The 144,179-nt window shown below is 33.8% G+C and overlaps 1 protein-coding gene across 1 annotated transcript; it reads right to left on the bottom strand.

Annotated features, from left to right (window-relative positions):
• Nucleotides 1-46,966: 46,966 nt before the first annotated feature.
• LOC129219047 (prostaglandin E2 receptor EP3 subtype-like) lies at nt 46,967-123,232 on the bottom strand. Its single transcript, XM_054853369.1, has 4 exons — nt 122,765-123,232; nt 54,386-54,808; nt 49,285-49,522; nt 46,967-47,151 (listed from the first exon to the last, which is right to left on the bottom strand). The coding sequence occupies exons 1-4, from the start codon at nt 123,230-123,232 to the stop codon at nt 46,967-46,969; spliced, it is 1,314 nt and encodes a 437-aa protein (XP_054709344.1).
• Between the last annotated feature and the right edge of the window lie 20,947 nt (nt 123,233-144,179).

The raw sequence follows: 144,179 nt of genomic DNA, 5'->3' as shown, positions 1-144,179 counted from the left end.
CTCGGTATATAGCGTGCTAATGCAAAACATTGTCTATTGTTATTGCATCGCTACTCGCTCGTACCTCCAAACACAACAGCGAACTGTACAATATCCCTTTTTTAGCTGTGCATTTTATATAAAAAATTTAGTTAATGTAATTTATTAACTTTATACAATTACTAGAAAATTGCTTCTAAATTTGAACGGAGCAAATGCCTGTTTGGTGATATTTTGATAGTTGATATTTTAAACCTAACTCCAATAGATGGCGTTCATTGTTAACTACTTCGTTTCTTCATTCTCCCAAAATTAGTCTTACCAGTAAAACAGTTAAGTTAATGGATTAGTTCTGCCTCGTTAAAATAAAGCATTTCCTTGCATGTCAAACATTACCAAAAAATATCATCAAATTATGCTGTGAAGCAAGTTTCATTGTTGGCGATGTCAGTAGCCAAGCCCGGATTACCCAATAGGCCACCTAGGAGCACAAGCCGAAAAGGGTGCACATCACAGTGGAAAAAAAAACAAACATCTTGTTAGAAAAAAATGCAGTGCGCTGATACAGGGTGGCGACAGATCAGGGAAAAGTCAGGGAATTTTGAAAAAATAACAAAAAATCAGGGAAAATTCATTTTATGAAGAAAAAAAATTTTTTTTTGCTTTACAAAATTAAATACTCTAATTCTCTACGCATTTTCCGCCAATTATCTGTTCAAAAAAAGTAAAATTAATGAGGTGCGATTATATACTGCCGCATATTTGTGCATCTTTTTTCTTCAACGTCAAAGTATTGAATCTTACTTATTAACCACAGGATGAACTTCTTAAGATTGCTTCTGTGTCTGTTAGGTTGTTTATTTTACCTAGCTTGAAATTTCCTTTTACGCTTTCAATGCTACGTAAAATAAACAACCATACAGGCAAAGAGGAAGCCTTCATTAATGCCTTAGCTCCGTTGCCTTTATTCCATTGTCTCTAAGTAATTAAGTACTGTAATCACGATTTCAAGAAGAAATCTTTGGTTTTTGAATTAATACTATAAAAGCTTAAAAGTTATTACTTCTTTGGGCTTTTAATTTAATTGCTAAATATAGAACTTTCAATTAAAAAAACTTTGTTTTTTACCGTTATACTATTTGTTGTCACCGCAGATTATAAAGGTTTTCTTTTCTTCAGACTTAAGTAATTTTTTAATTTTATAACCAAGTTGTATTCTTTTATTATATTTTGATATTAACTAATTGCTTTTTTTTTCTTCTTGCATTCAAAGTTCTTTGTTACAAAAGCAATCTAAGATTTTTTTTCGTTACATACTGAAATCATTTGAAATAGAGTTAACTTGTGAACTTAAGTAAATATTTTTATTTTTTTATTGTTAAAATGCTGTATTCATTCATTAAAACCTATATTCTTGATTAGAGAAAAGCTCCCTATGAATGGATGTCAAATGGTTTCATCTGTTTTGCATAAATATGTCAATTAATTAGATAAGAATAACTACATTACTTCTATTCTTACACTTACTTGTTATTCTTGCAACAATTATTATAGTGTTTGAAAACTTAGTTCAAAATAATTTCAATTACTTTTTAGTTCTATCATAAATACACATATGTTTTTAAGAGTAATTTTAATATTCTTAAATTTCTTATGCTATGTGGTTTCTGGAAGTTTTTTTTTTTTTTTTGAATTTTCTATAATCTTTCCATGCATAAAAATTTAATATACTGTTTTGTTGGTTTTTCTTTCCTTCTAAAAAAATTGTGTTTTTTTTTTTATAACCATTTTATTAAAAAAGTAAAATTTTTTAAAATATATCTTTAGTTCAACAACTTTACGCAACTTAAAACGTTTAAAATACTGCATTTAATACAAACATACAATGGATTTCAAGTAGAGCAAAGAAAGAAAACCATTATCATTGGTAACGTAAATCAGGGAAATTTGGTGAACTTAATCAGGGAAAAGTCAGGGAACTTTTTTTCACAGTTCCTGTCGCCACCCTGTGGTATATATGAATAAGCTAAGTTCAACTAGAATAGATTACAACCGGCCCGTTAGGCAGAAAAAAAGCAGCGTAATGATTGAGTCGAGTTCCTTTTCTGGTCAAAGCATATAATTTTCAATGTCGTTGACTTGAACAATAATTTCTTAAAAATATAGCTTTTACCCAGAGTTGGACTGGGTCTTCCAAGAGGGCGTCAACCTTGACTCCCAAAAGGCGCACAGGTTCGAGGGCGAAAAAAAAAATGTATAATGATGTAAGTTATCGGGCATTTGCTTCCAACATATAATTTTATTCAAAATTTCACCAGGAAGATCCCAACAAAGTGGATAAAAATACATGAGATGCCCCAAAATATGTTTTAAATAGAAGAAAAATTAAAAAAGATATAGAGAGTGATTCAGAATATTGTAAGGTAAAGACACCAGCAGTTCTTAATTTTTTTTAAGGTAAAAAAATGAATGGAAAAGAAAAGTGCATCAAGAAATTCAAGAGCCTGGATATATAAAGGATATAGATGGCCTAAAATTACATTTCCAACGCTTCAATTTCAAAAAATTTCCGGGGGAGCACTGCCCTCTTTTGAACATTATCGAAGGAAAACAAAGAAAGAAATCCATCCCTCATTTTGTCAAACGGGGAAGCACGAAATCTTCAACTGTCACTGGACGCTACTACGCCTCTGTCAATGGCTTGGGGGGGGGGGGGGATACGATTTCGATAGAGTTCAGATATGTGAGGTTGGGCATAATCTCTTAGTTTGACTTAGGGCGTAAATAGATGTTAATCCGGTCCTGTTAGTAGCGTTACTCGATCGATTATTACTTAACAACATTCTCTGGTATGTTGAACATTGTATTATGACAGATTTAAAGCTTTTAAATAAAAAATTGTACTCACAATATAAAAGTTTCTGATTGTCTTTGAATATGAAGCTGCTATGCCAACCAAAAACATAGTATAGGTTAATGCATTTTTGAATGATAACTGAATTGCATGATTGGATCTTTAATACTCATTGTAGCATAAACTTTTTCTGTGAGCCAATTATATGGATATATATAGGGTGGTTCAAAAAAACTTTTTTTTCAGCTAGAGTCCAGAACACCTTCTATTTTTTTAAAGACTTACTAATAGTATTATGCTGTAAAAGTTGTAGCTTCTTACTCAAATTCTAAGAGGGTGCTCAATGACCCCTCAATTTAACAGTCGTAGCAAAAAAAATGCCACAAATTTAGGAACGTTTAATTTTGCGAGCTGTTTTTTTTTTTTTTTTTGTAAATATTTTATTGCAATGTAATGCATATTACTAGTGTATATTATAAGATGTAGCATTTTTTTTTTTTCAGTTCAATGTACAGTTGAACTCGGTTAATACGACCATGGTTAATACGAAATCACAGCTAAAACAAACTTTGTTAATTAAGTTTGGTTTACTATTTAATTACATTAAAAATGTCACTGATATTACGTACATCAAGATGAATGTTTCAGTTAAGACGAACAAGACTTCAGACCTCTTCCTAGAAAAAAATGCAAATTGAATGCTTCAATTTTCTTTTTCAACAAAGTTTTTTTGTGTCACTTTTGAAAAGCTCTCCATCTATTCCTTAATCCTGAGAGTAACTTTAAACTCTTTATTTTTAGTCATCAAGCAGTGACAGCTATTCTTCCTGTTTCGTGTGGCACTGAAAATTTCAAGTGAAAGTGAAACTGCTGTCAACACAGGCATTATCCCCCAATTGTCCTTTACATCACCTGCCTCTTCTTAATCTTGAACAGACACCCCAAGTTCATACTTGTTTGCTCTCTAGGGTGTGAAAATATTCTCACTGCATTGAGCTATTGTGGGTAGCCAAGGCCTCTACTATTTTGAAAGAGTTAAAGCTCATTACACTTGTTTACTTTTGGACTGGTCAGTCTGCTTGGGGATGAAATCCTCTATTTTTTTCATTTGGGTATTGCCATCTGTTCCCAGTCTTGCATAACATAAACGAACGTGTGAACAGGGTTCGCAGAAAATGTTTGGCTCTGCAAAAATTTTTTTTAAACTACTAACGTTAATTTAAAATAAGAAAAAATAAATTTAAAAAATATATATTTTTTAATCCCATACTTTATTTCTGTTTCTTCCGAATATTGTGCTGAAATCGTGATCATAGTACGCTAATTACTTAAAGACAAAGGAGTAAACTGTTGCAAATTGAGACTGCTTCTACTAGAACTGTATGGTTTTTTAGTTTACACAGCCTGAATTGCGAAAGAGGAAAATTCAAGCTTTGTACAATAAACAACTTAACACTACGGAATAGTTTCTATTGGTGAATCCTGCTGTAAGTTGAGTTTCAATGCATTGGCGTTGAGAGAGAGAAAAAAAGTACAGATAATCCTCGACAGCATAAAATCCGCACCTCATTAACTTTTTCAACAGATAATATGCAGGAAAATATGGTATTTATTTTTTCAGAAATAATTAACTTTAAACAAATAAGTAGCTTTTGTTGATTTGTTTACAAAATCAAACGTCTTCATAAAATTTTCCAGTAAAAAGCAGGTACAGTGCTCGCCGCTTATTAAAATCACATTGGTTCAGAAGATATTTGATTTTATAAAACGGCATACCAAAACTCACTTTCAAAAATTATATATTTTGAAGTTCAAATGCTCTAAAAACGAAATGAATTACTTCATTTATTTTTGTTTCGAGTGTTTGAAAATACAGTTATTTTGAGCATGAGGTACATTTTTTAAAAATTTGCACAAGGGTCTTAATCAAATAACAATACGCCAAAATTTTTCAGAGTTGCAGAGTAAAGAACAATATCGTTTGAAAGTTTACAAAATGTTTATGAATTTTAACATTATATTTTCCTCTTGGCTCAAAAGTGCATCGTATAATATCAAGCACTCTACTGATATCTAATGAAGAGAGCAAATTCAGCTCTGATATTTCCTCATCTTCAGAGACCGATTCCTTCCCTTCTTGGTGCATCTTTATCAATTTTTGGCATATTATATCCAAAAGTTTGATTTTATAAAACGGCGATAGTGATTTTATTAAAGGATGGTTTTAACATGTTTTGATATTGCAATGATTCTGTTTTTCCAAATTTGATTTTAAAAAGCGGCTGATTTTATAATCCAGTGATTTTATTAGTGGCGGGTACTGTAGCTCATGTTTTATCAGATCTACATGAACTTTTTCACTGTAAAATGAAAATAATAATAAAGATCATGTGGTTGATATTGGACAAAAAATGTTTGAGGCAGTTTTCTTCATTTGGGTAAAAAGTAGGCTGATATAGGGGAAAAGGGGGCACATGTGAGCACGGGGTACAAGTGAACTGTTATTTGTAAAAAACAATGTTTTACTAGAATCAAGTTAAAAATTCTCAAGTAATGGCAGTACCAGTCCTACTTCTTAACCAAACTTTCAGAGCAAGGAGCCAGTTTATGTTCCTGTGGTGACAGCTTCTTTGTTTTAGCAGATACTGATGTACTTTTATCAGTCTTCTTTGTGTAAAAACATATTTTAAACTAATAAGCTAAATTTAATAATTGCAAACCATTAAATGAACATTCACGTAAGTTTAGGCCAATGTTTAAATTTTGTAATTATAAATTCTTTGCTTTTGAAAATTCGTTCTATGGTAGATGCTGGAGCACTTGTGAACGTAACATGTAGGGGGATATGTGAACAGTTCCAATACACTCCGCAATATAAATTTTAGTGTACGCTTATTATGAGTGTAAAAGAGATGTAAAGATTTATAAGTGTTATTTCACTGCAATCAATTTGTAAATTCATTGTTAATCTATATATATAAAGGTGATGGTGATTCTTTCTTTGTACCCGATGGCCAGAAGACCCCATAGCACCTACAGCCCTGAAACTTGGCCCAAAATTCGAACGTACCCCAGGAGTCTGCACCTCAAAGCCTGAATTCTAAATTTCTAATTAGTTTTTCATAATTAACAAATTAAGCTGAAATTTTACGTTTTTTGCATAATTAGGGGGTAAAAAATCCCCCACCCCCTAATATTATATGTCATTCGAAAGAGCTTTCCTTTCCGAACAAGATGATGTTATGACGAATAAATGTCTTTGTGCTGAAAATTAAAATAATCAATTATCCAACGCATTGAAGCACAAAACATGCAAATTATTGCAGACACGTGTTTTGGTGTTACAAGACACACCCTTTTCAATGCAAAGAAGTGTGAGCTTCTGGATGAAAAGTCATCCCAGAAAAGCAACACACTGGAACAGGTGATAGTATAAATACCAAAAATCAGAAATTAAACAAAACAAAAAAAGATAAAATGACAAATTTATTATATAATTAAATCAGGAAAAAAACTGTTAAGTAATAAATTTCCAAGAAAACCCATAAACAATGCAAATAGTCCAAAGATGAAACCAATCTGAATAAATTAGCAATAATTTTACCAGCGGGAAAAACTATGTCTGAAAGCAATGTATCAAATGGAGAAATGCGGAAAAAAACAGAGTGAAGGATAAACAAATTGGAATTAGTTGATCACAAAATGAAATAATAAAGCAAAAAATGAAAAAAATAAAAGTAAGAAAAGTACCACGTTTACATAAAAATAATAGAAAACCTAAACCTATTTTAAAAATGGTGTCCATACAGAAGAAAAATACGGAATTGCAGTAAGATCATTAACTATATTAGACTGGTTCCTCAAGATGTGGAAAGATTCCCAAAAATTAAGATCCAACGAATTGGGGCAGTTTTGGATAATTTGATAGGAGTTAAAATTAAAAGAGTGATTAGAATCCCAACAGTGTTGAGCAATGCTGGATTTATTCAGCTGTTGTTTTTTCACATAGCTTTGATGCTCTTTTAAGCGAAATTTCAAAGAATGGCGGGTCTGTCTAATGTATCCGAGTACGCAATTGCAAACAATTTTCTAGATTCCATGGGAGAAAACACCACTTGGAATTGGAATCACTTCAGAATCTTAGCAACCTGAAAACTAATACCAGGAAAGAAAGGCAGAACAACCAAATTCTTAATGTTGAAAGTTCTATTAAGAACAATATTTTGAGATTTTTTGCAAAGTTTTTTTTGGAATCAACTAAGGTGGGCGAATAGTCTCTATGTTTTAATTTCAAACATCGATTTTTTGCCATCGATGTCGCACCTCTACTGTAAAGTCATGTGGCTTTAATTTTTTGTTTATTTACTCCCTAATATCCTCCTTATTATTTTAAAATGGCTGTTATTCGTAAAAAAACAACAAACACCATTCGAAATTTGATTTTTCCTCTTGCAGTAGCATTTAAATTGGTTTGAAATGTCTCTAAAGTAGTTAATTTATACCATTCTATTAGCGAAGGGCTTGATAAAATGCTCTAAACAAAAGAATCAGAGCCAAAACAAGGTAAGAAAAGGTCAACCGGCAAAGTTAACAACAACGTGACCTGAGATTTACAGTTCAAAAAATTATGAAAAATACACATTTGAGAGCTGTAAAAGTTTCTGCAGAATTTAATGAAACATTGTATGTTTAATTTCCACCTAAAATTATTCTCCAAGTTCTCTGATAAGCTAGATTAAACGGGAACTCCTCCCGCAGAAATTTTCTTGTTATTGCGAAAAACAGAAAGCTTACACTTTTCATCTCAAAATCGATGACAAATAAGCTCAAAACATTTTGGAATAATGTCTTACTTATACACAAAAATAAATTCAACATTTTTGGTCAAATTGTTATATAATTGTAAATAGAAGAAAAAATGAGGAATTTAATATTAATAACTTAGTTGGATCAGTTAATCAGGTCGGTGAAGGTGTTCTTGTGTGAGGGTCAGGGTTGGCAAGGTTTTGGACACTACGGTAAAAACCCTGGTTTTTACCGTCCTGTCCAAAACTGTCCGAAAGTGTCCAAAACAATATTTTTAGAAAAATAGTATTGGGTGAGAAAACATCAAAAAACAGAATAAAATGTATCAAAGTAATGTTTTATATTGACCATTTATTCAATGAGAACATTCAACTTACTTAGCAGCTGATTTTAATCTAGTTGCATAGAAGTTGAATTCTTGATAAAAATTTCAATTTGCATGCATAAGTTTATTTATTTTTGATTAGTAACGAAATTTCCCTATGTTTATGAATGTGTGCAAATGAAAGCAGGGTTGGCAAGGTTTTTACCATCCTGTTCAAAATCCTTGTGTCTGAAAACATCCAAAACTATTTTTTGAGAAACTATATTTTGTGAGAAAATATCAAAAACAGAACAAAAAGTGTCAAAATTATTTCGTTGACTATTTAATACACAGTCCAGTCACATTAATGTGACCATCTGTCAAAAGCCAGAATAACCACCTTTCCCAGAGCGGACTGCTGCGAGACGTGCAGGAAGAGAGTCACTTAGGTGAAATCATATATTCAAAAGCAGAATAGAAGGATCAACAGTGGAGGCCCATTCAAATTTAACGGGGTTCCTTGATTTAGAAAGGAATGGGCCCCGACTGTTGATCCTTCTATTCTGCTTTTGAATTTATGATTTGTCTTATCTGTGTACGATTACAAAACTATTTCAACGGTGTAGTTATTCAGTAGTACTTAATAACATAATAAACTACTGGTCTTATGCATTATTCTTTTTAGTTTTTTTTTTGGTTTTTATGCAGTCGGGTTTTTTGTTTTTATTTAATAATTTTTTATTTTACACTTTTTAGTTAATTTTCATTGATTTAGTTATTATGATTATAAGGCGGTACATTTCGTAATCTTGTCATTTCATTGAGAGTTTGTATCGTGAGGTTTATTAAGTAACTAGCGGTGGTCTAAACTACTGATAATTAGTCCCTCTAGGGACCTAACTTGGCTTAAAGCTACATGTGCTTGACCTTCAGGAAAAATGCGCGAACTTAAGTCAACCACAGCAAAGCTATATAAACAGTCTGTATAAATCATGACGCGAAATCGGAAACGTCCCGCCTATCAAATCTTTCTCGCAAAACTAAAAAAGCCTATCAAGAAAGTACACGTCCCGAAACTCAGTCCCTTGAATCAAGGCAAAAACAAATGCAACATGTTAGAGACGAAAATCGAATTAGTAGACTTTTTTTCTTTTGGTGCTTATTGCACGGGTTTATTTTGATGAGGACTACAATCTGAGTGTCTTGCCTTCGTTACGCATAATATATTTTTATTACAGTACAGAATACATATAAAGAACACATGAAAGAATTTAAATCAGAAAGAAGGGAAAGTACATTCGGAACGAGGGTTGTCTTGACTCGACATTTATGCATGTCTGCAAAAGAAAGTGTTCAAAACATAATGTAAGAATTGACTTAAATGCAATAAATTACAATTTTTTATAGCTGCAGAATGTATTGTATTAAAAATATGAATTTAAAAAAAAAAGAATAGCACAAGTTTTATAACATTAGTGTTAAATCATTAATTTCTCGTTCTTTAATCTATGATTTAAAAAATAATTTTCATTAAAACATCATGTAAAACTTATTTGCAAAAACCATTAAAAAAATTAAAGCTTTTTTTTTTTTTTTTTTTTTGCACCTAAATATTGCACATTTAATAATATTCCTTTGAGTTATAAATGGAACTGAAATTAGTTGTCTTGTTAGTGTTGTGAGTTTCCTTTCATAACTTTACTAACTGTTACATAAGGAAGTTTTTATGTAATAGTTATTGGCAACTTTTTTAAGCAAAATATTTTTTAATGAACATTTGAGAAAAATATTATCAAATACTCATTAATTAAACCTCATTAATTTCTAAATTTATGCATTGCAAATAGTGCAGTGAATAAGAATTGATTAAATCACACCACTTTAGCTTTGGCATAGTTTTGGACAGTTTAAGACAGTTTCCGACAGTTTTGGACTGTAAAAACCACTTGTCCTGTCCTAAACCAGTTTTGGACAGTCCAAAACCCAACCCTGCTTTTGTCCCATCGTTTTTGTCCGAAATTTGTAATTCTTGAGCAAAAACCCAGCATTAGAAAAGAGAAATCTATTTCAAAAGGTGATTAAATTAATGCGAATCTTTTTCTAAACGTCTACAATTACTTAATTTTAGTAAAACCCACAGCAGTGGAGCCACAGCACGTGTTTTCATCAAGTGCATTATTTTTAGAGCAAAAATCCTTTACCATCCCATACGAGCAGAACTTTTTTGCTTACCAGAAGACTATTAATTCTTGTAATAAAAGCATCATTCCCAAAAAGAACAACTTTTTCTATTTGACATAAAAATTTTATTTTTTAGAAGAATCAAGTCAATCCCGTGGGATTGCCTCCTTACAATCCCCTGGAACTGAATTCGGTGCAGGATTGGAAACCCTGGTACAAACCCTGCGCATAATCAATAGTGACACACTATTGAAATTTCTTAATTCCAGAAAAGCATTTCTTAAAATGTGTATTCTGTAGAACCCTGGAGTTCTATAAAAACTACTCAATTCAAGGGTTCCTCAAAACTTGCTTTGTTTCTTTTCGTAACTTCCAAATCAGTCGCTTTAAAGGTAGATAAAAATAATGCTTCTTAAAAATTAAATTATTATAATACGAAAAAAGAATAATAATCAAACCTGCCTTCCGTTTACTAATCTAGATTTGGGCTTCTGATGAGGGATAGCCCAAATATGAAGAATAAACTTTATTTTTTAGTAAAATCATGCAAATTTTCATTACAAAAGGATGAATCTACCAGACTTGCAAAATTAATTGCCATCATTAAGTCTCAACACGGAAATGCTTCATTGAAAAACCTATTATGAAAGTCACGGTCAACATGCACTGCTGGACTGGAAAAATTTGGCCTCTTTTGATCCTTTTCTTGAAGAGAATTAAATTTCTTGGGACAACTACATTAATATCTGTAATGAAGCAGCAAAAGCCATGAGTGAAATAATTAATGGAATTTTCCAATTTATGAAAAATATTACCGTAAACAGTTCTAGTAGTTACTCATGAATCATAGGCCAGCATTTTCTGCCAAAAAGAGAACTAGTGCAAGTTTGAATGACTTTGATTTTATCCAACAATAAAAATCTTTTTAGTAGAGGTATCAGTTCAAAGAGAGGAGACATTTATTATTCAAGGTTTTTAACTCTTTAAAGTTAAAAGAATACAAAACCTTTATTGATATGACAGCCTTGCAAACAAAAATTAGAACTCATGCAGTTAGTAGAATTTTGGTGCAGTTAAAAGGAAGAACATTTGCGAAAAACCATATTAGCTCTCTTGCCTTTCTCAACTACATGCAAGCAAAATGGGCTCTTACACATTGACAAAAAAAAAAAAAAGTGTACTAACTAAACCTAATATGAATGGGATTGTTTCCAAAACTTTAAAAGTATTTTTTTCTGAAAGAGCATGCTTAAAAACATGCAGTTTCATTGCTTACATTTCTGCACATGACATAACAAGAGATAAAATACCATTCACTGATGCCATTAGCACAGAGAGCAATATTTAATTGACTTCTTTACTCATGTGTACTGGCAACGATATGGTTGATAGCACACAAGCGTAGAGTACAATATTTAATTCGCTTCTTGCTTATCATAATGTGGAAACGCGGTAGACAGCAAGCATTCAGCGTGCCAAAGTACATCATTTGTGATGTCATAAAGACAACACCTTACTTTCAAAATCTGACATTCAAAAAAATTAAGTTAAGCGTTGGCGAAAATGAAAGTTTTTTCTAGCTCCGTGTTTTTTTTGCTTATTCTATCAATTTCAGTGACTAAAAGCAGTACTTTGACCGAAGGAAACAACCCCGTTCAACGTTCATCTAAAAGGCCAGTGATGTAGTTGTGTGTGTGTAGGGAGAGCGGGTGGGGGGAGCTGTTCTTCGAAATTTTTGGTTTACTGTTACAAAAAGAATGCATTTCATTAAAGCTTGCTATGTAACCTGAACTGACCTCTGTTGAGCCTAACTAATACTTGTCAACCATAGCATCTGCCCTATAATAAGCAAGTTCCCAGAATCTTTTCTTTCCGAATACAGCATTGAATAAATCCTATAATTAAAGATATCCAATACATATATATATATATATATATATATATATATATAATATGATTAAAAAAAAAGCAAAACTCATCTGATTAAAGTTTAAATTTTATTTGAATATGTTGTTTCAAATGTTGTTCAAACTGTTTGAAGTCAATAAATACAAATTGTGCAATCAAACTATACTATCGAAGAAAGACTAAAGGTTTCTCGAAAAAAGTGGACAGTGAAAAAATGTAAAAGGATAAAAAAACAACATATCGTTGCACAAAATAGCAGGAAAGCTGCATACAAGTTTTGATGTTACAAGGAACCCCTTTTAAGCACTTTTATTATACTTGGCATGTTTGTCACAGAAATTCTGATGCCTGTTTTTGCTAATATCTCAGCAACTAGACCACTTAGAGATTTTGGGATATCACTAAGTGATTTGTTTAATCTGAAGGTACAACTTAACGCTAAAAAGTTAATTTCTAAAATAAAATTATTTTGATTAGGGTGGAAAACCTTAAATTTCATGTAATTTCCTCATTAAATGATATAAAACTTCATCGCTAAAAAATTTTGTTGCCTTACAACAACATTAATAGTAATCATAATGAAAATTTTGAATCAAGGCTTCTTTGGAGCAAGCATGAAATTTATTCACTATCATTGCTTTTTTAGAATTTTAATCCTCATCTATGCCAATGATTGATAATGGGTCTAAGTAAAGAGACATATTAAGATCTTTATCACAAGCAACTTGTATGTTATGAACCCTAAATAAATTTGATAAACCTTTAATATTTACATGGTTTTAATTAAACTAATACACAAAAAAATCCTAGAGAGGAACAGAGATTAGTTTTTAGTGCCAATTGCTTAAAGTTTTAGCCACATATATAGGATTTTTTTTCCGTTTCGTATAGAGCATTTATATGAAACAAAGTAATGTTTTGTGATAGTAACATTCTATTTATGAAATCCATTTACACTAAAAAAAGAAAATAAGATTAACTAGTATGTTGTGGCTATCACGAAACTTTCTTCTATATTTTTCTTTTTTTTTTTCTGATCCCTCCCCATGCTTGACGAGGAAGCAATATTCCCCAAAAAACAAAATTACACATGCAAAAACTTGACTACCATCCCAATGTCTGAATTATTGCAAAAGCAAAGCAAAGAGCGAAAATTGAAAGTTATTTTAAAAGCCTTGCTTGAATTAATTACAAATATTTTAATTGTTAACAAACATAAGATGGCAACAGTTAAAAATTTTAAATCATTGAGATAATATTTCCGATCATTTCCATTCAATTAAAATCACGAGAAATACGCAGACGACAATCTATTACGATTTATCTTTCTTATTGTTGCATTAATAAAGCTATTTTTATTCAAAAAAAAAAAATCAACACCTCTTGGAGCGATTGGCGTCAAAATTGAACCAAAGCCTGTTTACATATGGATTCACATATATTCCAAATTTTAACCAGAACGTAGCATTACTTCTTGAGATAGGGCACTCACAATGGAAAAAAAGGACGGGCGATTGCGCTACCCCCTTTTTAGCTGTTGACACCAAAATAAAATCAGCTCTTATACCCACTAAGGACTACTTGCCGATAAATTTTTCTTTCATTCTGTTCATTATTTCTTGAGGTACAGCAGTCACAATTGACGACAAAAAACGTTCTATAGCTCAACCCCCGTTTGAGTTATTGACACCAAAATTGAATCAGCACCTGTTCCTGTTAATGGCAACATATGGACCAAATTTTGTCTGATTCCGCCAGTTACTTCCTGAGGAATAGCAAGCACGCGTAACTCAAAAAACGTCCCATTGCTCCACTCCCCTTGGAGGAATTCGCGCCAAAAACCAATGGGCACAAGTTCACATAGGGGCACATATGTGTACCAAATTTCATTCGATTTCATGCGGTAGTTTTTGCTGTAGAGCGGCCACAAAAAACTGGTCACACACAGACGTGACACACACACACACACACATACATACATACACACACACACAGACAGACAGACATTTTCCAAAAATATTCGAAACGGACTCAGCACACCTCAAAACGTTCGAATCCGTCAAAATTCGAAATTCGAAAATTTGCACGAATCCAATACTTTCTTCTATGTATTAGATATAGAAGAAAGTAAAAAAAAAAAAAAAAACTAAGCACTTTTCCTAATGCTCTCAAAAGGACAAAATACCTTTTCTGGAACAGAAAGGACAATTTAAGTATTTCTATAGTCTTCAATTTTTCCAAGAAAATGACACCAGAAATGAAGAAAAGTGCGGCTCAAGTCATTTCAGATCATACTTTTCCATTAAAAAAAACATGCAAGTTTTGACACTCAAATTTATGATTGAAAAAAAGATAATATGAAATTTTCTACATGACTTGAGCCGCACTTTTTTTCATTTGTAGTGTCATTTTCTTGGAAAAATTAAAACTAAAGGAATACTTAAATTGTCCTTTCTGACCCAGAAAAATTATTTTGTCCTTTTGAGTGCATTCGGAAAAGTGCTTGTTATTTATTTTTTTTTTACATCTGTTATTTAATGCAAAAGAAGTAAGCTTACGGATTTAAAGATATCCAACAAAAGCTAACACCGAAACATGTATGCAGCTTTCCTGCTATTTTGTGAATTAATATGCTGTTTTTCATTCTTTTAATTTTCAAGCACAAAGGTATTTAAGTTAATTACATACTTTTGTGCATAAAAAGTAAACTAGGAATTAACCACCTCAAATAGCTCAAATTTCATATTATTGCAGACACATGTTTCGGCATTACAAGGAACGCCTATTTCAGTGTGAAAGAAATGAGCTTACGGATGAAAAGACATCTGACAAAAGGATTCAGCTTTTGTTGGAAATTAGTTCATGGAGTTCACTTCTACTCAGGCAATTATGGCAAACTTTATGCCATAAGACATGACCAACCCACTGGACTGCCACAATTATAAAGATTTTTAAAACACCAATTATACCGATCTATGACTCCTACACAGCTTTTGTATAAATAAGCTTGTGTAAAATATTGGACTGGAGTTTACAAAAATTAAAACACAGTTAAATGAAACTTCATGTGGTATTCGATAGGTTTATTAATTTCCATAAACCACATCCATGAGTTTAAACATTTTGTACAGTTTTTACAGTAGAAATCTTAAAATGGATGTAATATCTACATTTGAAAGAACACAGCAAACAAATTAAATCAAAATTGCTCGTAGGTAAAGGAAATTCCCAATTTATATAAGGAAAAAAAAACCCATTGATGAGTTTAATGAATAACCAACAACTATTAATATAGAAAATTTAAAAGCATATGTTTTCTGAATTTTCAAGAAAGAATGTAATTTTTTTGTTATTTTATATACAACAACTTGCTGAAATGATAAGAAAGAATTAAAAATTAACCATGAAGCAAAAAGAAAGAAAATAACTCTGGAATAATTGTCAAAATAATAGTTATTCTTAACTAAGAAAAAGTATCATAATATTTGTCAAGTTCTGATTTACTTGTAATATTTATTTAATTGTTTATAGACATCATCAATTTCTTCTATTTCCTGGAGCTGAACTTCTGTTAGGACTGTAGGATCGTCTTCTCCCAGGCCTACATAAAAGTTGCAAAAGGTAAGTATTTCAGCATGAGCTTTAAGTAAAGTTTTTATTTTTGATTCGCATTGGGCGTTGTATGCATCCATTTTGTTATGATACTTGCTCTTAATTTCATACAAATTCTGATCATATTGCATTCCCAGCAAGTTACGATCTCTCATAAATTGATTCCTTGAATTTTGATAGTCAAATTGATGGTAATTGTAATGTTTCTTTAATTCAGACACCTGATGATTAAAATTGTAATCTAACATATTTACACGCTTTTTCATCTCATTCTGCATGATTGCAGTTTTGGAAAATTGCTCAGTTTTAATAGATTGAATCTGATTGTCAACTGTATAAGTACAATAACGAGTTTTCTTCGCCGGAGGATGTGCAGATTTTTTGGAAGCTTGTCGCTTATGTTGCTTGATCTGCCGATCATCAAGTTTTCCTGCCTTCAATTTTAGTTTACGGTACGAATGATAGGTCAAATTTTTATTGGGATTTGGAATGTTTTTCGAGTCCCAACATTCTCTAACTTGTTTATATCGTTCTTCATTACTTTTTAATTTTTTTACATTTTCCCACTCTGGATCTTCAATATCACTTTTTTCTAATTCATAGAAATCAAAGGGTTGAAATTTATTTTGAGAACTTGAAGATGCATTTATAGGTAAAGCTGTTTGGGTTTTAGCATTTGTATCACTAGCAAAGCTAAACTTTGAAATAGTAGCAGAAACCTGATTTTCACACATGTTACCAGTGTTTGAAATCAAAGATTTATCATCATTAGTTTCTGGAAAGATTTCCGCTTTTGCAGAAGTCTCTCCAGACTTAGTCAATATACCTTGCAAGCTCACTTTTTCTGCACTAACTTCTTGAACATCCAATTTTGAATCTTTCTTACCAGGTAATTCAATTTCTTCCAAGATATAGAAATCAACTGATTGAATTACATTTTGAGAACTTAAAGCTGCATTTATAAGTGAAGCTTTATGTGCTTCATCTACTGGCTCACTTTCACCATCTAGATTAGCAGTACTTTTATATTTATTACTGTTTGCTTCTGATAAGATTTTGTCAACTGTAGAAGGAGTGTCATTAAATTGTTCTTCAAAAACTTCTTTTTTAATAGCACAAGTGGTGTTCCAGTTTAAATTTTTATCACCACACATTTGTGGATCAAAACTACTTGTTACTGGAGATAGATCTTGAAGAACAGACTCTTCAGACTTAGCCAATGTACCTTGCAAGCTCACTTGTTCTTCACTAGTTTCATGAACATCTAATTTTAAATCTTTTCCATCAGGTGATTCAATTTCTTCCAAGATATAGAAATCAACTGATTGAATTACATTTTGAGAACTTAAAGCTGCATTTATAAGTGAAGCTTTATGTGCTTCATCTACTGACTCACTTTTACCATCTAGATTAGCAGTACTTATATATTTATTACTGTTTGATTCTGATAAGATTTTGTCAACTCTAGAAGGAGTGTCATTAAAAGGCTCTTCAAAAAGTTCTTTTTTACTAGAACAAGTTGTGTTCAAGTCACACATTTGTTGATCAAAACTACTTGTTACTGGAGATACATCTTGAAGAACAGACTCTTCAGACTTAGCCAATGTACCTTGCAAGCTCACTTGTTCTTCACTAGCTTCATGAACATCTAATTTTAAATCTTTTCCATCAGGCGATTCAATTTCTTCCAGGACATAGAAATCAACTGATTGAATTACATTTTGAGAACTTAAAGCTGCATTTATAAGTGAAGCTTTATGTGCTTCATCTACTGGCTCACTTTTACCATCTAGATTAGCAGTACTTATATATTTATTATTGTTTGCTTCTGATAAAATTTTGTCAACTCCAGAAGGAGTGTCATTAAAAGGCTCTTCAAAAAGTTCTTTTTTAATAGCACAAGTTGTGTTCAAGTCACACATTTGTTGATCAAAACTAATTGTTACTGGAGATACATCTTGAAGAACAGGCTCTTCAGACCTAACCAATGTACCTTGCAAGCTCACTTGTTCTTCACTAATTTCATGAACATCTAATTTTAAATCTTTCTCATTAGGAGATTCAATTTCTTCCAGAACATAAAAATCAACTGATTGAATTTCATTTGGAGAACTTAAAGCTGCATTTATAAGTAAAGCTTTATGTGCTTCATCTACAGGCTCACTTTCACAATCTAGATTAGCAGCACTCTTATATTTATTATTATTTGCTTCTGATAAGATTTTGTCAACTCTAGAAGGAGTGACATTAAGTGGCTCTTCAGAAACTTCTTTTTTAATAGCACAAGTTGTGTTCAAGTCATCACACATTTGTGGATCAAAACTACTTGTTACTGGAGATACATCTTGAAGAATCGACTTTTCAGACTTGGCAAATGTACCTTGTAAGCTCACTTTTTCTGTACCAACTTCAAGAACGTCTAATTTTAAATCTTTCCCATCTGGCGATTCATTTTTTTCCAATACATAGAAAACACCCGACTGAATTTCCTTTTGAGAACATGAAGCAGCATTTATAAGCAAAGCGGTATGGCAATCATTTTCTGTCTTATTTTCATAATCTAGATTTGCAGCACTCTTAGAAGGCATTCTTTCTATGGATTTTTGAGCCATATTTTTACTGGTTTTTAAATTTGAAAATTTATTACTATTAGCTTCTGATAAGATTTTGTCAATTCTAGAAGCAGTGGCATTGAATGGCTCTTCAAAAACCTCTTTTTTAATAGCACAAGCAAGGTTCAAGTTAGAATTTTTATCATCATATAGTTTCGGATCAAAACTAATTGTCACTAGAGATACATCTTGAGAAATAGACTCTTCAGACTCAGCCAATGTACCGTGCAAGCTCCCTTTTTCTGCACTAACTTCATGAACATCTAATTTTAAATCATTTCCATTGGGCGATTTCCTTTTTTCTAATGCATAGGAATCGCCTGATTGAATTTCTTTTTGAGAACTTGAAGCTGCATTTATTAGTAAAGATTTACGTGCTTCATCTTGCTTCTTGCATAATTTGTGTAAGATGCAAGCTGTCTTACTAGCATAATTTAGATTAGCATTAGGTATAGTAGTAGACATTCCATTAACTGATTTTTCAACCTTTTCACAAGTGTTACCAGTTTTTGAGCTTGAGTATTTATTGCTACTACCTTCTGATAAGATTTTGTTTGTATTTTGCATATCTAATGCTGCATTACAAGCATGAATATTTATGAAACTATCGAAACTTAACTTACTATCACTATTAAACCAAGCATCAAACTCAGAATAGGGAAAGTTTCTTCTCAGTTTCAATCTTTTTGGCATTCTTCAACTTCTGCAGAGGAAATAAAATGAGTTTAAAACAAATTTAACACAGACTGATACATTTATCAATACACATTTTCATATCAACTAATTTTGCATATAAATTATATTACCATCAGGGTTGGTCATTTTGTTGGCAAAGAGGTATTTTAGCCAGGACAGTGGAAAAAACCATGGCAAAAATGGGAAAAAAAAAAAAAAAAAAACCCGTGAAAATGGCAAAAACTCAAGTACCAATACAGTTGCATTAAGTTATGTTCATTATTTAATAGCAATGATGTAAATCATATGTAACACTGAATAAATATCTTACTGATCCATTTTATTATTTAGTGAGACTAACTATTAAACTGAAAAAAAAAGCATTATATTAGTAATAGCAATGATTTTCAATCTGTACTATGACATATTGCAACACAAAAACTATTTTTATAAATACAATTCTTTGAATATTTAAAAAGAATAGTCTTTGAAATAATTAAATTTATTAAAAATTGAAAGTGTTTAAGATTTTTTTCTTTGTAGATCCATTTACATTTTTAAGTTGTGTAACTTAGTCAGCAAGTGGTTGAAAACATTTGGATTTAAATCTGGATTTGACATAGTAGTTGAATAATATAGGAAAACATTAATTTTTTCTCTCTAAAGAAATGATGCAGTTTTCTCTTTTACTGAGAAAATGGATAGATTTCAGGTGTGTGTGGGGGGGGGGATCCTTCATATCTCTAATTTGATAGATTCATTGTACATTAACTCTATTTCTTAGCAATATTAGCTCATACTAAAGAAGATGGAAAAGTCATGTATCAACTATCGGTAAGAAGTTACCCCTGTGGGTTCGAAGTCAAGTGCAGTATCCAAAGATTTCTGCACACTAGTTACAGCTTTGCAAACGCGTCCTGAAAGTACAGCTGTACTAGAAAGATCTTAAATTTTTCTTTTGTAGAATCAAAATTCCGAAAATGTTTGTCAATTACCATTCTTACAAATACTTGATGAAACTACAGTTGACTCTGTTTAACAACTTTCAAGGGACCACAAAAATTGTCCTTAAATAGAATGAGTCCTTAAATAAAATGATTTTAAAAGTACAGTGGAGCATCTGGGGCTGTGAAAGGCAGTCTTTAAATACAGAAAATCGTTAAATAGAGCGTAGTTAAGCAACTGTAGTTTATTCTAAGGCCATGCTGAAACAACAAATATGTTTTCAAAGGTGTTATAGACTGATATTTAAGGTGTTTTACTTTTCATTTATTTCAATTATTTTGTTGTGGCATATTGATTTAACAGTTAAAAAAATATGAATATTTTGTAATAATTGCTATGTAATAAACAAGCTAATTACCTGTACTACTTACCATTGTAAGTTAACAATTATTTTCGGGTCTTCAAAAATAAAAATTGTAAATATTGTTAGTCACATGTAAAAGATTTAAAAACAAAAATAGATTTAAAATGTTAACTTTTTGGTTATTTTTCCGAAATCTGCCACAAAATTTTACTTTCTTTTGTTTTGTTCAAGCTTGATTGTTGAACATGCACCATTTGACATAACTTTTATTTTCAAGGAGGACCGTGCAAAGCCGGGCAACGTAGCTAGTAATATTTTCTGTTGCAGAAACATATTACAAAAATTTCACTTTTTAATTGAATGATATAATCTTTTATTTGAATTTTCTTGGTATTGATAGTTTGAGGTAAATTTTCTATAAATGGAGAAAAAAAAGAGTGAACATGTGGGAGAAAAAAAATAGGTGGTGGGGGAGGAGGGACTTGTTTGTTGCATGTTTGATCTTGAATGAAATTAGAATTTTTTTGGATAAAAACATGGTGGGGACAGTTTAATGGTTTTATTGTGGGAAAATTAGATCCGCAAGCAGTTCTCTACTTTTTTTTCAAATTTTTCAAGGTCCCCCAGCAAAGTGGGATTCTACAGATAATTCAGGGCTCGTCTTCCACCACTTTTCAAGTAAGTAGCTCTGAGGCTATTTTAATTAAAAGGACTGCAACATTTGCATTGTAAAACGTAGCTGTCACTGCTACTTGAATGGCATATATAATTTTAATTCACTCTAGTGCCCAAAGAATGTGGTAAAGCATTGTATAATACTGTTATTCCAATTTTTCAAATTAACTTTTAAAAAGATATGAGTAAAATACATGCAGACAAATGACAACTCCATTTAATTTGGGCTGAAAAGAGGTATTTCTGCAGAAAAATTAATCTACTTTAAAACCAAAGCAGTAGCTGACCTCATTGGAGTAGCAACTTTATTGAGATTTAAAAGGCCATTTCACAGCATTTTGTCCAAATGCCAAGTCTGCAACGTGACACTTTTTGTGCCATAACTATTTAATTTTAATTTACTGTTTGATTTGCACATCATTTTATTTTGAGCTAGTCCTACCAACACATAAACTCAAAGTAACACAGTGTGCTTATCAAACAGTAAATTAAATAGTTATGGCAAAACAAGTGACATTTTACGGCAGTGTTTGTTGATTTAAATCATAGAAGTACAAATGTGACGACCAGCAACAGGCTCTGGGCCCAGCTAGGCTGGTCCTAGTCAATTTACAATTCCTAGTGAAGATCAATGGTCCTCTTAAAACTATCTACACCCTTGCTCATTACCACCTCTTCCGGTTAGCTGTTCCAAGGTTCCACTTCTCTGCTAAATAATTTTTCCTAATATCCATGTTAGCCTGAGGTTTAAATAGCTTAAAACAATGACCCATTGTCCCATTTTCAGTACTAAACTTTAGCATCATAACATCTTTCATTTTAATAAATTTAAACAACTGAATCATGTCCTCTCGGTCTCTTCTTTGCTCAAGACTACATTTTTAGCATTCTAAGCCATCATGATTTTAAATAAAGTGATTTTTTTTAAAAATCATTGATTTAAATTAATTGGTTTGAATGAAGTGATACTTTTCAACAAAAGCGTTGCTGCAGGGTTGCCACAGAAGTTCAAGAATGAAATTCCCTGACATTTCCAGGTTTTCCAGTCGATTTTAGGAAAATTTCCAGGATAATGAATGTCAACTTACGTTATTTAATATCAATACAATATAATTTTTTCTGTAAATAAACCTAATTTATTAACCAAAAAATGCCTTAAAACATTATCAATAATAATTGTTATGAATATCTGGGTTAAGTTAAGACAAACTTGAAATTTAACTACAAATGCTTTGAAAGACCAGATATTTCCAAATAATACTTTATTTTTAAGTCTCTGCAATTATGTTGTGCAAAAGTTTGTTTCCTTTTCAATGCAAACATTTTATCACTCAAAACTTTTTCTTAGCACTTTTTGTTTACTTTTTTTTACTTTGCAACCTTTTCCTGTTTCAAGATGATATGTGCTAGGGATCATTTTAGCATAACTGAACATGTTATAAAAATCACATTTGATTTAAGTCTCCCTCCCTCCTTGCAGCATGAATAACAGCATTCCGTCAGTCCATAATGCTACAAAACTTTTCTTTCAAATTTTTGTTGATGCTACATTCTCAACAAGTGGTGTGACATATTTTCAAAAAACATTGATGTTTAAAATAAAAAAAAATGCTCAAATATCAACATCAATGTTTTAACAAAAACCAAGATGCATGTTTCCAAAACATCACAACTATTCTCAACTGTAACATAAACATGTGAAAAAATTATCTGCATTGGGGTAAAATCGTAACATCTTTCTTTCGCAAGCAAGGATCTATAAAAATCATAGTTAATTCTGTATCAAAAATAAAAATATATGCTAAATATTCTCTGCAATGATGTCTCAATTTAAAACTTATCTTTTTAATTCATAAGAATATAGAAAAATATTACACTTTTCTTCTAAAAAAGAATTTAAATTCTTTTTAATAAGATTTTTTTACAAATCCTTAGCTTTAAAAGCAAATGAAAAATTAAATGCTCATTTTTTGACAATTTAGTATTTTAACAAAAAAATATGTAATTGCCGATTAACTCAATGACAGTTATAAAGTTTGCAAAAATAAATCAAGTCATTCTAATCCAGAATTAATTAAAATAAATTCCAACCATTGAAATGATGGAAAAGTTTGAAGGATGCATAAGGACTGAAATCGCAAACATACTAAGCAACTTTCGGCAAAGTCATTTTCAATGTTGGCATGTTTCCAAAAGAACAAGTTTTAATCTATAAAAGCTAAAATTTTGAATCTTTATTTTTATATTAAAATTTTTATGAGCATTCATTTCATGAAAAAGAAAGAAAAAAAAAGGTAAAACGAAGGTTATATTGAAGTACTAGTAAGACACATACTTTGCGGAAAATACTAGTAATGCATGGCTTGATTTTTTCTCCCCCAAAAGAAGCAAAATAAAATGTAATGATATAAATCAGAGATTTATAATTTACGAACGGATTTTTTTTTAAATTTATTTTATTTATTTTTTGTAGCCTTATTACATTTAGTACTAAAAAATGAGCTTGAATTTTCTTTCTCTCAACTATTGGGAAAATTTGCATATCTGGAATGCAAACAACTGGAATTTGCATATCTGGGATTTTTTTTAAATTTATTTTATTTATTTTTTGTAGCCTTATTACATTTAGTACTTAAAAATGAGCTTGAATTTTCTTTCTCTCAACTATTGGAAAAATTTGCATATCTGGAATGCGACATTTACCGCACTTCCACATTTTTATGCAACAGTTTCACCCATCAAATGCAAAAATTGAGAGGGATTCCCTGACATTTCCAGAAATTTCAATAATTTGCGACTTTCCCTGACAATTCCCTGACCATTTTATGTGATTTTCATTTTCCCTGACAATTCCAGGTTTTCCATATTTTCCAGGTGCGTGGCAACCCTGGTTGCTTAAAATCATTTGATTTTATTTTTATAGATTAATTTTGCATTTTTAGAATGTGTTGCTCTAAAGTTAACTTTTCTGCATTAAAGAATCTTAATTTTAACTGGCAAAACTACATCATGGTTTCCACTCAAAAGTTGAAACAAAAATAAGGCACCTTTTAAAAAAAAACGCCATTTTTTTTTTCACTGCTACAACATTGTACAATGCTTTGATGCTTCAAAGTATTGAAATAAAATGCAAAAATAATTTTTTAAGACTTGTGTGCTCAATATTTTAATAAAACGCCAAAAAAAGGACTTAAATTGAAGTAAACACTTCGGAAAAAATAAGGAAAAGGTGTAGGGTACATACATTACTTTACAAGATAAAAGAAACAGGTCACTATTTTTTCCATTTTTTGTTTCCAGTTTACTTTATTTACTTCTCACAATGTAATAAATGTAGTTTTGCATTGTTAAAAAGTGTAATTAACAGGTATATTTAACACGTATTTATTATTTTTCTCCAGCATTAAATTTTGGCAGAAATCAGTGCAATTAGCAACTTCTAAAATACATTATTGATTCTAAAACTACATGTAGTCAAATATTTACTCCAAATCACACACAACAGTAATTCAGAAAAAAAAAAAACGTTCAAACTGCCCTAGATTAAAGCTGAAAAAACCCTCTTGCCTTATAATATACCCTTAGCATATTTGATTTAATCCTTTGCATCATTGGTGAAAAAAAATGAGCAGGATTTTAATGCAAAAGAAAAATAAAAAATAAAAAATCAGAGAATAAAGAAACTAACCGATGTAAGGCTAATGGAAGTAAAAACTTGCTTGTACTGCATTTACTGGATTCAAAATTCTTATTACGACTCAGTTTTTCTGTTTATTATTTAAATAATAAGTTAAATATTGCATGTGACACCCGCCACGGAACAAAAACCCCGAGGATAACCAAATTCACATATAGCTTTCTTAATATACTTGCTATAATTTATATTTACAAATAACTGCAGGGGCAGGGGTGCCAACTTTTAAAATTATTGAAGGGGCCGGAAATCACCGAGGAGGGGGGGTCAAGGGATATCATTCCCCCCCCCCCCAACAAGTAAACAGGGTAAGAGGGCATTCCCCTGGAAGTTTTTTAGATTTTTGTACTTGGAAAACGCTGTTTCACATATTTTCTGGTGTGTAATTTGATTGAACCAGCAATGTGTCATGACCCTTTGAAGGTATAAGAATCTAAAAATAGCATGCGAGCTTTCTGGTTCAATTACATTATGTCACTTGTCTTAAAAAACATTTTTAGTTCTATTTTATATGAGCCGTGCAGTGGACATATATTGCTTGTCGATATATGAGTTAATCCAACTTTTGAAGCTCATCAGATTTCCCCACCTCATAATTTATATTTACAAATAACTGCAGGGGCAGGGGTGCCAACTTTCAAAAATTATTGAAGGGGCCGGAAGTCACCGAGGAGGGGGGTCAAGGGATATCAATCCCCCCCCCCACACAAGTAAACAGGGTCTGAGGGCATTCCCCTGGAAGTTTTTTAGATTTTTGTACTTTGAAAACGCCGTTTCACATATTTTCTGGTGTGTAATTTGATTGAACCAGCAATGTGTCATAACGCTTTGAAGGTATAAGAATCTAAAAATTGGCATGCAAGTTTTCTGGTTCAATTACATTATGTCACTTGTCTTAAAAAACATTTTTAGTTCTATTTTGTATGAGCCGTGCAGTGGACATATATTGCTTGTCGATATATGAGTTAATCCAACTTTTGAAGCTCATCAGATTTCCCCACCTCATATTTCAAGCAACACACCGTCATAGCAGTCCTTTTAAATCCCGAAAAGGCAAGTCTAGGTGTAGAACATGTTTTAGTAAATTAAATAGGGTATTGCTTTGAAATTTGGACTTTCAAAAAGACCAGTATATTCCTTATAACTTCGCAATTGTTACTGACACTCAAGTAAAAAAAAAATCCTTTTCAAGTAAAGCACTGGCCACATCACTAAAACACACACACAAATCATTGAGGGAAGGGGGGGGGGGTCTCAAGCTCCATGGAGTTGGCGGTAGTATGCAGGGGTAATAGTGGACTCAAGTTAAATTTTCTGCAGACAGTGTGAAATTTTCGGAAACTATGAGGAACTCGACTCCTCTACACCCATCCTGAAAAAAACTCTTCAAACATGTTTTTTTTTTTTAATAATTTTTCAGTTTTAGAATGCATTTTTTAGCCTAACATTCTCGGAAACAGGAACTGAAAAGTTTCAGATCACAAATACCTCTGAAATAAGTATTTACTTTTTTTTACTTCTTCAAATTAAAATGTACTTAAAGTAATTTATCAAATTCAAATAAATAAAAATAAGGAGCATTTTTTGCAGTTAATTATAACAACAAATTCAATGAAAAAAATTATACAGTAGAATCCATCTCAATTCAACAATGGGCGTAAACATGGTCTCGGATTTTTTTTAATTTAACATATGTTAAAATTCATAAAAAAAATTTAAAATTTCTCCCCCCCCCAAAAAAAAAAATTCCTGGGCCGAGATACAGGCCGCCAAAGATGGTGGTTCTGTCATGATTTCTCACTTGGTCACTTTCGTCAAAATCTTTAAAGTACATGATCTCAGGAACGGTAGAAAAAATTTTGTTGCCGTTTGTTTTATTTAAAAGAATATTTTCTTGTTTAAAAACTATGCAACATTTTGAAATGTGTGCTTAAGTTTTTTTTTTCCACAATCCTTTGAAAAAAAAAGTTTAAAATAATGTTTTTGATTTTCCTCAAATATGTCAATTTCAAATTTTTTTTTTACAGTTTATTAGCACCACTGAGCACTACATTCCCTGAAAAGGAGAGCTTCCACTTTTTCGCATAACAGATTTTAGAGGCATTTGAAAAAATGAGGGTTTTTAAGGAACTCTTTACGTAATTGCAGACCTGTAAATTAAAAAAAAAATCTCAACAAGTGGCCAGAAAACACTTTTAATTAAGTTATATGGCGAAATTTTCATTTTAAGTCTCCACTTTATTCAGGAGTTTTATTTTTTATGAAAACAAGAACAGTCTCCAGCCAATTGGCTTCATTTTCCCACTCAACCTTTCAGCGTAGTACCAAAAGAATTGTTAAGTGCAGTGCCATCTTGTTCTCACTAAATTCAATATCCTAACTAAAATGGAGACTCAAAATTAAAATTTCGCATTATAACTTAATCAAAAGTGTTTTCTGGCCACTTGTTGTGAAATATTTTTTTGAATTTTCAGGTCTGCCATTACGTAAAGAGTTCCTTAAAAGCCCCCCATTTTTTCAAATGCCTCTAAAATCTCTTAAACGAAAAAGTAGAAGCCCTCCTTTTCAGGAAACATAGTGCTTAGTGGTACTAATAAACTGCAAAAAAAAAATTAAAATTTTTAAAATTGGCATTTTTGAGAAAAATTAAAAAAATTATTTTAAGCCTTTTTTTACTTCTTTTTGCAAAAAAAGAAGTATTGTATTCGGAAAAAAATTTTTACATAAAAATCGGCCTTAATTTCCATTTTGTTCACCCCCAAATGAATGTTGAGTTTTTTTTTCAACCCGACCACACGTGGATATGTGCCTAGGAACGTACAGACACCCGAAATATCCATTTTGACGATCCCCCGAGTTAATTACGAGGAGTTTTCTCCATAGATCTTAAAATGAAATAGATGTGCCTTCTCCCACTTTTCTCCTCAGTGCGCGCGTCAACATCCCCCGTTGGACATCACGTGATCAAGGGACACCTCTCACAAGAAACTGTTTCCCCTATCGAAGAGAATCACTTTGCGCCGTGATCATTTGCACAATTAGGGGAAATTAAAGCATTTAACCCACGGGCTAAATGCTTTAAGCATGGGTTAAACCCCATGGGTTAAGCATGGGTTAAACTCCCCTTTAAGCATGGTTAAATTAAACCATTTAACGCATTATTGAAGAAAAAGGGAACACTATGTCCCTCACGTAACACCTCATATTTTTCACTAAAAGTAATAATTAAAAAAGGCAACAATTTTTTTTTCATTAAGAAATCGCAAATGTATTTGTTGTACTTTTATAAAAAATGTCCTTTGTCACTTTTCAAGTTATTACTTTTTAATGAAATGCGGGACAAAATGATAGCTTTTTCATGGAATGGTCCATTAGATATTTTCCCAATCATAACTTTTGAAGCAGGCGCACAAGCTATTTAAACTTTTTTTCAAGTGCTTTAAATACTGAGTAGAAATAGACGTCTTCAAAAATCTTAAACAAAAATTGACCTTATAAATTTTCTTATATTTCAATCAATTTTTTTAAATACAGATAAATGGTTTCAATGCGTGCTTTTTCCCACAACTTTTGAAGCCAGTGCAACAATTTAACATAAAACCCTATCTAAAACCATAAACCAATTAGAAATACAAATGTAAATAGTATCGAATATCAATTAACTCTATTAAATAATATTCTAAGATTCGCATGCGTTTCGCACCAACACTCTATTAGCCAAACAAATAGCTTTGGTTTGTTCCTGATTTTTAAGCAACTTCAGAGTTGTTTTTTTTTTTAAGTACTGAGAAAATAAATTCATTTGCAATTATAAACTACATGAATGGTCATTTGACTTCCTCCCCCTCCCCAATTTTTCTTTTCTTTTTTTTTCGTCCTACAGGATATGATAATTTTGACAATTTAAACTCGAGGGTGAAGAAAACTAGTGATTATTGTCCCTCAACAATATTAATTTTGTCACTTTCCTACTTATTGGTCTTTGTGAATTATTTTCATTGTTTGAATTGACTGCGCGATACATTCTAACGCTTCAATATTTAGTAACGATTAATTTTATAAACTTGTTAACGAGAAAATCTGCTGCTTCTGTTTCCAACATATGCTTATTTAAACTTAGAAAAACGGAATTAGAAATTTTTCTCATAACTCTTGTGGCTTCATGAGTAACATTATATTTTTTTGTTTTACTCCCAAAACTTTTTCACATTCTCGCTCAGTTGTTCTTCACAAATGTACATATTTCAATGGTTGCAATCTTGCAATAACTTATCATACTTGAATGTGTCTCAAAATTCTTAAATTTCATTATGCCTATTTTTTGGTTTATTGTAGTTAAGACTGCGTTGCAGTCGTCGCAGTTCACAAAAAATCCAGCGTAGTCAGAAACATCATTAATATACTGCGTCATGTTAATTGAGATGATTCCTGAATTTTCCAAATCGTCAAAGGAATCGGAAGAAAAGGCTTTCTTTCAAAGCATTTTTGTTACGCTTCAAATTTAATCTTAGCATTTGAAGGTTGTCAAAATCAGCGCAATTTAAAGAACTGAACTCCTTAATTTCCGTATGAATGAATAATCTTTTTTTCGCACTTCGAAATTGTCCGACGATTATTGTTGAATCCCCCCTCACAACCTGATCGCACTGAAAAAAGTTTCAAGGTGATCCCGAGTAAGCTTATAAGTCATTACGCAGTTTAGAACTGGAATTCGGGCACCTACATACTTTTCATATGTTCCCAGCACACTTTTCAATAGGGAAATTAGGAAACTTAAAAATCCAGTTTTTCGAGGACATACTATAACTAATTTTCCATCGCTTGTTTTTAGTGATTTAATATAATGCTCGGCATCTACAATAAATTGCTTAAAATATTCTTAATTTCGACTCTGCAGGGGACCTTTTTTGCCTTTAGCAGAAAGAAAGATTTCTGTTACTCAGAAAGTCCACAATGTCTTTATTTTTTAATAAAATTGGCACCAGCATCGCATTCATCAAACCCTCTTTCGCTAGAAAATCTCAGATTCACACATATAGAGATTTCTCCCATAAGTATAATGAAAATCTTCAGACAATCCTAGACTTTTAACGACGCTTCGCATTGTTATATCACTGCTGCCCGAGAAGAGGGAGACACGATGTCCCTTGATCACGTGATTCTCGGCAGAATCATGATGACCCCACTTTCTCCGGGCGAAATATGCTGCGCTGTAGGAGGAAAGGCCTATCTATCCCTTTTAAAGATCTATGGTTTTCTCGTGACGTCTGTATGTACTTATGTATGTGCGTATGTGTGCTGCATAACTCAAGAACGGAATGTCCAAGAAAGTTGAAATTTGGTACGTAGACTCCTAGTGGGGTCTAGTTGTGCACCTTCCTTTTTGGTTGCAATTGTATTCTCCAAAGGGGGTCTTCTGCCCCTTTTGGGGATATATCGCCAGTCTTTTGGTCACCAACTTGGCGACAAATTTGGCGATATCTTTTTTTTTCTAAAATCTGGTTAGTGATGTTTAGAGAATAAACTATTGAATTATATTAAAACTGCCAATAATGAGAAAATGACAGTTAAATTGGAGCAAAAGGAAGTCATGTGATGCACACATCAGCTCGTTTTCAAAAGACTGGAAAAAAACTACAGCACATATTTCAAAATGTTGCATATTTTTAAACAAGAAAAAATATCCTTTAAAATAAAACAAACTGCAACAAAATATGTTCTACCATTCCTGAGATAATGTACTTTAAAGATTGTGACAAAAATCCAAGTGAGAAATTATGACAGGACCTCCATCTTTGGCCGCCTGTATCTAGGCACAGGAATTTTTTGGGGATAAAAATGTGTTTCTTAATTTTTTATGAATTTTAACATATGTTAAATTAAAAAAAAATCCGAGACCATTATGTTACGCCCCTTGTTGAATTGAGATGGATTATATCATACTAACTCTTGTAACAAAACATATCTATCATGTTGAATGCTTTTTTTAAATGCGAGTTTTAATTTTTCAGTCCCTCAATTTTTCCTTTATTTTGCTATTTGTTTTATTATGGGCTGTTTCTCATGCGGCCTTCATCAAAATACATGCTTGACTAAAAAATGATATATCTTTTAATGCTTCTATTTTTTCTGAAAGTTCATAGGCAGTTTTAAAAGTGAAGAAATGTCACTCTAAACATTCTTTTTGTCTCTTCAAATTTAAGTTCATCAGTTATCTGTTTCTTTCTTTTTTTTTTTTTTTTTTTTGATAGCATCATTTTATTTATTCAAGCATTCCATATATTTTTGTTTTGATTTTGCAATTGAGGATAAGTATTCCTTGGTAATTTTAAGGTTTAGTAAACCCCCACAATAAATTATATGATCTTTTACTGTTTTGAGAGCAATTTATGATTCTTCTTTTAAGTCTTCAATTCTTTTTTTAAATTTTCAAGGTCAATACGAGTTTCCACAAGAACCATGTGTACCAGGTGGTTTGGGTTTCCAAAAACTAAGTGTTTTAGGGCTGCTTCTTGTAACAATTATACAATACAAATGTGACGACCAGCAACAGGCTCTTGGCCCAGCTAGGCTGGTCTTAGTCAATTTATTAGTCCCCAATGAAGATCAATGGCCCTCTTAAAGCTATCCACCTCTTTGCTCATTACCACCTCTTCCCATAAGCTATTCCAAGTGCCCACACAACCTTACTAAAGTAGTAGTTCCTCCTAATTTGTAGGTTAGCCTGTGATTTGAATAGCTTAAAACAATTGAATCATAGGAAGTTAGCAGAATTCTATGCTTCATTTGGCGCACTTATTGCTTTTTTGGCGATAAGCAACAAAGTAAATACTGGCCATTAAAATTGTTACACCAAGAAGTCGACATGGTACAGGCATGAAATTTAAATGACAGATGATGTGATATGCAAATGATTATCTTTTCAGCGCATTCAAACAACACAGGCGCCCACAGCGACGCCTACAATGTGTTCAAAATAAAGAAATTATACAGCCAATTTCCCACGTGCAAATTCAATTTGAAAAAATTTTGTGGGTGCCATTGGATACACATCTCGATCATCTCTTATTCGCATTGACGGCACTATGAACAGCCGGTGTTACATTTCTGATGTATTAAGACCCGTGGCACTACCCTTTCGTCGAGCCCTGTGAAACTATGTTTCAGCAGGATAATACACCATCGCATGTGGCCAGCATTTTGCAGACTTTCCTTGATACGGAAAATGTTCGACTGATGCCCTGGCCAGTACATTCTCCAGATCTCTCACCACAGAAAACATCTGGTCAATGGTTGCTGAACAACTGGCTCGTCAGCAAACCTTAGCCATTACTGACGATGAACTGTGGCATCGTAGTGAAGCTGCATGGGTGTCTGCACCTGTACATGCCATCCAATCTTGGTATGACTCAATGCCCAGGCATACAAGCGCTGTCACTGCTGCCAGAAGTAGTTGATCTAGGTACTAATTTCTCAGGCTCTATTCACCCAAATTTCTTGAAAATTTACTCATTTGTTATTTACAACATAATATATGTGTCCAATAAGTATCATTTTGTTACCTGCATTTCTTCCTGGGGTAGCAATTTTAATGGCCAGTAGTGTATTTTGTAAAAAAAAAAAAAGTTAATAACGCACGATTACAGCAAAAATAAAGGACTTTCAGAACAAAATAAAGCACTGTAAAAAAAATCAAGAGTTTCAGTTAAAAATAAAACACTTTGGGGCACTTTGCAACTAGAAACTAAAATCAAGCACTTTAAAAGACCTGTTGGAACCCTAAACATAAATCCCTATTTTTTTGTAGTGTATGTAACATATTTTCAGACTCTTGCAATATTGCTTTTTCTCTAAAATTAGTTCAGAACAAAAATAAAATTTGGCAGCTCTTTTTACACACCACGACTAATACGATTAAGAAAAGTAAATGTACAACATATTGTTTTACACTAAAAATGTACATGATGATAGAAACTTGATCAGGTTCAATAGTTCAAAGATTGGTGGTTGAAGTGGGGGAGAGGGGGGATTAAACATTAAATTTTACTTGAATCATGCATTTATATGAAAACTGTTTTATTTGTACAGTCGAACCCCAATTCAATAAATTTAAAGGGACCAAAACTTTTAGTTGTTAAATCGGGGTTATTCGTAATATCGAAGCGTGAAATTTTTTTTTGAAACTGCACTTAGCTTTATCTGAAACCCTCAATAAGCAACATCGCAAAAATATCCATAACTAGAAAGTGTACACTTTTTATTCCTCATTCCACGACTTATTACACACTAGTTATTTGAAATTTTAAACTTCTGAGTGATAGATGTTTGACAATTTCCTTGATACAAGACTGAAAATAGTTCTCTTTCGACTTCATGGAGAGAAGAAAATACTGTGCCATTTTCAGCCTGCTGCATGAGATAATATGTTTTTAGTTTCTGGACAATGTTAAAGTTTTTGAAAAAGTAAGTTTGAATGGGAGTTTCCTTACTGCTTTCCGCATCAGAATCAATATTTGTTTTTTACCCCTTCATCCGTCAAAAATTGCTAATTCCAAGAAAAGTCTTTTTCTGCTTCGGACAATATGGATATAATATTTAGAAAACAATCCAATATTTCTGAACTCGAATTAACATTTTTTTTTTTTGGCTGTTAAAATAATTCGTTAATTCAGGGTTTATTATTCAGTAGAGGGGGTTTTTGCTTTCATTTTAGTCAGGGAAAAAGAAAAATTCGCTAAATCAGGGTCTAGCTGTACCAATGATAAAAAAATCAACTGCCATGAAATGAAAAGAGCTAAAAAGTTGCATATTCATCTATTGTACATGTTATAAATGTAAAGTATTTTTTTCCACAAATTTTCATATCTAAATTTTTGAAGGTTTAAAAACAAAACGAAAATCTGATTCAAAATGAAAAAAAATCCAATTAAAAAAAAAACAGATTTAAATTTAAAAATTCAGACTTTTTTTGATTATTTAAAAAAACATTACAAACCCTGTGTTGCAGACTCTACATTTGGACAAAATACTGTGAAATGGCTCTAGAACAAATTTAGGGCTTTACTTCTTATGAAATGTAAATATATATTAACTATTGTCAAGTTTATTTGTACTTGTTTATTTGTCTGTAAAAAATTGCTTATCAAATATGAACTTTGCACAATGTCATACCTGTTACATCCGTCACATCAGAAGCAACTTTCCTGTAGAATAAAAATTAAAATTTTTCTTAGTTTTGGGATGTCTTCTAAAAGACAAAAAAAAAAAATAAAACTACAATCATGAAACAGGAATTCCTAAACGCATGAAAACGAGTGAAAAAACATGTCCTGCTAAAGTCACACTTGTCACAAGATTTTAAAAAATTTAAACTTCTGCCATTGTTTCCACCAATTTATTACTCAAGTAAATGCATGGTTGAATGTAATTAAAATACAAATACAAAAGTGACGACCAGCAACAGGCTCTGGGCCCAGCTAGACTGGTCCTAGTCAATTTACAATCCCCAGTGAAGATCAATGGACCTCTTAAAACTGTCTACTCCTTTACTCATTACCACCTCTTCCGGTAAGCTGTTCCAAGGTTCCACTACCCTGCTAAAATAATAATTTTCCCTAATATCCCCGTTAGCCTGAGATTTAAATAGCTTAAAACAATGACCCCTTGTCCTGTTTTCAGTGCTAAACTTTAGCCCCGTAACATCTTTCGTTTTAATAAATTTAAACAGCTGAATCATGTCCCCTCGGTCTCTTCTTTGCTCAAGACTGTACATTTTTAGCCTTCTAAGCCTGGAATCATAATCTAAGTGGGAAAGTCCACTTATTAGCCTTGTAGCCCGCCTTTGAACCCTTTCCAATACATTAATGTAAATACTTGATTGATATTTGTTGAATGATTAACTGCTTAAAAAATAGACAACCTTTTAAAATCATTTTGGATATCTTTGGATATCACAATGGAATAGCCCAATTACTTCAGCAAGAGTTTAATTTTTGTGAAATTCTCAAATTTTGTCTAACAAAAAGTTTTGGGGGAAGATTTCAATAGTTGAAATGGGCGACTGGCATCTAATTTTTAAGATCAATGCCTGCACAAGGAATGCTTTTCTTTGATCATATATAGAAAGAGTAAGAAAATGCCTACTTGCATAGGGTTACCAAAACAAAAAACCGTACCAATTTCCCAATTATCAAAATAGTACACCAACTTTTGCATTACCTTTCTATTACAGCATATTTACAGAAAATGAAACACATTAAATTTATCAATAAACAATTATTCTGCTACAAGTACTAGTCTTGTCAAATAGAGTATTTAGTAGTTTAATATATTTTGAGAATTAAATAGTTTTTGTCAAGTAAGAGTAAAATATTTTCTTTCTCTTCGGAAGAAACTTGCCAACCCTGTCCGAAGTAAAATTTAAAAGACTACTAAAATCTGAAATAGTCAAAGAGGTAAGACGTGAACTTCATCTATGATTCATTGAAATTTGCCTTAAATAAACCCAAAATTACAAAAGCGGATTTTGTGGAAAATTCGCAGAACAACAAAAGACAGTTCAGTGACGTGAATCTATTTGAACATTTTAAATGCATTCGAAAGTTCCTAGAATGTGAACAAAAGAAAATAGAAACATTGGGGAAAAAAACAGACAAGATTTTTCATACAACCTTCACAAAGCACAGCACAGCAATGAAATAAATTTGTATTATTTTCCATTTTCAAATTTTAAATATGCCGCAATTCGCAAGTGTGAAAGTGAAAGTGGAAATGAGACAAGGGGAAAACGTTATTGCCAGATTTCTTTATTAATGTTATTATTGAAGGATTTGTGCAAGGCTTTGAAGGATTCATTGAAATAATTATTAAAGGACATTCATGCAAATGGATATCTTTCTTTCTTTTGGTGCTTAATTGCACTGGTTTTATTTTGATGAGGATTACAATCTACCAATATCAAGCAGGCACTCAGACCGTTCGGCCACTCAGGCCCCTGCAAATGTATATATATTCGCAACTCCAGAGCTGAAATACGCTCTTGCGGTGATTCGCAACTCCAGCGCTCGATGCTCGACTACGCTACCTTGCGGTGATTTATAAAATTAAAGAAAAAGGTAAAACATTGCGTTCCACGTGTGACTGATGGTAAACATAGGCAGTTTGTTATACGTATTTATTAAAGCATTCGATGTGTCTTAGATTGCTTTCAGCAACAGAAATTGTTTCGTTCCTAATTCGCAACTTCAACGAACTATAGGGGGCACTGAAGTCACTGTCTAATGGCGGACTTAAAAACTAAAACAAACGCATGTGGTAACGAAGAAAATGCTAAAAGTGTTGTGATTTTTGTTCGTACGTATGATTTTTTCGCTTTATTCTTTTTAAATTAATTTTCAAAGTCTTGTGGATTCTGGCCCACGTAGAAAGAAATGAGAATTCAAGAAGCATTACTAAACGTCAAAGATTAATGCAAACTACGTAGTTCGAAGTTCTAAGCAGCTATTACCACGATGTTGAATTCGATATTTATCAATTCTTGATAAAACTAAATAATAATTGTGGCCTGACAAGAATAACAATTAATGCTAGAAAATTCAATATGACATTACAAATTGTTATCGAAAGAAGATGATACTTTTTTGCCTTGCTTGGCTAGCGCTTATTGTTTTCCATTTGTAGCTGAGTTATATCTCTCGAATTCCCGAATCGGTTAATTTAAAATTTTTCTGTTTCGATTTTTCTAATTTCTGAGTTACGATTTAATTGTGTCATGTTATTCAAATCATCAACAAAAATCTCACGGATATATGGTGGTAGTTTTCGTTTCAGTTGATTGACCATTATTTCTTTTCACTTATCGAATTCTGTAATCTTACTACCATTTTATTCCACTCATGATAAAAATTAAAAATGGTTTAACTAAAAACGTGAAATCTCGCCAAGGCTACTTTGCTCGCACTATTCTAAAACTATAACCCTAAACAAATTTGGCGAAACCTTTCAGCTGAGAATAAAAGGAATAAAGTAAATTCTTTCCCGGTTATTCATTTTGTTCTACGATAATATATTCAAGAAAATATTTTGCATACTGTCCATTCTAACTAAATGCTGCTTTAAAATATGGTAAGTTTAATTAATTTAAGATTAAAAAAACTCCCATATTCTTACAAATTCATACAAAACAATAAAATTTTTTACCTTGTATAACGTTATCCAAGTTTGTTAATCCAGAATTTTCGCATTCACCAATTATTATGGAAATAATGAAAACTAACATTATTTTGAGGAGCTCGAGAATACTACTATGGGACGAATTAATTTCTGTAGCTGAAAGCAAACTAAGACACATCGATTGCGTTAATAAATACTCAGAACAAACTGCCTGTGTTTACGTCAACAGACACACATGGAACGCAACGTGGCAATGTTTTAGTTTCATTTGCAGTTTTGTAAATCACCGCAAGGTAGCGTATTCGAGCGATGGAGCTCCGAATGGTATTTTTGAGCTTCTCAAAATAATGTTAGTTTTCATTATTTCCCTCTAAAAAGTGAGTTGATTGTCGTAAATTGTTCGATGCATTTTTTTTTTTTTTTTTTGAAAGAGGATAACGTTATACCAGGTAAATTTTTTTTATTGTTTTGAGTAATTTGTAAGAATATGGTTTTTTTTTAAATCTTAAGTTCGAAAGAAGGATTTGATAACATTAGCAAAAGAATTAGAGCGTTCATGCACACCTAGTTTAGAAATAATTAATTTAACTAACCTTATTTTACTGCAGCATTTTTGGAATGGACAGTATGCAAAATATTTTCTTGAATATATTATCATAGAACGAAATGAAAAATGTTCAACGCTGAGAATTTTCATCGGCAAAATAGTGCGATTATGCTGTTGGGTTATAGTTTTTGATTTGTGCGAGCAAAGAACCCTTGGCGAGAATTCGCATGTCAGTTGTAAAAGCCATATTTAAAGAAATAATGGAAGATCAAAAAGAAAACTATCACCATGTATCCGTGAGAATTTTATTAATGATGCATGTCAGAAATAAATCATAATTCAGAAATTAGAAACATACGAAACAGAAAAAAATAAAATTAATCGATTCGGCAAGTTGAGAAATAACTCAGCCACAAATGTAAAACAATTAGCGCTAGCCAAACAAGAGAAAGAAGTATCATCTTCCTCTTTTGATAACACTGGTAAACAAAGGTTTTGTTACATGAAATATATATAGTGTTCTTATGGCCGCAATGAAAATGTCGTTCCGTCAAGAATTGATAAATATATCGAATTCAACATCGGGGAAATGGCTGCTTACAACTATGAAAGTTGCATTAATTTCTAACGTTTAGTAATGCTTCTTGAATTCTCATTTCTTTTTACTTGGGCCAGCATATCAACAAGACTTTAAAAATTAATTTAAAAAGAATAAAACAAAAAAGTCATGCATACAAACAAAAACTACTGTGCTTATCATAGTATTTTCTACGCTACGGCGTGCGTTTGTTTTACCTTTTTCATCCACCATTTGCCGGTGGCTGCAGTGCCCCCTATAGATTGTTGGAGTTGCGAATTAACAATAGTATCGAAGCAGGTAAAACATTCCGTTCCACATGTTTTCTTTGGGGTAAATTATAGGTTTCAGACAGTTTGTGGTATAATGTAATTTCAAGGAATAGAAGAGAAAGCTTCTTACAAACACGATGAAAAATTACTGTCATTCATTAAGCTTCAAAGCAAGTTATAAATTACGGCATTTTTTGTTTTACCTTTTTCATCCGCCGTTAGACAGTGGCTGCAGCCCCCCCCCCCTATAGTTTTTTGGAGTTGCGAATTGCCATTGCTATGTAGAAGTCAATATAACATTAAAATTCATTTTTTCTGACGCATATTCACTTATGCAAACTGATGAGTGCTAATAAGCACGAAACTGCAGTCCTCGGCTGGAGTTGACTGAGCTGACGGTGTATTTCACGAATTTTTCTTTATCGGTTGTCTCTTCACCTGCCAGGTTCAAGCCGGATTTTTTGAATTGAACTTATTTCATTATAAAAGATAATTTTCGACTAATTTCTATTCTTACACGGGTTTTCATTTATTTCTCCAAATCACACAAATTACATAACTTCTCTTTTTAAAGAAAATAGCTTTTTAAAAGCGATTTTTATTGAAACTCTAGAAAAATGGTTTGTTAGAGATAATACTTTCGCATTCTACTTTATTCTGTGAGATATTTCATAACACTAATTGGTGTGACTTATGAATTCTGAGAAAAATAAATGAAATGAAACTAGATACATAAAATACCATGTGCTAAAATTTGCAGTCTGAATTTGCAAATTCGATATAAAGTATAAAATTTAGAATTCTTTTATCATAAAAAAGTAATTTAGAGAATTTGTTTCAAAAGGGTTTTTGCATTATGGGGGTCACATTTTGAGGGGTATAGGGAAAATTGCTGGGGAGGGGGGAGCATAACTTTTAGGTGTGAGTACCTTAGAGCAGGAATTAGTAACTGGAGGAAGCAAGTCCAATCATTGGCTTAGGAAATGCTGAGGCAAACCTCAAGTAACGTATATGGTTCAAATTCGATGAATTTGAAGGGAGACACGTTTTTCGTGAAACGATTGGAAGAAACCTGATTTCTTCCAATTCTTCACTTTTACATATAATCACCTATATAATTTTACATATGTTCCCCCGCGATTTTTTTAAAATTGAAACGTTAGAAATGCAATTTTAGGCATCTCTGGCTATTTAACGGGAAGTAATGGTATTTGGAACTCGCCCCGGAAAAGCTTCGTAACTGAAGATCTTTGATAATGTTAGAGAAAGGGACGAGTTCGGGGACTCTCCTCCCTCCCCTCGCAGAAATTAGTTTTTAAAACGTAAATTAGTTGTGGCAAGCATGGTTTCGAAGCGCAATGAATCGAATCGGAAACGCTTTTGTTAGTCAATTTAAGTATTGGATGATTTAATCTCCCAAGTTATTAATATTTATTTTAACCTATTGTTGAGCGAGAATTGAAATAAATATTTAACCCGTTGCCAAAGGACAATAAGAATTTTTGTAACGCAATTTCCTACTGTGATATGTCAATTAAGAATAGATAAAACGTAGAGAGAGAGTGAAGCCTTCATTTCTTGAGAGCAACGATTTTAGATCCAGTAATATATTTTCAAGCTTTAGGTTTTCCTAACCAAATGATCAGAAATTACCGTACCTAGCAACATTTATTTCTCGGCTGAAATCCATCTGAGTTTTGGCACCAATGTCAAGAATACTTTAAGGATTATCAAACTAATCAGTACATTATTAAAGGCCCACACCAGAGGATAAGGGGCAGGGCCCCAGGTGCCTCAAGCAACGAACTTATATTTCCGTGGCATTATTAAAGGAAAAGATGATGGAATTTAAAGACTAAACAAATTTTATTTTCGTCCATATAAATTACACAGTGCAGTGGATTATCAGTGCAGTGGAATATCTTTATCTTTGGTGGAACAAATTAGGCAATATATGAAGCAACTAGCAAAAATACCCGGCGTTGCCTGGGTCAGTAATAATTATTAGAAAAAATCGTTACTTGCTTTTGTTTTCTGTTTTAAGTGAAAGAATTTAAAACACACCTTTTTGACGTGATTAAAAATCGAGTTTCTTCCTTACCCATAAAACTAAAATAGCAATAAGTATAAAGAACAAAGTAGTATTGATTTAGAAACGAAAGCACTATATTTAAGCATATACACAAATTTAAAAAACATGAAATTAATCTTCTCATGTTTAAAAAGATTAATCTGTTGATACTTTTTTTTAACATGGAGTCTAAAACCTTCTCTGTATGGCTAATGAAGTACGAAGTGATTAAAAAAAAGTAGCTGCGCTCGTAATCCCCTTATACTTGCTTTAGTTATTTCGGGAAATTTCAATCATTGTGGCTCTTGATGCGATTTTACCGAATTTGCGAAAGTCGTTTCGGGATACCTTCGATGATGCTCCCCCATTCTTTCCTTACTTTGTAAAACGATATATTAATTTTCGTTACAGAGATATCGTCGCCAGATGCTGAGATATTTTTGGTCACCATAAAATGGCGCTAAACAGTTTCATCCGAAATGTTACCGAAATAAGTAATAAAATTTGGTGATTGTTTGAAATTGTGCAAAAAGGAAAATTAATGGAAGTTTTTGTGCTGTTTATGGTTTTGCCTAATTTAGTTGCTGGATTATTTAATACAGTAAAAAAAGTCCTTTGAAAATTTTTTGATTGGCGATATTTTGTTAACATGGTGAAAGCTGAGAAACATTATGACGTAGTCTTCGGCTTCAAAAACAGCAACGTTGAAAAAACTTCCAAATGCATCAGCTACGGAAATCTTTCTGCAAATATTTTGGCGATCTGCTGGTTGTTTGGATAATGAGTAAGTGTTCAATCAGCATAAATAATAATAAAAACCATTAATTACATTAAAGTTCCGTTTAAATGGAAAATCATCAGCCAAATCATGTATTATTTGCCAATCTTGTGCAAAAATCTTACTTCAAGATTTGACTTGAGAAAAGCCTTGAACAGCCACGAAAAGCAAAGATAGTCAACAATACAACAATAGTCGTTATCGATAGGAAGTTGAGATGATACACTAAATATTGTATTGAGTTAAGGAAAGCCTTCGAACATGGAACTAAAAAGCTCATAACTCGTTTTTTATTCTACTTAGAAATTTCGAACATGTGCCATCTTCAGCAGAAAAATCAGAGCTTTCGATGGACATATAATGTAAATATGTGCAAGTATTTTTTCATCCCAATATTAGAGAATTTATACAAAAATTGTGTTTTATTGCCCCCCTAAGGGGGTTTTGCCCCCCATAACTTGACGAAAACTACCCTATGTGTTATTCTGATGCATAAGCTATATTATTGTAAAGTTTCATCAAAATCCGTTCAGTAGTTTTTGCGTGAAAGAGTAACAAACATCCATACATCCATCCATACATCCATACATCCATCCATACAGACAAACTTTCGCATATATAATATTAGTAAGATAAAAGTTTTCGTTCAAAAGATCAGGCTGCTAATCGGTCGGAGTTGGCTTCGCTCACTGATCGGCTTGATTACAGTAACGTGGTGGCTTGGCGACTTTGGCTATAATCAATAGAGTTGCGTGATCATTTGTTTACATTTTAAAGTTACTGTTAATGTAATTTATTGTATTTTTTTTGTTTATTTGGCGAAATATTTTGGTATAATTTTGATATACCCCCCCCCCCAAATTACGCGCCAAATCTGGCACTCCCTACGGACATTTTAGGGTTGCTGTTTCTTATTTAGGTGTTGCCAATTTAGGTTTTTTCAGCTTTTAGGTTTTTGCTGTTGCCAAATTTAGTATTTTCTTGTATTTTGTACCATTTTTTGAGTGATTTTTTTTTTGAAAGTTTTGTGGCAACAATTTTTGGATTTCATATATGTTTTAGCGCCATTTCATTCATTCGCCATTTCTTTGTGAAGTGATCAAGCAGATTCTGACTTGCTGTATTTTGCCGCAAATCTGGTTGTATTTTCCAATTATATTTTTTTTCTATTAATTATTTTTATCTTTTAGCTTTCAATATGCCTACTGTATATAGTGTTGTTGAAAACCAGGTATTTTGCGCCAACGCCAAAAACAGGTATTTTGCTTGGCGAGGAAAAAAAGTCGCCAAATTTCCGATTTGGGGGGGTATATCAAAGTAGTTCCAATATTTTAAATTGCAAAGAATTGCTTTTCGTTTTTAAAGAGTTTTTAGTCATTTTAGTTGAATAATGTGTTTATTTTACATCGGGAGGGGGGGGGGGATGAGTGATTTTCGCTTATTCAGAGAACTGTTTTTACCTTTATCATTTTTTTAAACGATATCCTTTCGATGTTTTATTCTTTTTCATATGGGGGATGTTGCAGCGGGATTTCCCGTTTGTTCTAGGTGGGTAGTTAGTTTTTTACACTTAATATCTGAGGACGCTTTTTATCCTTTGAGTATGGCTGAAGGTACAGACCATCAAGTACGGGAGAAAAAATAGTTAACAAAACAACTGTTCAGTGGGCATTAGATTAATCAAGTTGTAATAAATAGACGTATTCTGACACCAAGCAGCTTAAAAAATTTTCTTTTTACTTATTTTTTCCTACAAAACGGTTCAAACACTCGATAGTTTGTTGAAATTTTTTAACTTTTCAATTTACAAAGTTTGAACAGAACAACGTCTGTCGGGTCCTCTAGTATATATATATATATATATATATATATATATATATATATATATATATATATATATATATATATATATATATATATATAGGGGGAAGTAGAGTAAAACCGGGAAGTCAGGAGCAAACCGGGTACCCTCTTCTAGCCCCTGTAAGCGCTGCAATCGCGTGGACAAGAGAGGAACTGCCTTTCACCTTGATGCAAAAGCAGCGACCGAATTAGAACGCAATAGACTCGCTTCTTTCGTTCCTGTAAAGAAAATTCTGTTTGAGTGGTTTTTGTTTAAAATTTGTGAACAAAACTAGACCGATAATACTACGTTCCTGTTTCTGCAACAGTAAAGGTATGTAGCTCTTTGTACAACATTTAATTACCTTCATTATCATTCTAAGTAATTGTCTGTAGCGTTCTGTATAGTCATATGACGGCATTTTTTATGAAAGCGGTACGTTAGGGGCAAAACCGGGTACTAAACGAGGGGCAAAACCGGGTACTACCCCCATACACTGAGAGAAAGACGCAGTCGAAGGAGGAAAAGAGAAAAGGAAATTTCACGGGCTCCCCATACAAGCTTCATCTTCAGTCAGCATTAGAAGAAAAGAAAAAGAAAAATGATGGAAAGAAGATCAAAAATATGGACGGAAGAAAAAAAAAACCCTGAAAGAAAGATAAACGAGAGAGAATCAAAGAAAAGGCGACATTATAAAGATGCCAAAAAGGAACAGACAGAAAACGAAAGCGTCTAAAAAAAGAAAAGACGAAGGAGCAAATTAGGGATGAGTCCAGTGAAGAGGATGACAATACTGCCTGCATTTACTGCAATGAGCTTTATTTGCACTCTAAGAGTGGTGAGGGATGGATCCAAGTCTTCCAATGTCGTCATTGGGCCCATGAAAGCTGCTCTGGGGCCGAAGAGGAAGATAACTATTTTACTTGCGACTGGTGTCAATAGGCCTTATATTACAGCAAAAAATTAAAGGTAAAGACAATTAAATTAACTGTCAACTCATCAATATATGTCCTTTTATACTTATTATAGTGTGTTATGACAATATTCAGTAAGTTACTGCCCTATAGCCAGTGCTGAGGCAGAAATACATGAAATACACCGCCAACTCAGTCAATTCCAGCCGAGGACTGCAGTTTCGTGCTTGCTAGCACTCATCAGCCCGGCATAGGAAGTAACTATTCAAGCAGTTAGCTAAAGAACTAAATATATTACTAGAGCTAATATATTACGAAATATATTATCTTCGGGGGTTGGTGAGCGTGAGCGAGTATAGGGTAGAACGTCCTATTTTCCTAAAATAAACACAGCTCTCCAGTGATACTGCCAACCAGGTTGTTTGAACTTTTCTGGTGGAAAATTTTTAGTCGACGGAAAAATATACCGGTGGTTCACTAATATTCAAATATCATCGGCGGATCATCGGTAGCTGATTGGATATGCGTAACTATTTTTATTTTATTTTATTTTGTTCTAACCAATGATACCTTCGTACCTGCCATTTCTAGCTTAACAGCGACCAGCAAATAGGAATTAAATCCACACATTTTAAACTGTTCAAATAAAAATTTTATATATACAAGCCTCAATAAATGAACGGACTGACAATAAGGTTCATAAAACATTTATTGTAATCCTAACGAATACACTTGATAACAGAACATCTGATGTGCAGTTTGGGATTATAAGGAACCCAGAAATATGTACAAAATTATAGAGCGTTGAAAAAATTGTGATGCAAACATACATACATATGAAGAATATGAATAGACTGCAGAATTGCTTCTAGCACAGGTATATGACCAAATAAATGATTAAAACCGACGAATGAAAACACATCCATATGAATAATGACCAAACTGTAAAAGGTACATAATTTTTCTAGTAAAATAAGAAATAAATATATAATATTTTTGCTTCAGAACTGTTGCGAGTTTTCAAAAAAAAAAAAAAAAAAAATCTATGTTGTATAATGTTTTACTTCTGTAATGGGGTGTTCCTTCAGTCAAAAGTACTACTTTTAGTCACTGAAATTGATATAATAAGCAAAAAAAAAAAACATGGAGCGAGGGAAAAAAAACTTTTATTTTCCCAACACTTAATTTTTAATTAATTTTTTCAAATGTCCGATTTTGAAAACAAGGCGTATTCTTTATGACGTCACAAATGATGTACTTTGTTGCATCTGCCTGCCGCGTTTCCACGTTATGATAATCATGAAGAGAATGAAATATTGCGCTCTACGTTTGCTTCAACCATATCGTTGCCAGAACTCGTGAGTAAAGATGCGAATTAAATATTATTCTCTGTGAATGGCATTTCATCATTTGTGATGTCATCGGACAGAAGCGTAAACAATGAAAGCGCACCGATTAAAAAATTATTTAAAAAAAATATTAAACTTAGTCAAATTATTTAAAAAATATGTAGATCCCATGTTTTTAAGCAGGATCTTTCAGAAAAAAAAATACTTTTAAAATTTTGGAAACGACCCCATTGTGAAAGAAAGGTGTAATTACGCAAAAAACAATAGCTGCAGAAACACAAGGAATAGACAATACAATAACAATAGAAAAAACTTTAGTTTTTTTTATTCACCAAGTTTCCCTAAACGCTATTTAATCAATGTATTAAATAGCGTTTAAATTGTTTAAGCTGTTATTAGCGTTTGTTGTTAGCGTTTTTATATATTAATAGCGGCTGCTTTAGGATAAAGTCAACCCGATAAACCATTTATTTACAAAGGAATTTCAATGAACCGGCTTAAAGTTGGAAATACGGATAAACGATTAGCCCGTTTACAGTGCAGCTTGCAGTTGAGCAATTCTGCGGCTGATCTATTCCTTAGTACGAGATAAGGAGTAAATTGAAAATTCTACCTGCTATGATCTGGTTTTTATCCCTGCATGAAGATTTTATTACTGTTCGAAAAAAATCTGCAGCAAGGCGGCTTTTTGGTCAATGTGAAGGGCTCTGTGAAACATTATTTAATGTTAGTACACACGCCAAGATGTAGTTTAAAAACATATTTAAATGATGTACTTCTGAAACATTAATCATTTCAAAGCATATGGTGGTTTATGACTTTAATGACATTTCACAAATTTTATATAAAATGGATTTTACTCAATATACCAATAAACAAATTATATTAAATGGGATTTGCGAAAGAGATTAAATTTTTACAGGGATTTTTTTTTCTTCTAGATTTAATATCTTCATTTTCTTATAGTGCGATATGAAATGAGTCAAAAATCAAACTTTTACCAACAGATTTTGTGCCCTGGAACCGTGCCTTAATCTGGCCCTGACATACACAGTTCGATGCCGTTCGCATTAACAGCTGTAGATGTAAAGATGAATTCGCTTGAAAGTTTACAATACATCAATATTACAATATTAAACTCATTAAAGTACATTATATTAAAAAGTGTGTCATGTCTTTTACAGCATTTCAACTGGCTCATTATGAAAAATTTTCATGTAAAACGCATTCAACCAGTGCGTTTTATGCATTGAACAGGAGTTTCACCTACAAAAGAAGTTGCTTGTGGCACGGGGCGCTGAAATCATTCCTTCTAATATTGGTCACCTAGGTCGCCCGTAGCACTTACGGAGATAACGTAGCTGTTGGAGGGTTTGGCTAAAATGCCTTCTAATACTGGCCACCAAGTCATCCGTAGTACTTACAGATATTCCGTAGCTGTTGGAGGGTATGGCTTGAATACCCTCTAATATTGGCCACCTAGTCATCAGCAGCATTTACGGAGATTCCGTATCTGTTGGAGGGTTTGGCTAGATTGTCTTCTAATATTGGGCGCCAAGTCATCCGTAGCACTTACAGATATTCCGTAGCTGTTGGAAGGTATGGCTTGAATACCCTCTAATATTGGCCACCTCGTCATCAGCAGCACTTACGGAGATTCAAAAGCAGTTGGAGGGTACGCGGCTTGAATATTTTCTAACATTGACCACCTAGTCATCCGTAACACTTACGAAGATTCTTCAGCAGTTGAGGGGTACGGCTTGTTTGAATACATCAGACTAAAAGTAATCAATCTCCTCCCTCTATTTTTCCCAAAAAATGCGTGAGGAATCCTTTTAGGTTGACTCTTCTTTTACTGAAGGTGTCTGACTTCCATTTTTCTTCTGCACGTTGCTTGTAAATATAATGCGCAACTTTGGATTCATTTTGTTCATTTGCTCCAAGATGATGCATTCCTTTTGAGAGCTGTGACTATTGCTGTTGCTGTTTTGATTCGCCCCTTTTGAAATTTTGCTTCCCTCTGTATAAAGAAAAGATGAAAAAAGAAAACAGTATGAGAAATTTAAAAGAAATTACAACAGAGAATTTTATTACAAATGTATTAAGTCCGATTTGCAAAAATTGTAAACTATAACTTTATCCATTTGAATGTTATACTTACGAAGCAATCTAAACATGCACAGAATAAAAGGTTGCTGCTGTTTTGATTCACTCTTTTCAAATTTTACTTCCCTATGTTTCTATGTACAGTATACTCTCGATATCACAAAGTCGAAGGGACTGTAAAAAACATTCGAGATATCGAGTTTTCGAGATTACAAGGTCAGAATAATAATAAAATAATGTTGTAAAAGTCACGATAGTTAAAAATAAGTGGTAACATGCAATGAGAGTTGAAAATAAGCCTTAATACCATAACAAAAATTATAATTTTTAAAATGATAGTGAAAAATGAATTAAAAAAGAACGCTCTAGTGACGTAGCAAAATGTAGTGATTTAAAACGACTAAACTTATCAAAGATTTGGACTGCCGAAGTTGTGGAACGGTTTCAAACGAGGTTCGAGCTCCCTAGAACAAAAGAAGTTGGACACAGGATTGCACCATTTCCTGTGTCTCTAAAGGGATTTTCCGTTCATCACCCCTTTTTACGGAAGTGAAAATAGAGTCAAAAGGTCCAACGAAATGGCGTGAGTAGGGAACGAAAAGTTTTAGGTAGGTTTTTTGGACTTCTCAGAACTTACATTTTCTGACACCCCCGGGATGTAGAATAAAAGTGGCAGTAAATAAGCTTTTCCGAATCATTCCTAGCCCCTGAGAGAAATAAAAAAGAGTGTGAGAAATTTTTGGAAACATTCCTCGAGTTGTTTCGAGACAATACACTGCAGTTTTTCCGGCAAAATTATATTTGACTTCGAAAAATATTCGACATCAAAGGTTTTGATTTAACACTCTTCTACATAAGAGTGAAAAATAACATTAGATAAGTATGCAAAATCAAGGGGAAGAATCGTTTTTCTTCATATCAAGGTTTTCGAGCAATCGAAGATCGAGATAATCGGGGTGGCATAAGTTTTATAACTTTTCCGGGAAGGGCGGAAGATCTGACGACCAAACTGACAAGGAGGCTATTGACGGCCCTGAGAAGATGAAGAGGAATACGGCCTACTGTTTCCATCCGTCATTAATTCCTTCCTCATCGCTTGGTTGTGAGAGACATTGCTGAGAACAACAGCCACGAAGGTTCCCATCAGGAGTGATTGTCCATCATGGGTGTATTCTATCTACAGCCAGTCTCAGTGACGTTATTGATGTCTCCCTACGACCTACGAGAGCAACTATCGGAATCGGAGACATATCTCGTTGTGGGACAGTAATTTAATAATGCAATTCCTTAGCAATGCATGCAGCAATATCATCTCAACGGCTGATAAATTTGCGGCAAATAGAAAGACATGAGACGCTCTCACGATGTGAGTTTATCGAGTTGTTCTTTTTTTCTTTTCTTTTTGTCAATACTTTTGTAGGGGTTACTTTCTTGTTTCGCTGGAAAAAAAAAAGAAAAAAAACCCCGTAATTTTCCTGGGTTATTATAAAATTGCCATAAATATTTTAGATTAAAAAAACAACAACAACAATTGTAAAATTCAATTCGCCCCAAAAAAAGGCGGCTTGCCGGGCAAATGCCCGGTTACCTGCCGTGGCTCCATTTTCCACTGGTTCCGAGCGACGCCATAGTGCAATCAAGAAATCACACGTTTCTGGTAAAGTAATTTTAACGATGGAATGGAAAATGTCAATGAGTCAACGCGAGGACGATGATATGTGTTGAAAGTTCGAAACGAATGTTTTGATGCTGTCGCAATGGGTGTGCGCCCACTACAGAGGTGGTTCTCAACTTTTTCACTACTGATGACCGCTTGACCCTTCCGAATCCTAAGCGGACTACAGACGATACAAATAATATTTTCACAACAACTATATTAGGTGAAATGAGATGAATCCAAAAGTTTTCTTTAATAAATTTAGTTACAGCTATAAAAGTGGCATAGATTAATTTTCACCAGCTGTTCGCGAACCACATGAAAATTTGTCGCGGACCGCTAGTGATCCGTGGATCACAGATTGAGAATCACAGCGTATATTCTACTTACGGCAATGGGTTGGTGTTTTGTCTTGGGATGACCTCATAGACGGGGTCCTTCCTTCGTGGCTCCAACATGATTGGCAGAGGGGCTTTAAAAGTTTGCGTAAACCTCGCCTGTGAGGCCGCCTCGATAATACGTAGACGACAGGGTCCAGAGTGAAGTTGAGAGCCATACAGACGTCGGCGATGCGATAAAAAGGATGGGATTGGTTCTCAGGTTCTATGTGGGCCATCACGATGGTCACCTAGTGGTAGATAAAATTTCAGTCAGACTGAGAAACTGTAATTGAAGGTGCATCTAATGAATCGAAACATTGGACAAAAAAAAAAGAAAAAAAAAAAAAGAATATGTCAAACAGAAAATTGATCTGTCATATTTTAGAACAATTCGCGTCCATTGAAAACTTAAATTCCGTTTTGAGAATAAAATTTGAGATCGGCTTTCAGATGAAGAAATTGGAACAATTCATTGGCCGAAAGGTGAGAAAATACGTATATTAAAGATAAAGTATTCATTGATATGTATATCATTGGGAAACATTTCAAAATTTACTAATTCAGCTTTCAAAGAAATATTTACGTCATAATTAGGGGAAGAAAACATTGATATAGTTTAAAATGAATTAAACCCTGTATTATTTAGTTTTACTCATCATGATAAATTTTTCATGATTTAAAGCAGATAGTTTTTGGGCTCTTCCGAAAATTGGTCCTCTGCAAGGGCGCCCATATGGGGGGGGGGAGGGGGGCTCAAGCTCCCCCTTTGAAATTAGAACTTCCTTGCTTTTAGTACTTTTTTTCTTTGCAAAAATGTTAAAACTTTTCTTTTCCAACAGCTGATGAATAAGTTATTAAAAATGTCAAACTTTAATAACACTAATCTGTACTGAAATCGGTTTCCATGGAGAAAATATCCTGCTAAACCATGGGGAAAATATCTGACCCCACTCACCCCTTAAAATTTTGCATATGGGCGCCCATACTCCTTTGCACCTTTTTTTTCTTTGTCCTCCCAGAACCCCAGACAATAAATAAAAAACAAAAACTTTTTTTTAAAAAATACAGTCGAACCCCGATTTAACGAATTCATCGGAACCGAAACTTTTATACGTAGAATCGAGTTTATTCGTAATATCGGGATGTGAGAAAAAAATTAAAAATCGCACTTACTTTTTCTAAAAGCTCTAATAAGCAACTGCGCAAAAATATCCATAATTAGAAAGTGTACGCTTTTTATTCACATTCCACGACTCATTACACACTAGCTAATTTGAAAATTTAAAGTGTGTACTAGATGTTTGACAATTTCCTAGACTCGAAATACTAGTTCACTTTTGACTTAGTGGAGAGAAGAAAATACTGTGTCATTTACAGGCTGCTGGATGAAGTATGTTTTTAGTTTCCATGCCATGTAAAGTAACAGTTTTAATGGGAGTTTCATTGTCGTCTTCTGCATCTGAATCGCAATTCATTGGTTGCCCCCTCGCCCCTTAAAAATGGCTGATTCCAAGAAAAGTCTTTTTCTGCTTCGGACAATATGGATAACAACATTTTGTAAACAGACCAATATTTCCAAACTCAAATTAATAAAAACAATTTTTTTTCGACTGTTCAAATAATTCTTTAACCGGGGTTTAATATTCGGTAAATAGGGGTTTTTACCTTCATTTTAGGCGGGAAAAAAGAAAAACTAGCTAAATCGCGAAATTCGTTAGATAGAGGGTTGTTAAATCGAAGACCGACTGTATTTCCTAATGAATTTCCTTTATATGCAATAAAAAGAGGAAAAGGTGTGAAAACGGGCACAGGTGTAAATATAGGCAACCCTCCTTAGAGGCTACGGGAGGTACTGAAGATTGGCGGCGAGTACTGTACAGTGGTGGTAAAAAAAAAAATTGCATTTTTTTCTCTAAACTCACACGCAAGTTCAGAAATGGAAAAATGAGCATGGGGTCAGCCGTTTGCCTTGGCCCGGAAACAGCCCCGATCTACGCAAACAACTATCGGATTCTTGCTGTTAAATGTTTATTTCATAAGTTTTGCAGAATTTCACATGCATTCATCGTTAATCTGTCGACCGAAACTTCTCACATAATACCATTGTTATGAAAATGCGAGGGTGATGCAATTTTTTTTTACCAGCACTGTATATGGTGCCATTTACTTATATAAGATAGCAGAGAGCAGTTAGAAACGTTCTTTCAAGTACTGCGGATACAGCGTGAGTTATTGTGCAAATCGGTGTTTTTCTGGACTGCATACTCTTAAGAGGTATGTGACATCGTTTTCTTCTCCTGTTCTTATACTTATTTAAAATCAATTTCACAGTCATATCATGAAAGTGGAGATCTTAAGCTACTTTTTGAAGCGCACCTTTAGTCACGCACGCTTTTACGTTACATGTGATAGTGATCATCTTTCTTAGGTGTAGTTGGTGTAAACTGTAAATATGCGCCCCCATTTAAATGATGCCCGTAATTATGCCTCTTTTTTAAAAGCAGAAAAAATTATTTCTCAAGTTATGCAATTTGCATGGAAAGTACTCTGAAGACATTCGGGGACAGGTGTGGGGGAAATGTGTTATGTGCCAAATGTGAGCACACTTAGATCGTGGATGAACGAGCCAGTTATTTTTGCGATTTCTCTAAATATTTTTTTAAATCCTGTGTTAAATAAATTATCTACCATTTTGTACAGTTTTATCCTGCTTTTTAAATTTTTTTGGTGACTTTTTTTTGAAGACGGCCCATATTTACACCCCATTTTTTCTGGTCCTTTTTTTTAAAAAACCTTTTTGTAAATCGCCATTTTGGAAGTGAAATTATTGATGATTGTGTGTTTTGTCTTCTCGTATTTAGGATACTTGTTATAGTTGTTAATGAAAGACAAAAATCTAGAATTTTTCAAATTAAAAGTAATTTTTAATCAAAAAGAAAAGAGGGTGCCCACCTTTATTTATCATCTCATTAATGTGTTGTGACAAGTGACAACAATAATGAGTTTAAAATTAACGCTCTATGCACTGTAAAAAAAATCCGGAAACGTTTCTGAGTATATCGTGCAGCTGTGGTTCATGAAAGTTTCAAAAACGTTTCTGAGTATTTCGGAATCCTCTTTCTGTAATGTCCAGAAACGTGTCTGAGTATTTCGGAATCCTCTTTCTGTAATGTCCAGAAACGTGTCTGAGTATTTCGGAATCCTCTTTCCGTAATTTCCAGAAATGTTTCTGAGTATTCTGTGCAGCTGTGGTTCATGAAAGTTTCGAAAACGTTTCCGAGTATTTCGGAATTCTCCAAACAATTTTCAAAAACGTTTCCGAGAATTTCGGAATCCTTTTTCCGTGATTTTTTCTAAAATATAATTCTTTATTATAGTATTGCATACCATATCAGTTTCAATTCTTTCATATCTAAGAGCAATAATACAAGCAATTTTAGAATCATTCGTGGATTTTTTTTTTTTTTTTTTTTTTTTTGAATTTCTAATGACAAATAGCATGGTTAACAGCATAACATTGCTCGGGGTCAAGACAGAACTACAATCAAGTACCAAGCAGCTCTTTACGGCATCCAGAGAGTGCAGCTTCACTGTTGTGCAGGGTTCTCAGACTGGAATAGCCAAAGCAGAGCTGAAGGCAATAAGCAGGCTGTTGGTTCTGCTTTCAGTTTTGTTGTGGTTATTCCAAACTGATGATCGCAAACAAAGATGATCGAATTGAAAGTAACTTTAAATCAAAAGCAAAAGAGGGCGCCCACATTTACGCCTTTTCCTTTATGTATTAAAGGGGAATTTAGGGTTCTATATAATGAAGGAAAATCTCATTTGCTACTACATTCGCGTAGCAAAAGGTTTCAATGGAATGACTTTTATATCACTTGTTAATTATGACTAGTGTTCGCCCAGCTGTCGAAATTCGACTACATTCATTACTGAATATTTGAGAAAACTTACATCAATTTCCCTGTTTCTAACAATTTTTATTTTTACTCCTATACATTCGTTTACTGTACATCTGGAAAGATATAATTTTCACATGTACTCACAATACCAAACAGTAATAATTTATTCCAATTTTGCTTTCTGTATGTGGCAAAGCATAGCCTGTTAAGGCTTTGGCGCCAAAAAAAAAAAAAAAAAATAGATCCAAAGCTTTTTTGTATGTTAATCTCAAAAAAAAAAAAAAAAAAAACTGAAGAAAGGGGATATTTCGATTATTGGGAAATTGGCGTGGCCATCAAATTCTTGGCAGGAATAATTTCATTTTGGATACCATGTTGCCCTGTGAAAGTCATATATATATATATATATATATATATATATATATATATATATATATATATATATATATATATATATATATATATACATATATATATATATATATATATATATATATATATATATATATATATATATATATATATATATATATATGTTTCTCTCCACTCTCTATTAACTTATGCAAAGGAAAAACATTTATCAAGCTGGCATTGGTGCCAAAAAAAAAGACGCCAATGGATAAAAATCGCCAATTTCCCAATTATCGAAATCTTCCCGATTCAAATAAAATGATACCGCAAAACTCAGTTTTGTGTAAAACTTCTGTATAAAAAAACTTCTTATAAAAGTCGACTATCATTGATTAAATTACCTTAACCTTTGCCATTAGAAGTATAAAATTTCGAACGGTCAAATGAGCCAACACTTCTTGCTGCATTAAAAATTGTCCACTCGAAAACATTGGACAGCGAAATTTCCCATTCTTGCTCCTCTGGCGAGCTCTATTCGGTGTAGTGGCTAGTGTGCTGAAAAGCGAGAAAGGAAGATCGCGTGTTCGATCCCCCGTGTTTATAACTCACTCTCTCTGTTATTCGGTGCAATTAGCCACAGTCTTCTTGTTTTTCTACCGTTAAATTTTAGAGTAAGATATGGTTTTTCGGTTAAAAAAAAATACTGCCATGGATGCCACTTTTTTTTTTACCATAAAATTTCAGGATTTTGTTTTTCAGTGTACCATTGAGAAGTTTCAGACGATTCCTATCTTTCATGTGCTTGAACTTTAAAAAAATCTCACAATTTGAATGCACCTCATACTTGACTCTACCTACCATTTGTGGTACCCAACATGCGACGAAGAAGACACATAGGACGACCATAAGTCTTGCAAATGACAACTCTTCTTGTGTCGCGTGGTTGTAGGACAACTCTCTGCTGTCCTTCCGGACTGTGGTCCTTCCACAGTGGGCGTGACTCTTCCTCCCCATGCGGCACAAGGCTCTCACCACTGCCAGGTTGCAGCAGACGATGACGACGCACAGCAGATTACCGACTGAGAACATGAGGAAAGCGTACGCAACGTCTCCGGGGTCCTGTCCTTGTCGGTATCTGGTACAGTGATGCACACCGGGGCTCGTTCCTTCGGGAAATTCTTCATAGTAGAGACCGAATCCGAAAAATGGCAGACACACCAAGAGAAGCGCGGTCAGCCAAAGAGAGAAGATGGCACGCTTGATGAGTTTGGGTGTCACATGCTGGAAAAGGAAGAACAGAAATTGAGAAAATGTGTGAAGTAACCATAAATATTTAAGTGAGGCTGTGTTCGAAACAAATACCGTCAACACAATGTGTGATGGGAATTTACTGTTGTTGGGGCAAACCTAACTTGGTAGCATTGTAAAGGCTATACAAACCTTAGTCACAGCGGTACGACGCTGCTAAGCGAAATGGGAAGATTGGGAGCCGTCAATTGGACGCCTAGCATTTTGGGTGCCAGGAACATTAAGCACCTGGAACTTTGGGCGCCGAGCATTTTGCACGCCGGGAACTTTGGGCGTATGGAACATTGGGCGCCGGGCCAAGAACATGAGCTCAATATACTCGGCGCCCAATGTTCCCGGCGCCCTATATGCCCGACGCCCAAAATGCTCAGCGCCCAAAGTTCCTGGCGCTCAAAGTGCTCGGCGCCCAATGTTTCCAGAGCCCAAAATGCTTGACGACCAATCTTCCTAGATCGGCTGCAAGGTTAGGTTTGCTCCAATGATAGATCTTAAAAGTTTTGCATATATAATGGAATTTACTTCAGCACTCAATCTTCCAATAATAATAATAATAATAATAATAATAATAATAATAGCAATAATAATAATAATAATAATAATAATAATAATAACTAGTCGACCTGTGCGGAACTCCGCACAGTACTTCGAATCGTTTCGTAAGGCATTTCGCTCTTTAAAAATTTCAAAGAAAGAATATTATGAAGAAAAACCGAAAAAAGTAAGCCCAAAAGAGAAGGCATGTAATTTGAAGACATCAGTAACAAAACCTCGTTAAATACAACGTTGTGATAATTTGATCATCGCTCCCCTTTTGGTTGTACGTATTTTCAATGCAAATATAAAAATCATTAAAAGTGTGGCTGAGTGACACGTGAAAAATCAGTAATTTTGCATGTGAAAAAACAGGTTGTGGCAAATACAGTCCTGCCCATGTGAGCATCTGACGGAAAAAAAGAAACATTAAAGATATATTTAGTAGCACGGATTCGAACTGGTGCCATTCTGATGAACAGTACGACGCTCCAACAAACCCAGCAACTGTGCCTTCCTTTTCGAATGCTATTCATTGAAGTAATGCGTAATAAAACACAGTAAAAAAGTTTTTCGCCGAAAAAAATAATAAGATTATGCGTCTATGTTTTGTCATTAGCCAGCATGATACGATTTAAAATTATTCGTAAAACATGGAATTTGATTAAAGAATGAAGAAAATCTCACGTAGCGATTGAAACAAACATTCTAGAGAAGTAATAAATTCGGTTGAAAAAATAAGTGTTTTTATTTTCGAATATTCAACATTTTCCCATAGCAGGCTTCTTTAACCTGTACGGCTTAAAATCCCGCACTTGTTTTTCTTTTAATCGAACACTTAAAATTTAAAACCAAAACCAGTTAAACTGAGTCCGTTTTTTAAGTGTAATTTTTCAAACGTAGACAAAATGTTTTTTTTTTTTTTTCAGCCGAAAGCGGAGGAGTAGAAAATGATTTCTTACTAATGAAGTTGATAACAAATTTAATGTTTTATATCGTATTAGAATAAATATTTAAAGATTTACTGGTTGAAACACGTAGTTTTAATTTGGCATAGTATTTTTTCATTTGTACAAAAGTTCGAACACTGCTATTAGAAAAATCTACATTTCAGCATACAATGAAAATGTTTTTCTGCACAAAAAGGATTCCCTAGAGGTATATCTAATTATTTTTTTATGCTTACATTATGCTCAGTAGTCTGGACGAAGTCAGAGCTTAAAGAAATAAAGGGAAGAACACCCTTCGATTAGCAGTCAACTTATCTGAATGATAACTGTAGCCTGCATAAAGGAGTCGAAACACCAAATAGCATTCCCACTGCAATTTATTTTATTACATGTGTTATCTGTTGTATGTTATGAGTACATGTAATGCGTAATATTACTGTAAATTTGCTATTATGTCAGACAGTCCGAACTGGCCCGAAGTTCATACAGTTTATAGTCGAACGCTCTACCGAAAAAAAAAACCCCACAGGTAATTTCAAATTTTTTTTCTTGCCGAGAAGTGTTTTTATTTAAAAAATTTTTTTTTTACAATTTGTTATCGCAGGCTGTTTGAACCGTTATGACTTAGATAGCAGCACGTGTTCATCATTTAACAGCACGGTTAAAATACAAAATAATTTGAACTAAGTTCTTTTTTAAGCGTAGCTTTTTAAATGTAGTAAAAATGTGATACGCTATTTGTTTTTTTGCAAAAAGAAGAAAAATATATATATTACTCTTTAAATTGAGGTAGTATTTTTTTAATTAAATTAAAGTTATAAGTTTAACTGAAAACCTCATTCTGGTTCTTTAAAACAGGTTTTTCGGCTGAAAAACACAATTTTTAGACCGTGGGTCTATTTTTCGTCAGTAGCCAGCACCATAAGCTTTAAAATAAGGCGTAAATCAAAGAAATCGATCAAGAATTGAGGAAAATCTGGCGTAGAAACCAAAAACAGGCTACAGAAATAATATATAAGGATATATAAATGATCGATAAATATAATTAGCGATACATAAGCAGAGGAGTAGAAAATGATTTCTTGCTAATGAAGTTGATAATAATTTTAAAGCTTTATATCGTATTCGCGCGAATAAAAAATTAAAGGTTTCCTGGGTTAAACTCGTAGTTTTAATTTGGCGTAGTATTTTTTCATTTGTACAAAAGGTCGAACACTGCTATTAGAAACATCTACATTTCAGCATACAATGAAAATGTTTTTCTGCACAAAAAGGATTCCCTTTAGGTAAATTTAATACTTTTTTATGCTTACATTATGCTGAGTGGTCTGGATTTAGTCAAAGCTTTAAAAAAAGGAAGAACACTCTTCGATTAACAGTCAACTTATCCGAATGATAACTGTAGCCTGCATAAAGGAGTCAAAACACCAAGTAGCATTCCCACTGCATTTATTTTATTACGTTTGTATGTTATGAGTACATGTAATGCGTAATATTAATATAAATTTGATATTCTTTCGGACAGCCCAAACTTGTCCGAAGTTCAGATAGTTAATAGCCGAACGCTCTACCGAAAAAAACTTATCAATTTAACCGAACAACTAAGTCCAGTGCTTTTAAGCTTTATTAAAATATGAACACACACACAGGCTATTTTTTTTTTTTTTTTGGCCGAAAGCGACGTAAAAAATGGAAAACTGCATTAGAACTTGGCTTTTAAAAAATGCATAAGAACTACAGGCAGCATCAAGGTTTTGAAACAGCAAGGGGCGTTTTCGAAAACTTGATTTTTCGACCGTAAGTCTATTTTTCTTCATTAGCCAGCCTGATAAGTTTTAAAATGAGAAGGGAATAACATATAAGATAAGATATTGAAGAAACTTTTTTATTTTCTTGAAAATTTTTACAATTTGTTACCGCAGGCTGCTTGAACCGTTATGACTTAGATGGCAGCACGTGTTCATCATTTAACAGCACGGTTAAAATACAAAATAAATTGAACTACGCTCTTTTTTAAGCGTAGCTTTTCAAATGTAGTAAAAATGTGATAAGCTATTTTTTTTTTTTTTTTTTTTTGCAAAAAGAAGAAAAAATATATATTTTACCCTTTAAATTGAGGTAGTAATTTTTTTATTTGTACAAAGAGTCAAAAACTCATTAGAAGAATATATATTTCAATATACGATTTATTATTTTTTTCTGAACAAAAAACAGCTCTATTGTAGTCTGAAATCTTAAACCTGTTACTTATATTTTCGCTTATATTATGCTTTAATTTTCTTACCAGAGCCAAAGCTTAAAAAGAAAAAAAAACGTACAATTCCGAAGTAATTTAGCACAAAGTCGCTTCAAGTTTTCATATCACCAAGGAGCGTTTCCTTCTCATTTATTCTATTCCTTCATAGTCGTTATTCACTTAATTAAGTGTTCATGTAATGTGCGATATTTCTCTAATTTTTTGATGCAGATTGTTCGGACGTGGGCCCGAACACGTAATCTCCTGGTTACGAAGAGAACGCTCTGCCGATCAAGCTGTTCAGCTCTGTCGGTCATAGCGCAATTTAAAGTTATAAGTTTAACCGAAAACATCATTCTGGTTTTTTAAAACAGGTTTTTCGGCTGAAAAAAACAATTTTTAGACCATGGGTCTATTTTTCGTCAGTAGCCAGCACCATAAGCTTTAAAATAAGGCGTAAATCAAAGAAATCGAGCAAGAATTGAGGAAAATCTGGCGTAGAAACCAAAAACAGGCTACAGAAATAATATATAAGGATAATAATAATAATAATAGCAATAATAATAATAATAATAATAATAATAATAATAATAATAATAATAATAATAATAACAACAACAACAGGGAGAATGAAAAATTTAGCTGGTTCCATTTAGTTATGAGTCCAGTATTTATGGGACAGATGAAAACACCTAAATTGTTCGTCAAAAATGTCTGGGAAGGGGAATGTCATGAATAAATGTTTTTAGTAACCTTCTACATGACAAGTAAACCCCGTGAAAACCAGTTATTTCGCATTTGTTGACCTGTTGGAGAAGAAAATGTATGATCACTAAATTTTAAAAAACAACTTTTTCCAGAGTGTCAGCTTAAATTAATGGTGACGCTTACGTAAAATTATTTGAAATTACAATTATGTAATTCAATTGAATTAATTGAATTGCATAAAATTATTATCCGCTGAAGAATACGCGGAACTCCCAGAATGCCGTCCTAACGCTACCAGAAAACCATACGGTGCTACGATAATAAAAAAACAAAAAAAAATTTAAATTAGTAGCAATTAAAAGAGCAAGTATAAGATATGTTTCTGGATGCATTAACTATTTGCTCTCGTCTACCCATTATCGAAATTTTCAAATCTGCCGAAATTTTAAGAAAATTTGCCAAATTTAGCAAGTTTCAGTGACTTATGCAGACAACTTTCACGAGCTTGCAGAAGGGTGTCTTCTTAAATGCAGACCGTGTGGTGCTTTCACTATCTCGCCGTATTTAAATTTGGCACCTTTCTTAAAATTTCGACACAGTTTAAGATTTTATATCTCGATAACAGGGCGCGAGGGTAAAAACTTTTTGCTTCAAAAAAGAAAAGAAAATGTCACCTACTTCAATTTTTTTATTACACTATTCGTTTGGTTCTCTGGTTAGTCTTCACTCATCAACAGTTCACTTTCAAAAATCACCAAAAGTGTGTTAATATAATTTGTTTGTTTCCCCAGCCTGGCAATAACCATTGCCAGTAACAAACGTTACAGGATTTGTTGGGAATTTACTGCGAATAATTCTGTAAAAGTTGTTTCTTTGCAAGAGTAGTATCAGTACGGGGAAAACAACCTGACGTCTCTACACTAGCGTTTCCCAACAGCGGCGCGTCGCACAGTGGAGTATTTACGTGAAATTCCTGGATAAACGTCCAAAACTAAAAAGTTACCCGATTTTTATGAAAATTTATTCTATAATAGTTGACTAACAGGTGCATCGATCGACACCTGTTTTGGAAACTTGAGTCACGTACAACTGCTCATAGCCTCGGTAAAAGATGAGATTTCTATAAGAATTTTCGCTTTTTTGTTACGTTTCAGCTTAATTATTACGTTTCAATGTAGATTTTTTTTTGCGGCTTTATAAATGAATGGAAATCATTTTAAGGGATAAAGAAATGTCAGGGCTTTTTGTGCTAATTATAAATCAAAGTACATATTTTAATTTTCTTTTTATAAAAAAAATAAAGAAAACTTGGTGCGGGAGATCTTTAAATGCTTTTCGCCTCAATTCAGAACTAGAGAAAGCTTTTTAAATGGGTGTCGGGCTCTGTCAGGCTGTTTTGAAAGTTGCATCGTATTTGGCAAAGCCTGTAGTGCTAGTTTCAGCAAAAAAATCTTCCGCCTACAACTGCCCTTTTTTTAATGATTTTTTTTTAAATTTTTTAAAGTGCATAATTCGATCGTTTTGTGACAAGTCATGATTTTAAACTGAATTTACCTACAAAGATTTAATAAATTCGTAACAAGTTATCATAAGTACTACTGAATTAAAAAATCAACATATTTAAGCACACAAACAACAATAAAATTTGCGACACGAGTTTCAGGGTTACGAGAAACCGCTTCATCAACGCATAAAGAAGTAAGCTATGGGATGAGAATCATCCAATTAATTTCGAAATGCTTACCTTTATGCATCGTTAAAGGGTATCATTGCTCCCCTAAAATATGTGCTTGCGTTTAATTATGTTAATTTTCTCATGTACGTTAATGAGGTAATAAATTAAATTATTTTGCGACCTCGCAAAGAAAATTTGCTCTTCCTTAAAATTGAGATAAATTTTAGGTAAAATAAATAAACATTTATATTTTTTCAGATCGTTGTTGCAAATAATGTGCCGAGGAAGGGGGTGGGGGTCTTTCCCCCCTTATACGCAGTATATTTGTAATTTTCTCCTAACGCTAGCGAACTATCCACATTTGAGACATTTTACCTACTCATTGTGAAATGGAAGTTATATTGAATTTTAGTTCCAAGTTTTTGTTCATTAGCGGGGCGTTTTGTTTTTTAGCGGGACACATTACACTATGTGTAACTAAGGATAGACCCAAGGTATGGGTAGTGTTTACTGGCATCGGAGAGTCCAGGCTTGCGCATAATTCATTGGAGTCTATAAAGGTATTGGTTCCCCTCAAAAAATCCGGCCTTGCACTCTCGAAATCGAATATCAACATCCGGTCAGAGCTAGAGAATGTATCTTAAATCATACTTAATCTACCAAATTTCAGAGGTAAACGGAGACGATATTGCAGGGAGGGGGTGGTTACATAGGCGTCAGGGACAAATTTTGCTTTAAATGATTTCATAATTTATACTTGTCTTTTAGTTTTAGTTTTTATTTGCAAAAAAAAAAAAAAAAAATGAATAAAAATTAGTTTTTATGAGAATTGTATAAACTTTATGCATATAAAAAGTTTCACATCTTACATATATATATATACAATATATAAAATTCAAAAACAAAGAGCTTTTGAATATCCATTTTTGAGTGTTTTTACAGTTATAATTTCCTAGTTCATTTATTTATTTTTTTACAATGGAAAAAAGGTTCCTTGTAACCCCAAAACACTAGTCTTCAACTCTTTTTGTTCATGATTGACTAAGGGCTTTAATGATTGAAACCGAACGAATGGGATAAAATTGATTATTTCTTTGGTTTTAAATTAGTGTTTTGTACAGAACACTGGGATTTTTTAACCGCCTTTTTTTTTTTTCGAACAGTGCACGAAAAAACATATGTTCGAAGGAAAAGATGGAAAAAAACAGCCATATCGCATCAAACATGTTTACTTATCACTTGTCTGAGCATTATTGGCAAGCAGCCAACTGTTGCATCCATTTCAGATCGAGTGAAAATTATTGAAAATTTTTATTTCTACTCATTGAAAAAAATTCATTATAAATCAGTGAACAACATAACTTCCCCATTTTTGCTTTAAATAAAGGTAAGGTGTTTATATTATTTACTTAAAAACTTTCAGACCCATAACATTATTTGAATATGGGATGCAGGAATTTTAGTTTACATTGATTGAATAATTGAAAAAAGTCGAGAAAGTGACCTCCCTTTGTAAATTCCTAGAAATTCGGGTAATTACGTTAGAAATTCAAACAAATCATACTTTTGAAGAAAATTATTTTTCCTATCTACTAATGCATTGTTTTTTTTTTTTTTTTCTACATTTACTAGGATCATTTTTACAATAGTAAACATGTAAAAGTCTAAACCGTGGATAAAACATTCAATATTTCATTTTCTAACTCAAATTTAAAAAATCGAGCCTCAAATTATAATATTAGACCTTTCAGACAACTTGTATGCCAAGTTTCGTGTCTATAAGTATGATAGCTTCGCCGTACAGCGCACAAACACACAGAAGGGTGTTGCCTTCAGAAGAGTGAAAATTTCAAACTAGTTTTGGCCAGGATTTTCAGTCAAATACTCCACCGTGAGGCGCGACGTTTCGGACCCGGTTTTTACGAGAAAGTTCTATTTGTTTTTTGACCAAAATACTATATTTTGATAATGAAGAGCTGAGAATTAATTGAAATTATATACATAGGTACATAAATGAACCTTTGAGAACAATCACCGAAAGTTATAAACTTTTATCACTACATTAAAACAAAATGGGTAGATTACAACCCATACAACTAGCGCCCATACATACTATCCTACACACACATACCCCCCCCCACACACAAAAAAAAACTTTTTTTTATACATTTTCTATGAAATTACAAATGTCTGTATTATTTAGTACACATTTTCGTGGTGAGGAGTCGATACAACACGAATGTATCAAATAACAAAATAAAATATGCATTAAGTAACATATTCAAAGAACGAATTCTTTGAGAAGTTCAACTAAATTAAGAGTAAAAATTTATTCTTTCTTTTCACTTATACGACAAATGTAACTTAAAACCGAGAAGTTATGATAAAAAGAACTCCCGATTATCCACGGAATAGGATGGCACGGTAACCGCTGATAAGCGAATAATCCGAATAATAGATAAAAAACGATACTAGTGTATAGTAAAATATGAATAACACTCACACATACATTTAAATTATTGCTAAAAGTGATAACATTGAATGTAAAAATATATACTTAATTGCTAAAAACAAATAATAACACAGTCATAAGTTTAAAAACATTTAATGACTATAATATTACTACATATGGTACCATTAAAAATTTGAAAAGATCCGCGGATAATCTAACCGCCGATAATCGGGAGTTTACTGTACATAATATAATGCTTAAAGCACTTATTTTGTAAAAGGAACATTTTTAGCAAAGCTTTTCTCTGAAAAGCTTATTATTATCATGTGATATTTTTTTTTTAACCATTAGAGCCTTAGGCATGTGAAATAAAGAGTTTTTCTCCTCAAAAAAATTTCCGTAATGAAGTACACGTGGCGACCGGCAGACGGCGCTGAATCATTCTCGCCTCGAATGCCAGTCTGATAAGCGAAATACAGGACAACGTCGTGGTGGGCAATGTGTTCCCTTCTTTCTCGCTAAAAATAACAGCACTCAATGACAAATGCGCACGGACTTGGCCGTTTTTTATTGCCGTATTTATTTCAGAACTGATTTTAAGCTTTCCGCCCGCATCGGAGAGCATCACTCTTCAATCCCCGAAGCGAGGAATAATAAAAATAAAACGAGTTGAGGAATGAGAACTATCCATCAAAAATCGTTTGGACCAATGGAATTGTGAAAGCTTATCACAGAATTCTTAGTTTTGCAAACAAAGTGTCAACTACAAAGTTTGGACTCGGATAATGGTAAGAACCGAAAGTGAAATGGTTTAGCAAAACCCAAGTTGGCCATAAGAGTTTTCCCAATGTGCATGGTCATGGAGATTGTATAAACAAAGGTTTCAATCATTCTCAAATGAAGTTTAGTGACATGTTTTCCTGTTTCATGGTAATAAGGTTATCACCTTACGGACCATTCTTTATCGAAATGATTTTATCGATTGTTTCTTCTTTCTATTCAAGGGAGTAGGTAGTTTAAAAAGGGAAAACATATTTTAAAAATTTGTTATGTTTGTTCCTCAAAATTTACATTTAACTAAAGATCAAATATTGAATGACAATTTCCTTAATAATAATAATTATTATTGTTTTTTTTTTTGAGAGAGAGAGTTTTACCATGTACTTTTTTATATAATAAAACATGCAGAGAGATGTTCAGATGGGGGTTACTTCCTCTTGAGATCAGTGTACTAATACAATGTTTATTTTGTAGGATAACATTTTTTTATAAAGTGCTTTGTGCTTCACCACTCACCAGTACTCTGTAAATTTAGCACTACGGAGGCTCAAAGTCAAAATTAAGTAGATAGCAGAATTATACATAACCCTACTCTTTGAACCATGCCAATGTAAATTCCGCTGCGCAAAACTTGCTGTTATGTAGTTCAGGATACAACGTGAACATCGAAAACGGTATCTCCCTTTTTTACTATTAATTATAAGAGGAGGGAAATAAAACTTGCATCATTTGAATAGGCTGTAGATGTACGAAAAAAGTAGTTTTATTTTTAATTTCAATTACGTATTTTTTCCATTCTACTTTTAAAGAAAAATTTCACATAAATTTCCTAATTTGAGGAAAAACATTTTGGAATGCTTTAAATCTTCAAACCAAGCGAAAGGTGTGATTTTTTAATGCACAAATAAACTTAATTCAAACTTTTTAAGTTAATTAGAACATTTATAATTAACGTTTTTAAAGAAAATGGTAACCAAGGCTCAGCATTTTTTTTTTATTATTATTATCTGCCGTTTTGGATAATTTTTTCGCTTTGGATAATTTTTTCGCTGATTTGCATGTCTGTTTTTGCTTCTTTTGTTCGCCTCTCGCATTTTCCTTACATTTTCCCTCCCTCTGATATTTTTGTTGCATTTTCAATCACTGGTTCCAATTTAATCTATCACCTTTTCTGTAATTTGGGCTCACATTTCTTTTTCTATCCTAGAAGTTATGCAATTTGGCACAAAATTCGTTAGGATCACGGGGCTATGCATCTCAGGGCGATGTTTTTGCGAAGTTTTCGCATGGGAATAAAACACATTCCGCCTGCTTTAACTTTTAACATCAGTAGAAAGGTCTGATTTGTTAAGCTGCGATTAAATTTTTTCAAGATTTCTAAGTCAGTTAGGAAAACTGAAACTAATGTCTGTAGAACAGAAAAATCCTCAAGGCTCCTTTTGATGGAACTAATTCGTTTTACGCTTTTGTTATGTAATTTTAAGGAAAGTTTTCCGATATTCACGTGACTTTTCTCTTTTATACACCATTTTTTCATACGAAAAGCTTTAACAAATCAAATGAAGACATTTTATTCATCCTTTTCACCCAATTTTTTTAATGCTAATTTGTATTATCATCACTCGGCAGCAGAATTACAGTTGCGGTTTATATCTTCCCTCCCAGCTAAAATATTTTGTTAAGAAATAATTATTTACGCGCATAAGCAACTTTAAACTGACAACGACTGCAAAAGTTTACGTGCACCAGACCTGTTTCAGCTAACGATTGCAACCATGTAATTATTTTTAAAGTAAAATCCAAGAAATGTTGTAAAAATAAACAGAAAATAAGTTTGGGGAGCCCAAAATAGGGCTAACGGGCAGGGGTGCCCCTCCCTGCCCCCGAGTTCAATAGCACAAATCCCCCTTCCCCCCGTTTCTCAACCACTTTTCCCTTTTTTATTTTTTATATTTTAGCTCTCTTATTTTATTTTATTTATTTACTTTTAATATCTTTATTTATTTTTTAATGTCATCATTATTATTATTTTATTGGAAAAGTTCTATGCTACGCCAATGACATAAATAACCACACACACACACAAACTAAATGAATAAATGAAACAAAATATAAACAGAATAAAATAAAATTATTTAAATAAAAAATAAACCAATAAATAAAATTTAAAAATCCCCCCCCCAAAGTTTTGATGGCGCAACTCGCGCTTTAATACCCCCCCCCCCCCCCTTTCCTCCTGTAGGCACCCCTGGTAACGGGTTGGATTGAAATGCTGACAGGGCGAGACACTGAACAGAATACTGTAATAGGGCGAACATAGACCACAAGCGGCACTAGCGCGGATTATTGTAGAGTTTTTTTTTTTTTTTTTCTGAAAATTTTGAAGTTCGCTGCATTTATAATTAAACTCATACATCAATTGCTTTTTTAAGAGTGGCAATAAATTTTACGCTTCAAAGTAAACAGCACAACGACTGCAACTCCTTCCGTCTCAAATGTGCAGAAATAACTACAAGATTTATGGCAGAAATGAATTCATCTTTTATCGTGCATTTTTTTTTTCTCAGGAAAGGAGACGTGAATAGTACTGTGTTTCGCTAATAAATGCCTGTTGGCAACATCTCTTCGACAGTCTATCTAATAATTTGCGTTTAAGGATATATCCTTTGGAGCAACTATAAAACATTGACACCATTCATATTTCACCATTCAGATTTAAGGATGTCTTGTGATGTAGATATTAATAATCTAAATTATAGATTAAAAATAATGCTTTGCAATTAAAGTTTCTATTATCTAATGCCACAAAATGTTTTGTTTCCCGTAAAGAGACCCCAGCCTTTTGTGTTTCTTTCTATCTTTTTTTTTGCTCGCAAGCGATCTTGAAATGGTCTCATTCTTAAATCGATATAAAAATTCATCAGGAGTATCCACAAGGTGTGGGGCACAGACTGAGCAATTAAATTTTAGACGTTGTTTTAGGTGCCTTAAAGTCTCTTTTGTTTGTAGGGGTCGGGGGGGGGGGAGGGGCTCCAATTCTAGGAAAGGGATACTTTGTAGCATTTTAGTGCCATTTTTTGGGTCGATGAACCCCTTTCCTCCGTATTCTCTAATAGAACTGATATTCGTCTGAACTCTTTATGAACTTTAATGCAATTTGATTTATGTATCTCTCTGCTTAAAAACGCTGAATGAAAGTTCCAGAAAAAAGTTCTCCTTTAATTACGACAGACTTTTTGCTGCCTAAGAAACAAGAAGAGTTTAAAGGGCTTACTTCCAATCCAGCTTCTGATTTGGGAGAGAGCCGGAAGTGTGGACTTGAGTCATTTTGGGGCATAAAAGGAGGACCGAGGGAAATGTTTCGAAGTATAAGTCCAAAAAACGCAGCTTGTGTTATCTTTGATCCTTTAAAAGAGGCATCATTACCTCTGTGAGAGCTCGTCCTCCCCCCCCCCCCCCATCTGAATCTGCGCCTGATCACTTGTTTGACACTAACTGAATCAACGTGTTATTCATCTTAAAGTTCTCATTAAATTTCTTTTCTTGAAAAGAATTGCTGGGCTCCATTTCATATCTGTCTATCGGAAAAAGGAATGCAAAATCACAAGGTTTAACCAAAGCTGCCTAAGTTTAGGTCTTTCCTAAAATCTTGGGTTTTCAACAAAGCTCTTGGATTATTAAGATTTGTCCGAAATTTCTTGGATTTGAGTTTTATGGACGAAAACTATAAAGTTATTTGGGCAGTTCTCAAAAGGTGGGAACAAAAAAGTTAACTTTGAGCAATTTCAAAAATTTTCGAATTTGACATCAATTTTGATTTTATTCTATAGTATGCATACCTAGAACACAATATATGAACATGAAAAGACAGCAGGTATTTGTAAAAATTGTTAATTAGCAAATTAAATCAGCAATCTGTAGGTAACAGATTTTGGACATTGTTTTCCTGTAGGTAACGGATTTTGGACATCATCATAACGTAAGTTTCACCATTTTTGACAATTGTTAATCTGATTTTTAACTTTTCCAATGAAAATTTTATTTACTACTTTTTGAATTTTGCAATTTAATAATAAAGAGGATATTAATGAAATACATGAATGGCTATACATGCTGCTCCTTACATTTAATAAATTTTTGGAATGATTTTGAAGAAATTGATGCAAGGTTAAAAAAAAAGCTTCAAATTAAAAATAATTCAATTGTAAAAAGTGACATCAGTTTTAATAATGAATATTTTTTCTAATGTCATAAGAATTAAAATGATGTCTAAAAAAATTATTGAAGAAAGAAATTCGTATTTCTATTTGGAGATCGTTAAATTATGTTTCCAAAAGAAAGAAGAGAAAAAGAATTCTAAAAATAATAAAAGCGGAAAAAAAAAAAAAAAAAAAAAAAAAAAAATTGCTAGCGCAGGTGATAAAGTCGCCAAAACTGGTACAGCTGACGATAAACTACATTTGTCAAATTGGAATTCCCCTCTGGTAACCTTTAGCTTATCGTATACTGTGTTGTCGCCAACGGAGGTTTGCTTGGCGATTTTAGCGCAAAATGGCTTTCGGTTCGATTATAAGCAGCCATGTTTCTACTGTAATTTATGTATTGTTCAATGTGTAACATATTAATTATGCAGAATACCAATGGATTAAAGAAGATAACATTATAATAACGTTTTTTATTGAGGTTAGAAGACAGTAGATCATCAAAAATTATGAATAAAATGGACAGAATTATCGGTGTCAAGATCGTAACTCCATTTGGACATCTCACATGTACGTTTAAAAAAAATTATTTTTCTCTCTAAGATACTGCATAAAAGCTTATGAAAACACTTTTAAACAATTAAAAATTGATTCCGAGGCTCGATAAACACCTTTAAAAATGAAAACATCATATACTTAGTTCTCAAAAAATAGCATTGTAAAGATCGTAAATTTTGGACATGCATCAAATTTCAAACTTACTATTTTCTAAAATCGTTTACAAAGTGAATAATCTGTCTTTACTTTTGTTATTTGTGTAAAATATTAACAAAAAAATTATTCAGTGTAAGATTCATACCTTTAAATTTTTTTTGAAACGTATGGAAATAATTTAAAAATTTTTTTCTTTAATGGTACATTTGCTCAGTTAACGTTTTGGTATGTCCAAAATTGCGCCTTTTAGCAAAGAAAATATTTTTTTAAGGGCATTTAAAGAGCATTTTTTCCATAATTTATGTCAATTCTTGTCTCTATACAGTATTATAATTTAACTCAAAAATTTTTGAGTTAATTAAAATGAAAGTTATTTGGTGTTGAAGCTTCAAAGTTGAGGTCTATGTTTGCTCCCACCTTTTGAGAACTGCCCATTTAATATTTTATATGTATAATACAAAATTTTCAGTGCAGTCTATGTATTTAAAATCGGCATGTCAAGGCCAAATAACTTTCCCACTCTTCATCCTTTTCCCCTTCTGGTTGTCACGCTTACGGCATAATGAACTTTTCCCCATGTTGCTTCTGCAACGTATATAACATACGCAGAAGCAACGGGGGGGGGGGGGGGGGGGAGTTCATAGTGCTGTAACCATGACTATCAGAGGGGAAAAGGGGTAGAGAGGAGGGGAAGAAGTTATTTGACCTTGACACGCTGATTCTATACATACATGGACTATAATATGTAAATTTCTACTACATAAATATCTTCTACACACGTAATATCTTCTAACACCCGAGATGAACATGTAGAAACATGTTCATCTCGGTACCTTCTAGTATATTCAGTTAAAACTTAAAATAAAGGAAACACATGAAGATTTGAAGGTTTTATAAGATAAAATTTAGTAAATAATTATTTTTGGCCTAAAATTAAATAAACTATAATTGGGGTAAACCTAATATCTCAGTATTGTGATGGCTACAACACAGATCCTAATCACAGCATTTAGAAACTTTCATTGTTTGGTTTACCTCAACTAAAATGTGTGAATTGTTTGGGTTGTATCCAATTTTGTAGTTTCCTGTTCAAATGAAAGAGCAATGACTAGATGGATCAAAAAAGAATTTCTCCATTTTTCCACTGGCCCAACATATTAAATTAGGCTTTTTTTAGAAACTTTGTAAAGATTATTAATGACAGTGCAGCTGGATCTCAGCACTTAAATCCAGAATTTCCGTGTAAAACTTAAAGAAGGCATCTTTGCTCGGCCTCCCCCCCCCCCCCCCCCCCGTATAATCGAACAAGTGTTTGCATATTGTTGCTGGACATTTAAGAGGGGCCTTCCTGATGTCGAATACAGGAGAAAATGATCTCTTAAGTTTCTGACAGTTTTCTTTACTTAATATGAATCATGTATGTGAATATATATATATACAATTAAATCACTCTTCAATTCTACGTCACAAAAATTTTTTGGGTGATGGAGAAAAGCTACTTTTACACATTTAAATTCAGTGCATCATTTTACACAAAGGTTTTTTTTTTTTATCATGGGCCAAAAAAAAAAAAAAAAAAAATCTTTTTGTAGACTGGTTTTAGTACACTGTTAAAAATTCAGGAAGATTTTCTGGTAATTGTTACTGTAAAATGGCATCGCTAACGCATCGCTGATTTTTACGGTAATTTATACCGGAGAAATAAGCGATCCCAGCGCCAATTGGTTGCTGTGGCCTACCGAGGAAACCGTAAAATTTTACAGTAACATTTGATTTTTACGGTAATAGTTACTGGCAACATGGATGCCAGTAACAATTACCGTAAATTTTCCGGAAAATTTTTAACAGTGTAGTTTTTCGTGTAATTGTAACGTATCTTTTTTTTTATCTTTTTTATATTTTTTCACTGATTAAGTTTGTGTGAACTCACACAGAAGTAATCAATGATATAAATCATGAAAAAGATAAATGATTGACATTCGAAAGACTACAGAATGACAATTCTGTGGAGCTTTTGTGTAGCGCCACAGAAAATATTACTTTTCATTCCAAGTTCTCTGACATTCAGTAAGTTATTACGCAATCGCAGATGAGACGAAATCGATACTGGCTTGCAAATTCCATTCTGTAACTTAAAATATTTGACAGAAATTTTCGCGCTCCTGTCTGGATCTCCATTTCTGGAGCCAGGACAGTAAACTAAACAATGTTTAACGCGTCTATCTCTCCTTCACGTGGTTATTTAGCGAAAGTAAATTAAACGTGGGGATTAAATACCCCCAAGCTGGCGAAATCCGTGCGACATCGAACCACTCATGAATAAATGAAACCCATCTACGAAATTAATTTCGGAGAATTTTAAATAGAAGCAAACCAATGAGTGCAGATTACAAACTTTTCTGGAAATGTTTGAAAGTTACAGCGCTAAGTTCATCGGACTTATGCACCTCATTATTTTCTGGAATTAACTCGAACTCCATTAGAACGTATGCGATAGTTTTAGAATAAGATTTGATTCGTTTAATCAAAGAATAATTCAGTTTAAGCTTTTGTTTTTGGAAAATCATAGTTCAATTGGACTTTTTTTTTTGGACTCATTGTACCATTCGAAATTAATTGAATTCTGTGTTTTTTAATAATAAAAAATGCAATTGACTTTTCGTGTCTCACCGTAGCCACTCTTCCGTTATTCTCAAAGTGGATGGGGCAAAGTGAAATAATAGTTTATTTCGTTTACTCATTCAATCATTTACTAAATCACTTAAATATTCATTTATTAGCTAATTTATTTGCCTTCCTTCATTCAATAATTCACTTAATTATTCATTCTTTCACTTTTCATTCACACCCTTTTATTCACTCATTTATTTTCTCTCGTGTATTAATTCATAAACTAACTTATAAAATAGTTTTTTGTTTCATTATCTTTTCACTTATTAAATTATCCTTTTATTTTGCTCATTATTTTGTTCAAAAATATTTTTCACAATCGAATAAAAAATATCTCATTCGAAAAATATTTCATTTTTCACTTTTCCCCCATACAAAATAAAAATTAAAATTTTCCACTTTTTTCTTTTTCAAACACAATTTTACTGCCAAAAACAAAAAAAACAAAAAATAATAATGTTCCAATGTAAGTTTCATTATAAAATATAATGTTATTTCTTCATATACTGTAATTTTCAAAACAAATGTTCAATTTGTTAATTTTGAAAAAGCTCAGTCACCTTAACTATTTCACTTTGCCCCACATTCCTCTACTAAAATATAAAAAAACAGTGTTTTGAGGAAGCTGTTACTATTTAAAGACTTTAGTTTGCGCTGATTGAAAATAATGGATGGACATCAAAATCGGATTCGAAACTACTATGATATTTTCGAACGCGGGCAAGGACCATAAGGAGAGAAAAAAACATTGTGTGTTATCCTATATCTATGCATACATCATAAAATCTTCCGACTTGGGGCTTTATACATGTGGCTCTTGTTAAGGGGGAAAAAAATAAAGTTTGGCAGTTTTATAAGATACAGCACTGTTTGTTCCAGATTTGTTTAGAATGAGCGTGAATTTGTGTGCAAATTTCTGCTCACGTCTTTTTTAAAAAGACACTTTATAATCAAAGGACTGAATTTTTCATTTATTTGTTTATGTTTTGAGTCAAACTCACAATTTTTACTAAACTATCGGCACGGCATAACATATTTTCGATGTTCACAGACAATTCTTTATGTATGAGTCGTACGATGTTTTTATTGTTTCCCCTTTCATAGAAAAAGACAGAAGTAGAGTACAAGTAGAGTAATATGAAATATTTTGTGCTGTTTTCTGAGAAGGAGAAGTATGGAAAATGAAGAAAGTAGTAGTATTTATTTTATTTGGTGTTATACTTTTGATTGTCTTTGAGAGGGCGGGTAGAACAGAAAGTTAGAAAAGTAAGAGAGAGAGGGGGAAACTTATTGTTCTCTCTCTCTCTACAAGGAAATAATTTGTAGGGCAGATAGTTTTGTATCGGCGCGGCTCATTGTTGATTTATATGAAGAAGCATTGGAACGTTACTAAGTGTGTTAAAGGAGAAATTAAAAAACAAAAGTTTGCTTCTGTTTTTCAGTGTAATCGCAGCTTGTAATTTTTGTCAGTGGTTAATGCAGTGATGGGTTAACCTTTGTAGAAAGAATGAAAAATTAAATAGTTAAGTAGCGAAAAAATGGGGTCACACATTTGCTACTGGAGCTCACCGAGACGTCGCCGTCCTGCATTTTAGTAAAAAATAATTTCTCCCCTTTCTCAAAAAATTGCTCGCGACTAAGGATTCAATTATTTCTTACTAAAGTTCTGGTACTGAAAAATTTACATATTTACTCCTGATGTTTTCCTCTTTGGAATAATTTTGAAAGACAAGCCTGCTTTTGTCACTATTTTCCCTACATACTACTCTTTACTCTGTCTAGTTACGAAACAGCTTAAAAAATGCAAAAATATTTTGTTCAAACGACATTTAGATTAATTTTGAAGCTACTGATCTTATTGCTTTCGTGTACATAAAGTACTATTCGAATGTCGATTAAAATCCTGTATAACAATGAAACTAATGATTATTTTTGACGATGCTATTACTGCAAGTGTTTTTTTTTTTTAAAGATCTAAAAGCAACTTAATTCGAATTACATTTATATTTAATTTATTAAATTTCAATCCTTTAATAGTTGACCTCTCTTTTTACGTAAGAAATACCTTTCAAGGCTTTAAGATTTGAAATTCTATCTGAAACAACTTAAAATAATGAAATCTTATAAATATTGTGCGTTCTTTTAGAAGTGACTTAATTTTGGAAAACACAATACCGCTTTCAAACAAAACAAGTTGAAGTGAAAGAAAAGAAATGTTGTTTTTCCCTAATCGTCTTCTTTCTTTCTTCTTTTCCCCCTTGTTTGGTGAATGTTTTTGCTTTTCATGAGTGAAAAATTTAAAAGTCTACTAACTGTAAAAACCTCTGAGACGCAAAAGCTATTTCCAGTCGAGAAAGAAGCTGATGATAATGAATATGGAGGATAACTGTCAAAAAAGCTGCCCTTTTCATTCGTAGCAAATAATAAAATTCGATGAGTAAACAATTCTTCAGAAAGATTCATTGAGTTAAATGATGAAGTTTTTTTTTTATTCAACAAATATTAGACGAAAGTTCGATTATGAAAAATTACGCATCACACTGCGTTTGAGAAAAATTGGTAAAATGATTTATCACAATGATAAATAATCAATTCATATTGATTCTTTAGAAAGTGGTCGAAATGTTTTGTAGATTGAAAGCTACTACATAACTTTGTTGACAGTTTCAATTTCTTTTATGTATCACTTCATAGGATATCGCTGTCTTTATTTTATAAAGCATAGAAACACTCGTAGGTTAAAACGGTGTTTGAATTACAGGCTTTCAAGGAAAAAGTTGAATAAAAATAAAAGTCATTACTGTATAACTACTATGTAAAAACTTTCATGAGCTACTGAAAGAAAGGTTTATACGTAAAAATTAAAAAATATATTCACAAAGGAGGACTTTAAACTAATTCAAAAAGATTTATTTATTATTCTAATTACATTTCGATAAGAAAAGAATCCTTCAGAGTTTTAATCAACAAGTTTCAGTAAATTAGTAGATATAATTTGCTTAGCATTATTTTATTGCAATGATGTTTCATTACATTTCTCTTCCCGATATGAGACATTCGTTAATTTTACTTCCTTTTACAAAAAAGATACACTTTCGACCATTAATTTAGTTTTTGATACGGCAATTGGGAGTGGCGCTTGATAATTGGCTATATACGCACCATTTTTACTTCCTTTTACAAAAAAGGAAGTATTGTATTCGCGAAAAAAATTTCACTCAAAAATCGACCTTAATTTCCATTTTGCTCATCCCCGAATGAATGTTGAGTTTTTTTTTCGACTCAACTACACGTGGATAAGTGCTTAAGAACGTATAGACACGCGAAATAACCATTTTGACGATTATCGAAAAAAAAAAACAAAAAAACAATGAGTTTTCTCGTGACGTTTGTATGTACGTATATGCGTATGCATGTCGCATAACTCAAGAACGGAATGTCCTAGAAAGTTGAAATTTGGTACGTAGACTCCTAGTGGAGTCTAGTTGTGCACCTCCTTTTTTGGTTTCATTCGGATGCTCCAAAAGAGGTCTTTTGCCACTTTTTGGAGGGAAATCATTGTTAAATTCGATGTAAACTCAAGTGGTTTTATAATTTGGCGGACACTTGGCGATATATCGCCAGTCTTTTGGTCGCCAAGTTTTGTCGCCAATTTAACGACAAATTTGACGATTTAATATATTTTTTTTTTTTTTGCTTTTTAATCTGGTTTCAATTTGGCCTCTGTTGATGATGTTTAGAGAGTAAACTATTGAATCACATTAAAACTGCCAATAATGAGAAAATGACATGAAATTGGTGTAAAATTAAGTCATATGATGCACACATCAGCTCGTTAAACATAAATTTAATTCCGTCTAAACACGATGTTTCATCATGTAGACATAAGTCAAATAAAATTATGATACGTTTTTCAGATGTTATGACAACACATCATGACATGCAACGCTGTGTTGCGTTATGATATGCTGTGTTTTCATAACTTCTGATGACCACATATTATAATTTTGTAACATTTTATGACATCATATCATGTATGAAATGCTGTCATAAAATTTTATGACATTACATCATATCAGAAGCTTCATCAAGTACACAAAAATATCTGTATGCAATTGCAACCAATACTGCACATCTCGTTACAGCATCCACAAACTGCATTTTCGCTCTTATTTTCGTTTCGTCAGTCTAGAAAGCAGACGATCAGAGCTGAAGGTAAAAATCCACATAAAGATACTGAGACATCTTCACACTGGTAGCTACAATTATTTCAGCACATCAGCGAGAGGTCTGCTATCATGGTACATCTCTATCTCGAAAAGTAAATATAAGACCTAGGGTGAGAAGCAACAAGTACCGTCCCGGTAACTCCTAGCTTTATACCAGTATGCGGTGGCTGCGCTTTTACTAGCTACAGTCTTTAAAATAAGTGCTTTATGAAAAACACATTTGGAGTAAAATTCTTTAATGTCTTTGTAAATATTTATTGAGAAATTGTTTCACCAAAGTAAAATAAAAAACGAAGTTAATAGCCAAATTTGGCGTCAAGTAAATAACGTAATTCAGCTGACTCATAACAGAAATCAGGACAGCAGCATGTGACTTCTTCCTAACAATCGTAAATCGCATGATCACATTAATTTATGAACAAAGAAAGAAGTTATTAAAGCTCTAACCTACCACTTTACAATTACATTCGCGTGCGCCCATCGATGTTCTTCATTATTTTTACATGATGAACAAAGTTAGTATTTAGAAAAATATTTTTCATACCTCTCCGTGAGACAAAAACTAAACAGGTACCTACCGCCAAAAGGTTTGTTTTTTCCACTCACACTGCATAACTTAGAAACTTACTTTTCAAATAGCCAAGTAAAAGTTTTCAACCAGAAATAGACACCCCTCATTAAACAAAAATTACCAGACACTCGGTTAGAAAACCAGCCCTGCATTTCATCCTGCTTTATTTTGCTCTCCGTAGAAAACATACCTTATCTCAGGAATTATGTCAAACGAAGCAGATTTTCTTCAAGGGAATGAGAACTCTTTCGAGCAGTAAATCCCGGAAACGACCCTGGGATCACTTAGGCTTATCTTATGGAATAACACCCAAAGAATCGATATCGGTTGGTCCAGCTTAAAAAAGCCCTTCGAGATACGGAAAACCTTTAAATATCAGTGCGGGCCATCTTAATGTCGTCTTGTGCAGTAGTTAGGTTATCAACACGACAGAAAGCACTTTTCCTTTTCCACCGAGCGGAGAAAAATGACTCCACGCTATTCATGGTTATGAGACTGGAACTCATAATGCTGTCGTCTTCGGAGGTTGCTATCACTGATTTTTTTAGTAAAGGAGGTGGAGAAAGAGCCTTATTCCAGACGGTACACTGTAAAATAATTCCGAAACGTTACTAGGTATTTCCATGTAACGTTTCGGGATTTTAATGGTTTTTAACCACTTCATGGAAAAATCAAGTATCATTGTCAAAAAGATTCTTGAATTGCTACAAGTTGCACGAATGCAGTTGTGAAAAGTATTTTAGCTCCCAAGTTTAAAGATTAACTAAGCGTATTTGTAGCGTATCGGCTTCAGTTCAGTTACGGTCGTCCATGCTAATTAAGCTCCCAAAGGGAGCGAATAAGTATGGACTACGTTGCTTTGCAAGAATTGCAGGCGAGTAAAATTCTCGTTACTTACCAGCAATTCTGGCTTAGCTTTAGCCATGTTTGCAATACTGCTCTTGGAACTTCCTTGATGTATCAGAAAGATGCCGAGCTATTATACCTTCCTAAGTTTACTTCAAGTTTCTAGAGATACGACTGGCTTTTAACGGGAACATTTCTGAATTTTTCAGGAGTCTTCCAGGATAATGTGAGGAAGGTTACTGAATTTCAACGAAAAACGTTCCTGGATTTTGAAAGATATGTTACTGGCAGAAATTGGCCACATCAGCTGCCCATTATTTCCCAGGAACGTTCCTGAATCGTTTTTACATTGTACTTAAAAAATTCAACGAAATCTCTCATTTTTTTCCTTTGGATTTCTCTCCCGTTGAAGTATCACCAAAGAAAGGTAACTGAAGCAATCAAAAGCATTAGAAATGTACAGTAAAAGGAATAACTTCCTTTAGAACTAAACGAGTCTTACTTCACGTGTAAAAACATGGCATGTTTTTAGCAAACTCCCTCTATCTTTCTTTTAAATTATGTACGAAGTCAGGGGTTCGGAATCTACGACCCGGAATGCGTTGTTATGAACTTTGTGTTGTAGAATGGTTGCCTAACCTATAAATGGGTCCTTATGACATGCGTGCACTGTGGAAGACGGACTTCGCACCAAATTACGGTAGGGAAAAGGCACCACGAACATACAAGGGTAGTGTAACAGACAATCATAAGTTTGGATTTAAATAATAAGAATTTTAGGTGGATAAAACTAATGTTGCTACGACCCATGAATACGGTGCAACCATCTATTATTTATCAGAGTGAATTTTATGAGCCAGTTGGTATTTACGAGGCAGTGGTGGAAGGTTATGAACAGGCACCACGAGGTCTGTTGGTGTTTCATGTTCATTTGAATTTAATGAGTTTTTAGATCTAAAAATAAAGAACTTTTGCACATTTTGAAGAGAAAAGGGGAATTTTGTCAATGACTCATCCTTTCCTCATCTTATCTGTTACTGGATACCTTTTTTCAAAATTGAGCAAATAAAAATAAAATTAACTAATTCAGAGGATCCAGAAGAAGCCAAACGTTAGATGAGATCTAGTTGCATGAGAGAAAAGTGGTTTCAAAAGCCTTAACATATTAAAAAACTCGGAAAATTGAATTAACTCGAAATCTTTAAGCATGTCTGTTGCTGGCGCCGTTACCCTACAGTTGGAAAAGTGAAGCAGCGCACCCAAAATTGCCAGCCTAGCTGGTACACGAACACAACAACAACAACAACTTCTCAAACCGGAAAAAAAAAACATTTTCGCCGATATTATTGTACTAGCTGCGTGCCCGGCGTTGCACGGGCTACGTAAAAAACGAAAGAAATGTCCAATTGATGTTTTTGCATTACTCTGACATCAGTTTCTAAAGCGCTAAGGAGTAAATAAATACGTGTAATGCAAGGTTTGCAAAACACCAGTAGAGCATATTTTTGTCAAAAATCTCTTTAAAGTTAATCATAGTTATCAATGATACAAGTTATGAGTATTTTCAATTAGCACAAAAGATAAAAATACATTCATTATCAATTATAATCTGTGCTCACTTTAAACTGAATTATATCTGATACACTATATCTGAAACATTTGTATGTACAATTACGATCAGCTTTTTACATAAAATGACACATACTTTTTGGTTGCTTACGTGAACTAAAGCACCAAGACTTAATAAATACCAATTAGCATTAATTTAATACCAAGTCATCAGATTCGAATTAAGCTTTAGTTAAAATCCTTAAAAACAATATTTTTGTTCAACTCTGTTTCACTTAAAGAAATTCAAACAATCTTAATTTAACATGTTCTTTTAACGATACAAACTGTATTTCAAAAATAGAAACAGGAAGGAAAAAGAGAGTTATTACAATTCGAAAACTCACCCATGTAAAGGGAAAAAGTCCAACAAAATAAACATAATTAGTCGCACATCCTAAATGTACCAAAATATGAGGTCGGTGAATAATAAACTTACACTACAATCAATAAACATAGCTAAAGAAACAACTTTCATATGCTGAAAAGAGTTAAGAACGTTGAATGTAAAAAATAAAAAAAAGACAGACGATAAAATAAAGGCTATGTCCGAATAGTGCAACCAATTTTAAACTAATTTAGAATGAAATTCTAGATGGAAACGTTGTTTTAAGATTTGGACAGCAGCCAAAAAATCTCTTTTAAAACAATTATTGGAATTTTACTTGCTCGCGCATATGCAAAATGGCAACAGGAAAGAAATAAAATTTCCTGAAGAACGTTATGTTAATTAACGTTTTAATTAATATCTCTGGTAATTAAAGTCGCACAATTACGAGATTGGTCCTATTGTTTTCTTTGGAAAATTTCGAATTGATCGGTATCTCGTTTGACTCCCGATTCGCAGTGGTTCTAGAGAAGATAGATCTTCAGACAGACAGACAGACAGACAGACGGACGCGAACAGATTTTAATATTATAGTGGAAGATTTTAATATTATAGTGGACTAGCCTGCGTGCCCGGCGTTGCACGGGCTACTTAAAAAATGAAAGAGCTGTTCAATTGATGTTTTTGTATTATTCTGACATCAGTTTCTAAAGCGCTAAGGAGTAAATAATTGCGCGTAATGCAAGGTTTGCAAAACACCAGTAGAGCACATTTTTGGCAAAAACCTCTTTAACGTAAATCATATTTATCAATAATACAAGTTATGAGTATTTTCAGTTAGCACAAAAGATGAAAATATATGCATTCTCAACTATAATATGTGCTCACTTTAAACTGAATTAAATCTGATAGAATATATCTGAAATATTTATGTACAATTACAATCAGCTTTTTACATAAAATGACACACACTTTTTTGTTGATTACGTGAAACTAAAGCACCAAGACTTATTAAATACCAATAAGCATTAATTTAATATCAAGCCATCAGATTCCAATTAAGCTTTAGTTAAAATCCTTAAAAACTATCTTTTTTGTTCAACTCTGTTTCACTTAAAAGAAATCCAAACAATCTTAATTTAACGTGTTCTTTTAACGAAACAAACTGTATTGCAAAAATCGAAACAGGAAGGAAAAAGAGATTTATTACAATTCGAAAACTCACCCATGTGACGGTAAAAAGTCCAACAAAATAAACATAATTAGTCGCACATCCTAAATGTACCCAAATATGAGGCCGGTGAATGATAAACTTACACTACAATCAATAAACATTCGGAACTCCAGCGCTCGAATACGCTACCTTGCGGTGATTTATAAAACTGCGAATGCACCTAAAACTTTGCCACGTTGCGTTCCATGTGTGTCTGTTGACGTAAACACAGGCAGTTTGTTCTGAGTATTTATTAACGCAATCGATGTGTCTTAGTTTGCTTTCAGCTACAGAAATTAATTCGACCCTTAGTAGTATTCTCGAGATCCTCAAAATAATGTTAGTTTTCATTATTTCCTTAATAATAGGTGAAAGCGAAAATTCTGGATTAACAAACTTGGATAACGTTATACAAGGTAAAAATTTTTATTGTTTTGTATGAATTTGTAAGAATATGGGAGTTTTTTTAATCTTAAATTAATTAAACTTACCATATTTTACAGCAGCATTTAGTTGGAATGGACAGTATGCAAAATATTTTCTTGAATATATTATCGTAGAACAAAATGAATAACCGAGAAAGAATTTACTTTATTCCTTTTATTCTCAGCTGAAAGGTATCGCCAAATTTGTTTAGGGTTATAATTCTGGCATTGTGCGAGCAAAGTAGCCTTGGCGAGATTTCGCGTTTTTAGTTAAACCATTTTCAAATTTTATCATGAGTGGAATAAAATGGTAGTAAGATTACAGAATTCGATAAGTAAAAAGAAATAATTGTCAATCAACTGAAAAGAAAACTGCCACCATATATCCGTGATAATTTTGTTGATGATTTGCATAACATGACACAATTAAATCGTAACTCAGAAATTAGAAAAATCGAAACAGAAAATTTTTAAATTAACCGATTCGGGAATTCAAGAGAAATAACTCAGCTACAAATGGAAAACAAGCGCTAGCCAAAGCAAAGCAAAGAAGTATCATCTTCTTTTGGTAATAATTTGTAATGTCATATTAAATTTTCTAGCATTAATTGTTATTCTTGTCAGGCCACAATTATTATTTAGTTTTATCAAGAATTGATAAATATCGAATTCAACATCGTGAAAATGGCTGCTTAGAACTACGAACTACGTACTTTGCATTAATGTTTGACGTTTAGTAATGCTTCTTGAATTCTCATTTCTTTCTACGTGGGCCAGAATATCAACAAGACTTTGAAAATTAATTTAAAAAGAATAAAGCGAAACAATCATATGTACGAACAAAAATCACAACACTTTTAGCATTTTCTTCGTTACCATGTGCGTTTGTTTTAGTTTTCAATTCCGCCATTAGACAGTGACTTCAGTGCCCCCTATAGTTCGTTGGAGTTGCGAATTACTAAAGAAACATTTTTCATATGCTGAAAAGAGTTAAGAACGTTGAATGTGAAAAAATAAGAAAGGACAGACGATAAATGTCCGAATAGAGCAACCAATTTTAAACTAATTAAAAATGAAATTCTAGATGGAAACGTTGTTTTAAGATTTGGACAGCAGCCAAAAAAATCTCTTTTGACACAATTATTAGAATTTTATTTGCTCACCTATATGCAAAATGGCAACAGGAAAGAAATAAAAATTCCTGAATAGCGTTATGTTAATTAACGTTTTAATTAATATCTCTGCTAATTAAAGTCGTACAATTATGATATTGGTCCTATTGTTTTCTTTGGAAAATTTCGAATTGATCGGTATCTCGTTTGACTCCCGATTCGCAGTGGTTCTCGAGAAGATCGATCTTCAGACAGACAGACAGACAGACGGACGCGAACAGATTTTAATATTATAGTGGATTGTTTTCTTTGGAAAATTTCGAATTGATCGGTATCTCGTTTGACTCCCGATTCGCAGTGGTTCTCGAGAAGATCGATCTTCAGACAGACAGACAGACAGACGGACGCGAACAGATTTTAATATTATAGTGGATTGTTTTCTTTGGAAAATTTCGAATTGATCGGTATCTCGTTTGACTCCCGATTCGCAGTGGTTCTCGAGAAGATCGATCTTCAGACAGACAGACAGACAGACGGACGCGAACAGATTTTAATATTATAGTGGATTATTGGAAAGAAAAAAGAAATTAGAAGCAAAAAAAAAAAAAAAAATAAAAACTATGGTTTTGGAAGAAAGGAAACAGATAAAAAATGAAATAGGGAGGTAAAAGCTTTTTTGTTTGCATCAAATGAATTAAATCAATCCGCTATTATTTGCAAGTACTAAAAATTTTTTTTATTTAAGTTTTTAGGTTTAAAGAAAGGTTTGAAGAGTTTCGGATAAACGAGTATCTACCAAGGGCGCTCATATGCAAAATTTTAAGGGGGAGGGCTCAGATATTTCCCCCACGTTTAGCAGGATATTTTCCCCATAGAAACCGATTTCAGTACAGATAAGAGTTATTAAAATTTGACATTTTTAATAACTTATTCGTTAATTGCTGGAGAAGAAATGTTTTTATACATTTTTGCAGAGAAAAAAGTACTAAAAGCAAGGAAGTTCTAATTTCAAAGCAGGGGGGCTTGAGCTCCCATTTGCCCTCACTCCATATGGGCGCCCTTGGCACCTACCATATTCAAATGGATTCGAACACATGAATTATTGAGACGAGGGTATACAGAAAAAAAAAATATTGGGCATCACAGCACATCCGAACGCAGCAATGTGGACCGATACGAACTAAGTTTACTTCGAACTGACTCCAGAGCAATAAAATAAGCGATTCTTTCACACGCCTCAACCAAAAAATATGAAGAGCAGACACCAGAGGGAAGATAAAACAATTGAAATAAAAATTAATAAAACTGGGGAAAAGGCAACGCAACTTTTTGCAAATATTTTTTATAAAAAAAATATTTGAATTAAATAAATTTTTTAAAACTTTCTTATACTAAATTTTCGTGTCACTCAATTAATCTCCTGAATTAATTACTTAAGTGTTTCTCTTACAGTAGATTAAAAATTTCACATGAAATCAATGATAAGAAAAAAAATGAAATTTAACTTTTACAAATTGCACTGATAAAAAAAAGTAAGAAACAAAGAAAGAAATCCTCTGAGTCTTAAAGGTCCAAGCGTTATTAGCACGTAATCCTTTTCATTAAGTTTTTGTTTACTTTTTAAAACAGTTATAAAACATCTTTGAGTAGTAATAAGATGCATCCAAAAATGTATCATTTGCATTACCAGTTTCTTTTTTTACTAAAAATCGCACACCATAAAAAAACCAGCATGGAATAGTTTTAATTAGACAGCGTCGACGTCCTAGTGGTAAATTATTCGAGGCATGTAGTGGGTGCATGAAAGACGCATAACTCGGAAAAGTATTTTTCTGCTTATTTATGATGGTTTATTATTGCTTCAATTTTGGTGACATTAAAAAAACAAGGTTTTCATTCAACTGTGTAGAGGAAAACTGATTTCTTTACTAATAGTAAAGCTGAAAGTCTCTCTGTCTGGATCTCTGTCTGTCTGTTAGGATCTCTGTGACGCGCATAGCGCCTAGACCGTTTGGCTGATTTTCATGAAATTCGGCACAGAATTAGTTTATAGCATTGGGGTGTGCATCTCGAAGCAATTTTTCGAAAATTCGATTTTGTTCTTTTTCTATTCCAATTTTAAGAAAAATTTTCCGAGCAAATTATCACAACGTGGAAGAGTAAATTACCAAATTATCATAACGTGAAACCGTAACATGAGCAAGCAAATGAACACAGTAAATTGGCGAGAAATTCATCATCCATTATTTGTAAATATACAGGCGAACCAAATGACTTTTTAATTTTCCACTACGGGCAAAGCCGTGCGGGTACCACTAGTTATAAATAAAGCAAAGGGTAAAATGTTGGAGATATTTGATTCGTAAATCTTAAAATCCCAACAATGTGACTAATGTAGTGGCACGTTTTCTTCAAGTTTTATGTTAGCCGTTTAAATGCTGCTTAATATCTATGCAGATGCAAAGGTTCCGAACGAAAGTCCTTCTCCCATAGACCTCAAAGTGGGAAGGGTATTAGCGAGCTATAGGGAAACTATTTTACATAGTTTGTAGCACCACTTACCTGGAAATATTTTAACAACGTTATGAAACATGCAGTTGATTCCATCTAAGAAACAGATAACTCGATAGACAAAGGTGCTACAAGTCTTTTTCAAAATTTAATACTTGCACTGTAATATTTTGTGATAGAAAAAAATGATATAAAATGATCCAGTTCTTGTTATTATCATTTCAAACATTAATTGAGATCTATTGATGTTCAGTGAAGTTATTATTTATTTAATACTTGGCATGTTTTGATTTTAAACGTTTAATGCTATTCGCCAAGTGCATGCGGGGAAAGTGAATGGGACAAAGAAAAATAGTTTATTTCATGAATTTATGTGTTTGTTTATTTATTGAACCATTTACATATTCATTGATTAATCAATTCATTTTCATTCATTCACTGCTTTATTTACTCATTAACTAATTTATTTATTCGTTTGTTGTTTCACTATTCATTCTTTTACTCATTCCTACATTTATTCATTCATTCATCTGCAGAAAAATATTTTTAATACAGAAAATATTTTATTGGAAAAATATTTTAATTCTCACTATTTATGGGCCAAAAAGATGATTTTTTGATTTTTTTTTTTTTTTTTTGGAAGGAACAAACTACAAACTTACTGCTAAAAACAGAAAGGAAAAGAAATCAATCCCAAAGTTTTTTCAAAATACATTGTTATTTCTAAATGTACTGTAATTTAAAAAACAAATTTCTAACTTGTTCAACTTGAAAATTGTAAGTTATTTAACTTTAGTACTTTGCCCCAAATTGCTCAACTTGTTGAAATAGTCATTAATAAGCGGAAGGAGAAAATATTTTGGGAAAAGCAGCTAAAAACGTCTGCTCACAAAAGTAAGCTTTTTTTTTTACTCAAGACTTTGTTTTTGCAATGTTATTTAGAAATGAAATTCATGCTTGATTCGAGTTCTCACGAAAACGAACAGGAATATATATATATATATATATATATATATATATATATATATATATATATATATATATATATATATATATATATATATATATATATATATATATATATATATATATATATATATATATATATATATATATATATATATATTTATTTATTTATTTATTTATTTATTTATTTATTTATTTATTTATTGAATTTTTTTACTCATTTTGGAAAGGTCCAGATTCGATGGATACAAATGGTTGCTTTTAGTCAAACGATCCGAGCCTTAAAAAATGCAATTTTGAGTTGTTGAATATTTTATGTCTTACCAAGTTAGGTTTCTTTAAGTGTGAGAGTTAGTAAGTTTAAAATATTTCCTTCGTATTCTAGTTTGTTAGCTTTAGTTCAAAAGGCATCATCAGTAGGGTCTGGTGGGGTAAAGAAGTCATACAATACGAGTTTTTCAACTTAGGTATATAATAAATATAGGAATTTCTTTACAAATTATTTCAATTTTTTGTCATTTTACATTACATTAATAAAGAACCCGCTGCACTAAATGTTCGAAAGAAAAAAATTGATTTAAATAGCTTAATGGCGTTTTCGTTTTCATGTGTGTTAATGACCTGGGGTGGGGTAAAGTGGTCATAGTTTTAAAAAATGATCTAAAACCATCATAAATTTTTTAACTGATCAACACACCTAGTTCTTTTGAAGAAATTAAGTTTATTTAAACAAATTTTTGATGATTAACAAATGGTCAAAAGTTGTTTCACCAAGAATTTTAATCATATTTCACTCCTGGATTTCATCAATGTCATCAGGAAAAATGTGATAATTTACAATGTTTTGTTTCTTTAGGAATATCGTCGACTCAGAGCAACATTAAGATATCTAATTCCAGAAATAACACTAAGATATTTTACTGTTGCTCTGAGGCGACAATATATTAAGGTAGCGTCTGAATGATGTCTCTACCCAAATTACGTAATAAGAAAATATTACACTCAAATAGAGTTCCGAAAAATATTGCTCAATTAAAAAACAAAAGGGAAAAAACTATCAATCTTTATCTATTTATTTAAGTTATGCGAAATACCTCTAGTTCTAAGTTTCAACTTTTTACTAATATTTAACAGATGATTTTATTTGAAAAGGGAAGGGGGTGGCATAAATTATTCTACTAGAATAAATTAAAAGCTGTAGTTGCAGAAAAAAATTCTGTATTTTTTTTTTTTTTCAAACATTAGAGGATTCCAACTTGCTTTAATTCAATCGATATGCTACATCAAATTTAAACTCAGTTGTATTTCATTCAGTTTACCTTAAAAACAGTAAATGGTTAGTAAACTTAATATAGGGGAGTGTTGTACCTTGGGACACTCTTTTCATATTTAATTTTTAACGTCAATTATTTGAATCAAATTAAAAATCTAAAAGTCACATTAAAATACCCCAGCATATTTCTATGCAATATATTTTTTAAAATTCAGATAGTTTGAAAATAAAATATTGCCAGCCATTTAAAGTAACAGTTCCAACTGTCCCAAGGTCCAACATCCTGTTGTACTATGAGAAAGTTTTAATGATTCAAGAAACACCCATTCTACTTAAACCAATTTTGCTCTTTACTTTATTTATGACCACTTTCCACCACCATACTTTGTTTTTAAAATGTTCGGCGTTGTTTCATTTTTATAAAATAAAATTATAATCTGTCGGTAGGTTCCTTTAGTTATTTAACTGAATTTCACACCAATAAAAAGTGCCATCGAGTATTTTCACATCTCGAAAAAGAGAGGAAAAAAAAATGTTCGTTACGGGACGCTCGGTAGAAGTGATAACTTTCATAGGATTAAATTATTATCATTATTTAATCCTATGAAAGTAACAATTGGCTTATGGTAGCTATAATAAGCAACAAATTTTTTGCATTGTATGTTATCTAAAAGAAAAATAGAACAGACTTCAAAATTGCTCCAAATGAAAAATAATTTCGTTCTTTGATCACCATTCAGACTACTTTAAAACATAAGTTTTGATGTCGGCACAAAAACAACAGATTAAATAACGCGTCGTTTCTAAATATTCCGTTTATCAGAAAAAACACTCAAACTTAGGAAACATTTTAGATTTTACTCAGTGATGAACAAATTAAATGTTTATTTATTATTTTTGTTTTCTCGGCCGTCCCCAACCCCCGCCTTGCGGAGTCTGCGGGGATGAAGTTCCTTTAAAATATGTACATCTTATCACAGTTCAAAACCCTAAATGAAGCGAGATAATTTTAGTATAACTAATCGCAAAATTGTTTTTGTTTTGAAAATAAATTTAAGGATTAAATGATGTTTTGAATATATTATGTTTACAATGTTATTGGTATTATATTGTATAATTAAACTCACCTTTCATTAGGAGATTGCGTTATGTTGTGAAGATCATCCATCTTCTGTTAGTTTCATTACTTTTTCTACTATCACTTAACGCTTAAAGCTGACCCGAAGAGTCAAGAAACAAAATTTCCCCGACCATGCGCGTTTCTGTCGTATGTGCGAACGAAAGGAATGCCAGAAGAGAGTTGCGCCGCTATGCGCTTTATGTCACAAAACGGTTTACCCTCCCATAAGAAGTTATCACTTCAAAAAAAACTTCATGATATCTCTGCTTTTCTATGTAATTGCATGCAAACGCAAACACGGCATAAAATCAAAGAAGAAGCTAATTACAGTTAAACATCAGATTATATCAATTACATCAGATAATTAATTTATCATTTTTTTTCAAAAGCACTCCTTATAAGAATGCGTAATTCAGTAATAAAAGTCGTTTCAACACTAAATTATGACCCTTCAATTAAGGAAGAAACGCTTTCAGAACTCACTAAGCTCAGCACATTTTTAGCTAACACTAATTAATCACTTAAAACGAGCATATGTCGGGGTTTTTTCCTTTTAAATTTTTCTCTCGTTTCTCGCGGTTAATGAAAAACCTACTGCGGACCTTTTACTGCGTCTTGTAACCCTTTTACTGAAACCTCCATTCTTCTCCAAAAGTAGGATCGAGTTTCTGTCTCTGATCCGTAGATAATGGATAGTTTTTTTTAAATACGGAAACGGTAGTTTCGTAGAATAACGGATTTCTTAGATTAATGTTGGTTTAAAGAGCATTAATAAAAAAAAAATAGACGGTGTTTCTTAATTAGTAAATGCACTTCCGTTTGCCCGTTTGAAAGAAATGCTGCATATTATATTACAGTTATGTAATCCAGAAAATGAGAAGGGTGAAGAAACTTTGAATGAATGAATATTCTTTACTGTTCGATGTTAACGAACGTTATGTTCGAGTAAAGAATATTCATTAAGTACTCATTCAGAAATTTAAACGCATAACATTTTGATGCACATATTTTTTTTAAATATAACTTTTCAAGTATTTTAAATGTAAAAATCAAAACAGCACACATCTCTTCGTCCTCTGCCATCTTGCTTTTCAACCTTATAGAAAGTTAGATTTCTTTTAAATGAAGCAGTTTATTGTTGTGGTTTGCAATCTGTATATATTTTTCTCCTTCAAAATAAATTTCTCTCCGCCAAAACATATCAAGGTGTATTTTCACACCTTTGAAAATTAGTAGTGTATTTCTCTGGTTCTTATGGTGACAATTATAACTTCACTTGTAGAATATAATGCTCAATGGAAAATCTTTCAACTTATCTAATAGGGGAATGGGGTTGGGGGGGGCAAAGTGAAATAGTTAAGATGACTTTGCGTTTCAAAATGAACAAATTGAAAATTTGTTTTGAAAATTACAATATATAAGAAAAGAACATTGTATTTTATAACAAAACTTGCATTGAAACATTATTTTTGGCAGTAAAATATGAAATATATTTAGAATGAAATGTTTTCTATTCGATTGTGAAAAATATTTTTGAACAAAATAGTGAGCAAATAAAAGGATAATTTTGTAAACGAAAAGATAATGGAACAATAAACTAAAAAATAAATTAACTAATTAGTTAATACACGAGGAAAAATAAATGAGTGAATTTAATAGTGAATGAATAAGAGGATAAGTGAAAGAATGAATTAATAAATGAATCACTAAATAAGGGAATGCAAATAAATTAGTTAATAAATAAATGCGTAAGTGATTTAGAAAAGAATTGAATGAGTACACGAAATGAACTATTTCACTTTGTTCCATCCACTTTACCTCACATGCACTTGACTAATTGCAAGCTAAATATTAACTGAATAAATACTGCACCAAATATTAGAAGGTCCCAACTAATATTTGAAATGTTGATAACAAGAGCTTTATCATTTGATAATATCGAAATAATTTTTTACTTACAACAAAATATCACAATTTGAGTCTCAATTTTTGAAAATTTCTTGTATTGGTCTTTGGTTTTCAGAGGTAATTTTTTCTTGACTGGAACAGACTACCAATGTTACTACACAGTTAAAATATTACTAGGTAAGTGGCACTAAAAGCGGAGTAAATATTTCACTATTTCACTTTGCCCCGCTATTTCACTTCGCCCCACATTCCCCTACCCCACTTTTTCCTAAATAGCTAAAATGAATAAGAAACAGTGGTGCTCCTTCCAAGGAATGAGGAGTCAGGGCGCATTCTACGCCATTCAAATGTTTAGGGGGGGGGGGGTAGGCATATTTTTCACTTTTAGGGTACTCTTGTTCTTAATGGGATCTTCGCAGTATTTTTTAGGGGGGGGGGAGTGTGCCATTGATCTGGGGAAGGGTCACATCGCAATAAATATACTGCATTTGACTGTTTGTAAGTTGAGCACAATTAATGGTTGGGCACAACAAATTATGTTTGTATTGTCTCTTTTCGAGTCCTACTTTCAGTAAGCGCGATTTCTCCACGCTATATGTGCCCCAACTGAAGAATAGCCACGTGGGAAACAAACATTCAACGAGTTAGCAACAAGCTGGCCCAGATTCCTGGTACACTAAGAGTTAAAAAAACCGAAAGAAAAAAAGCTAAAATAAAACTGATTTTCTGCTTAATGTACCTTTCTTTAGATAACCGGAAGATGCGGTGTTTATAGTTCCAGGCTTCCGACCGGATTTTCAATCCATGATCAAGGTCACGATATTAGAGATTGATACACTTTCCTCACGCTTTGCCTTTTGTTATTGTTTTTTTTTTTTTTTTTTTTTTTTTTTTTTTTTTTTTTTTTTTTTTGAGCAATCACGATTGCTTATTGTTCTCACTTGACTGTTTTGATGTGCGATCATTTTATTTTCCCACCGCCACCCTCCGCACCATCACCGTCGACCTGCTACTCACGATGCTGCTCCTATAGCGAAAGCCGTCTCCAGGTTGCATCCATGTCCTACACACACGCGCATACATACACAACTACACACACACACAAACACATACACACACATACACCTACACACGCATACATACAGACACCTACACATACACACACATACACACAACTTACCCACACATTCATGCCTGCACAGAGACACAAACACATATGCGTACACACACATACACATACCCCCTACACACAAACACACATACCCCCACACACAAACACACACGCCTACATACACACACTCGTGATTGCGAAAAACATAATTTGAATTCAAGATGTCAAAATTCAAATTATTTTTTTTTTTTTTTTGGTTCTGAATGGCAGTTGACGCTTTTTGATTGTTGAAGCAGATTTTTGTTTGGCGGCTTTGAAGTAATGTTTTTAATACATATATCAGAAAAACGAAAAATTAAAATACTCATTCTTAATAATAAAATAAGACACATATTCCCCCGTAAGATATTGAAGGGGAGAGCATGGAATGTCTTTCACGCAATTTGAAAATAATTATGTAACTTTTGTATTCCTACACTTTTTTAAATTTAGAAATATGAAAACTATGAAAACAGATTTCAGTTGCATTCGTTATTTAGGTACTGAATTTCCTCCAATGTCTCTGCTTTCGTGTTTAAATGTCTCTGTATTCGTTGTTTCATTGTAATGGCGTAGTAATTTGCTTCAGAAAAACTGTCTAAAACGGATGTCCGTAGGATTAACAACCAGGGTTAGATTTAAAAAAAAACACGTTCAAAATGAGCTAAAATAAAACTGAAAACATGTTTCAAATGCTTAAAACGAGTTTTTTCTTTTCAAAGTTGGAAAGAAGGGAAAAAAATTCAAAAAAATAATAAAATATTAACTTTTTATTCCAAAAGACATTTATTTTTTAACTCTTTAGTACTTAAAAATAGTCATAAACTTGGCAGCCTTAGCAGCACCTAACCAGTACCTAATTTTGCTTAGTACAATGCCAAAATTGCAGAAAGCAAATGAACTTGCATATACTACGGATCTGCATAACATTTTTATCTTAGCGCTTTGTGAAACTTAAACACCAAAATAATTATACGTTGAAATAGTCTACTTATCTTGATTCTTGAACAGAGAATTTATTTGTGCTAGCCACTGCATCATTATTTTTCTTTTGAAGCATAATAACAGAGCTGATTATGTTTTGAAGTTTATAATTAATAGAACTATTCAGGTTGCTACGTTTATGTCCTTCTCTGCCTCATGCGTTGTAAGCGATTCTTCTCTAAAGCATGAATCAGAATAGTTGTGGAGAAGTATGCTTGTATCGATTTCGTATATTTCCTTCCTCTACGAGTCTATGACTTTTTTTTTTTTTTTTTTTTTTGCAATTCTAACAGTCTGTAAATCTTCTAACTATATTATTGATAACACAATTATTTGGTTGAGCTGTGTCACGACATGCAACTGCTAAAGGTTTGAGACTTTGGAGATAATCCTTAAATGCAAATCTGTTACTTTCTTCTGTTACTTTCTCTAAAACAACGGAATTTATTTTGTCATTTAATATATTCTCAAACCTTCGAAATTATTGGTCAGTTCATTAGGTATGACTCTGTCTGTTATTTTATCTTTGAACTCCACCAGATAGCTGCTGGCAATTCAAGCTTTTTTAGCACTGTTTTCTGAAGCTTTTCCCAATTAAAATGATTATTTTGAAACTATATTTAACAATAACAACAGATTTTGACTGAAAGCTTCAGAAACTCGCAATTTTTTAAATTACGTATCAACAGATAAAAAATGTATGAAAACAATAATATATTTCTTTAAAAATATTAGTTGGAAAAAATACTCATTAATATAATATTCGCATATACAATTAAAAACTGAAAATATATTTGTTTTTTGCATTAAATTTAAACATCAATTTTAAATCAAAAGCTTGAAATCAAGTGTTTAGTCATATTGTAATTTCGAGCATTTACTCTGACGCCAGTACAAAATACTTGTTAAAATCCTGTTTACTTTTTTTCATTGACATCCTGATGTGACGCGGTTTGCTTTCTAAATAAATGACTCAGGAAATGTTTACCACGTCACCAAGTTTCCATGGAAACTATCTTCTCCCCTGAACAAACCCCCGGTGTCCATACATCTCTCTTCCTCTATTTCTTAAGTTAAATAATTCTCATAACACCAAATTCATTACTTAAGATGTCTCGCTTGAGCAATTGATCACGTCTCTAAAAGACTTCCTCAAACGGACAGATATTGAAGATACTACAACGTAACTAATGAATAAACTGGCTGACCCATGCGATACTTTCGCGCTCCAAGAAGGAGTTCAAAAATCAGGTTTTTAAAGTAATTTTTTAATCAATAGCCAAAATATCACTTGTTTGTTTGTTTTTCACTGATAGTAGTGAAACAGTCTTTATTAAAAGGATGGCTTACTTATGAAGTTTGTTTAAGTATTATGGAAGTTATGGCGTACCCGCAAAAACGTTGTTTTGTTGTTTTTCGGTATAACTTGCATTGAGAATATACCCTTTGACTCCCCCCCCCCCCGGAAATTCAAAATGACAGGCCTGGATATTGTACAGTTGCAAAATCAAATAATGTTGTTATTCATATCATCAGCATTCATTGAAGGGACCATGGTGGTTCAGACTGCGCCATTGAAATTCTTAAGGCGGTATTTTCAGGGGTGTTTGGGGGGGGGGCTCTTGTTCATGTGGGGGAACTAGTGGTATTTGGGGAAGGGGGCTGCTTATTTGCTCTTGTGGGAAATGGACATCCATGCTATGTATATCCAGGAAAGCACAAGAAGCTGCGATACGGTGTATGAAGATACATTTGTATTATTGTAATAATTAAAAAGAAATAAACCAAATGAAATTATAAACATTTTAAAGGACAGACTACCGTAAAGTGATCCAACTATGGGCCATTTTTCGATGTTTTCAATGAAAATTTGAGGACTTTAGAAATGGTAGTTGTACACCTCATCTTTCAAATAAAATGTTTAAAAAAAAAATCTAGGTTGGAAGGAAAAGGAAGGGGAACTCAGTATGCATATCAATGCATAAAAAACGGCAAAAATGTAAAATGAATACGTATTACAACAGAGTTTTTCACTTGGTTTTCGATTATTTATTTATTTATTTATTTATTTATTTAACTTTAAAGAAATTTTTTTTTTTTTTTTTTTGTAAGATGACAGGTTTGCAACTGATTCTAAATTACAGTATATGTTCAGAACGCGATTTTTAGTGGGTTTGATGGACTGAGCTTTTTAAACTGCAAAACTATAACGATAATTTGAGAATAGTTTTTCGAATTTTCACTCATAGGTTGAGGGTAAAAATCCTGAAGAACATATGGTGATTTATTGCTGTAAAAACAAATACTGTACCAGTGCAAGTAATTGCTTCAATATACATTAAGCACTTTATTAACAAAATGCAAAAATAGAGTAGTCAAAAATTTAATTCAGGTGTAATAACTTTTCTAAACGTAAGTCGAAAAAAAAAAGAGCATATTTTAAACATTTATTTTAGGTTTTTAGTGCATATTTGCATGTGAGTTTTAATGACTTATTTTTGCATATAGTCCGGGCTCTAGTGATAAGATACAAAACTAATGAAAATTACTAGCGAATGTTGCAGAGTTTTGAGGTACTTCTTTATTTGGTGAAAAAATACTATGATAGCTTCAAAAGAAAAAAATACCTGCACTGATTTGCACTTTGGGACTTTGCTCCCTTGCCACCTGAAGCAGCTAAAGTTAGGGAAAGAAGTTTAATTGACGTTTTCGTTACTTAAATTATATTTCTTCTACGAAAAAGATCATCACTTCAAAAAACGCGCCTTACTTAATCCACTTTCGCTCGAACCAACCATTACTGGCAAGCCACCAGCTTTTCTTAATCCATTTTCGCTCGAAATATACATGTTCCCATCGTCTATACTAAACTCATATTCGTTAGAAGCTAAGAGAAAGAATATATTAGCAATCTGCCAAGAAGAAAAGCGAGCCAGAGAACCGATGTTTTAATTAATGTCTCCGCTAATTAAAGTCGAACAAAAATAAAAGTGGGACATCCATGATCCTCGTAAAATTTCGAATCTTTTGACCCCCAGTTTAAACTTCAAATTGCTACCGTTCTCAAGGAGTTAGAATGACATACACACATACATACGTAGATATGATCGGATTTTAATACAGCAGATTTACTTTTGATTGTTTAATAATTACTTTTCACTTTGTTAAACAAACTCAGTCACAGCTACATCCTGCCGCACAAGAGTGGTAATTGATAGTTGAGCCTTCGTCTTATTTCCCCTTTTCGCGTTTCTTAGCCCTAATTGATTTTGTGTCAGCTAGATCAGTCTAATTAACTGGAAAGAAAGTGTGCAAAATGCAGTTGTCATCTTAAAAAAAATGAAAGAAAACAAAACCGAGACAAACATATTTATAAAAATATAAGACGATTTATCAATTTTTGTGTCTCATATGAAATCTGGTTTTTGTATCTTGCCAATGAAAAAAATATTGTTTCTTTTCCATCTTCTACGATGTTTCGTTTTGGAGGCATCATTTGAATATTAGATTTTAATATATTGCTCCCGACTTTCCACTCAATAGAAACTGTAAGTGCGACAGAATATTTCCGCTTCCAGAGAAAGGTTCGGTTGTTTACAAATCATTCTATCGCTTGTAAGGAGCAGTTGTTTAAAAGGGTTGAAACAAATAGTCCAACTATAAACTTACCACGAAGGCTGAGAAATATCGTTTGCAGACATCAACAATGAAGTAAAATGTTTGTTAAAGTATCCCATAATTCATGTACGAGAGCCATTTTTATCCTTAATGATGGTCGTTTAGACGTAAATGGCTCGTAAAATATCGCGTCTTTCAACTCATAAGTAGGATATTCTAAGGACTAAGGATTAAATTTTAAAAAACGAAAAGACGACAAAAATAATACGGTCGAATCTGGTGGGTAAAAAATGATGACAGAACCTAGTAGACTAGAGGTTTAAAAAAAAATGTATCAGAGCATAGTGGTCCTCCACAATATTAGCATAACAAATACTCTAACTTTGAAAACATCACTTTTTTTTCCTCCTCCGTTTTCAGATCATTGATCAGAATAAATAAATAATACAACTATTCTTTGAGTTGAGGAGGATGTTGCTGGAATTTTCTGTTTTATGAGTTTATTTTCATCATACAAACATAACACTTATTTAAAAATGTATTCAAATTGGATGTATCACTTTATTACGTAAATTTAACGCTTAGAACAAAAATTATTCAACATTAGGAAAACTGCCTCATCTCATATGAAGTCGAAAATTGACAACTCGTCACCTGAAGAGGGATATCATTTTGAGACGGTGAATTTCAGATTACAAATTATGTAAATGCAAATGAAATGCATATCGTCCAACCAACTTTATAACTATCTGTAATCAATGTTTTAGCTGATTACACTCATCGAGACATTGCCAAGTGTCTCGGTTAATGGTTAACTAATTGAAATTAACTTAGTTCAGTTTTTACAGCGTTGTGGACCAGCTGTTCGAATAAATTCGGCTTTTTGCAGAAAAGCTGATTCAACTGAGTTGCCTCGTGTGAAGACAACGAAAAACGTCAATTAGCTTGATAACGGCAACTTTTTCAAAAAGTTGCCTGTCACCAGGTTATTATATTATATTATTATACATCAAGCGGCAGTTGCCACTAACTGCTTCGTGTATGTGTGGCCTACGCCTTTAAATTTCAAAAAAAAAAAAAAAAAAACTGAACTAGTTGGTGTAAAGCTAAATAGTTGGCAGACGACAACAACATTTAAAGTTCTTGTAAACTAGGAAAAAAAAGTATTAGAAATATGATGTAACAAAATTCCTCTAATAAATAATGTGTAAATTTGAAGCAGAAAAATAAATATCTCAACCCTCCATTTGTTTCATAGCACCCACAAAATATCTATAAATTGTTATGTTGCATAGAGTTATACAAAGTAGAACGAGAGATTTCGGCAATTTCAAATCAACGTTAAAGAGTAACTTCGGATTGTAACTAGTGGACTAAAAAGTAAAACATTGTTATTGTGATCTTACCAGCAGAATGTAGCATTGGGCCTTTTTTATAGTACCTCTTGAATCCAAATATACCAAAAAAGAGGTAGTGGTTTAAAGTTTGCCCACATGGTTCAAAATTACCTTAAATGACTGTTGTAAAGGAATCATGTTTGAATTGATGCTCAGAATTGATGTAACGCAAATTATTGTAAAATGTACGTGTTTCTATTTTATTTATAGCTCATATTTGAAAGCGCTACTTAAAAATACAATTGGACACTGGCAATATGCAGAATATCGACAATTATAAGTAGCCAAATACTTTTTCTGTTTCACGTAACATATCCTTCAATCGGATTTAAATGGCCCCCCATAATAATGAAAAATATTTAGTATTTATTACTTGCATCTCTTAACGCACACCCTAACAAAGAAAAAGTACAGTAAATTTTTCATTTCTATCGGAATTTGGAAAGTTAAGGTTAATTGTAAGTTGACGTGAACATTTTTCGAAAGATATATTTCAGTAACAGATCATTTGATGCGTTTAGTATCAAAACCAGATCAATCCATGAATTTTCAAATTTTTTTTTTTTTTTTTTGTAATTTGATACTATTTCTTGATCGATAACGTCGCGCTATAAAGCGATTTGAAAGTCAAAAACCATTTCCTTTTTTTTTTTTTTTTTTTTTTTTGTCAAAACCAACTCAATCCATGCTTCTACTGAACGGCCACGGAAAAAACACACAGGTCACACCAACAGCGATTTTGTAATAAAGTGCTTAATCCACTCACATTTTTTTTTTATTTTGTAGGTTAATGCAGGACACAAAACTTATATACCACATGAATTTAATTGGAACTTGAATGGGAAAAAAGGTCAATTTGTTACAAAACCAGCCCCATTCAAATTCTTTTTATCTAAATAATAAGACGATTAGATACTCTTAGTTTGAAAAGGAAATAAAAATGAAGTGGAACACCAAAGGTTGTTCAAATGAAAATCAATATCTTGGAAAAAAATTAAGTGGGCAAAACGTGAAATGTTTTGTGTCTCTTCTGCATTTTTTAAAAAATGGATTGAACTAATTTTATTACTGAAAGCCTTAATTACACATTGAAAGTGATTGGTCTAAATGTCATACTCTTCGTTATTTACGGTCATCAGTTATGCTCAGGTCCTTGTTAGTCTCCAAGTGTTACTTTGACGAATTGCTTTGACGAAACAAGAAACCTTGGCAATAAAAATAGGTTATCCATACATAGACTTCGGGAAAAGGAATTGTTTTCACAAGTTGTCTTGTTAAGAAGGGGACTATTATAATATTTTCCAATCCATCATCTGGGAACTAAAATTGCGGTGTGGCAAATATAATAATTAATCAATGACGAGCAGCAAAGAAAACATTCAGACGTTGATAAAATATGCGCAGCTATAGCAAATAAGAAGATAATTTAAGTTAGTTAAATTATCCATAGTTGTCATTCTTAAGTTTTTCATTGTCGTGAAAAAAACAACGCATGCCATGTGGAATCTCAACGGCGGATTTACAGGTTTGGGAGCCCATCACAGTGGATTTTAGAGGCAGGGCCTGATTTAAGTGTAAGCCCGAGAAGCACGGGTTTTGGGGCCCCCTAGCTTGCTGGCCCCCAAAATTTTTTTAAAAAATTTCAATATGAATGTTTTTATTTGTTTAGCATTATAATGTTTTTTAAGTTTCAAAATTAAATTCTTATTGCTGGCTCTGTTTTAACAAGGTTTATGAGTTCAGATCATAACTCTCTCCCATGGAGTAAAAAAAAAATCTAAAGTGACATTTAGCGTAGAATGAGACAACTCAGATCTCACTCCATGTTAGAATGGAACTCACTATTGCTTCTTAAACAAAGCATTTATTTTATTTTTGTTTATTTATGTGAACATACATTACAGTGACATTATCAAAACATACATTCATACATATATATATATATATATATATATATATATATATATATAATATATATATATATATATATATATATATATATATATATATATATATATATATATATATATATATATATATATATATATATATATATATATATATATATATATATATATATATATATATATATATATATATATATATATATAACACTCTCGGTTTACTATAGCCTATAAATGTCAATGGGGCAAAAATCAATGGTGCAGAGTTCTCCACTGATTGGGGGGGAGGGGAGGGATGTATGTTTTTTTTTAATGTTATGCCATTTTTCTTGGGGGATGATAGCCTCTGAAATGACAAAAAGATGTGTGATTGTTGAGCACGTTCTTTGGTTCTGCAAGTCAAGGGGGCCCCCACAGATTTGTTGTGCTTACAGTCCCAAACTTTCTAAACCGAGCCCTGTTTGGAGGCACCTTAGAGATGAATAGAACTATGTAAAATATCATTCATGTGCTACTTTGAGTTCCTTTTAACGGTACGCGAGTCGTCAGTTTTTTTTCCCAGCAAAAAAAAAAAAAAAAGAAAAAGAAAAAAACTGGGGGGGGGGGGAGGGGCGGTGATCTCACTCAGCTGAGAAATTTTATAAAAAGCTTTTGCCGACCAGTGAGTCAGAAAAGGTCAAGAAATGCGTCTCGAAACGAATCTTAATCTAGATTTCTGAGAATTTCTCATCTTTTTCTCGTTTAACTAGTTAGCGATTTTCAAAGCTCAAAATTTATTTAGTTTCCAATTACTTTTTTTTTTTCTTATTTTTTACAGAATTTCTTGCACTTAAGAGTCATTTTTTTTAAAGCTGGACAAAGTGAATGGGAGCCTGATAGTTGACACCTTCGATTTTCCTGAAACTTTCAGAATATGTTGCTAGTATTGTGATAAGACAAAGTGTAGCTTCTTTCTTCTCAAATTTGACTTGTTGGCAATTCAGTGGAGGTCAAAGTTTAAGGACGTGAGAAAAAAGAGCTTAATATATGATTCCTTTGCTTCAAAACCAATGAGTGTACCAAGCCATTTTTTTTGTGGATACTACTTGATACTAGGTACATGCTAGCCGAAATATTTTGGTCGCTCATTCATGGCTTTGAGGGCAAAGGTCAATTGAAAATGCTATTTTTTTTACTTTTTTTGCCTTGTTTGGGCCCGGATATCTGCTAAAGCCGTGAGTAACCCTCGGAAATAAGTATATACCTAACTACTCACCACAGTATAGTACTAAGAAAAACATGAAATATCATGGGTTACTCTTTGCTTTAGCAGTTAAACGGTCTCAAAGTCGATGATTTTTTAAAAATAGCCAAGTTTAGACTTCAATAACTCTGATCGCGAGGCATCAACAACTTTGGGACACAGCTGTAGTTATAGTCCAAGTGGTCTATTTTAAGGTCCAGGTTAGAAACCCATGGCAACTAATAAACTTTTTTAGTTATACGGCCTCAAAGTTGAAAATTTGAGCTATAATTTCATTTTTTTTTTCAATTACTCTATGATTGGTGAGTTAGTAACTTAGAAAAACATCTGTAATTACATTCAAAGTGATATAGTTTTAGACTCAGGCCAGAAAACTTTGGGATCTAATCATCTTGCTTAATTAAACGGTCTCACAAAAATGATAATTTTAACATAAAGTGTCAAGTTTCAACTAAGCTAATCCACGAAAACAAGACTTTCAGACACAGCTGTAATTGTACTCCAAGTGATGTAGTTTTAGAATCTGCTTCATACCCATGACACTTTTAAAATTTCAAAAAAATATATTTTTAATTCGAACTTTTACTTGTTCAATATAGTTAATAGCACGTGTTGAGTTTTCTCCCTTTTCAAAATGTATTTCTGAATTTTTTAAAAGTTTCGTACTTTATTTTATAGATGGCAGCATTAAATTATATGTAAAACCTATAAAACCGGATAGTAGTGGCTGATGTAGCCATTTTAAACAAACAACACTGAACCGAAGCTTTGAAAGGCGGAGCATTCAAAACAAAATCTATCAACAACCAGCTTTTTTTAAATTTTTAGCAGAGAGAATGTTGGCCAGATATTGTGTAAAGGTAAGGTACTGCTTTTTTTTATGTTAACCAACTATTTTTTCATTTAAGTAGTTTACAAGTACTAGTGTTCAAATAGTTGTACTGTTTTAATGAGACTTAACACGTGGTTTAGTAACAAACTGTATATAGTTTAACAAAATATGTTCAATTGAAAGTAAGGTAGACAAAAATTGATTCAAGTTTCAAAAAATAATCAATATAATTTTTTTCTCGTTAGTCAAATAAAATATTTTCTGAAAATTGTGGGCAAAGAATAAAGGTAGAAAATGTTTGAGACCTATTTTCGTGTTGATTTACTTTTTTTCTTTTTTAACAGAAAAAAAACCACTGTATTAGTGGACCGCTATTGTTCAGGTCTGATATTTTACTTTACCCCTAAGTTGCATATGAGAAGTACAAAAAATATGCTTAGTGCACCAAACAAGGCCATCCTAAGTTCGTGACCTCATTTATGATTGACTACTCCAACTTTTGCACATTCATTAGATAACATATTTCCATGGAAAAAATATAATTTTCAATTACGTTTTCCTACACTGTTCTAAAAAAGAAAGGCAAATTGGCTAAACTAGGAACATTGGTCTCCAACTCTGAAAAAAAAACCTCCGAAAAGAAACCATTCTCTGTTGCCAATAGGATAGCATATTAAAACACATTTGACACGTTCAATAAACTTGTAAAAAAAATCAAATTTCCTTCAGCGGAAAGGTGCAAGTACAATTGTCACATTTAAGACACTGATAAATTGGCATTTTATGATTTTTGGTCACTCAGCACAGTTCGTAGACATATGTTTAGCGTAGGCAAGACAGGATCATATCCTCCACCCCATCACCCGGTGTCCTAGTGAGGACACTGGGCTGATAAGGCTAACCATGACCTTAATGGGCAAAAATATGCTTTTCTAGGTTAAAAAATCAAAGGAAAAAGCAACGGTTCACAGTGGCATTTATGTTTTTTTAATTCTTCAACTACATAGATTGGGCTTCAAGAAAAATAAAGAACTATTTTTAAATACTTATAAACGACAGTTAACCATAACGAAACAAAATTTAAAATCACGCTGTCTTGACGTGCTGTACGTAAACTGTTGCCTGAGGATAAAACTACATCACTTAGGGTATGATTACAACTGTTTCTCGAAGTTACTAACTCATCAGTCATAGAGTAATTGAAAAAAAAAAAAAAAAGTTGAAATTATAGATCAAATTTTCAACTTTGAGACCGTGTAACTAAAAAAGTTTATTAGTTGCCATGGGTTTCTAACCTGGACCTTAAAATAGACCACTTGTACTATAACTACAGCTGTGTCCCAAAGTTGTTGATGCGTCGCGATCAGAGTTATTGACGTCTAAACTTGGCTGTTTTTAAAAAATCATCGACTTTGAGACCGTTTTAACTGCTAAAGCAAAGAGTAACCCATGCTATTTCATGTTTTTCTTAGTACTATACTGTGGTGAGTAGTTAGGTATATACTTATTTTCGAGGGTTACTCACGGCTTTAGCAGATATCCGGGCCCAAACAGGGCAAAAAAAGTTTAAAAAATAGCATTTTCAATTGACCTTTGCCCTCAAAGCCATGAATGAGCGACCAAAATATTTCGGCTAGCATGTACCTAGTATCAAGTAGTATCCACATAAAAAAAATTGGTTGCTACACCCATTGGTTTTGAAGCAAAGCAATCATATATTCAGCTCTTTTTTCTCACGTTCTTAAACTTTGACCTCTACTCAAGGGCAAACAAATCAGTTTTTAAAAAAAATAAACTTCACTTTTTCTTATCATAGTACCACTAACACATCCTGAAATTTTTACGAAAATCGAAGACATCAACTATCAAAAGTGTCCAAGTTTAAAAAAATTGACTCTTAAAAATTTCTTATATTTTGAAATGTAAAACAAAAGGGGAGTAAAAAAAAGGATGTTTAACGTAAAAGTTTTGTAAATTATGAACTACTCTAGTAAATAGTGGCCTATGATGAAAAACATTCTGAAGATTCCCGTAGCAGCGAATAAATGATGCATATTTTCGCATGTGTGACCTTTTTCAGGAGGCGAAGAATGAGGGCCACTTCTTAAAATAAAGCGGAGTTGGAATTTTACTCCAAGCAAAGAATAGCTCCCACAAGTGGCCGAATGCAAAACCCCACTACCGCTGCTCGTACGAATGTGACTCACCGTTTTACTGATACTGGCGAAGTATAGGTGTGTTTACAACATTTCTAGCAAAAAGCGCACATAAACAAAATGCTCACAAAAAGTAACCAAAAAAAATGTCGCTCTCATAATTTTTCGAACCAATCAAGATTAAAAAAATCTTCATCTTCAATAGTGCTTTTCACACGGGTGCCCACGAGAAGTGTGTGTGGGGGGGGGGTCTATTAGAAATTTGAGTGTTTTAATTTGAGAGTGTTTTCGATCTCATTTTGAGGAGGCTGTCATTCGGGGGTGGAGGAGCTGCTTCGTAGTATATTTGAGGGTGGTGATGGGTAGCCTTGTTTTTCGTATGACGTTAGTATTAGGAGATAACTTAATTTAAACTTTCCGAGAAATAGTTATATTGCATGCATATTTTCGTACTATACCCATTGTACCTCCCTCCCCCCCTCGATAAAAAACGAGTTCGGAAAACTTCAAACGCTCGAAGGAAAATATCCTTCTAAAGTTTCTACTTTTTGTGATTTTCAGAAATTAGCTCTATTTATATTTACGACAGTTCTGATCGCTGATGACCACCGTATAACGAAAGCTGTTGGTTCAGGTGAAATTGTGAATTACATATATCTCCTCCTTGTTTCATTATGAACCTGTCACATAATATAATCATATTGTAACTGAGGTCTCGATCTCTGTTCCAGTAACTGAAAGCACCATCTCAGGTTCGACTGTTTTAACTTATCATGTTCATGTTGCGTAATAAAAGTTAAACCTACATTTACAAAAGCAATAAGATTTGATCTTTTCACCTCAGAATCCCTGGCAAAAATTTATTTAAATGAATTCATCTTGTCCCCCCTCCCTATCCCTTTTTTCCATAAAAAAAAAAAAAAAAAAAAAAAGAAGAAGAAGAATGTGACCACTACATGACCACACGACTTGCTTGTATTGAATACAAGCGTGAGAAATCTGAGATTACGATTAAAAAAGAGAGAATAAGGAGCTTTCTTTAAGAACGAAATTAATGATGTAAAAGTGCTTTGGAGTGAGCAGAAGAACATTAATACTTACAGACCTTAATTTGTCGTGAGCCGATGCAGGAGTGATAGTTAGCAGACATCTACATTGGAAATATAGATAATGATTGAAATTAATCCTATTGGAATATCGCCAATGGGACACTGGATTAAGCATCTCAAACCAATCTCGTTATCGCCAAATTTGTCGTTAACTTGTGGGTACATTGCCAACTTGGCAACAACAAACTTAGTAATAAGGCTAAGCGGTCACCAATTTGTGAAGTTACTTCATCATGCAGAAAACGACTCGAAACTAATATTGGTTTTCCACGAAAAGCTATGTCAGAACCTTAACTAATAAGCAAATCTGACTTTTACGGAAAAGGAAGGTGTATAAGAAGACACTAAAAAGATCCTATTTAAGATATATCAGCATTCTAACAGCTAACTGGTTTTGAACTATACGAGATACGTACAAACGAACGTACAGACATCGCTACGAAACCCGTTAAAACGAACTCGGACATGGTCAAGGGCGCCCATATAGGGGGGCAAGTGGGGACTTAAGCCCCCCCCCCCTTAGAAATTAGAACTTCCTTGCTTTCAGTACTTTTTTCTTTGCAAAAATGTAAAAACATTTCTTCTCCAACCATTAATGAATAATTTATTAAAAATGTCAAACTTTAATAACTCTCTAATTTGTACTGAAATCGGTTTCTATGGAGAAAATATCTGAGCCCCCCCCCTTTTAAGTTTTGCATATGGGCGCCTATGGACATGGTTAAAACTCATATTTCTGCTGTTTATGCGTTTATACGCATAACAGCCAAAATATGCGTACGACGGTACGGGGTGCCGAAAAATTGGTCAAAATTGAAGGGATTGAGGGATGTTTGAAATAGAAATTTTAGTGAAAATATGAGTTAATTTTTTTTTTTTTGCGAATATGATAGTACTTCCTTTACTTTGTACAAGGAAGTACGAATCAAAGTATGAACTCATTAGTTATAGCAATAAAACTGCAATATATTAGACTACCATCGGTCACACGCGTAAACTTTAGTTTTAACTTAAGGTATGAATTCCATTCAACTTCCAACAGAAAATCGTCTTTTCTGCAATTCAGCAATCAGTAGGGCTTATTGGTCGGGCACCATGCTGCGCTTGTGACAGCGCCGCCCACAGGTAACACAGATTTATGCTTTCCATTTTTGCCTTCGACAAAATCAATGTCAACGACATGTACCCACTCGATTTACGAGTACAATGGTTGCACGCTGACTTTAGCAATTCATTCATAGATATCGAGTTCTTCAAGACCACGATTACAAGATCTTGAAGAAATGAAATCCTATCATGTTTGATGAATCCAACAGATAGTCCTTGAAAAGAGAAAGGGCAGGGTTTAAGTGCCTTGCATAAGATCCCTTCTTAGCTAGCTAATGTAATTAGTTTGGCAGAACTCATTGTATATTAAGCAAAGTTTCCCCGTTTTAAATATTCCTGTGCAAAATCATTTTGAAACAGGGTAGTTGTTTCACGTAAAGCATGGAAACTTCCAATTAACGAAGCAAATCTTTAGAAACATCAAAAAAAAAAAAAAAAAGATAAAGAGGTAAATGAATAAAACGTTCATTTTTCCACCGCGCTGGTAATGTTCAAGGCATTTGCTGAAAATGTCATACATGGTGTTTTGATATTTTTTATATTACTTTTTCATTTACTCATTTATTACAGTTTCAGCATAGTGTGGCTATGGTCACTTGATGCTAGACCTATGGTGAGTTCATTTATTTTTGGGTTGAAAGAAGAGAAATTCTTAGATTGAGTACAACTCCAATGGACGTTATAGTAATACAAACCGGCTTTCTTCATCCCTATTTTAACAAGTGGAATCGTTTAAGTTTCAACGGATCGGAAGTCAACTTGTCCAATCCTGTACCGTAAGATTGACTAAACAGTGTGCACAAAGGAGAAAATAAAAACACATCTGATCCGGTTCTAGTTCTAAAAGGGGTTGATTCACATACTGTAAAAAATGTGACATGATACAGCAAAAGAGGGGACATAATAATTTACTATATTTTAGTACAACATGCTAAAGTGTTTGGGCTTACTTGAGTACAATACAATGAAATACAGAGTGTCCCCATAAAATATATACCCTCTTTGAATGCACACAATTACTGAGAAACAAGAAAGTTTCAAATATAAAGTGAAGAATAGAAACTACTGATCTAACGAAAGTGTTTAAATTGTGGCCATTGAGGTTAGCAGGCACAGTTGATGACGCTGACCAGTGAAATTGAAAAAGTTTCTAATTACTTCGATTGTTTTTGCGCACATTTCCCCTCGGTGGTTGCTTTCAACTCATTGACTGTAGCACATTTAGTACTATAAGCATTATTATGTCTGACATGCCCCCACAGAAAAAAAAAACCATCGGATAAATTCAGCCATGGTCTCACTAAATTTCCCTTACGCTTATTGGCCGTGACAATCGCTGAAACTCATGGCAACAAAGAGGGCGTAACAGGGAATCCCTGTTTTCCATTACGTTGCCATTGATTGATGAATTCACAGGATGAGTTCAGTGCCTCTTGCAGTCAAAATGGGCTACGTCCAATCAAAAATAACCAAACTTTGAGTCGTTGACAGTGATTGGTGGATGCACAGGATTCCATTCAGTGCCTTTTGCGGTCAGAATAAGCAACACATGAAGTTTCATTTTTTTTCTTTTTTTTTGGGGGGGGGAGGAATTTCAAGAGCAGTCAGCAGCAGCAGGTAGTTGCATCGGTTTAACACAGAAAAGTCATAAATAGTCGAGTCCCGTAAAGCGTCAGCGCCATCTAGTGGGACCATGGTTAAGCCTTTTTGTTCCATCTACCTATCGAAACTGATAATGAATCAGAGTTTCTTTCCAACAAAGGGAAGTTTTCCCATTTCACTAAATTTTAGGTAAATAGATTGCAGAAACTTCAAAACACATGTTTGCAATTTTCATCACAAATTTTCCTTTAATGCTGCTTTGGGAAGGTAAAGGGTAGCAAGTGCAAATTTTTTTCTCTCTCACTTTTTTTTCCTTGCATTTTTGTCATCTGTTGTACTTTATTTTCAACTAGCGGTACCCGCACAGCTTTGCCCGTAGTAAAATATTAAAAGGTAATTTGGTTGGTTCGCCTGGTATACTGATAGTTAACGTCCACTATGCGTTAGTTTTATTTATTCATTTATTTATTTTTTCAAGATCTCTTCATACATTCGGCAGGTTTGAAAGCTTAGCATATAGCTTAACAGGAACCAGGAGAAGCTTTAGAAATTTTAAAAAGAGGAAAGAAGTTTCTCTTCCTTGCTTAAAACTCAAAATAACACATTTTTCCAAAATTAAATACTATCGAAAGAACGCTGTAATTTGCAACTCAAGAACTCGAATACGCTACCTTGAAGTGATTAACAATACTACCGAAAATGGTAAATCATTCCATTCCACGTGTTTTCTTTGGGGTAAATTACAAGTTTCAGACAGTTTATGGTGTAATGTAATTTCAGAAGAATAGATAAGAAAGCTTCCATTAAACACGATGAAAAATTAGTCATTCACAAAGCGTCAAAGCAAGTTATAAGTTACGGCCATAGACTAATAATAAGAATAGACCGAGCTATGGCAACCCTTTTGCTGCTCATAAACGAAAACATGTGACTGGTGGATATCCTAGCAACAGCGGGCGTTGACGGGGCCATCGTGAAGTCAGTCGGTTTCCCTCTCGCAGCTAGCAACCATGCTACCAAAGTCTTCGCCAAGCCCTTCCACTAGTCACGTGATACATCTATGAACCAATTTTCTTCATCAGCAAGAATGAAAAAGCTCGGTCTACTCTTATTATTAGTCTATGGTTACGGCATCTGTTTGAATTTACTGAACATGATTCCATAAAGAAAATAAAAGCAGACGACTTTTTCTTAGCAGTTAAAATTTTTTAATTCAAATCCTTTTCAATTCGGAACTCCAGCGCTCGAATACGCTACCTTGCGGTGATTTACAAAACTGCAAATGAAACTAAAACATTGTCACGTTGCGTTCCACGTGTGTCTGTTGACGTAAACACAGGCAGTTTGTTCTGAGTATTTATTAACGCAATCGATGTGTCTTAGTTTGCTTTCAGCTACAGAAATTAATTCGTCCCTTAGTAGTATTCTCGAGTTTCTCAAAATAATGTTAGTTTTCATTATTTCCTTAATAATTGGTGAAAGCGAAAATTCTGGATTAACAAACTTGGATAACGTTATACAAGGTAAAAATTTTTTATTGTTTTGTATGAATTTGTAAAAATATGGGGATTTTTTTAATCTTAAATTAATTAAACTTACCATGTTTTACAGCAGCATTTAGTTGGAATGGACAGTATGCAAAATATTTTCTTGAATTTATTATCGTAGAACAAAATGAATAACCGAGAAAGAATTTACTTTATTCCTTTTATTCTCAGCTGAAAGGTTTCGCCAAATTTGTTTAGAGTTATAGTTTTAGTATAGTGCGAGCAAAGTAGCCTTGGCGAGATTTCGCGTTTTTAGTTAAACCATTTTTAATTTTTATCATGAGTGGAATAAAATGGTAGTAAGATTACGGAATTCGATAAATGAAAAGAAATAATGGTCAATCAACTGAAAAGAAAACTACCACCATATATCCGTGAGAATTTTGTTAATGATTTGCATAACATGACACAATTAAATCGTAACTCAGAAATTAGAAAAATCGAAACAGAAAATTTTTAAATTAACCGATTCGGGAATTCGAGAGAAATAACTCAGCTACAAATGGAAAACTATAAGCGCTAGCCAAGCAAGGCAAAAAAGTATCATCTTCTTTCGATAACAATTTGTAATGTCATATTGAATTTTCTATCATTAATTGTTATTCTTGTCAGTCCAAAATTATTATTTAGTTTTATCAAGAATTGATAAATATCGAATTCAACATCGTGGAAATAGCTGCTTAGAACTACGAACTACGTAGTTTGCATTAATCTGTGACGTTTAGTAATGCTTCTTGAATTCTCATTTCTTTCTACGTGGGCCAGAATATCCACAAGACTTTGAAAATTAATTAAAAAAGAATAAAGCGAAAAAATCATAAGTACGAACAAAAATCACAACACTTTTAGCATTTTCTTCGTTACCATGTGCGTTTGTTTTAGTTTTTAAGTCCGCCATTAGACAGTGACTTCAGTGCCCCCTATAGTTCGTTGGATTTGGGAATAAAGGAAGGTTAATCGCCAATATAAGCACGTTTTTAAAAATGTTAGGAAAAAAAGGTAACGAAAAAAATCAAAGAGAGAGTAAAAGACGTAACCATGGTAACATACAAATTTAATTTCCGCTTCGAAAATAATTTCCATTTATCTTTAATTTTTGATTTTATTCTCGAGCTTACTCACTTAGAATCGTTTGGCTTGCTGAAGATAAGCCTTGGATGCTGAGGTTTTTTCTAAATGATTCCTACAGCTCTCCTAATGCTCGTAGAAACTTCGAACAAACTTCTAATGTGGAAAATTCCATGCTTTCAAATGACCTAAAACTTAAAAATGTGAATGAAATATTTCTCCCCATATTATCAAATTTATGTAAACAGTGAGCTTGAAATTGGAATAGAAAAAGAACAAAATCGAATTTTTGAAAAATCGCTTCGAATGCACACCCCCATTCTGCAAACTAATTTTATGCCAAATTTCAGGAAAATCGGCAGAACGGTGCTATGCGCGTCACAGACATCCAAACTTTCAGCTTTATTATTAGTAGAGATAGAGAAGAGAAGAGATGCACAAGGTTGCTTATTTGGTTTCCGTTAAAAATAAAGCACGATAAAAGCGTCAACACTACCAAGATTTCCCTTTCGATCGTATGGAATCTAAAAAGGGTTTCTTCCAATTTCACGAAAACTCATTCCTGCAGATACTGCCATTTACCTTACCATTCGCAACTCCAATTAACTATAGGGGGCGCTGCAGCCACTGTCTAATGGCGGTTGAAAAAGGTAAAACAAACAAATGCCGTTTCTTATAACTTGCTTTGACGCTTAGTGAATTTCAGTAATTTTTCATCGTGTTTGTAGGAAGCTTTCTCTTCTATTCCTCTGAAATTACATTACACCACAAACTGTCTGAAGCCTGTAATTTACCTCAGAGAAAACACGTGGAACGGAATGTTTTACCTTTTTCGGTAGCATTGTTAATCCCCGCAAGGTAGCGTATTCGAGCTCTGCAGTTGCGAATAGCAATATGTATTATTTTACGCCTACGTTTCCCCTCGTCGTTTGTTAGTGGGCGTAATTTTCATATGGCTCAAGAAATTCCCCTCGATAACAGTTCAGCCCCGAACACAAATACAAAATAGGAAATTATTCACTTGGGGGAGTGATTTTCCATGATGCTGGAGGTAGAGATAATCCATTACTGCTGTTACCGCCCCTCACGCCCACACGATCCGCAGATAGAGTCATTGACCTACGAGAAAGAGAGTTTTTTCTGGGGATTGTAAAAGAGTGAGGAATGGACACCGAGTAATTCATGCTTGGATAAAGGTGTATAACATTTCATTTCTTCCATCGTAGTCTGCTTGGGCATTTGCTCGGAAATAATTTTAAGAAAGATCTCTTGAAAGATAGAACCTGATTTAACTGCGGGTACCGTGGGAAGGTAAAGGGCAGTTTCTGCAGAAATGAGCTTTTGAGATATTTGGAGAAACGCATTTTGGATTCTATAATAGCAACAAGGAAATGTTGGAAATGTACTTTTTTTCGTGCTTTATTTTAAGCGGAAACCAAATAAGCAAGTTTATCTCCTTATAACAAAGCTGAAAGTCTCTCTGTCTGGATCTCTGTGCACGCAAAAAAGCGCAGACCGTTCGGCCGATTTTCTTGAAATTTGGTACAAAATTAGTTTCTAGCATGAAAGTGTGCACCTTGAGGCGATTTTTTGAAAATTCGATTTTGTTCTTTTTCTATTCCAATTTTAAGAACATTTCACCGAGCAAATAACCAAACATGGACGGACAAATTACCATAACGTGGACGAGCAAACTACCATATGCGACCATGGGTGAACAAATTAACATAGCAAATTACCGAGAAATTCATCATCCATTATTTGTAAATATACAGGTGAACCAAATGACCTTTTAAGTTTCTACTACGGGCAAAGCCGTGCGGGTACCATTAGTGTGCAGTAAAGCTCAAATACAATATATGACGAAAATGTAAAAAAAAAGAAGGAAAGAAGAAAAAGTTGAATTCCTTTACCTTCTCACAACAGTAGAAATGTTTTGACGCATCGAAAGTTCTTTGTGTTGTTACTTGTTTTATGGCTTCTAAAATAGTTATAACTTCGTCTTGTTCATCGTTAGAAACAAAATTTTATGTTTAAAGAGCTAGACATTGAAATGTGCACTGACTTCATATTTGAAAATAATTTAATGAAAAAATAAAAAATAATTCAGATCTTTTGCCTTGACTTCTGCGAAATATTTGTATGAAAAAAAGATAATCTGAATGATAAAGTTAAGAAAATTTTTTTAATTCAGTATTGAAAAAACTCCATTTAGTAAACAGAATTTCTTTGAAGCCAGAAATGATAATATTTATGATTTCTTTCAAAGCTATAACTTTCAATAGCTTGATACAAATCAATTTTGGGTCACTCAATATTTTTATTTTCATGCTTTTTTTTTTTTTTTTTAAGTTTAGTTTGACAATTAATTATTTTTTTCAACTTCAATGGCAGTTTTCCCATTAAATATTTTTAACAAAGCGCCAGTTAAGCGTAGTTGCTGATTTGAACAGTCCACTAGTAACAATACTTGATTTCAAGAATCGATAACACTTGAAATTTCTTTCTCGTTAAACATTCAGAAAAGCAAAGCAAGTTTTGCAATATATGACATTTTAACAATATTTTTGATAACTCTCAAAGAAAAGGATATCATCATTGGGAAAAGGTTTACTACATTCCATCATTTACAATTCGTGTGTTTCCGATAGGCGAGGTGCCATTGGAAGAAAGAAAATCGGGATGGGTTGAGTGGTGCCTTGAAGAAAAATATTTGAAATTAACATTCAAATAGCACGAAAAACAAAAAGAACCCTTTTCAAACATCCAATTGCAACCAAAAAACGGAGTCCACACATAACACCAGTCCTGCATGGTGGTAAAAAATCAACATAATTTCACTTTTCTACGGCTAACTATTTCTGAGTTATGATAGCAAAGGACTGGGCGATATCAGAATTTTAATACCGCGATATATCGCTCTCCAAATATCGATATTTTCGATATATTGATATATTCTTGGGGAGGGGGGTGCAAAGATTATAGTTCAGAGCATATTATATCTAAAAACAACAAAGAAAAACATTTCCAAATATGATAAACTAGCAAAAATACCCGGCGTTGCCTGGGTCAGTAATAATTATTAGAAAAAATCGTTACTTGCTTTTGTTTTCTGCTTTAAGTGAAAGAATTAAAACACGTCTTTTTGGCGTGATTAAAAGTCGAGTTTCTTCCTTACCCATAAAACTAAAATAGCAATAAGTATAAAGAACAAAGTAGTATTGATTTAGAAACGAAAGCACTATATTTAAGCATATACAAATTTAAAAAACATGAAATTAATCTTCTCATGTTTAAAAAGATTAATCTGTTGATACTTTTTTTTAACATGGAGTCTAAAACCTTCTCTGTATGGTAATGAAGTACGAAGTGATTAAAAAAAAGTAGCTGCGCTCGTAATCCCCTTATACTTGCTTTAGTTATTTCGGGAAATTTTAATCATTGTGGCTCTTGGTGCGATTTTACCGAATTTGCGAAAGTCGTTTCGGGGTACCTTCGATGATGCTCCCCCATTCTTTCCATACTTTGTAAAACGATATGATATTAATTTTCGTTACAGAGATATCGCCGCCAGATGCTGAGATATTTTTGGTCACCATAAAATGGCGCTAAACAGTTTCATCCGAAATGTTACCAAAATAAGTAATAAAATTTGGTGATCGTTTGAAATTGTGCAAAAAGGAAAATTAATGGAAGTTTTTGTGCTGTTTATGGATTTGCCTAATTTAGTTGCTGGATTATTTAACACGGTAAAAAAAGTCTTTTGAAAATTCTTTGATTGGCATTGAAGAAACATTATGACGTAGTCTTCGGCTTCAAAAACAGCAACGTTGAAAAAACTGCCAAATGCATCAGCTACGGAAATCTTTCTGCAAAAATTTTGGCGATCTGCTGGTTGTTTGGATAATGAGTAAGTGTTCAATCAGCATAAATAATAATAAAAACCATTAATTTCATTAAAGTTCCGTTTAAATGGAAAATCATCAGCCAAATCATGTATTATTTGCCAATTTTGTGCAAAAATCTTACTTCAAGATTTGACTTGAGAAAAGCCTTGAACAATCACGAAAAGCAAAGAAAGTCAACAATACAACAATTGTCGCTATCGACAGGGAGTTGAGATGATACACTAAATACTGTATTGAGTTGAGGAAAGCCTTCGAACATGGATCTAAAAAGATCATAACTCGTTTTTTATTCTACTTAGAAATTTCAAACAGGTGCCATCTTCAGCAGAAAAATCAGAGCTTTCGATGGACATATAATGTAAATATGTGCAAGTATTTTTTCATCCCAATATTAGAGAATTTATACAAAAATTGTGTTTTATTGCCCCCCTAAGGGGGTTTTGCCCCCCATAATGGGACGAAAACTACCCTATGTGTTATTCTGATGCATAAGCTATATTATTGTAAAGTTTCATCAAAATCCGTTCAGTAGTTTTTGCGTGAAAGAGTAACAAACATCCATCCATACATCCATACATCCATACATCCATACAGACAAACTTTCGCATATATAATATTAGTAAGATACAATTATTTCTCTAATTCAGAACTTTCCTTGAGGGGGGGGGGGAGGACGGCGTGCAAATGACATAGCTCAATGTATGACAAAAGTGCTTCGCAACGAAAAAAGTTTTAAATATTCAATTCAATATTTTGTTTAAATCTTTCAATTTGAGCAGTCTTAATAATTTGAATGTACTTTGAACTATATTTCGTATTAATGTCTTAAATAGTTTGGTTTTAGTCACTTAATAGCTTTTGCTTTAACTTTTTACTTTCTAGTTGAGTAACATTAAGTAAAATACTAATAATAAATCTTAAAAGAATGCAGCTGTAAATTTTGAAAACTATCACAGCATATACCCATTAAGCACAAAGAAATATGAAATATACCTTAAATTTATATGTCACTAGCTGCATTACCCGACGTTGCACGGTCTACCTCGAAAATAAAAATTTTGTCGAGTGACACGTATTTAACAATCAGGTTTAAAAAAGAAGGAAAAAAATAGCACAAATATTTCCCGTCAATGTGTATAAAGCACAATTTTATGACTTAAAATTTAAATTTAGACATCATTGGATTTTTTTGTAATCATTCTGGATTTTCTGGCGAAACCCATCAAGGTGGTCCCCATCCCATTTTGATTTTTTTAAAAAACTTATGAGAATTCCTGAGCATCAAAGGACCACTGCGCCATGTTTGGAAAAAAATCCGACGAAAACTGGATATTCATAAGGAAAACCCTTCGTGGGATGTATTCGCACCCTCCCCCCTTTCCTCATAGGTAGGCGAAAACCCCTGTGACAATTCCTGACCATCAAAGAACCGCTGTGTCAAATTTGAGAAAGATCCGACGAAAACTGTGGATTTGTATGAAGAAATCCCCTGTGGGAGGAAGGGTGGTCCACATTGCGAACGAAAACTATCCTAAGTGAATTCTTGAGCATCAAAGGACCTGCCTGCAAAAGCTTTGCTAAAATCCGACGTAAACTGGATTTGCATAAGGAAAACCTCCGTGGGGTGTTTTCACCCCCCTCCCTCCCTCATCGGTAAGCGAAAAACTCTCTGTGAAAATTCCTAAAGCATCAAAGAATCGCTGATCCAAAATTTGGCAAAGATCCAACGAAAACTGTGGATTCGTAAAAGGAAACCCCCGGTGGGAGGGGGAGGTCCAATTGCGAACGAAAACTTCCCTATATGTGAATTCTTGAGTATCAAGGAACCTATATGCAAAATTTTGCAAAAATCCGACATAAACTGGATTTGCATAAGGAAAACCTCCGTGGGATGTTTTCGCACCTCACCTCCTCCCTCATAGGTAGGTGAAAAACTCCTCATGAAAATTCCTAAGCATCAAAGAACCACTGTGCCAAATTTGGCAAAGATTCGACGAAAACTGTGGATTCGTAAAAGGAAACCCCCGGTGGGAGGGGGAGGGGGGTTCCGATTGCGATCGAAAACTGCCCAATTTGAATTCTTGAGCATCAAAGGACCTCTCTGCCATATTCGGCAAAAATTTGACGTAAACTGTGAATTTGCATTAATAGAATCGTTATTTGGTTAATTAAAATATATAATACATTTTAAACTATTGTTTTTAACGATACACACATATTTTAATATTGATTTTAGAATTGCAATCAATTTTTCTTCAGCAGATTCAATCCAAAATCCATATTATTAGGTAAATCAATTATCTCATCAATGTCATTATTTCACAAACAATTTTACCGAAAAACGAATACGAAAATTTCTTCACTTTTTCAATTCCGGTATTTGATGACGACTCTTAAACTGAAGTCAAAAAATATCAAACAAAAGAGCTGCAATAAACTACCGAAGTAACGTAAAACCGTAAGTATGCTCGGATTCACATTGCTATAATAATTACGGCTTCAAATCTGTTAATGCGTAGAACTTACATAAAAACCCTATTTTCGCGCATGCATCCCAAAAGTTCCGTCAACTCATATGTGCCGCTTGTCTGACGAAATTAGGAAGTTTCAGTTTCGTCCTATTCGGGGTTACTAGCGAAGCGAGATTTCGTCCGATAAATTCAATGGTGCCGTGTGTTATGAAGGACGTTAATATTTTCCCTCTTAATTTCGGAAATAAAGTTATGTTCGTTCAGAACTGAAAAAGATGAGTTGCGCTCCCTCTCTAGTGAGATAAATGTGGGATATAAGTATTCTTATGAGGATTTTTTTGTTTTTCATTTTTTTTTATATAAAAATAATTCTGTTCAATTCTTTTCTTAAATATTTTATTCAGCGCAATATCAATGGTTTATGTTTAACTTGAATTATGAATCGTGCTTATACCTCAATAGGTTAATTTTTAATTGTTGCATTAGGATGCTTTCTTAACCAATACACGTTCACTTTTATGGGCCTACGAGAGGCCATGTCAGCTTTGTCAGAAAGAGAGCGGCGGTCCTTGGAAGGACCCCGCTCTGAATGGTAGTAGTATAAGTTTTGAAAACTTTATAGAGGGGGGGGGGATCCGGAGACCAAACTGACAAACGGGCTCACATTTACCTTCGGCGGCCTTGTGAATTTTTCCCTTTTACTAATTAAAGATTAAATAACTGTTTGAAGAATGCAGAAAATATCTTGAAATTTCAAACACTCACCCATCACACAGAGCTATGAAAGATTATGTATTTTTAAGTCACTATTTTAAAATATACGTATCTAAGTCCTGTATTTACTTTTCAAATTACACTGGTATGCAAAAATTAAGGACGAGACGGTTTTTTCAATATAACTTTGTAAAAAGCTTTCCAAATCAACACATTTAATACCGTAAGATCCCCAATACGTAAGGACATGTGTAATGTAAGCAACACTTACTAAAAGAGAAATCAGAGGGATAAAAAGAAGCTTTATTGAAAAAGTAGCATGGAGCGCACTGCGACTGAAGGCCGAAACATCCCTGTGATGGGTGTCCAGCAAGAAACATCCGGTCTTTAGTAGGGGATATGATCTCCCCCGACTGCTAGGCAGATTTCACAGCGTCTGCCCATGCTGAGAATGAGGGTGTCAATCAGTTGTTGAGGCATTGCTGCTCATTCGTCTTGCAGCGCCAATCGAAGCTCCCGAATCGTTGCTGGTGGTAAGGTACGAGCTGCCAAGAGTCTGCCTAGAAAATCCCATACATGCTCGATGGGACTCAGATCCGGAGATCGTGCCGGCCAATCCATACGTTTAGTATCCTCACTCTCTAAGAGCTGTTCGGCAGCTACTGTGCGATGACATGGTGCATTGTCGTCCATGAAAAGGAACTGCGGACCCATAGCGCCTCTAAAAAGACGCACATATGGAAGAATAATCTCGTTACAATAACGGGTCCCGTTGACTGAACCTGCGTCGAAGATGTGAAGGTCTGTACGAATACCAAGCATGATGCCTCCCCAAACAAGAACACCGCGACCTCCATACCTGTCCCTTTCAATGATGTTCGAGGGATGATTGCGGCTTCCCCGCTCTCTCCAGATGAGTATGCGATGAGAATCGCTACTCAGACTGAATCTGCTCTCATCTGTAAAGAGTACTCGTCCCCATTCATTGTCTCCCCAATTCTGGTGTTCCCGGCACCACAGAGAACGCCTTCTCCGATGGGCAGGCGTTAGAGGTACACACCGTATAGGGCGTCGTGCAAACAGACCACCACCGTGAAGTCTTCTGGCCACAGTAAAACGCGATATCGGACGTCCAGTCGCCTGTGTCGTGTGTCTAGCGATTTCTCCCGCTGTCTGCCGCCTGTTTCTTCTGGCCTGTAAGACAATATACCGGTCATCTGCGGTGTGGTTCCTCGTGAACGACCACAATTGAACCCCCGGATAGCTGTTCCTGTAGTTTGAAATTGTCTCCAAAGTCGTGAAACGATGCTGTGAGCAATTCCGAACTCTGCAGCCACACTTGTCACACTGCGGCCTTCCTCCAACTTCCCAATGATTCGACCTCGGGTAAAAGCATCCAGATGTCGTCTAACAGATTGATTATTCGCCATTTCTCGCTGAGGCAGCAACTCGGTGTGATTTTACCTGCTATACGGCGTGCAATCTCTTTGCCAGAAATACTGATCTTACACCGACAACATGCTTTATACTACTCAGACACTCCCCCATTACGTCTGCCTGCATATCTGCGCATGTGCTACCGTACATCACCTTACTTAATCTCCTGATTGGTCTTTCTGTCCGCTCTGCCTCTTCGTTCAGCTGATATGCTAACTTTTCGACTTCGTCCTTATTTTTTGCACACCAGTGTATATATCGGACGGATAGAAATCTAAATATCGTTATCGCGGTAGTAGATATATATATATATCGATATATGACGGTATATCGGTATATCTCCCAGCCCTCATAGACATACACAAGCCCATACATACTCACGTACGTGCATACGTCTAGACGTCAAGAGAAAACACTCGTTAAAATAGACTTTGAGGTTGTTCATAAAAATCACTTTTTTTTTCAACTTTTTCGGTGCCCCCTGTCACAAAGTGTTTCACTTTTTAACTTTACTCTCTCCCTTCTCCTAGTTACATTTCCCGCTAGTTTTCAAAAACATACTGTTGTAATGTCACACTTTTTGTCACCCCCTCCCTCCCCCTTGTCACAATTTCAAAGCATGACATCACTGTGGACGACCTCCTTAGAGATTAAAATGTAAATTTTGGTTAAAATTTGAGTGGGAAAATGTCCGTCACGGACACGAATGAACGATCAAGTTGTTTTTATGTATAACATCACATGAGTAAAGAGTTTTGACACTTTTGGTAGTTGGCAGTTTCGATAAATTCGTTTACGTTTAAAATTTTTAAAAAAATTACTTAAATCGAAGAGCTTTCAATGTTTACATTTCGTGCCGATGACATCACAAATGATGAAATGCCATTTAGTGTTGCCATTCACAGAGCAAAATATTTAATTCGCATCTTTACTCACGTGTATTGGCAACGATATGGTCGGTAGCAAGCGTAGTGCGCAATTTTAATTCGCTGCTTGATTATCATAACGTGGAAACGTAGAGAAAGATGCGGCAAAGTGCATCATTTGTGACGTCATCAAGACCATGCCTTGTTTGAAAAATCCGGACATTTAAAAAAAATAATTTTAAAAAAATTGTTGGGAAAATAAAAGTATTTTCTGGGTCCATGCTATTTTCTTTTTTTTTTTTTTTTTGCTCATTCTATCCATTTTAATGACTAAAAGTAGTACATTTGACTGAAGGAAACCATCCAATTGTATATGTTTATCTAAAAGTCGTATACATACCTTTTATTACAACGTGAAATTTTGATTAAAGCAAGGGGTTTTGGAACGCACCTCTCGTGTAAATCGAGATTCGACTGTACTACGTTTAATCCTGAAATTAGTATTTTCAAAATGAAAGTCCATTAAAAAACTTAAAAAATCAAAATAATTGCTCTCTATCTAGTTTAGGTGGTAATTGTAGTGACCGTAATTCTTAATAAACTCACTTGAAGTAACCCTTCAGTCGTGAACAAAAAATACATTTACGAGTAATAAATGCTTTCAGTACTTGAAAATATTTTGATCTTTTTGTCTAAGGTTTCTTTTATGGAACAATAAATTTGGTGGAAAAAAAATCAACATAATTAAGACACGTACTTCAAATAAAAATCACAGACAAACGTTTCAATTCATCTTAGATCTCGTTTTTTTTATGGTCACTAAATCAAGCTGTGTAAAGAATAGCGAAAATAAATTCAGGCAACGAAATGCAAATATTTAACCGTACGGGCTGTCAAAGAACTAGATGCCCCCCCCCCTCCGGAATAATACGAAATGGAATACAAAAAATGTCGCATCTAAGTCTACTGAACTATAAAGAGAGAGAGATGAAGAAAAAGAAGGGAGAAAGCGGATTAGGAGAAAAAAGGAAAAGGAAATTTTTTGTTCTTGTTTGTTTTTCGCACTTTATTCTTTCCGAGCGCTGAAGACCTGGACAAATCATTTAACGCATTTGTGTTTCATTTATAAAATAACTTCCCGCTATGCAAAATCTGAATATGCCATTAATAACCAAAAACATGCGGTAAAATTTTTCAAGGAAAAAATTGCTAGCTGATGAATTAACCATCTAATTAACTGCGGAAGTGTATACAGAACATTCAAAGAATGGTGCTAAATAAGTACGAGATCATAATGTAATGTAAAAATGGATTATGCTAAAATTGTTTAAACAATAAATAAAACTTTTAAAGTTACATAAAATTTAAAAATGTATATTTGATAATAATAAACTTTTTGGTCGCAATTGAAACTTAGAATACTCTCAATGATATGTTTTGATTTCAAATAGTAACATTCTTTTTCATTTGGTGTAGGAAAAATCACTACAAAATAACATGATCCTGGCGTTAATACTATTTTTGTGAGAAAAAATTATTTTGTTTTGCCAAGCTAAATTTTCTGTGACCATTTTTGTTGTTATTTCAATATCTCAATTAACCTTTGCTTTTGAAGCATTAAAATCAAAAATAACCATGCATTTTGACCAAAGTTATAGGAGAAAAAAGGTTATTTATTTTTCCAGTTTTTCTACGAGTGGTAAATATATGTTGAACTATGTTTTTAGATTTCTGTTTTTGATTAAGTATGGTAAGAGAAAACATGTCGACTGAACTTGTTCAGAAAATAGTGTTTGCTTGAATGATGTTCTTCCTAAGAGAATCTTTAAGTACGGTCGAGAAATGTGCTCAATAGTTCGTATTTTCTCAAACTGAGGGCATGAGAGCCTAATCTTGAAGTTTGTAACCCACAATCTCTAATAGTGCTTCGTCATATTAACGTGTTGTGACAAATGACAACAATAATGAACTTAAAATTACCGGTCTATACTCGGAACCAAAGAGAATTACAATCAAATACTAAGTAGCTCTTTACGGCATCCAGAGAGTGCAGCTTCACTGTTCTGCGGGATCATCTGACTGCAGTGGCGCACACAAGGGGAGGGTCCAGGGGTCCGGACCCCTCCCATCGCCCTTGAGTTTTTTTGTTTGATTATAATCCTTCGTATGCAGTACGTAAAATACCAAGCAAACGTATCAATAATTTCAGATTTAGTATAAATGAAAAAATAAAATTTATTTTCTTTCTTTCATCCCCTGCAGCCTCGCACTGTATGTGAACATAAATTGTTTTAGAATGATGATTTTGCTTCGCTGTTTTTACTTTTAATTATGAGAAAAGTAAATGCATTCATTTTTATGCTTGCTGGTATTTTAATTAAGTATTTGTTATTAAAAAATTAATTTTAATGCTAAGTAATAATTCAATATTTTGTAAAATGTTTTTTGTTCCCGAAAATGGATAAAATTAAAAGAACATGTTTGGATGCGTGTTGGAGTTAAATATGAGAATGGTGGACCTTCGATCCTGGATCCATTCTTTAAAACATTCATGTGTGCGCCACTGGTTACCCTACATAAAATCTTGTGTTTTCTAGTATTTCAATAATAGCATATTATTATTAATGTTTTAAAATTATTATGCTGTTATAAATAATTAAAATTTAAGAAAATTATTGATAATTTATTTCATTATCAATGCCAATTATTGAATCACAATTTTGCTTTTTTTTTGTTTTTTGTACCCGACAATCGACAAAATTAAATGAATATGTTTGGCGGCGTATTGGAGTATGGTTCGAGAACGGGACTTTAAACCTGGACCCTCCCCTTGAAAAATTTCTGTGTGCGCCACTGTCAGACTGAAATAGGCGAAACAGACATGGAGGCAATAACCAGGCTTGAGGTAATGCTTCCGACTTTTTTGTGGCTATTCCAAACTGATGATCACAAACACGGGTGCAACTGCAGTATCTGGATGCCGTAAAGAACTGTTTGGTGTTTGCTTGCAACAATAGCCAAGCACAATCGTTTGCACATGTTGCGATGTTACTGAAAAAGAAGACAAAAAATAAATCAAAAGCGCATGGAAACGGAGCTACGAGTCAAAAATAAATAAATGTCAAAAATGGTTATAAACTATGTACTTTTAAGTGTTGCAAAATTAAAGGGTTTTTCAAAATGACACTTCATAAATAGTATGTCTTATCAGAGCTCATAACCAACTCTATCAAATCATGGCCAAGTCCATACTCAAAATCAGCTGGCTATTTTACCTGTATTAATCTTTCATTTGAATAAAAGTATTTTAATATTTCATGAGAAATAATTGTATAGTCCGCCTCACTATTGCTGGCACTCGGCAAACCTCAAAAATCCATTTCATATATTGTGAGGCTCTGAGAAGTTGAGCTCCGACTCTGACAATGTTTACCTCTGTTTCGGAAAATAGGGAGGGGTTATTGGCGCTAAGTTGGTTGAGAAACTTTCTTAGTAGTTTTTCAAAAATATTCCAACTAAAATCCGAGATAATAACTCGTCTATTTTCCAATAAGCTTCCCTAAAACAGGTAAACATAGTCAAGGTCACAGCTCAACTAACCAGAGCTGCACTATACATGCCGCTTTAAAAATTGTAAACAAACAACGATGTTTCACGAAGAAAACTTGTTTCGATAATGCGTGATCACACCAAACCACGTTTCTGTCATTTTCAATCGATTTTGAAATAAAAATCGCCGAAGACGAATGCCAACAATCGTGAGGTGGACTGTGACATTAAAAACTCACCTTCTGATATAGGAACGGTCTGGTCAAAGCCATCCATCTTTCGGCAGCCATCACAACAGCCACGCACCCTGAAGACAGTCCAAAAGTCCGCAAGACCACCCTCAAAGCGCAAAACCACCGACTGTCCGAAAGGGACTCTTCCATGTACAGTTGCGCGTACATGAGCATGAGAGAGCCCAACAGGGCCACCAGGTCGTTCCAGGCCAAACAACGTACCATAAGAGTCTGCTTCCTGTTCCTTGTAGTCTCACCCTTCGAGAGGAGCACCAGGGCACAAATGTTGGCGCCAATGCCGAATCCATAGGAGATCGTGATGAACACCTGTCCTATAACAGAGAGATGCCTAGATGGCCCGGTGGTGTTGACAAAAGATTCTGTTAGGTTCGTCCAGTTTGTCTGAGTAAAATTCGCAACCGTGAAGTCGTCTGCAGATTCAGTCATGTCCGTGAAAGCGTCTACTTCTATCATGTTTTCATTTATATTTCACCTAATATAGTCCCATTTTTCATAAGATGTAATATTTGACTTTGGTATTTTTCAAAAACACTCTGAATATTTTCATTCCGATAGATATTTTAGCATTTAATTTTCAGCGTTTTATTTTAAAGCAATTAACATAAAATCATTATCACTTCGGAAGATTTCAAATGTAGTCTTGGATTACACAAGGGGAAGTAGTAAGAAATTTTACCAGTTTCGTGCAGCAGCATTTTCTGAGTAACATCATAAAATTTAGTGATAACTCAATTCTGAGATCTCTGAAAATTATTTTGTTTTCAGGAGGGATTTTTCCTCATAGTTTTCGACAGCTATTTTCTTCTTAACTAGCAAATATGGTGTACACTACAATACATATTCGATGTTGAAGTCAAATAATTCATAATTTTAGAAATAAATTAATTAATCATCTTAAAAATAGTTTCGAAGTATGAATATTTAAAACTAAACTGCATCGTTCTGCGTTCATTTACTAGATATTCACTGACACATCCCAGTTTTGAAATTTTTCCATGATAACTTCAAAATAATTTTACTTCTCGATTCTCCAATGAAAGACGATACAAACATTCGCATCTTCTTGTACACAACAAAGTTTCAAGGAACTTGTTCATGGATATTCACCACACTGACGTTGAAGCATTTATTGAAAATATGTTATAATAATAGTTGTAGAAATTATTGATTTCACCTGAATTAAATTGAAATTATATCATTTTTTGAAAATTTACTGGATGTTGTAACTGCAACAAAATCACGTACTTTTTACAGAATGAAATCAATGTTAATCCTCGGAGAGACTTCGCCAGATCATTTTAAGCTTCCAAACTTCCCTCCAGCGAAAAGACGATTTCAGGACAAGATCTGAATCGCTGATCCGCAAGTGAGCCAGCCAGATGGCGCTAGGTCTTCCAGAGATGTCCACTGAGAGAGGAGGAAGATTCGCACTCCGCCTTCTATCGTTTGCTATTTTTATTAAACGTATTACTTCCATGTCAACTCGCCGATTGGAGGTCCCAAAGCTAATAAATCGGTTGTCTCCTTTCTTCCGTCCAGAGCGCTTTACGACTTGTAACGCCATCCGAATCGTTTATGATTCAATTTAGAGATCCGACTTGCTCTCAGTAATTAAGTTGCTAATAGAACTGGATGCTCCGCCAACCTGTTGCGCTTTAGAAAACACTTGCATCGATCCGTAGCCTCGTGCTAATTAAAGTTATGCCTTGCACCGAAAGTCAAATTTGATGTTCTTCAGAGAAGTTAAATGAAGTGTCTGAATAAAAAGATAAAATTGTGTATTTTACAATTCATAAATATTCAGCTGCATGGGAGTGGGCTATCAGAAATTCTTTGGGGAGAGATTTCTTCTAAGGATAAGACGAAGTACGATAAAAGTCGAAAAATATTTGAGGTAACAAAAGTTAAGAGTTCCCAAAAAGATACCCACAGTTCATTTTGCAGATACATTTAACTCTTTGAGTGTGGAAGATTTATAAAAGAAAGAAAAAAAAAACGCAACTGATGATATGCATGAATTTACAAGCTATATTTTCCTTAATAATTCAGTGGAACGTATATGCTCCATTTGCAGTTCTAGAGTGCTGATACTCCACCTTGCTGTGATTTAAGAGATTAGTCCAAAGAGGTAAAACACTTCAATCTTATGAGGAGAAGGCGGATGTCTCATTCGAGCACGTGTAAGTGGGTGTATCATCGTTTTACCTCTTTTAACAGCCATTGGCCAGAGACTGCATTGCCGCCCATAGTTTATTTGAACTGTGAAATGGTGGTCGAAGGGTTAACGGACGATAAGGATAGCGTCCGAGGGGGTGGGGGTATATATATTATCCAGTTATAGGGTCTGATATTTTTCCTTTTTTAAAACCTTAACATAATTGGACTACTCGGAAATAAAATCCTGGCTAGGCTACGCCACTGAATATATCGTTAAATCGTATTTAAATGCGAGATAAAATAGTAAACACATCAAATCAATACTGTTTAAGTTCGATATTTTGCGATAGTGATCAAAAGGTCGACTGCGGGAATTCAAAATTCCGATGTGTGTGTGTGTCTGTGTGTGTGTGTGTTTTAGTATGTTTTCAAAAACATTGGAAAAATTTGAATTGTTTATTTATTTTTTGCCAGTAGCGGCAAGAAAAATCTTTAAAATGATCCCTTACTTTGATGTTAAATGATAATATTAATATAAGGAAGTTATTGGGTATGTATGTGTTCCCTGTACAAATCCAGTTTACATCGGATTTGGTGATTAAATTTGGCAGGGCGGCACTTGGGCATCCGAGAAGGAACGAAGGGAGGTTTTCGAACGCGAAAAAGGAACCGAACCGTTCGAATTTTAATTTTAAGATCCGAAAATGGCATTAAATGGCTCTTTCTACCCAAACAAATTGTCCGATTTCTTGCTTTAGATCCCATTCGAAAGCAGGCGAAAAATACCCCTAAAATAGATTTACTTTTTCCGAATTAAAAAAAACAGTTTTAAAATCATCGGGGAAAAATTTTAAAGCATTTTTAAGCCTAATGGAACAGCATTTTCAAATCGGAAAATTACCGTTTGATCTCATTTTAAATTAGCGTGAATAAAACCATTTAGAATTCTGCCACTTTTTTTTCTCGACTGTGACTAACGACGGGACGATATTCTAGTCATAAAATAAATGTTTAAAATGGAAGTAGGCTTTATGTTAAATGTATCAAATAAAAGTACCAAATAAATATACCAAAAAAAAAAAAAAAAATCATGTTTGCAACTCAGAAAATAATTAATAATGAAATCCTCATTATTTCTTTTGCTTAAATTTGTAGTCTGCCACTGAAGTCTAAAAATAGTTTACGTAATTAGGTTAGGTGAATATTGCAAGTCACTTCTTTTGAATCTCCGCCTTTACGGTCAATAAAAATAAAAATTCCTAATTTAAAAATTCATTAAAGCAGTACGTTGATATTCTTTGAAAAGATAATTAGTGCTATAGAAATGCAAATTCTAGATGGAAGTTTTTTTTTTTACTGTTTGTTATTAACTTTTTAAAAAAAATAATTTTAATGAGTCAGAATAATTTTATTACACATCATGAAAATCTTCTTGCTCCAAAACTTTTTAGCGTAATTATATTTCCTTGCTGATAGTAATGAATGCTAGAGTTCATGCTGGGGAAACAGTAATTAAGGAGAACATGAATTCGCAAGCGCTAAAAAAGCAAGAGACGCAAAGGTTTTTGGAATCAAGGCCATCATGTCAGCGAATGACAAAAACTGAAAAAGCACTTATTTTCTCTATTTTCGCGATCTCATCGTTATCGCGAAATATTTTTCCGCGGCGGATTTTTCAACCTTTTGTTCTGTTTATATAAAATTCGCGAAATTTTCAGCAAGCGAAATCACTGGCACCCTCATTTTCGCGAAAATCAGTGTTTTTACAGGATTTATTAAATTTCTTATCGTAGTTACCTTCTGCCACGCAACCGCCTTTTTGCTCCAGGCCTTAGGTTTCACCATGTTGAAGCCTGTATGACTGGAGATGTAGGTCGAAAATGGTCTACGATTGAAGTATTTGCGCCGGGGAAGGTCCCACCCTAGGCGTCAGCCCAGCTTGGAGTCTACCCATTAATGTGTGAGCCTGACACTCCATGACGTTTGGTATTAACCATACCCCGTTGCAGTGCTGTGAGTCCTTATTTCCTACTGTACTGATCAAAATTTTGAAAACTTAAGATAAGGCACCGTTGTTGTTGTTGTTGTTGTCTTGTGCCAGTAGGCTGGCAATTTGGGGTGCGCTGCTTCACTTTTCCAACTGTACCGTCATTTGGTGTGAAGTCCAAATTCCACAGTACACACATGCCATAAAGACCCGTTTATAGGGTAGGTAACCATTCACAGCACAACAACACTAAGAAAGAACAAGAACAGGAGAGAGAAAGTATACATTTGATTAACTCAAAATCATAATCGAAAATTCTATATTTACATCAATGGAAAGGAGAAAGATCAATCGTCACATTTGAAGCACTAATAAGGCGTGATTTTCTACTTTTTTTTTTTTTTTTTGTCCTTTCTGTGCACAGTTCGTGCACATATGTGTAGCATATATGTAGCAGAAGATCATATTATCCTCCCCCCCCCCCAACCTTCCTGAGTCTTAGTAAGGACACCGAAGTCCTAACAATGCCAGTCATAGCCTTAATGTGTTGCAGTCGACTTCACTAGGTTTATCAAATCACAGAGAAACAATAAAGGTACACAGCGACATTTTTCTTTTTCCATTCGTCAACTACATAAATTAAGCTCTTCAGAACAATCAACAGCTTTTTTGCGATAGTAAACTACAGTGAAACATGAAGAAACAGAATTTACAGCAAAGTAAGGTCAGGCAATTTTGACAGGACTCATTTGTGATAGCTGTTCTTACACTTTTGCCTGTTAATAACAAACTGCTTGTTGATAACTCTTTATCATCAATTAGGCTTTCCGATGACCATAAAATCGCGGTCTAGCGAAATTTTTATATCCTGCATTGGAAAATGAGGGGATGGCTTTAATGATCTACATGGTGTTATTTAGCGCACCCACCTTATCGATTAGTAGTCACATTTTTTACTTCTTTAAAGCGTTCTTTACAAAATTGATTAACTTCTCTGGAATTTAAACTGCCCACCCTGCTTGGTGCTTGGAGGATCACAGCCTGGAATGATCGCCTAAAGTGGCTGCAGGAGAGATTTCTCTGTAAATCCAATTTTCCAATTAGAATTCGAACCCCATGCTTCTTTGTAATTCCATCTGACGATGGAGAATGCCGCAGATGCCCGCTTTTCTGACCCATCTACGTACGTTATCCCATGAGCTTTTACGTCCCCGGACACATTAATTGGTCAATCCATCACGCAGGGTGGCTTCCTCCGGTTTCCCTTGCACAGTTTCAACGTTCTGCTTCCGAAATGGATACGGTCACTGAATGACTTTAATTCTCTTAATTGCTGCGATTTTATTGCGAATAATTGTGTGTCAAGATTCTTGTGTTTACTAAATGTTGTGGGCAGAGCTGCGGAGTCGGGGTTGGTCTGATTTTGGGGTAAAGGAGTCGAAGTCGCAGTAGGAAGTCGAACGTTTAAAATTTTAAAAGTCGGAGTCGGTCATTGTCCTCCAAAGTCCGTAACTCTGCCAGTGCTTGCGGAGTCGGAGTCGGACTAATTTTGTGGCAAGGGAATCGGAGTCGTAAGCTCCAAAATTGTCGGAGTTGGAACCAGAGTCGATCATTTCTCCTCCAACTCTGTAAACCCTGGTTGTGGGCAGGGCTTAATTTCTTACAAAAGAAGTATGGGAAATTAAAACTGCGCGAAGATAAGTGCTTTTACAGTAACTGATTAAATTCTCAAATATGGGGGAATGTGGAATAAAGTGAAATAGTGGGCAAAGTGAAATATTAAAATATGTTCTCAAGTTTGCAGTGCTTTTGCAGGCACAAACTTTCTTCCAAAAGAGAAAAATAATATTTTAATACCGTATTACCCCGCATTAGCCGGCATGCTACAAAATTCGGGGTCACCAAATTTTTAGTAACACGTGCCTGGTCCTATCTGGCATGGCGGAAAAATCGAGGTTAGGAAAAAAAAAATAATGCTATAAAAAATATATATTCAGCTTAAAAATGAATATAAGTTCTATACATATCTTATTAATATTAATAAACAGTTCAATTTTGTAAAAATATTTACTAACAATGTCATTTGTTATTTTAACAAGGAAAATATTGTTTAATAACGAATAATTTTATAAAAATTAAATTAAAACTAAGCAAACATTTAAGCAGTAAGTTACCGCCCATAAAACGGTGCTAAAGAATTTACCATAGCTATTCAATAAATAAAAATTAAACTTACCTCTCTAAAAGGAACCTAAAACAATTTGTTTAAAAAAATTATGAACAAATCGCCGTAACAATGATTGCTTCTGAATTGATTTCTTTGTCGGCATATAATTAAAGTCGTTAATAATGACCTACCATAAATAACAAGCACATATTATTATCAATAGGTACACAATAGGTTTTTTTGAAGGTTACTTTCGGTAGTTGTTTATTTTTTCCTTACAGTGGTTTGCTATATGATTGGAACTGAATGTGATGGAAATTTGTTTTGATGCAAAATAAACCTCAAAGTATCCGGCATACCGGAAAATTCGAATTTCCCGGCTTGCTGGTCAACCTCGCTTTTTTCCGGCATGCCGGCTAATGCAGGTAATACAGTACAAGTTTCATTATACATAAATTACAATGTTCTTCCTTTATGTAGTGTACTACAATATTTAAAACAAATTTCCAATTTGTTTTGCTTTGAAAAAGTGAAATATGTCCCAGGTCCCCCTGCTACAATGCGCGAAAACATTAACGATTTTACGGCTGCAGGCTGGATTTTGTAGTCTAAATTAATTGTTTCTGCTTAAAACTAGAAATGGTTTCTTCAAAGTAACGAAATGTTAATGATGTGTTTCAAATGCAAACTAAATTTGTACGAGTTGTGTGGCATGAAAAAACATTTAATATTAAGATTTTAAATCAATAACTGTATTACATTTACTGTCTACAAAACCACTCCATGTGTTTGCTATATTTTTCTCGAACGTCAGTGCGTAAGGGCGCTCAAAAGACAATTGCACGATGGCGCCGATCAAGCTCAGCGCGGGCCTGTTCATTGGGTTCTAATTTGGGGAGTACGGTGACCATTCTTGAGCTCCAATGAAGTCCGGAAAATGTGTCTTGCACCAATCTTGAGTGCCTTTAGCTCTGTGTGCAGGTGTGGAATCCTGTTGGCAGGTCCATCTTTTGTTTCCAAAGAACTTTTGCGACCAAGGTAAGGCAACATCTTCCAAAATGTGTTTTTTGCGTTATGTTTTTTGATTAATCTTTATCCCATGATCAACAAAACCAAGTGATATTTTCCCACTTGCACATATTTCACCCCAAACCATTAGATTGGGGTCGCTGACGCAGTTCAACAGTGGAAGAAGGCCCTGGAGACAAGGGTGCGTGCGAAACCTCATAAAAGTTTGGCATCCCTAAAGAAATCCTTATGCAAGGAATGGGATAAAATACATCAGTAAGTGAGTTGCGGCCCATAGCCGAAAACTTTGAGACACGTTTAAAACTCTATATTAAGACCACTTTGAAAATTTGTAAATCTGTAGTACAGTAGACCCTCCTTTTACGCGGGGATTACGTTCCACGGAAATGTCGCGTAAATCGAAACCGCGTGAATTGAGACCTAATAACAGTGTTAAAATAGGGGTTTGGTTCACTAACAAAATACTTCATTCTAGTGATGACTAATTGTATAATAAGTTTAGTGTGTACTTATATCGACTTTTATGCACAACATGCATAAAGAAAACATAAATTAGTTTCGTGTTCTGCTTATAAAGAGGAGCTGGCAATGATAGTCTTTTGGCAGTCAGTAAGAATTTTTCTCTGAAATTCTTTGCACAGCATTAACACATCCATGATCACTTGCGCCATTTCCATGATAGAATCTTTCTTTACTAACAAATCAGAAAGATAATTTCTATTTTTTAGGGATGGCTCAAAATTTTCAATGTGAACGTTTTTGGTTGTGCGTCACCGACGTCAGTATCCTCGTTGGTTTTGGCTTCCTTTGTCACTCCTAAAAGCTCTTCTTCCAGTGAGTTCGGAACTGTGCGAGTTTAATAACTTTACTTCTGGAAAGAGCTCTGGAACCAATCGCATAAAATGTCTCCAGTGGCCCATGCTCGATTATTAGCACGCCACAATGCAATTGATTACGCATAATCTGCAATCTTTAGGAGTTTGGATTTTGAAAGAGGAGAATTTTTTATTTATTTGCATTGCCGCATCCGCGTAAAACCGAAACTCATCCGCGTAAAATAAAATAAAGGTGTCAAATCTTAAATAGCGTATAATCGAAACCGCGTAAAATAAACCCGCGCAAAACGAGGGTGTACTGTATATTAGACGAAATAATGCATTCTCATATTAATTCTGAAGTTTGGTCTTAATATATTCATTAGCATTAAAAATTATAATGTATTATGTGTGTCCAAGTCCAAGTTATTTCCTGTCACCCTGTATTGTCGTTCTTTCATGTCAACATTGAATTATTTAATGTCAACGTTATTGCATTGCCATTATTCCAAGCTAACTGTTTATGAGTCTTATATTACTGTCACTTCGAACTGTTACTTATATCTTCGAATATAGTTAGTTTTTCTCATCGAGTTTCATCGATTTCCGTCACCTTTCTGGGTCAATGAACGTTTCGCAGTTGAGTACAAAAGGAAGGCGACTCCACCTTCTTGCAAAGTAGCGGAGAAACATAAAACATTATTTTCTGCTCCTCTCTGGAAAAGAACCCTGAAGATGCTAATTCGGGAAGAGACTTCAATAAACAAAATATAAGTTGATTGCCCTAGCACGGGAAAGATGTCCCGATTGTTTGTTTTCTTAAGAATAGAATTTTTCTACTTTGTTGCACCGTTATTCCTTTTTTTTTTGTTTGTTTGTTTGTTTGCTTGTTTTATGTTTATTTACGTGTTTGATTTTTTTTTTTATTATTATTTGTTTGAAGAGAATGATGCTTGTTTATTTAGCTTTGTGCTACATCATAGATATTTTGCCGATGCAACAATTAGAGGACTTTAACAAAAGCCTGCAAATATACGTTTTGAGTTTGATTTACTGCAAGTTTTCAGCTCGACTCCGGGCCTAGTTTTGACCCTGGGCAATGAAAACATTGGGGTGCCCCACTACAAAAGAGAAAAGCTGTTACACTTGAATGTAAACAAATTGCCTGTTTTTATTTTCTCACTTTGTTATTAAGGCAAAAAAAAAAAAAAAAAAACATATTATAAAGAATATTCCCACAGAAAATGTTATGCACATTAAAGTAAATGACTAGTAATGGGCATGGTTAAGAGTTTTTCTGAAATTGCATAGTTGTTGAATTGTTATGTAACAGCTCTAGTTCATGGAAAAAGAACTAATTCTCACGGTGTTACAACGTAGAAATTGCACTTTCATACGTAGGTATGAAATTTGCATTAATATTCAATTATGTTTCATATATATTTTTTGACATGAATTAGAATAGACGGTTTTCACCAGTTATGGTCACACTCCTTAGTTATGGTCATACTAAAAACTAGTAATGGTCATGCTAGCTAAATTCAATTATTTTCTGAAAATGCACAAAAAGTATATTAAACCATATTAAGAAACTTACTTTTCTTACAATATAATCAAATTTCAACTTACCAATTCGAGCAACATTAAAATTATAAAATAGAGAACTGACAAATCACTTTTCAAAGGTTCAACAACAAATAGAAAAATCTTTACTAATAATAAAGCTGAAAGTCTCTCTGTCCGGAGGATGTCTGGATGTCTGTAGGATGTCTGTGACGCGCATAGCGCCTAAACCGTTCGACCGATTTTCATGAAATTTGGCAAAGTTAGTATGTAGCATGGGGGTGTGCACTTCGAAGCGATTTTTCGAAAATTCGATGTGGTTCTTTTTCTATTCCAATTTTAAGAAAAAAAATATTGTAACGGATTCGGTGCGACTTCCACTTTCTTGAAATGAAGACACAGTTCTTGATAAAAGCACAGGAAATTTATTTACACTATGTACAGGAAAGATCGTCAACAACTGCTAAATTATTCATCAGCAATTAAGCAATTATCACACAACACCGTAAACTCAACGTTTACACACGTATTTACTTCCAAATACGAAAACAACACAGCGAAATGCCTCGCTATAAACAGAGCAAAAATGCTCTCCAGTTCGAAATATCAATCGAAACTCCCCTGTTTATCCATCGCTAACGGCTTTTATAAACATCGAAGAATTTTCCACAACTTTCTTTCTGCTTCGAGAAATGCGTAGACCGTTATCAAATTTTATCAATGAAAAGAAAAGGAAATAAGGGGTCGTATACTTTAGCGGAATGAAAAGGGGATGTATATTCATTACGGAAACTATTTACAGGTTACGTTACTACAATAATTACTATTTACAGGATTTGTAACATTGCCCCCTTCCCAAGGACTGCACGTCCCGGGCAGTACAATCCCCAGAAAGGGAGCAAACTTCTATCACAAGTTCACAAATACACATTAATTAATAACTAACAGATACAGAAAACACAATAATAACAAGAAATATTACTAAACATTAAAAGCAAAAATTATCTACAACTTTTATGTTATCAACCATGGTTGTTTACGTAATACTCATGAACTATGGCCATAGTATGGGGCTAACCGATCATAATGAACAACCCTAGGTTTTGCATTAGGTGATTTTTGGATCCTCACTACGACGTCATTCAGTCGGTTAAGGACTTTGTAGGGTCCATCCCAATGCGACTGCAATTTGGGTGAAAGACCTTTCCGTCGGATGGGATTCCATAACCAAACCTTGTCGCCTTCGTTGAATTCATGTCCAGTAGACCTTGTGTCGTATCGGGTCTTCATCTTCTCCGCCGCGATGTTGATTCGCTCTCGTGCGAAGTTATGAACGTCTTCCAACCGGGCCTGGAGATCCTGGATGTACTCCTCAGGCGATGCAGGCGCATCCGGAGGACGACCGAAGACGAGATCACAAGGTAGCCGAAGCTCTCGTCCGAAGAGCATCTGAGATGGGGCAAATCCGGTAGTCTCGTGGACAGCACTGCGGTAGGCCAGCAGGAACAAAGGTAGCTTCTTGTCCCAATCCTGTTGATTTCTGGATACCATAAGCGAGAGATTGTTCAGGATTGTGCGGTTAAATCTCTCCAGCATGCCGTCCGATTGTGGGTGTAGTGGTGTTGTCCTAGTTTTCTCAATTCCGAAAATTTGACATAGGCCCTTAAACACAGCAGAGATGAAATTCCTCCCTTGATCGGAATGAATCTGCAAAGGTGTTCCATATCTCGAGATCCAATGCTGAACTAGAGTCTCTGCTACGGTGGTAGCTTCTTGATCTGGAATGGGATACGCTTCGGGCCATTTGGTGAAATAGTCGATGGAAACAAGAATGTATTTGTTCCCATCAGCAGTTCTTGGTAGAGGACCCAGGATGTCGATCCCAATTCGTTCGAAAGGAGCTCCAACGTTGTACAGATGAAGCTTCCCTCTGCTTCTTTTCTTCGGTCCTTTACGAGCAGCACAGGCGTCACAAGAATGGCACCACTTCTCCACGTCATCCTTCGCCTTGCTCCAGAAGAAGCGCTCCCGAACTTTATTGAGGGTTTTCAAGACAGCAAAATGTCCTCCAGTCGCACTACTATGTATTTCTTTCAGAACATCTGAAATCCTTGATCGGGGAAGTAGTAACTGCCACCTAGATGTTTTGCCGTCGTCAGATTCCCATTTTCGGTGTAGCACGCCGTTCCGTAAATGGAGCGAGTTCCATAAAGCCCAGTATCTTTTTGTTGCAGGACTGAAGATGGAAACGTCCTGCCAGCTAGGTCGCTGACTGTCACTTTCCATGAACTCCAAAATTGGTTTTATGTCGGGGTCTTCAAGTTGATCTTTTCGAACTTGGTCGTCACTCCATGGATCAGGTTCTGATGATATTGGAGTCACTGTCACTTGATAGGCGATAGGGCTAGTCGTTCCATACTGTTTCTCGATTCGGGAACAATAGTGGCAGTTCTCAGGACAGGGTCTCCTTGATAAAGCGTCAGCATTACCGTGAGATAACCCTTTTCGGTGTTTGATCTCCATGTCATATTCCTGGAGTCGCTGTATCCATCTGGCTATCTGGCCTTCCGGATTTTTGAAGTTCAAAAGCCAAGTTAATGAGGCATGATCTGTCCGAAGCAGAAATTTTCGGCCGTAGAGGTAATGATGGAAGTGTTCTACAGCTTTCACTATGGCCAGTAACTCCTTTCTGGTGACGCAGTAATTTCGCTCCGACTTTGATAAGCATTTGCTCCAGTAAGCGATGACATGTTCATTTCCGTCAATTTCTTGGGATAAAACAGCTCTGATGCCCCCGTTGCTCGCATCAGTGTCCAGGATGAAGGATTTTTCAGGCTGAGGATAGGCGAGGATAGGCGTTGATGTTAAAGCCTCCTTCAGTCGTAGAAATGCATCTTCGCATTCTTTGGACCATTCAAACTTTTGCTTGCTCTCCGTCAGCTTATGCAAAGGTCGTGCAATGTTGGAAAAACCCTTTACAAACTTCCTGTAGTACGTGCAGAGCCCCAGGAAACTTCGCAGCTGATGGATGTCTTCGGGACGACTCCAACTCTTGACTGCAGATACCTTTTCTGGATCGGTTTGTACACCTTCAGAAGAGATGATGTGACCAAGGTAGTTCACTTCCCGGCGGAACAAATTACATTTGGACGGGCTTAACTTCAGATTGGCTTCCTTAAGCTTCTGCAACACCTTTCTAAGATTTGCCAGATGTTCTTCGAAACTGCGTCCCACGATGATGATATCGTCTAAGTAGACTAGACAGGATTCGTAGGAAAGTCCTCTTAACACTGTCTCCATAAGACGCTCGAACGTAGCTGGTGCATTGCAGAGGCCGAAGGGCATCACTTTAAACTGCCATAAGCCTTGTCCAGTTGTAAACGCTGTCTTCTCTCGGTCATCAGGGTGTATCTCAACCTGCCAGTAGCCGCTCTTCAAGTCCAGGGTCGAAAACCACTTGTGTCCGGAAAGAGTGTCCAAGGTGTCGTCTATCCGTGGAAGAGGGTAACTGTCTTTCTTGGTGATTTCATTCAGCCGTCGGTAATCGACACAAAATCTGGTGGAGCCATCTTTCTTTCGGACCAAGACGATGGGAGACGCCCAAGGACTGGATGAGGGTTTGATTACATCGTTCTCCTTCATTTCTTTCAGGAGGGTCTCAACCTCTTCCTTCTTGGCGAACGGTAGTCGTCTTGGATGCTAATTAATAGGGAGGTGTTCTCCAGTGTAGATCCTATGCTGCGTTAAATTCGTCCGGCCCACATCTTCCGATGTAGATGAAAACAGATGCTTGAAGTCGTCCACCAATTGTTCCGCAGCAGTTCTTTGATCTTTCGATAATGGCGCACTCCCAATTAACTTCGATGTCAAGGACTCAGAAGACACAGTCTCGGGGGAATTGATTCTTCTAATGATGCAGTTTACTGGAGTACAGGTTGCCAACACTTCACCTTTTCGGATATTCCTTGGCCTTTCACTCACGTTGGCGACTCTCACAGGAATTACATCCTTAGAAAGGTCCACAAGCGTAGATGCTACCAGCACTCCTTTTAGGCTATTGCTTAGGTTAGGGTATTCAATGAGTCCAAATCGAAAACTATTGGTTTCTTCAATGGAGCCAGGTATTAATGATTCTGACCTTGAGGGAATCGATAAATCTGTTTGGGCTATTATTTGATGAGCGGATTTTACATCACTTTCTGCAGGGAAAACGGCAATGTCTTCTCTCATCGAGTGCAGCTCATTAGTCTTGAAGTCGAGAGTGAAGTCATATTTCTTCAAAAAGTCCAATCCGAGAATGAAGGGGTCCGTGATATTAGCGACGAATGCCGTATGATGGTAGGTGGCATTCCCAAACACTATTTCCAAGTCCACTTTACCGTCAATCTCGATTTTGTCACCTGTCACAGTCTGGAGACTTACGCGTGGCGATGTCCACAGCAGTTTCAATCCAAATTCACGAGCCATATCTGTCCTAATGATTGTCACATTGGCTCCAGTGTCGACAATCAGTCTGCAGGGGTTCCCATTTACATGTGCGTAAATGAAAAGTCCATCACTGCCACTACTAGAAGAGGAAATCTGCAGAGCTCTGGTGGTGGTGATTTCCTTCCCTCGCGTAGCTTGGCGAGCCGGACAACTCCTTCGCAGGTGTCCTTCACTACCGCATTTCCAGCACTTCTGCTCTTGTTTCTTTTGGGCTGTTATGCTACTCAGATGTCCTGCCAAGTCAACGAGTTGTCTCTCAAGTTCAGCGAGGTGGGACGACCTGGAATCAGACTCATCAGCTTCCTGAGTCCGGATTAGATGGCGATCCACACGGGTTGCTTCTTGGGCGGCCTCGTATCTCATCGCATACACAACAGCAGAATTCAGGTCAGTCAGTCCCTTCCGGACAGCCAGCAGGCGCTGGCTGTCCGGAAGGGTCTGAAGAATGTCCGCTGCGTCACCTCTCAGGGATGCTGCAAGATGGCAGGCCTTGGTAGCAGAGTCCCATCCGTTCGCTTCCGCCACTATCATGAATTGGGTCTTGTACACCTGCCACGAACTTTTCCCATCAAATGTGGCAAGTTTAATGGACGGTCGAGCAACCGATGTGGGAGCGCCAAACTGTACAGAACTGCTTTCCGCGGTCGCCAATCTCCGTTCCATGTCTTTAATTATTTCTTCCTTAAATGAAGTAAATTTCTTGTCTTCTTCTTCCAACTTATTTTCCACATTGGCGATACGCTCTTCCACAGTATCAAATTTTTCTTCCAGAGCATCAACTTTATCTCCCATGGCGGTTAGTTGATTCTCCATCATGGTTTTCATCGACGTTAGGTCACTTTTTATTTCATCTTGACTTGTAGTAATTTTCGCAGTTAAATCACTATTTAACTGTTCTTGGTTAGTCGCCAGTTCATTTTTCACAGAGTTGATTGCATCAAGCAGTTGTTTTAATTGTTCATCCATTGCGCGAGTAATCACCATAAAATTAAAGTCCAAATTCAAAAAGTTTTTATGAAAAAATGTCCAAAGTCACACTTACTGCAAGAAAGTCCTGAAGTAGCCCCACCATGGGCGCCAAATTGTGACGGATTCGGTGCGACTTCCACTTTCTTGAAATGAAGACACAGTTCTTGATAAAAGCACAGGAAATTTATTTACACTATGTACAGGAAAGATCGTCAACAACTGCTAAATTATTCATCAGCAATTAAGCAATTATCACACAACACCGTAAACTCAACGTTTACACACGTATTTACTTCCAAATACGAAAACAACACAGCGAAATGCCTCGCTATAAACAGAGCAAAAATGCTCTCCCAGTTCGAAATATCAATCGAAACTCCCCTGTTTATCCATCGCTAACGGCTTTTATAAACATCGAAGAATTTTCCACAACATTCTTTCTGCTTCGAGAAATGCGTAGACCGTTATCAAATTTTATCAATGAAAAGAAAAGGAAATAAGGGGTCGTATACTTTAGCGGAATGAAAAGGGGATGTATATTCATTACGGGAAACTATTTACAGGTTACGTTACTACAATAATTACTATTTACAGGATTTGTAAAAATATCATAAGATGGACGAGTAAATTACGAAATTATCATAACGTGGAACCGTAACATGGGCACAAGCCAATTGGCGAGATACGAAATTATCATAACGTGGAACCGTAAGATGGGTACAAGCCAACTGGCGAGAAAATTCACCATACATTATTTGTAAATATACAGGCGAACCAAAAGGCCTTTTGATTTTTCTATTACGGGCAAAGCCGTGCGGGTATCACTTGTAAATAAATAAAATAAAAAGAACTGTTTTACTGCTGCATTTTTTACTTATCGTCATCCAAGTTCAGCTTATGTTTTATCATTAATTCTAAATAATTTCGAGTAGGAATGACCAAACTATCAATTATGGTTATACTTGCTGCATTGCCCGGCTTTACACGATCTACCTCGAAAATAAAAGTTTTGTCAAGTGACGCATGTTCAGCAATCAGGCTTCAATTCGAGAAAAAAAAATACTACAAAATTTCTCGTCAAAATAATCGTTCTCAAAGAAAGAAAACGGCAAATCAAAAGTTCCCGAAAAAATTAAACGCAACCCTCCATAAATACAACTAAAATACTTTTTAAAAAAAGAAAGAAAGAAAAGAAAAAAAGAAAGAAGATAAATTGCCAAATAATAATCAAAAGAAGAAATTTTTACCTCGAAACAAAAACAAAATTGTATTTAGTCACAACCGAGAAAAAAAATGTGGCAACCTTCTGAACGCTAATTTAAAATGAGATCGTGCAAACGATAATTTTCCGATTTAAAATTTCTGTTCCATTAGGCTCAGCAGTGCTTTTTAATTTTTTTCCGGCGATTTTACAGTATTTTATTTTATTTTTTAAATTCGAAGGAAATGAAGGAACACTATGGGTGTTTTGTGGGCTTTCGAATGGGACCTTAATTAAGGAAATCGGATAATTATTTCGGGTAGAAAGAGCCATTTAATGTCATTTTCGGGTCTTAAAATTAAAATTAGAACCGTTCAGCTCTTTTTAGGCGTTCGAAAACCCCCCTACGTTTCTTCTCGGGTGCCCAAGTACCTCCCTGCAAAATTTGTTCCAGATTCGTACGAAAACTGGATTTGTATTCGGAACTCCAGCGCTCGAATACGCTACCTTGCGGTGATTTATAAAACTGCGTCTGCACCTAAGACATTGCCACGTTGCGCATCACGTGTGTCTGTTGACGTAAACACAGGCAGTTTGTTCTGAGTATTTATTAACGCAATCGATGTGTCTTAGTTTGCTTTCAGCTACAGAAATTAATTCGTCCCTTAGTAGTATTCTCGAGCTTCTCAAAATAATGTTAGCTTTTCTTATTTCTTTCAAAAAAGTATTAAATGGTGGAAGCGTAAACAAGAAAACTCTGGATTAACAAAATTGGATAACGTTATACCAGGTAAAATTTTTTATTGTTTTGTATGAATTTGTAAGAATATGAGTTTTTTTTAATCTTAAATTAATTTAACTAATCATATTTTACAGCAGCATTTAGTTGGAATGGACAGTATGCAAAATATTTTCTTGAATATATTATCGTAGAACAAAATGAATAACCGAGAAAGAATTTACTTTATTCCTTTTATTCTCAGCTGAAAGGTTTCGCCAAATTTGTTTAGGGTTATAGTAGTTTTAGTATTGTGCAAGCAAAGTAGCCTTGGCGAGTTTTCGCGTTTTTAGTTAAACCATTTTTAATTTTTATCATGAGTGGAATAAAATGATAGTAAGATTACAGAATTCGATAAGTAAAAAGAAATAATGGTCAATCAACTGAAAAGAAAACTACCACCATATATAAACTGTGAGTACACATTTTATTTATTTTGTTCTGAGTGAATTTGAATAAATATCAGTTTTTCAATTCGATGAAAAAAAAAACGAACTTAACAACATTGACTGGACACTTTTCTTTAACCTAATTCCACATAAATGATTTAAATAAAATTTGTTACTACAGTATCCTACTGAAATAGACAGTATGCAAATAAATTTTCTTGAAAATATTTATCGCAGAACAGATTGAAAAATCCAGAAAGAACGTTAAGAATTTGAACAATAAAAAATAAAAGTTCGCCAAAAATCTGTTTATAGTGTTATGGTTTTAAAATTATGTGAAAGAATAATGTATCTTGACAAGATTTCGCATATCAGGTAAATTATTTCCATGACGAATGAATTAAATGCATGATATCTTTGGATATCCAATCATATAGTCATAGAAATAAATTATCTAGTGTTAAACGTTACTCTTGACAGTCTGCCACGTATGTGCACTATGTGACAAAAATGTCAACAAATGCTGGAAATGTCACGAAACTGAACTTAATATGTACTAATGTATAGAAAAAACGGTACAAAATGAAAATGCCGTTCGAAGCGAACCAAAAATTTATGAATTCCGAATTCAACATCGTGAAAATGGCTGCTTCAGAACAACTTACTGTGTGTTCTACATTAATTGTTTACTTTCGTAATACTTTTTGGTTTCTAATCTCTTTCTATATGGGTCAGAATATCCACAAGACTTTGAAAAATCTTTTCAAACGAATAAAGCGAAAAAATCATACATACGAACAAAAATCACAACACTTTTAGCATTTTCTTCGCTACCACATGCGTTTGTTTTAGTTTTCAATTCCGCCATTAAACAGTGACTGCAGTGCCCCCTATAGTTCGTTGGAGTTGCGAATAGGGAACATACACACATACATATAGTGGCTCCCCAAAGTGTTCGTACACTTTGAAATTTTTTAGTAAAATCAAAATAACGCGAAACTGGATTCGAATATGACGTCCAATATTTTTTCACATCATTCCTATGTTATTCTAAATACACCCCAGTAGTTTTTTCAAAATATTGATGGATCTTCTTTTTGAAATGGATTAAAAAACGAAAAGACAGAGAAATAACACGCCACAAAAGTCATCGTACACTCAAATATTTTCGAATAAATTTATGAATAAAATTATCATATGTAGTTTTTTTTTATTATATTTGCATTGTGTTGTCTCTTAAAAGTTATTTGGCTTTAATTTTTTGCTTATTTATTCCTTAATATTGTGCTTATAAGTTTGAAATGGCTGGTATTCGTAAAAAACAACAAACACCATTCAAAATTTGAATTTTTTTCCTCATGGTAACGGTAAATTGGTTTGAAACGTCTCTAAATTAGATAATTTATTTCATTCTATAGTAAAGTGCTTGATAAAATGCTTTAAAGAAAAGAATCGGACAGAAAACAAGGCAAAAAAAGGTCAACCGGCAAAGTTGAACAAGCGTGATCGGAGACTTAAAGTTAAAAAAAATTATGAAAAATACACATTTGAGTGCTGTAAAAGGTTCTACAGAGTTAAATGAAAAATTTAACATTTAATTTTTACCTAAAATTGTCCGCCAAGATGTATTAAATGGCACCTCTTGAAGCAGAAATTTTCTTGATCGTGCGAAAAACAGAAAACTTACGCTTTTCGTCGCAAAATCAATAATAGATAAGCTCAAAACGTTTTGGAATTACATCTTACTTAGAAATAAATACGAATTCAACATTTTTGGTTAAATTGTTGTATAATTGTAAATACAAGAAAACATTAGGAACATAATCTTAAGAACTTAGTTGGATGGTTGGATCAGTTAATCAGGACGATGAAGATGTTCTTGTGTGAGGGTGCATATCAGCATCAGGGCTCGGTAGTTTGAAATTTTTTGATGAAATAATGAATCATGCTGTTCCTTTAATTATTTTAAAAATCAATTTTAAACTCTTAGCCAAAATTTGGTTATCGGAAACAATTTTGTTTTTTATCAAGATAACGATAAGAAGCACACGGTGTTCAACGTTTGCGTCTAGGTCCTCGAAAATTGTCCTTAAGTTTAGAAAATACCCCCCCCCCCCCCCATCTCCAGATTTGAACTTAATGTAACATATTTAGAGATATCTGGAGGCTAGATTACGAAAATATGGCATTGAAACGAAAATAGAGCTAGAAACACTAAGGCTCGAAGAGTGGTTGAAAACTTACTTAGAAATTACGCAAAAAAAGAAAGTAAAAAGAATGAAATCTATTCCCAGACGTTTAAAAGGTGTTGTTAAAACTGCATGATATTCTACTTATTCATAACAAAATAAAAAGTTGGGTTATTCAGTAATATATAGACATTTTTCAAAGTGTACGAAGACTTTTGTGAGATAAAATTTCCAGTACTTTTTGGTTTTTGATTTTTAAAAAAATAAGTTTTAATATTTTTCAAAAGTTTTTCAGGTAGTTTTGTTAAAAATTGATCATAAATCTTATAATTAAATACCTATTCCGAAATATTAATTCGAACCAATGGATAGGGGCCTATTTCATTGAAAGTCGTAGGTGTACGAACACTTTTGGGAGCCACTGTACATATTCTTTGTTTTATTTATAAGGATGTACCCATAACTGAAATACTTAACTTTGCTTGACTAGTTATGGGCACTTCAGCTCGAAGAAAGGATCGTAAAAAACTTAGTTAACGGCAAAAATATACCTAAGGTAGGCAAAAATATATTAAGGTACCACCAGTTGTGACCAGTGCTTCAGTAGTGGCCACTTCAAGTTTACTAATGTACTTTGAAGAAAAAAATGAACAACAATAATGTTATTTTTTGTTGGTACTTAATGTAACTGTCATATTGAATCATTTTTATTCATCAGTCATTTGAATTTAAAGTAAGTAATGTTGATTCTTCAGAAAGGAGAATGTCAAATGGCCACTACTGAAATTTTCAGGTTTTAGAGTAGCCACTGCTGGCTCAAATTTGAGGATCAAGAAAAAAATTGATAAAAATTGAACAAATTGAAATTCTGGCATTTTTAGAAATTGGGACAACTTAGAAAGAGTTGGACTGTAATACGCTCATTGAATTTCAAGAAGGGCAATTAATATTGTAGACCCACAGTCCTAATATATACATCATTGTGGCCACTACTAATGCGTTTTAAGTCTTAAAGTGGCCACTACTGAAGTGGCCACTACTGATAATTTACATAATATGACTGGGGGCAAAAAGGTAAGGAATGAGTACGTACCAATAAAACTACGATCTGGGGTTAAATTTAAAAAATAAATAAATAAAAAAACAGCCATGTCGGGTTTTTACGGAAGAAACCTTTCAGAAACTTAAATGCAAAGAAAATTGCATCTTTTCCTATTTGAACATGTTTTCCAAACATAGAAAAAACTTATATTTGGGAAAAATGTGGTGGTGTTCTTGAAAATTGCTGTTTAAAAAATCTACTGACGGTGTTCCGGAAATATTGATTACAAATTAATAGGAATTGCAATACCGGACCAAAAATGCAATACCGGTATTCGGTATTTTTTTAAAGTGATATCGGAATTCCGGTATTAATACCGGTATTAGCAACTCCAGAGCTCGAATACGTTATGAATACGAATGTTTTACCTTTTTCTTTAGTATTAATAATACTAAAGAAACAGGTAAAACATTCCATTCCACGTGTTTTCTTTGGGGTACATTACATCAGGCTTCAGACAGTTTGTGGTGTAATGTAATTTCAGAAGAATAGAAAAGAAAGCTTCCCACAAACACGATAAAAAATCGCTGTCATTCACTAAGCCTTAAAGCAAGTTATAAGGAATG

This window comes from Uloborus diversus, chromosome 1 (genome assembly GCF_026930045.1).
Source record: "Uloborus diversus isolate 005 chromosome 1, Udiv.v.3.1, whole genome shotgun sequence".
Taxonomy (NCBI): Eukaryota; Metazoa; Arthropoda; class Arachnida; order Araneae; family Uloboridae; genus Uloborus; species Uloborus diversus.
The sequence above is the reverse complement of the archived record's forward strand: the minus strand, read 5'-3'. Positions and strand labels throughout refer to the sequence as shown.

Coding starts and splice junctions, on each gene's coding strand:
- LOC129219047 (XM_054853369.1), bottom strand. CDS start 123,232: ATGATAGAAGTAGACGCTTTCACGGACATGACTGAATCTGCAGACGAC. Junction 54,809..122,764: donor GACCGTTCCTATATCAGAAG/GTGAGTTTTTAA, acceptor TTCCTTTTCCAG/CATGTGACACCCAAACTCAT. Junction 49,523..54,385: donor CATGTTGGGTACCACAAATG/GTAGGTAGAGTC, acceptor ATCTACCACTAG/GTGACCATCGTGATGGCCCA.